At 40.3% G+C, this 144,179-nt stretch overlaps 2 protein-coding genes across 3 annotated transcripts in view; both read left to right on the top strand.

Annotated features, from left to right (window-relative positions):
- The first annotated feature begins 2,804 nt into the window (after positions 1-2,804).
- LOC138635894 (glypican-5-like) lies at positions 2,805-100,119 on the top strand. 2 transcript variants are annotated; one of them, XM_069723601.1, is made up of 9 exons: positions 2,805-3,212; positions 12,719-12,880; positions 29,158-29,861; positions 44,260-44,423; positions 45,546-45,602; positions 46,210-46,332; positions 68,719-68,839; positions 81,398-81,539; positions 97,838-100,119. In XM_069723601.1, exons 1-9 carry the CDS (start codon positions 3,035-3,037, stop codon positions 98,023-98,025), a joined length of 1,839 nt encoding a protein of 612 aa, XP_069579702.1. In that variant the 5' UTR covers positions 2,805-3,034; the 3' UTR covers positions 98,026-100,119. The 2 variants fall into 2 exon arrangements, with proteins under 2 accessions (XP_069579702.1, XP_069579703.1); XM_069723602.1 differs by lacking the exon at positions 45,546-45,602.
- Positions 100,120-113,947: 13,828 nt separating this feature from the next.
- The window catches only part of LOC138635895 (glypican-1-like), a 67,839-nt gene continuing 37,607 nt past the window's right edge, over positions 113,948-144,179 (top strand). The window contains exons 1-3 of the mRNA XM_069723603.1: positions 113,948-114,040; positions 114,157-114,195; positions 114,292-114,731. Coding sequence (XP_069579704.1) covers positions 114,572-114,731 — 160 coding nt within the window. The 5' untranslated portion in view covers positions 113,948-114,040; positions 114,157-114,195; positions 114,292-114,571. The remainder of the gene's footprint in view (positions 114,041-114,156; positions 114,196-114,291; positions 114,732-144,179) is intronic.

Raw genomic sequence — 144,179 nt, forward strand, 5'->3', positions numbered from 1 at the left:
ATTTATCACATCTTGGACGACGTGATAGTATGAGGTTTTTAAGACATTTTGGACGACATACTATAGTATGACTTTTTTTGATAGTTTGGACGACATACTCTTTTTGACATTTTGGTTGACATACTATATTATGACATATTTATGATATTTTGGACGACATACTTTAGTATGAGGTCTTCATGACATGTTGGACAACATACAATAATATGTCTTTTATTTGACTTTATGGATCACGTGCTAAACGAAAGAAATTTTCATGGCATTTTGGAAGACGTTTTATAGTATGAGGTTTTGATTTAATTGAGAATGACACACTGTTTAAAGACATTTTTATGACATTTTGGATGACAGTATATTGTGACATATTCATGACATTTTTGGACGAATACTTTAGTATGAGATTTTTTTTAGATTTTGGACCACATGCTTACAAGATTTTAGAAGGAAACCCAACAATTCAACAATTCTCACGAGAAAGCATTTGGCTTTTGAAGACTGTCTGGAAATGTACTGAATAGAAATAAGAATCAAAATAAAAACAATGAGTCTAACCAAATATATCTTTAAAAAGATAAACAAATAAGAATAAAGTTGAAAATGAGTATAAGAATACGAATAAGAATAACAATTAAAATAAAAATGAATATCAAAAATGCACGGTCATGCATGGTAATGAACTAACACAATATGAAATATGGTCATAATCTCCATTTTTGTTACTTAATTATGTTGTTGAATAAGGGCCAGAAAAGTGTTTTTGCAGAACATTATAATGTCACAACAAAATTGACCTTTGACCTTTTTGATATAAAATGTCATCACTTCAACATTTTATCCTATAAGATAGTTGTGTCAATTTTTTAAATAATTGTCATGAATTATGACTATGAACGTGTTTTGTGAGGTCACAGTGACCTTTGACCTTTGGCCACCTAAATGTATTCAGTTGATCAATCCTTAACTTTCTGAGAACATGTTCAAAAGACCTTGACCTTTGATCTTTGATCACTAAATCCTATTCAATTAATCTTTGTGTCCAAGTGATCATATTTGCCAACATTGAAGAAACTCCCTGAAGAAATTCTTTCGATAACGTGTTCACAAAAATCAGACAGTCATCACTTAACCACGGACGCACAGAAAGATGGACAAACATAACTACTTTGTCTACGGCTATCACAGGTGCAGACCCATAATCATAATTAAAATTAAAATAAAGAGAAGAATATTAATTAAAATACAAATAAGTATTCAAATAAAAAAGGAATAACTAGAATTCCGGCCTTGTGAGTTAAGTTGTAGCTTACATCCATATTTGTCCAAACTCATATTTAGTGAGGACTTCTAAGGAATCCTTATGCATCCACATATTTGGCAAATAAATCAGATTTTCTGACAATACAGAAAATTTTGATGTCACAGTGTCGCTGACCTCTGACCTTTAATCACCAAAATGTGTTTACTTCATCCTTAAGTCCTTGTGCAAACTTTAGCCAAATTTCAAGACAGTCCTTCAAGGTGTTCCTGCAGAGATCTCGTTCACAAGAATGGGACAGAATGAGGTTACAGTGACATTTGACTTCTGACCCCTAATATCTAATATATAACGAACCCCCAACTTCTAATCATTTCATCCTTCTGTCCAAGTGAACATTTGTGCCAGATTCTCTTGACGGTGTTCCCCGAGATAATGCCTTCACAAGAATCGGACAGATGGATGGGTGGGATGTAACTTAATAGCCTAATTTATTACTATATATTTTGTTAAAACACTCTTACAAGGCAGATGTCAGGTGATTGCTGGTGTAGTACCATGTATGGCCACCAGATGACACTCTTTTACATAAAATAAAAATGATTGAAGGTAATACTAATTGAGTTGCATTAGAAAACATGGTGACATACGGAAATGATTGCAAAACTCTTGTTACAATATGTTACATACAATAACAAATAAACTCTGAATATGCCAAAGGAGTAAACAGTCTCTGGTGGAAAAATACTCAGGTGCTAGTTAATATTTTTTTTTTTATAATGTTTTGTGTGTCCAGTTGACATAAGTTTGAATTCTCACATAGGGCAAGTCCTTTCATGCCCTCTCATCTGGGTATATCCACAACATTTGCAGGCGAGGCGACAGTATTTATACACCAATTTCGAAAAAACACAACTTGATGGTATAATAGCAATTTAAATGACAGATTACATTTGATTTTTTTTAGATTATGTTTTAACTTTTCAGTACCTCGTGATACCACCAAACAGATATAAACAGGGTCGTGAGAAGACAGCTATGTGAAACAAATAAATACATCTCAACACATTCCGGCTCTCCCTAATACAGGTAGAATAAATCACAAGTCAACAATTACCCTGAAAACTAAACTGAATAAAATGTCTTGTCCCCATCCTCCATAAACATTTATTTATTTTTTTTGTCTTGAAGAGATCAAAGTATGTTGGCTTACAGTCATTTAGGCCTACTCTGTTACACACAAAAAAAGAAGAAAACAGTTAAATATAGGAAAAGCAGAACACAACTCTAATTTGATCCAAAGGCTGTGTGTAAAGTGTGCGAGAGAGATTTTTATACTTGGCTAAATAAATATCATTGGAAATTTTGTGGCTGCAAAGATTTAAGTTATTATAGCTACACTGACACTGAAAGTCCCTGTACTGTGTAGTCAGTTTCACTCGGGGCACTTAGCTGAAATAAACAGAAAGGGAGGGGAATGTGCGCAGGGCTTTCAAGAGGCATGCAGGCAGTCGACCACTGCAAAGTGTTGCGCGCGGGACAGACCGGCTTTAGCCCACACCACTCCTCCTCTGTCCGAGAGAAGACCCCAAACCTCTCCTGTGAGGCGCTCACACTCATCCCAACCAATAATGTGAAAATCAGACGGAAAGGTTTGTCAGATGTTTGAACTAATCGTCGCTTCATTATACTCAAGTGCCGTCTATTTTTGACATTGTCACAGTTTACAGTCAGATTACATTACGCTATCCACAAGGATACCTGGTGTGAGATGCGGCAATGTCCCGAGGAATATGCCCACGCGTGAACTTTTGCGGATCCTTTTGGATTTTGTTGCTCGTCATATTTGCGGCGAATGTGATCGACGTGGACTCATACAGCTGTCATGAAGTGAGGACCGCTTTCCAGCTGCGGCAGGTCGGGCCGCTGCACCGCGTCCCGGAGACACCTGGCACAGGTGAGCGAGTGGGTTTGACACCTCTTCACGAGCACCACGAGCATCATGGATGTTCCTAGAAGCAGCTTATCTTGTTGTAAATTAGCTGACAAACTTGTGATGATGCTTAACCAAATTGATTATCACTCAAAGTGTTTAGAAGAGCCTTTCACGAATGTCCAATACTTATAACGATTACTGCTCCTGTCAAAAGAGCACGTGGATAAGTGTACACACTGTGAGTTGCCTCTTAAGAGTAAAAGTTAAGTCCACTCAAGTGACATCAGTTTAAAGGCCGACAACACTTTTTTTTTTATTTATTGTTTTCTGTCTTCTGTCATTTGAAGAGACTTAAAGGGTTTTGACCGTAATGTCAGATGTTGTGGTGGAGGTTGCTGTTGGTTATGGTTGTTTAATAGTATGCTGCCTTGAAGTGATTCTTCATTAGTCAATGCCCTTACATCAAATTCAGGCACATATGTCCATCATTATGCAGTGTGAGCATCTTTTTCCTCACAAAAACGTGGCTCGACTGCGTTATTATATTTAAGTTTAAATTAGCCAACATGTCAATCCCATCTGATCTGTTGCCTTTAAAACATCAGAGCTTCTTGGTTTTCTCCTCAATTTGCAGCTTCACGTGTTACCCAGCTGCTCATCATGTGGGCTGTTTAGAGAGATTAAACAATTATTTAGCAAATTTCTTTTGGCAGAGTCTGCCCAGCACATTTAAAAGCTGCTGAGCCAGGGTTTTTAAAAAAAAAATTTTTTTTTTTTTTTTTTTTTTAGCTGGAACAATTCTAATGTGATGCAGGTGGTATCATATGGTTTAATCACTGTGGATAAAGAGGCTACAATACAGTGTTCACAATAATGGGAGTGATTGATTTGCAATCTCCAGGTTGATTTGCATATGTCCGGATTGATGTAGCCATCTGGAAACAGGGTGTATGAGAGCAGGTTCTCCACACCCTCAACATGCTTTGATAGTCCTTTGCACCTTTGCTGACATAATTCTCACCCTTGTCCTGTGTATGTTACATTTCTGTCTGAGAGATGCTTGAAAGCAGCTTCAAATGCCTTGAAGTTTTTGTGGTATGTGCTTTCTGCCTGCACACTGAGGAAAAGTTATTTTATGGGGATAAACATTGGTTCCAAATCTCTTTTGGAAGCAGAACTCATTTTGAGTGGGTTTGGTTTATATTCAGCTACATTAGTGCTTGAAAGTTATTCTGCAAGCATACTATGGCACTTTGTTACGGTTAATTGTATCATTTTTCTTCCATGTGAGGCAATTTCCATACTTCTATATTTGCAACAAATCAAATTCCCTTATGCTTCACAGTTGTCAGTGAGGTTTTTTTTCATCCAATTCCACTCCTTTTTTCCTTCAAATATACTTTTGGTGATTGTGGCCATGGAGCTCAATATACATTTCATCTGTCCACAGCCCTTGTTTCCAAGCAATTCCAGTTTAAGTTCCTCTGCATACTTTGATCACTGAATATCACTAAATGTTGTGCAAACAATGCTGCACAGTACAATGGTGCACCACCACTCCAGCTAAACCTTCCCATTTTCTTCCAGATCTTGTCTTGACTTCCACACTTCCACATTTTTTTAATTTACATTTCAAACAGTGGAGATTGCAAGATGGAGTTTCTGGATTATGCATGGATTAAGCATTATAATTTGAAATAAAAAAATAAAAAAAATTCTGCAGACTGTATTTGCATATTTTCACCTCAAAAACTCAACAAAGTATGTAATTTACCCAGTGGTACCCAAACTTTGGAACACAACTGTATCTCTATGATTACAGACCAGGATTCTTGCTTCAGTGGAGTCACATGCAGATTGGTGGCAGCTTAGGTATGACCCAGTTTGAGTCTGCAAGCTGTAACTGGGAGACGAGCAACAGATAGCTGAGTGGGAAACATACCTAGAGGTGCAGCTAAACCACTTGATATGTTTGTTTAGCAGGGTGTCACTACTAGCAACATAGAACCTCAATGCCATTGCAAGCAGTAGTTAGCTGTTAAGGACAACGGAAGGATCTTGGTCCTCTGAGCTTGTCAGCAGTTTCGAATGAGGCAAAGTTTTTGCAGTTTGCAGCATACTGGCAGAAGTTACATGACTTTCTCATTCTGACAGTAAAAATACATACGCACATACACAGGGTGTGACGGGTACGAAACGCCATTTACTTTTTTTTCAACAGTGAGATTTCTTTTTTTTCAGAGACCCAACATCTTTAGTTGTAATATGTTTGGAGAATTTAGTAGTTATAATCTAGGTACAAATGGCAGCTCCCTATTCTGGACCATTAATTGATAAAACATTGCTGTACCTTCACCACTACATTTAGGGCTTACAGTTTACATTGCTTTTTATTTGTACTTGTCCTGGAGCGGGTGTTTTGGGTCAGATGCAATTTTGTCTTAAAGTGCTGTCCATTGGAAGGGGTTGTTAAAGTGGGAGATTTAGTGCATATGTGTGTGTGTGTGTGTGTGTGTGTGTGTGTGTGTGTGTGTGTGTGTGTGTGTGTGTGTACACAATTATGCCGCTCTGCTTCAGTTCTCAGATCAAATGCCAACAAAAGCAACTCTTGAAATTTGAAGAGGCAAGACTTCAACCCTTTTCACAGTCTGATGTTTGTTTTAGCATACAGTGCTGTGTTTCATGTTGTGGTGAGCTGATTTCTCACTAAGTGGCTGGAGGAGTGTGGCAGTCCGGGAACTGGACTATTGGATGATCCTGTTTGAAAATAGTTACACTTTTAAGGTACAGATATTAGCAGGTAAAAATGCATAAATATGCCAATAGCTCGGGGCCTGAATTAATTTATTCTTTTATTGTATTTGTTTGTTGGAACTGAAAATGATGTCCGTCTTTATAGGTGAATTGAATTATTTCACATCAAACCATTTGCTTTCAAGACATTAAATATTTGGGCCACAATTTAGAAAGGGTGACTTTATCTCTATGCCAGATTGATAGTCAAGGGAAGTTTGATAATCAGTGACATGAAGTTGCTTATCTTGTGTTTTATAGCCACTTTGGTAGTGGTGCACGGCCAAACGCTCCATATTGTGATTACCACGACATGCTGATATAGCCCTTTTAAAAGCAGACTGATAGAATGCTGTTCACAGACACATGCAGTAACTTGTACAATTGGGTTCTTGGATAATGTCCTGAGATATGATCGATGTATTTTACAGCTCAGTTAAATCTTATTTAGTGATCTGATTGAGCTGGGCTTATCTCATTGTGTACAAACCACACACCACCGCTGCTCTCCGATTTAGTGTGAGTCATTAACAGCTATTTTAGGGTGAAAGAGAAAGTGTCTTGTATCTTAAATACAACACAAGCAGGGTCATGTGTTAATAGCAAGGGTATGAGAACACAGTGTGTTATCGCATGTTGCCACATCCTTAACCAGTTACAGCATCAAAGGGCCTTGGCAAGCTTTCAAAGCTCACCATATTCTGATTGGCTGTAGTTATTTTGATTCCGTTTTTAACTTGGCCTCTATAACTGAGACAGCACACATGTGGAGCACACCTAGCCCCCACACACACCAAATTATTTTGCATCTGTTCTCTCTTTCTGGCCATTTGTCAACCATCTACTTCAACCAAGTATAAAATTAAAATAAGAACATCTCATTTTTGCCTTTAATAGATAGTTAAGTGTAGACAATAAGGAAATGACATGCAGGAAAGGTCCAGTTGGGTAGGAATCAAATCAGCTGATAGCATTTGCACCCATGTCTACTCAGCTGTTGGGTCACCCTCACAGCACAGATTATTGAACTGACAATTACCTCAGATGGTCTTTAATCAGTTCACCCAAATACTCCAACCTCACCAGTGTTGCCCAGTCTGAAGCTGATTACTCTGTCTGAGTCGGTCTCCACACAACATCTCTTATTGGATTTCTGCCTAAGCCTGTCTTTTGTTTCAGTTGATTGTGTGCTCTACTGGCTTGCTACTGTGGTAGAGAAGGATGCAATTTTATGAGGTTAGACTCCTTGGTATATTATCTACCTCTCCAATGAAGATTAACGTTCTTGTACTTCAGGAACAGAAATAGTACATCAACAGATTATATTAAATGGTAACATAATTTTTCTCCCAGTCAGTGGCTGAATACCCCTCTAATATAATGCTGCTTCGACAGGTCTGCGACTATTTGCCTACTAGCCTTACATCTCTCTTCGTGCTCTGTCTGTCCCACCTCTGCCCTCTGGTGTGGCTTTAGACTCCGTGCCAATCACTGTAGGCAGTTCCAGCTCGGGGTCTGGGAAAGCTAAACATTCCAGTTTAGTTTCAAGGTAGTCCAAAAAAATGCAGCTATGTGGCAAAGACCCTTTTGAGATGTGTTTTCATTCAACACGTTCAATCCAAAGCCAGGCAAATCTGTATAGAGTAAATATCCTGTATGTTCAGTGGATTTTTGAATTTCAAAGGGAACTGGCTTCCTGGGGCAGGAGAAGCACTAATTGCCAACTTTCTAACAAAGTTATTCTTGTTCTCAGAAAAATATCAGGAAACCACAACCCTCCTGCTCATCTATGCATACCAAAATCAAAACCAAATTTCCTTACCATATAGAGGCGATAGAGCTCCACGTAAATCATTGCATGAGTGCCAAAGTTGGGGCATGTACATTTGAAAAGGTTGGTAATAATATAACTATATTCTCAGTAGTACACTGTATTCAGCTCTGCTACTGTAGCACCACATATTGTGAGTGGCATGTGAGTTAGCAGGCAATTATACAGTGATAGAGTTTCTCCACTCAGAAGTTTTGACTGGTGCGATGAAGGGCATTGAGGTGATGCTGAAGGGATTGTGACTAATAAGTCAAGACCCCTGAGCCATGGCTTTAATACGGCAAATTAGTCCAGAGGTATTTGTCACCTGAGGACAATTAAGGGAATTAGGATTCAAAGTTGACATCCAGTCTGGAGCGTGTTAAGGTTTAGCCAGGCAGAATGAGTAGCATGTACATTGGGAACTCATTATGCAAGACCAGTGGCGTTCAGCATTATTGGCCCACTGGAGTCTGTAATGAATCACATTAAAAACAAGATGTTTTTTCAACTCAGAACAGCTTTTAGACAAAAAAAACCCCAAAAAACTTCTACGTGTTTAAAAACGTGTTCATTTTGTAAGAAATTAAATTGGCATTGCAAATGTTACTACGGAAATTGATCATGTCATACTGCACGTCAACTAGCTGAATTTCTCTGCCTCCATGTTCTGCACATGTTCATTATATCCCTCGTTGGTTGGTTGAAACTTTTGACATGTCATAGCAACTTTTTCTGTGATTTCACAATGCACTGCATCTTTTTGTTTTGTTTTAACCAGTACACCTATAATGTGCATGTCATGTTACATCAAACTAAATAGTCATTGCAAAAGCATTCACCCAATTCCAAAAATGACACATATTAATGATCACTTGCACAGTTATAGCAACCTTTAGAAGGGCGTGATAGTTGAAAAGAGATTGCTGATAAGTAATCAAGGTGTGGTGTCAGTGATATGCACCAGTATCTGGAAGGTCCAGTAATTATTGAGGCAAAAACAAAATCAGGAAGACAAACGAACATGGTCAATTTCAATGCTAGGTTACTGAAAAATAGCAGCTATGTGAAGCATACAAGAAAGTTTCCAAGGTTTCAAACAATTACTGTAGAAAACTATGGTACAGATGTTATCTGTGTGAGCAGCAGAGTTCCACAACTGAGTTTACAGAGATGACTCATTCAATAATCGTTGCATGCATCACCAATCTCATCTTAATGCAGAGCGGAAAAGGGAAATTGAACTCAAAAGCCATCTTGCTTATTTTCCAGCTAGATAACAAGCCCACAGCCAAACATATGTCTTTAAAAGTAGCGATGTTGACGTTCTGTTGTAGTCAAGTCAGAAACTATAACAATCCGTCCAACTGAACGTTTAAGTCAGGAATTGAAGATTGTTCTTGAGTCATAGTCCCCAAGCATTTTGATAGAGCTTGAGTAAAGAATACTGGGGAAAATTTGTACTGTCCAGATGTGTAACTGTTACCAAATGTGCCTGCTGAATTTTGACTTGAACAGGGTGAGAAACTGCAGATTGTTTTTTAATTAATGGAGATTTGCTTTTATATTGACATTAAGCAGCTTTAAAAAAAAAAGAAAAAAGAAAGAAAATCTGTTAGATCCATCCATCCATCCATTATCTATACTCGCTTTATCCTGAAGAGGATCATGGGGGGCTGGAGCCTACCCCAGCTCACTTTTGAGCGAACGCAGGGTACTCCCTGGACAGATCGCCACTCCATCCCAGGGCTAACACAGAACAAAAAGTATTTAAAAAATAAATAAAACATGATTAAACTTAAAAGGAAGTCAATGTATTTACAGATTTGTACAATCTTTCCTGAAAATGCAAATAGATTATGGTTAATAGATATACATTAAATATTGACATATACTGTCCTTCATTGTGGACTTCCCCTTCAGGCAGAAGCCACTAAAATACTGTCCATATACTGTATGTAAAATATCTTCTAAGATATAAAAAGAACAAACTCAGCAATTTGTTTGCTGTTGCAGAGACAAGCCGTGACATGGCTTCTAATGACTGCAGAAAGTGGTTTGGTGTATTTGGGACACAGTCAGCCGGTCCTGACTGCTGTGGTGGCTTTAACAGCCAAAGTCTTTTGGAGTATCACTTACTCCACTCAGCTACTCGCAAGGGACAGAGAGGCCAGGCTGGATTCCACTGTGAGTCCCTGGATATTACTTTCATATCACAGATAACACACAAACACAAAGGAGAGAAGGGACCAGCCAGTGAAGAGAGCAGGCTCAGGGTCGGAAGGGGAGAGGGGACAGACTCCAGATATGGGAAAATTAAAATCCTAAAATAGAATTAGACAATAGTTAATGTTTTCAAAAATCAGTCGATGACTTTCCTATGTAGACTACCATAAGCAGGTGCTGAAATTGAGTATCTTGTCCTTTTAAATGGCACTGAAATGTTTGGATAACACTTGCATATTAAGATCTAATCCAGCTAAGAGCAACTTTCAGCAGTGGACTGGAAGCACTCCTAAACTAGTTGAGCTTGTCATTACACATAATGTGCTTCATGAATCAGTTGTTTAAAGTATCCACAATGATGAAGTCCCAACTGTTGACACTAGAATTACTGAATGACTGATAAACTTATTTTTGCAGTTGGTAGAAATCTGAAGCACAATGATTATTAAAGGTGGGTTCACCAAATAAACTTAAATTGAAAGATATTAGTCTAAAAGGTCGTGGCTTTATGTAGTATGAGATAGACGACTATCAGGAGTTACTTGTGTTAGTGTCTACATGACAAAAAACATAAAAATGGAGAATAGGAGGTACATTTGGAAGTAGCACAAAAGTGTAGCATTGCACTTTTTAAAAAAGTGGTAAGAGGCCAACCTGCAGCAACAGTGCCGACAGTGATACAGTGTCAACATAAAAGGAGATGACTGCTACAGAGATGGAGATAATGAGCTAGAAGGGGCAGGACAGCCAGTTATGACTTCACTCATCTGGCTCTGGGATGGGAACAAATGTAGCCTCACTGGGTAATTAAGAGACACCCAGACCTCACAAGGATATGCCAGGCAAATGGGAGAGAGGGAGCAGAAAGGGAAAGAGGGATTCAGAATGCAACCCTATTGTGTTTCATGGAGGGATTTGGACAGTGAGGCACTGGTCTTGCGGTCTGTCCTAAGGCCATGCTTTAGGCTCTGGTTACAACACCTGCCTCCAGCCAGCCCTGTCCAGCCCTTCCCCCAGTAAAATGAGTTATCATATCAGACTTGTGGAAATGACCCTGTGCATGTGTATTCGTGAAACAAATTATGGGAAGGGACAGTTTTAATAACCAATGCTAATTGTGACCAGTCTCAGTGATGTCATGACAGCATTTATATATGTAGCGATGGTGAGAAGCAGGTGACACCGGTAGAGCAGGACTAAGTTACAGCTGATGTAACTGTGTGAGACTGAACTGTTCTGTGGATCATACCATTTGCAGTTAGGTCATTGTCTTCACGTGGTTGTTAGAAACTGCAGTATCACAGCTCATCAGAGTCAAGTTATAGAGGTGATTTCACACAAATGACTGTGTGTGTGTGAAGTTTTTAATGTTTGCATATTTTCTTTATTGTTTTTATGAGACAGTGTACATGCATGTGTAAATATATGTCTTGACAACGTGTGCAGTCATATCAAATTGAAGCAAGATATATATTTAGCAGAGATGGTATTTATAGCAGGAAACGTGGATGAATTCTTGGTCTAGTTTCTCACCCTCTCACGGTGCCTCTTCGGTCTCCCAGTGGAGTTATAGCTTGTCTATCTATGTGCATATGAGAATGCACATAGATAGACAAGCCATGACACTATGCATATACTCACACATACTTGCACAGTGTAGAATCTTATCCAGTTTTATGCAAAGTTTGTGCCACCCAGGGCAAACTTCATTTTCTGTTGATTTTTTAACATATAAGAAGTAGACACCACCCCTGCACCTGCACATAACAAATTCCCCTTCTTCAAACCTAAATGCAAGGTTACTTTTTATGAACAAAAAAAAAAGAAAGAAAATAAAAGTAAATTGTAATTGTGGCATGTGTAAAAAATTTGGGTACTAAGTCAGTATTTAGTAAATCACCCTTTGGCAGATATAACAGTTTGCAAATGCATTGTAGCTAACAGACTTCTTCTAGATTTTATTCTTCTCACTCTTGTATGTGCATTGCACAAGGTCTGAGAAGGCTGTCTTGCATGCACAGCATATAAAAAAGGAGTTTCTATAAAACATAATGTTATTGATCCATCATCTAAACCAATCATGCTTGAGACAGGCATTAACCCTGAGGTTGTGCAGTCAGTGGGGATCAACTACAGTGTCTGTCTCCAAAAAACTGCTGCTGCTCTGATCTTGTGAAGTTACTGTTGCCTACATTTGCATGACGTCAATGCAAGTCTGCATCAAGTCAGACAAAAATCGAACTGGTATGCATCGCCAGTGATTGATTCCATACAGAACTCGGTCATCTTGAACGAGCCTAATTTCTGAGACTTTAGTAGAAGGGTGGCCAATTGTTGCGCGTCTAACAGTTCTTAACCTGATTCGATAAAAAAACAACTAAGAAGGACAACAATACATTTTTAATGTGTACTGAATGGGTGGTGTTTATTTATTTTAAAAATCAAAAATATGTAATGAACCCAGGGATGCCCAAACTGTGAAAACCTTGCAAGATTTAAGACATTTGAATTATTTGTCTAATTTGCATTAAAAAACGTTTTTATCCAAAGAGACACCTCAATCCATGTGCCAATTCATTTCCTGTGATATTCCTTACGTGTTACTTGACTTGAAAATAAAGAAATAAAAATGTTGAATTTAAAAACCTTTTAAAACAGACAGAACTAAACACGTCCAATTTCTGCTTGACTTTCCTAGATGTGGACCTGTTGGTTTGTAAGCACCAGGGTCCATCATGCTGCACCCGGAAGATGGAGGAGAGTTACCAGTTTGCTGTTAAACGGGAAACGCTCCACAACATTCACTCCTACAGCTATGAGCTTGAGCATCTCATCTCTGGCCACTCAGATGCCTTCCAGGGTAAGTTTGTGGACAAAGGGGTCAGCTGAGGTTGGACGGGATAATCCTGAAACACTGGCTTGTTGTTGACTAATGAGAAAGAGATGTTACGATTCAGCCTTTTGCGACATATTATACCTGCCACTGCATGGGACTGATACTTTAGAGAAAAACTGACCAAGCTTTATGTTTACCTGCACCTAAACTCATGCCATATTCGCGCATCCATTTTCAAAACAAAAATGAAATATCTTGTCTTTATTATCTTGCATGCAGAGAAGAATATTTATTTGTAAATATGTGATGAAAAAAAAGAGTCTTTACTCAGTTCCACAGGATTGTTGTAGCTGGCGTGCAAGCAAGTGCAGCTCAGAAAATGGGCATGCCCGCCCTTCTTCTGTGGGTTTGGCAGCAACAGAAATATGGAGACGGATCACTGAGGGAAGACGGGAAAAGAGGGCATATAGTCCATTTTCTTAGCCTCGTGTTTTATGGAAGATGATCTGCTTTGTGATTATCTGATCTTTCTCTCAGGATAAGGAAACAATTACCGGAACCATTAACTAAATTATGGTAGTTCTGGAGGGTGAAAGAATCTATGCAAGCTGACTATTTTTTGGTATGTTTGGTGTTTATTTATTGGTATATTCTTTGGTTGTGATACCTCTTTGATAGCCTGGTCAGTTTAGATATCTGACTTCCTGAAAAACAAAGCTCTGTTGTAGATAAAAACCTATTTAGGCCAAGTGTTACTTGTCAAAGGGCTTCACGCTACGCCCAGCTGAATCAAGCAGTGTGCTAGTTGCTCAAGCCTATCCTCCCACTTCCTCTAATTGCTGTGTTATTTAAATTTAAGAATTTCCAAAACAGACGAAGTTTTTCCTCTCCAAAACCTCCAGCACTATCCCACATTGTAGGCGACATGTTTTGAATGGTTTTACTGTTACAGGAATTTCAGTACCATGCAATTAGTTTTATAAGACAATACACTGCTTTGATGTGATGAGAGCAAAATTTGATTTATGACGGATGCAAGAGCATTACTGGTGTTGGTGTCCAATATGGAAGCCTCATATAAATTGTGACAAATTATGTAATAAAGAATGAAACTGGTCAGGGAGCAGTCATGGAGAATTGATTTATAGATCTTGCTGTCATGGAAATTACTACTGTCATGTTTAACTTTTAAATATCATCTTAACAGGATATATTAGTACCACAAAATGTTCCTTGGACCACAACAGAACTGTCATATTAAATTCCTGTCCCTTCATACATATTACTTCATAGGTGTTCAAAGAGTGCTGGAATTAAGCACTTTCTTAAAGCTGTTTCACAAACAGGTTACAGTGAAAGAAGGAACTGTACTCAAACTGTGTTTCTGCTGTTTGTCCTTTTAAACCTCATTAAGATCCTTCACTTCTTAGCTCATGTCTGAGCCTGTCTGGTGAAAGAAGATCAGGTGTTCCACATATCCAGAAAAGGTCAAGATGGAAAATAACAATGGAATAACAGTAGAAACTGGAGTATGATGGTGCTGAGAATGATGATGTCACTAGCCCTTGATTTTCAAGGCCTTCTAAGGACAGTCTTTGTGCTGTCTGAGTGCCTCGAGTGGAATGTGAAGTAGCATGTGGCTCATATACCGCATGAAGTAATGAGAATATGATTTTAGCTGATAACATTGACACTTTTATTCTGAGTGGGACAACATTGTTTGTGGGTGACTTTCTGCTCCTACTTCTTTTTGTTCTAACTGTCTATCAAATCGTGCCAGCAGTTCACCACAGAGACAGTTGTCTATAAGATAAAATCTCAGTTGCATTTATTTGATAATTATTTAATGATGTGATAGCTTGTTTATGTACAGTTTTCCATTTTTCTGTCATTGAAGTCATGCTGCAAATCTTACGACAAGTCCTGTGTCTGTCTGAGGGTGGATCAAAAAGTTCAGAGACTGCTCCTGTTGCTCAAGAATGGAGCGCAGTTCTGTGACGTGCATGGAGCAGGGGGAAGCTGTAGCCTTTGTGAGTAAGTATTACAAGTGACGTCACTTGATTGAAAGTAGCACTTATCTATAAAGCATCTTAAGGTGCATAAAATAGTAAAGTTCAGTTCAATTACATTTTATTTACAAATCGCCAAATCAGAACAAAGGTTTTTTCATGCCACTAAACACATTAAAGTCTTGCAACAGAACTTTACAGGATTATACAGAGAAACACAACACTTCCCACGTAAGCTAGGAGAGAAAAACTCCCCTTTAAGGGAGAAAAGCCTCCAACAGAGGGAAGGAAAAACTCCCTTTTAACAGGGAGGAACTGCCGCATTTTGGATCAACTGCAATATTTTTAATGAGTACTTTGGACATTGTAACAACAAGGAATTACAATAATCCAGCCTGGAAGTAACAAATGCAGGAATTAGTTTTTCTGCATCACACTGAGGCAGGATGTTCCTGATTTGATTAATATTGCGTAGATGAAAGAAGGCAATCCTGGAGACCTGCTTTATATGGTAGCTAAAGGACAAATCCTCATCAGAGATGACTCCAAGGTTCCTCACAGTGGTGCTGGAGCCAAGACAATGGCATCCAATCAATCGCGGGGTCGTTTCCTGTGAATCCATCCCCCAGGGTCAGATTGTCAACACCAAGTTCTACTGTGACGTTCTGAGGTGTCTGAAAGAAATCATTAAAATGACCAGAACTGTGGTGCGATGGCACTTTGGTTCTCCAACATGGCAACATGCTCGTCCATTTTTCCAATAGAACCTTATAACATTGCTCTAAAGGAACCATACAATTCAACAATTCCCACGAGTGATAGCTGGAAGGTAAAACTATGTTTTAACAGGAAGAAGACACTTGAGTTACACACCTTTTTGAGGCCACTGGGACGAGTACATTTGAGATTTCAACATGGACCTGAAACTTAAGCAAAGAGTGCACATAAAAGTTTTGGGGGAACAGTCACAAGTCGCAGGGAACCAAATCCAGGGAGTAGGAGAGATGTTTTTGAGGGCGGGAAACGAGCGAGCATGTTGTCATGTTGGAGAACCAAAGTGCCATCGCACCACAGTTCTGGTCATTTGAATGATTTCTCTCACACCTCAAAATGTCACAGTAGAACTTGGTGTTGACAATCTGACCCTCAGGGTAGAATTCACAGGGAACAACCCTGCGATTGATTGCAAATGCAGACATACCACTGTTCACAAAAATATGTGTAACTCCTGAGACCTAACTTGGAATACTTATTTACAACTGTGCTGTGCTCCGTTCACAAGCAACAGGAGCAGTCTCAGAACTTTTTGATTACAGTTTGTATTTATTTACTTTATACAACGCAAACTGTAGCTTTTCTTGTTTGACCTCTAATCACTCCAGCTGATTGGTAAGTGGAGCCAGAAGGACAAGTCTATTGGATAGGAGAAGGTATGTGTGAGGAAATTGTACCAATAATCTATTGGCATTCTCCAGATCCCGCTGTGACTGCCGCGCCCAAAATCCCAGAGGCAGGTTATGTCTTTTCAAGCTACATCCTCCTTCCTCCTTAGAATCTCTTCTTCTCTTTCTTTCCTTCTCCCATTTAACTTCCCCTCAACTTACTCCCAGATACACCCAGGACAGCACCACTGGTCTCCCTCTCTTAACCCTAGCACAGACAAACTATCCTAATCCATGTCATAGTTGATAGGTAAAGAGTGTTGGAGCCTGATGGTGGGTAGGTGTCAACCACAGAGCCCAGTCTAAGCTGGGTCAGCTTAGAGCTGCCATCAGGAGCTTTGGCCTGTCAGTCTGTTCTAGCCAATCAGATCTGGCATGATCTGACTTGCTGGAAACCTCTCGGTGGCCTCTTGATAGGCTGTGAGAAAATTGAACAGATGGGAATGTGAGAATATATTTGTGTGTTTATCTGCCTGTGTTACCAGTAAAATGGTAGGACTGTTGGGTTAGAGTCTCAACTAAAATCAGGTCTGGCAAGCCTTCATAAATCATTTGGTCACTCCAATACAAAGTAAACTCTTGTTGGAAAATTGTTGAACAGGCATTTTAATGTGTGTGTGTGTGTGTGTGTGTGTGTGTGTGTGTGTGTGTGTCTATGTGTGTGTCTATGTGTGTGTGAGAGTGAGTGAACGACAGGTGGTAATGATGAGCAAGAGAGTAAGTATCTGGGTATATAGTCACACTGCTGGGAGGCAGATGTCAAGAAAATGCTGACACTTTTGATCATGAGTGTCATCGATATGAGGCGGACCTGGCCCGCAGCTAAAGGCCATGAGAGCTGTATTGGCTTGTGTGTGTGTGGAATATGGGTGTTTGAAAGTTTTGTACATGTGAATCTTGATTGTGTGTGGGTCTGTGTGTGTGTGCATACATATGCATCAAAGACTTGTGAGCATGTACAGTATTTACCACCCTCACTAGTCACGATGGAATTGACACATACTATTCAGAGAAATATACTCTCCTGGCCTAAATAGCTTTCTATCATCAATGAAAGTGCATCGCATTTAAAACTTTACGTGCCCTTCGGTGAAGGGACAAGGAGTTCATGTGAGAAAGAGCGACAGAGAGAGATAGATGGAAAAACAGGGCACCGCATAAAGGGCGCCTTTCCTCGTTGAGGCGACATAATTTGCTGATCCCTGTTTCATCATACAGGATCTCTCCAGACTCCCCCTTTCCTGGGAGACTCGCTCTCATTTCCCCTCTAAGTACTAACAGAAAGATAAGGATATCCAGCCTAAGCCTTTATTGTTTGATGAAAATGTTCTTGAAATTATTTTGCTTTCTCCATTTCAACTGTCAGAATCATCATGGGTGACTCACACAATGCTACCTTTGTAAGGCAACTGTCATCATTAAATAGTCATGATTGATTTACTTTCACAGTTTGTAGGCATGCCTACATATGCATGCCAATTCATGCCTGTTTATTGTGTGCACATGAAAGGAAGGATAAATCACTTCGCTTTGGTGTCCTATCTTCCTTCTTTCATCAGATACAGATTCTACCATCTTTATTACAATCTCTGCATTTGTCTGGAAGTTCTCTCACTCATTTCGCCTGTGATCTTTCGAGCCCGTTCTCTCTCACATCATCATTTTTGTTCCCTCACTTCATGTCTGTGTATTTTTCTCTGCAGATGTTTTGACCGACAGCGTTATTGCTCTAGAGGCTGATGCTTGGACACAGGATGATATTGCGCGGCACCATGAGCTCATGCTCAAATTAGGGAGGATATCCGGAATCCATCCCTGCACGTCTCATTTAATCATGGAGGGTGGAGGGGAAACGTGTTTATGGATTTAGTAGTGGAGCAAATACATTGCGTATTCGAGTGTGTGTGTGTGTATCCTAAGCAACAAAACTACGCCTCTCTAGTCTCCTGAGTAGACATGACACAGAGGGGCAGGATGCACTTCCCTCCGAGTTTGGAGAACTCTGGCTCGCTGGGGAACAGAGAGAAAGAACAAAGGAAAGGAGGGAGAAGCTCAAAGCCTCATAAAGTCATAAAGTCACACTCAAAGCTTCCCTAATTACCTCTGCTTTTCATCTGCCCCTCTCACCTCAGCATGAATGTATGAGAACTCAGCGGAGTAGGGAGTTGGGCCTAGAAAGTGAGGAGAGAAAAATTAGATGAAGGGAGGGCTTGTCGTCAAAGCAAAGGTTCAGTGAAAGTGTGCACAGGTGTGTTTAAATATGGTTTCATCAGGTGTGTGTGTGTGTGTGTGTGTGTGTGTGTGTGTGTGTGTGTGTGTGTGTGTGTGTGTGTGTGTGTGTGTGTGTGTGTGTGTGTGTGTGTGTGTGTGTGTGTGTGTGTGTGTGTGTGTATTATGGAATGCCTTTGAAGAACGTTGAATCAACAGGTTTTTGCCCCATAGATTCACTACATACTGCCAATATCTGACAACTCTCCATCTTTCTTCCTGGGTGTCTCTCTCTGTCTGTGGTCCATGCTGTGTCAGCATGTTGGCTCCAGGTTGGCACAATGCCAACATCTTGCTTGCTAGCTGGCAAGCACACTGCAGGAAACTCTTATGTCTCAAAGATAATCTGGCTGCCAACAGTGCACTCCACACAATGAAAATGTAAACACATCCCCATCTTCTTCCTCACCCCAAAAGTCTCCATTCTTTTCTCTTCATCAGCCTCAATCTTACTTACCAACCATCCATGCTTCTAAATTTTACATCCAATGCTACAACACATACAAGGTCCATGTAGATTAGCCTGCTGCCAAGCTGCAGTGCCTTGATTTGACATATTAGCATAAAGTGAAATAGATAAATAGCCCTCTTTTTTCTCTCCAAAACCACCTCTTCACAAATACTACGTCTGACACTGCCTTCCAGCTTGCTTCAACAAACCCTTTTGGTGTAGACTTAGCTTCATCAGTCACGATATCATATGAACACAATAAGCTTGATGTCCAGGAAGTTTCTTGGTAATCAGACAAAGTCATATCTCCCAGGGCTTCTTCCTTTTCCAAGAGAATTTGGCTTCTCTGGAACACAATCTGTCTCGCTGGCTGATGGGATTTGTACTCTGCTGCTGCTACATGGTCCGGCCTGGCTCTTTCCTGTGTCCTGTCTGACTCTGCTACACCCGTACTTCACCGACTGATCCAAAAAGGCATAAAATGTGTGTCTTTGTGTATGGGCATGTATATACAGTATATGTTTGAGATGTACATATAGGTCTGTGTGTGCGCACATATGTCCTTGTATAGCAGCTGTCAGTCAAAAGCACGATTAGAAAATGCATGATAACCTACAAAATTAGGAGAAATTTCATATATCCTATTTGCCTTCATTGTAACAGAAGGAGATATTGTTAACCCTCGTGTTGTCCTTGGGTCAAAATGACCCGTAGCTGTGTTCAAACCAAGTTCTATTTTATTTTCATATTTTTTGGGATCATTGGTGACAAGGAGGCTGTGAGGGTTTCTTTAAAGAATGATGACCAATGATCCCAATAAATATAAAAAAATATAGAAATAACATAGAACTTGGTTGAACACAGCTGCGGGTCATTTTGACCCAAGGACAACACGAGAGTTAAGGGAAATGACGTTGGATTTGACCATAAGCAGGTCTTGCTGGGAGACGTAAGGAAGTATTGGTGAGATGTAGCGTGAGCTCAAGAGAAGTTGAACTCTGTAAATTGGCCAGACTTGCATGTCTGTGAGGGAGAGGTCTTTTCATCCAATGCCTGGGGGAGATCAGGGTCTGTGTTTAATATATGCTTGCAATGCATACGTGAATGAGCATTGTGATGAACATGTCTCTGTATAATGACTCATAATATTACTTCAGCCCAAAGTAGGTTGGAGTTGGCTGTCTTACTCCCATCTTTCACTACCTGCTCACTTCATCACTCCCACATTCATGTCAACCCATTTTCCTCATTATGCCCTGTGATGGACACTCCTCTGCTTCTTCTCCTACCTCCAGGTCTCTGTGGCTCCTAGTGTACCATTAAGGAGTCCCCACAGTAGGCTTTATTCACTGATCCTCCACTCATCCATCCATTGTATTCTAGAGGAGGAGACACAATAAATAAAAGTGGAGACAAAAAAAAACAAAAAAAAAAAAAACGGTGTTCTGACCCTGGCCAGATGTGTCCTGTTTGTGTGCTCCATGATGGATTATAGTGTATCTGTAGTATCGACGGCCAAAATGAACAGAGTTTATACGGGTCTGCTTCTAGATCAATCACAATGCAGTCTTTCATTGGCAAACTGTTTATCCTTCTGGTTTCAGTAATATAATGGGATTTGTCCTACACAAATATTGCTGTGCATTTATCCTGATTGTTTTGTATTTTCCATTTAATTTATTTTGGTCTGCTAAATTGAGTGGTTTCTGAGTTGTTTTTGATGGCATAAAAGCATAAAGGGGCTTAACAAATGGGAATTTTGGCCCCTAATTTAAACAATGCGTAAGTGACCCACTGTATGCTTGATTCATACAGTAATGAAGCTGATAAATGAAAACAGGAGCCACACCTGCTAAGAAAAGTGGAAAATTCTTCATTAGAGTCCCTTTCATCTTGGATTTGTTCCACACCTCAGAGTCCCTTCGAGGGTCTGTTTCATGTTAATCGCATGTTAACCTAAATTTTTCCTTTCCCTTTTTCATGAAAATCTGGAGTCCAGTCTGTTTTTCTGGCTGTCTAGTCATCAGTTTCCACTTAAATACTGGGGTTTTATCTTGACTTGTTCATCACAAACCACAGACTATCATAAATAGCTAGGTTTTGAAGAAAATGCCTATAGAATTTTGCCACTGGCCGCTGATTTGTTGTTGCATGTAATCTATATTTTGTTACAAATTTGTCTTTCCTTCCTTTGAACCCTCTTTTGGATGTGCATGTTTTCTGATTTTCCAAATGGCAAATTTAATCATTTTACAACTGAAGCTCTGAGGATAACATTCCCTCTAAAATGTAAAAATTGTAGTAATACTAATGATACCATTTTTTAAATTTTTTATTATTATTTAAAAGGCTTTTTTAAATTTGGGAAATCACAAGGCATACTGTGCAGTATGCAATCAAACTTCATAAAACCCTGGGGAGTTTCACTAAAATCTTTTACAAATCTGGTGAATTTAATGCAATTTCATTTTTTTCTAGCCAAAGCCCAAGAATAATTAAAGACAATTAATATATATAAAACAAGGTTTAAGTCATTAAAATATGATGAAGGGTTAATAAAAGAACCAACTGCGACAAAAGGAAATGTTCTGCCATCCGTCACAGATTTTCAGTTGCCCTTTGCTGGAGGGGTTTTGTTGCTCTATCTTGACATTATGTTGTGCTCCTTGAGATGGGGAGTCATTTCATTCAGGATATATGAACTTGCATTTAGTGTCATCTATAAATGTCATCCTCCTGACACCATTTGCACTCATGCAGCCTCAGATCAACACCCTAACCACTGCTACAACTGTTTCACCTTATGTTCAGTGACCTTAAATTAGTCTTAATTGGTAATTAACAATGTAATCACACTTTTTGCAGTGGTCACAGGTAAACAGACTTTTATTGCCCTGGTCACAGGTGTAGTGATTTATGTTCCATTGAGATTGTGCTTTGGGCCTGCATTTTAAAAGTGTATCATCATTTTAATGTTTTTATCAATTAAACTGCACAGGTTGTATTGCGTCTTGTTGCATACTGTATATACTAATAAACAACTGAGAAAGGGGGGAGGGGTCACCATTGACCTCTGGCACCCTTAATGCTTAGCACCAGAGGTGCTGTCCATCAGCCTGTCAACAGTCTGCACCCAGCCTGGCCGTTTTCATTTCCCCTTTATGGTATTAGCCATTTGAACAACCCTCCCTCCCCTGCTCTTCCCTCTGCCCCTCACCCACTTGCCCCTGTGCTCTCTCTCCTCTGTCCCAGTCGTTCTCTCATCTGCTCATTTCTCTGCCTTCGATCATGTTTCCCCACTTTAGCCAGAGCAGAGGGCAATGTTCTCCCCCACTCAGTCTCCACATCCACTCCCATATCATGGATCAGTACGCCCCGAACGCTGCTCGTATCTGTGGAATTGTTTATATTTTAAGGTTTTGATATAGCCGGGCTCTCTTTTTAGTAATGCTGATGGAGAAATGAAGAAGTGGAGAAATGGAGAACCTCGCCAACCTCCTCCTTAACCCCCTCTTGTTCTGCCTCTCGAGCTCATTATCCCACCTGTTAGCCTCCTGATAAGATAAGACAAGCAAATTATGCCAGGGTTAGAAAGAATATGGGCACATACATTTATGATTGTGTATACTGGTTTTGTAAGCCACTTGTCAACTCACAGTGACTTTGGCAGGAGTGCAGCTTCACAGTTCTTGTAGGTCAAATTTGTGTGAATAGCATGTCTGCACTGGTTGTCTGATAGATGAGTCATTCTCCCCCTTTGGACTTTAGACGTATGATTTCGCCACGCAAGTATGATGAATCAAAAGATTGATTCATGGATTTATTAATAGTTTATTACCATCAAACCAGGAGATTGTGTGACACTGCAGCTCTCCACTGTAACCCAAGTTGACCAGTGCTGCGTGGGAGAGGATGGCCCTATACACAGTATTTCTACTAATTAAAACAAGGATATGTAATCTACACACATGTCACTATGTCACATATCTGTGTGGTGACCTGTATGAAACCCAAGCCTGTGGTAGGATTAAAATGCTTTGCCTGAGAAGATGGTTGGTCAGGTTCAGTCAGGACTGATTGCCAAGATTGGAATGGCCCACAGCTCCATGGTATGAGAATAGTGTCTCCTATCTCATTATCACGATATTACCACATCTCAGAGCACATGCAAACACACCCACATGGGTCACATATACAGTGCATGCATGTACTTGAAAATAGACTTACTTACTAGCAAGTACACAGATCCACTGTCATGGTTTCAGTCGTTCATCCCAAGGAACAGTCTGATTTATGACACAGAAACAGTTTAACTGTAGCTTCAGAACAATCAAGTTATCCTTTTTGAATTAAAATATGTAATTGCATCTATGAAATCAAGAGCTCAAGACTTTCAGTTTTCTTACAGTGCGTTATGCAACGCTGTGTTTTTACAGTTTACCCAAAATCTCATTTGCAGTAATTCTGGGCTTTCCCTAGATTAACAAAGATGTGCTAATACGTTTCTGAAAATTGGCAGATATAACTGAACTTGACATATTTAGAATTGCTGATTCTGGGGAATATGACTTTGAAAATGTGGAATTTCAGAAAGTTGAATTCTTAGACTTCATAAAAATGCTTTGTCATCTTTAGTAGACTTAATCACGTTAATGCCCTGTTACTTTGGATCTTAGGTCTGCCATACTGCATATATTTGCAACTGTTGCAACCATGTAGTTGCTTTGTGACATGCATTTTCGTCTGCCACAATACTTGATTTAATGCCAACATTTTTGTTAAGGTCAGGAATGTTTAAGGAGTACACATGGGGGCTTTAAACTGAATAATTAACAGACAACTTTCTACTGCAACAGCATCCACTAGTACTACTACTAGAACTGCTAATTCTACTGATTCACCAACTTTTAGATGCTTACTATGTGGGTCATTCCTAGCTGTGTGGAGTCATATGTCTGCAGAGATGAGTTTTGGCGAGCCAGCCATGACCCCTTGGCCTTAGATACCTGCTCAAAATATGACAAAACATACCTGCACACACATCTTTCCCAGTGTGAATATGGCTGGAGAAAACAGGAACCACTGAGTGGCAAAGGCGAGGAACACTATAGTTGTGACTTAAACCATAGAGGTGCCACTGGGCTTATTTTAACTCAGCGATTGTGGCAGCTTCTCCATGGTGACACTTTAGCTTTAATTGTGCCAGTTAAACACAGGGTTTCCATGCAGAATGTAAAGTGGAAATAGCCTCTTATGATTTAAAACCAGTGATCTCAGAGAGCGACCTTGGCACAGCCTTGGGGGAAAGATATAGTATAATATCCCATTCCAAAGTCACAAATACATACTCAGTTTAAGCCACTGCAGGACAAAGGCCTCCTCTGCATTGCCACTGCTGCTTTTTTATCCATTTAATACCTTGTTTATTCCAAACAGAGAACATGTCAGATTAAACCCCCGGGACCACAGACAAAGCAAGCCTGTTCATTTATTCCTGTATAGTCAGCTTGACAATTATGTATTTTGAATTCCGTGCAAATTAAAGATAATTGCCTCATGCAAAATAGCTTCAGTCAAGGCAGACTTCACTTCCCAAGAGGATTACAGATGAGAGAATGTGACATGGTAATGATAACCACCCAAGAGTGTGTGTCTGAATTGAGTGTGGTCAAATCCAGATTTAGGCACAGTGGTCAGACAGAACAATCAAACCCAACTGACTTTCATGCAATGATGGCAAGGACTTAAACGCTGCTTCTGGTTTATTGTTTTTTGTTCTCGCCCTATTTCCCAGTACTGGAAAGTGCAGAGTAACCCACAACAATTGTACTTGATTTATCTCAAAATGAGAAACCTGATCTGTCTGAGTGTGGGAGAGAACTTGATAGAGGACAAAAAACAAAACAAAACTGATTTATAAAAAAATGAATGAATCATGGCAACTGGTTCCCTTTCAGTTGATTCACTTGGTACAACATATTTTGTGCCCTTGTGTATCCTGTCTGAACACACCCATATTCATGCCTTTAGAACAGGCTGTGCTTGCTGACTCCTACATCTTGTGTTGGCAGTTTCTGTTCAAGTGTTCTAACAGTACTAACCGCAATCAGTGTTAAAGTTAACAGGGAAGAGATCTTCCATATACTCCTGTCCGCAGGAGTATGGCTTCTTTGAACTTGACAATGACCAGTATGAAGCCTGCCCCATCTTCATAGGAATTCTCCATGTTATGTACGTTGTATTGCGAGCTTCGTCTTTGAACCCTGAATCATCTTTGTGGAAAGAGTTCTTTCCTCCTCAAGGAGACAAATGTTGCAGTGTTCCCTGTATATGTCTACCAGGAGTATTTAGCTGAAATCCTTGCTCTTAGCTTGGAAAACCATATGGATCATCATAACGTCTTGCTACGGATAGTATTTGGATTTGAACTGACTCAGTAAGGCAGGATTGGTTAACCAGCCACCAACGGAGCCTTCTTTTGTGGCTTTTGTGGCCTCCTCACACAAGTAACGGGTGTCCAGATCCACAGTGCTAATGGCTCTTCCAACATAGCGAGAGCACAGGTACATGGAGACAGTCAATCTGCTTCCAGAAAACCAGTAGAAGTTCCCTCTACTCTAATCATCTGTCTCATGGTGAGAGGAGGTGCTCATCCCCTGAACATTGTTTCTGAGAGGGAGTTTGTTGGCTAGAGCTAATGGTCAAATCTGTTGCTTGTGCTTTAGGCCATTTGTGGCCCTCCATTTGAGCCTGTTGAGATAATGTGAAACTTACAGACAGACTGCACTCTTTTACGCATTGGCGTCTCCTAATCAAGTAAGTGGTCTTCATGCTTTGTGTCCTACCTGCATTCAGACACTGCTGTTGGTTTGAAGGTTACATGATGGCCAAACACAGCATATGCACCTAAGATTTTGATTTTCTACACTGGGTTGCATTTCCTGTGTGCATGCATTATATATCTAAATAGTGTAGGATACATGTATAGTGTGACCTGCCTCTGGGTTTGGTGGCTCCTCTGTGGTGGTATGCCCCACGCAATATGTGTTGTACTGAGTTCATTAACTGCAAAGGACCCTTTTGTGAACTTTTGTTCCCAGGAGAAGAATGAGGTACAAACAGGGGTAGGAGATATGGCCTGAAAATGATATTGCAATATTTCAGAGTATGTTTAGGATAACAAAATTATTGTCATTAAGACAAAATACTGAAAACAAATTAATTTTTTACTTCAAGAATATATAATTCCTACAAAATAATTGTTCCAATTTTACATGTCAGCGTTAACATAACAGTTTCCCTTCAAATATTTAGTAAAAACTAACATATTACTGTTGTTTGTTGTATATCAGATTTTTTCTCAACAAACCACTTTCACATTATTGAAGTAGCTCCTCGTTTCGGAACCAACTCCTCCACCTTGAGGCCGGTTTCAGCCATGCTTATTGTTGCTGTGCATTAGTTATGCATGTCATGTACGTCATGCTGCCACACTGTGTAAAGGTATGACCTCATTACATCCACAAGTGTGAATTTTTACAATCACATCATACATTAAAACAATATTGTCGTGAATGATTCGATATGGCACACCCCTAGATACGACACCACGCTCCCACTTCACAGCTGAACTTGACGAGTGCCAAGAGCCACCGTTCACTGAGGGACAACTGTGGTGACAGCTTTTATAGGCAAGCAGGGCCACGCTTACGTCACTGCAGGTTGTCTGCCTTAAAGGCATGAACAGAGGTGTCTTCAGCCACAACACGCAGGGGTGGGATATCCCATAAAACACGTGTTGTACTTCATTCCTTCCTTGTTTGTAAGAGGGAGAGTGGAAAGGAAGAAAGGTGGACTCCTGTCCTAGTTCTGCATATTCTAAGAAGGATATGTTTAAAGCAGCAGCCATGGAGAGACAGGGAAGTGCTCTGGGCCCAGGGGCCAAATGAATCCAGATGTCAGAGCATGTTCACAAGGTGGAGTCGATTTGTACAGTAGTTCTTTTTCCCTTGTTTAAAAGCTCAGTCGCTTCTTTTTAATCCATTTTTGCTGCCAGTGCTCACTCTCCCTTTTTTCTCCTTTTGTGTTCCCTCGCTATGTCACTCTTGGCAAATAAAAACAAGTGTTTTTTTAATAAGTATGGAATGTCTAAAGGATTCAACGATCCTGCCAAAACCCTCTGAAAGATTTGCATCCAGTTATGATGCTGTTCAGAAGTCTAAGACTGAATATTTTTGTATGATTTGCACCTGTTTGTATTGAGAAAAGTTGTTAGTTTTGATACGTAGACTAGACACTACGCCTCACAGACAGAAATATTAAACCATGGTATTTCTGAGCATGATCATTTTATAATAACATTATGTAATGCTGTGTAACCCAAGCCTCTGGTTACATCTTGTGGTGTAAGTGTCCTATGGCTATTGGGCCTTGCAGCACTGACTGGCAGGCGAACATATAAACCTCACACTGGTACCAACTCTGCAGCACCAAGGGTTTAGGAGACAGTGAAGTGGAACTAAAACTGCATCTTTAAAACTTCTCTGCCAATCTTGTGCTTTTTTGCTCACTGCTCTTCATCTTGTGTTTTCTCAGTCTGCGATTCTTCTTGGTTTGTGGTTGTTTCTAGCTGTGCATCTCTGGCGGTCTTTCTGAGAGCTTTCAGCTTACAGTCAGACTACGACTTGTCACCCTTTACAGTTCTAATCCCTGACCAACCACGTCTTTCCATGTCTGCTTTATTTCTGTCACATGCTTTTATGCTTTTCTAAACCCATTTTATAGGCTACGACCTTAAATTGTTCTGAGAACAGCTCTGATCACAACGGTGGTGTTTTCTGGTGCATTACAAATGAGATCGGCCTTTTACTGGCTGGCGGGGAGTCCCCGTGTGTCACAGACAGCGGTCATATTAGTGCAGCTGTTGAGGAGGACATGACTGTTGTTATCCTTCTGTCTGTGAGCTGGGAGGGGCAGGACACACACAAAAACACACACACACACACACACACACACACACACACACACACACACACACACACACACACACACACACACACACACACACACACACACACACACACACACACACACACACACTCATTTGGTAACAATCTCGGTGCGGAAATAGAATCACAGTGGGAAATGCACACTCATGAATGGATATGAAAGTGTGAACATCAAGCAGTCTAACTTTGAGTCCGGAGTTCATGATTAATACTATTCAGTTTGCTCTCAGTACCAGATGCTAATTTGATGTTTGAATATGTGTGTGTATGTGTGCGTGTTTATTGGTAGCACTGGGGATATGTGTGCTGGCACCTTCTTTTTCCTGTTTCAGTTTCTGCACAGTTGCTGCTGCTCCTTCATGTACTATCATGCTTTTAAGCTGACATCACACCCCAGAGAAGAGGGTTGGACACACTCTTACCATACTGTATACACAGTCGAAAATGTAAAGAGAGATGCAGGAAAGGATAACTGGGCATACGTTTACAGGATTAGATGGATGGGTGGAAAAGGTTATAGAAGGATGAGTTGGATGTACAGCAGAGGTAACAGCCTAGGTAGAGATCAGTGAGATTCCCATATTACGATAGTTTTAAAATTGGAATATGAAATAACAAATATTGACTTGCGTTACCGATAAAGTCATATTTAACATTGAACCATGTCAGTGAGCAGTAAAATGGGGAAGTTTCACTTGGTTACTAGGAAACAAAAAGAGAAATGGATGACTAAACCACTTCTAGTGTGTGTTGTAAGTAGGTGGCAAATAGTAATCGGGAATATACAGCAGTTATCAGCATGCAGTTAAGTTTCTATCTTTGTATCTCTGTCTCGACAAGCAGAGACAGTCTCCTTAAGATATGCTTGCTGTGGTGATGACTTCATGCACAATGATATCCAACTTCATTTCTCAGCTTAACTTACTGATGCACATAAACCAAACTTAGCTGGTGAAGAGGCAGGGTTTGGATTTGTGTTTGCATTTTAAATGTGTTACCCATTTCATGGCGGGGTTGTAAATAATGTCCTTAATGATTCACTAATGATTGAAATCAAAATTATCTTCTGCCATTCCTTCCTTTTATCTCGTATTTTTATGTTTCCCTTCTGCTCTCCTTGCAGATATGTTCCAGTACCTTCTATCCTTCTCACAAGGCCACTTGAGTTCTCTCCTGGAGGGAACCTACTCATCCCTGTCCCGCAATGCCCTGCCTCATGTAAATCAACTCTTCTCCTCTCTCTCCCTCTACCTCCGGGGGGCCAATGTCTCTGTGGAGGCGTCAGTTCACCAGTTTTTTAACAACATCTTCCCACTCGTCTATACGCGGCTAATCAATCCAGGCATCGAAGGCAGCCTGATGGTAGGCAGTGAAATGGGGGACTGTCTCCGTATGATCAGACAGGACGTCAATCCTTTTGGGCCTCACCCAGCCGTCATGGCCCAGGAGCTGGCTGGAGCTCTGGGGGCCGGGAGACAACTCGGTCTGGCCCTGGAGGAAGGTCTGGAGGTCATGAATGCCACCGAACATGCAACTCTGACCAAAGAGTGTGTCAAGGGCCTGGTGAAGATGGTGTACTGCTCCCACTGCAGAGGCTTGACGCTCATCAAGCCCTGCGTGGGCTACTGTCTGAATGTAATGCGAGGCTGCTTGGCCAGCGTGTCAGAGCTGGATCAGCCGTGGAGGAGGTACACCAGTTTGTTGGAGCAACTAACCCACGCCATGGCCGGGCACCACAGCCTGGAATTAGCCCTGCTGGGGGTCAGGGGTCATGTTAACGAGGCCTTACTCTACACACAGCTCCACGGTCCCCTCATTACTGCAACGGTGAGTAAACACACTAATCAGAAGCTTAAATGGCACATGCAAAAGTCTCCAAACCTTTTTGTTTAACGTCTTTGTTTTAGACATATACTTTGGCAGTGTTTAATGTATTGATTGGAAAGCTTGTGCAGTTTGCTTGTGGGTTATGAGCGATTTTTTTTTTCCCACAAGTGCAAAAAGAACACTGCATTAATGTTTGTGCAATGCTGAAACTATTCAGAGAAAAATAATATTTATACAGAAAGATTTTCAGCCTCTTCCAAAGAACTACAGGCTGAGCTGAGGCTGGAGGAGAATTTTTTCCAAATGGCAGGGCAACTAAAAATCACTATTGTTGTTTAGGTTCTGACTGAAGGGCAATATTATTTTTGACTGTGATGAAACTGACACAAGCGGTGAATAAAACATGGATTGGGGCACATGAATGTGAGTACTACCATATGCCTTACGCTATATGTGGTTGTAAGTTAATATTATAGAAGACAGACATGAAGACAGTTTCATGAACGACTGCCAGACTGTTCTTCAAACTGAATACTGCAGTTAAATTTACAGTGAAACTTGTGCTTTTGTTTAACAATTTATTTTGGATGTCTATTCCTATGTTCACAGAAAGCATCATGGTTAGGTTATACTGAATAAACAAAAAAATAATTCAGCAGACATGTTTAAATTTGCAATTTAACACAAAATATGATGGCTATATAACTAAAAAGTTAAATGTCTACATTACAGTTTCCTCATCTTAAAATATATGACAGCATACAAAGCATTATACACGCTAGATGTGATGCACACTGAGTAGTAGTTTTGTTTACATGTCAGTAATTTGCTTTACCATAGCATACCATCAGAATTGTCAGGAAATGTAGTACACTGTAATTTTTCTTTTTATGTTTTCAACAATACCTTCCTTCCCCCGATAGCAAAATTAAAAGGTGGAGGCATGTATGTGGGCGGAGGGTAATGTGAGTCATATACCAAGGAGCAGAGGGTGATTAGCAGAGATTTATGTACATCATCAAGAGAGACGTAACTCAAGTTTCTCTGGCATGTCCTGGTGTCCCCATTGCACCTCCCTCTCCTCTAAATTTCAGGTATTGTTGTCAGATTAGTGCAGGTGTATTCTCTGTTATCAATGCATGAGAGCATTTGAAAATGTGTCTCCTGCTGGGCATGAGTTGGACAGTTTTAGACATCATGGTTCCAAAAGCTCCACAAAAGAGACTGGAGAGAGCACTTGTTTTCGAATATCTTTATATTTGTGTACAAGTCTACTCCAAAACTGTTCTTACAACTGGACTTGAACTTTAAGACGACTTTGTAAAGGGCACATAATGTGCAAGATATTCATGGGTTATTCTTCGACTTTGCTATTTAGTTTGACTTACAGTTGCAATCTTTCAATTACCTATTGTCTGCTATTTTCCCAGACTGGTAATTACTGTGGTCACACAAGAAAGAAGAAGTGAGCTGACCAAGTTTAAATGGTTCTGAATTTTCCACCTAAACTGCTTCCCAAACTGAAATGTCAAGACCACACAGAAGGCAAAGAGACAGAATTGATAACATCCCTCAAACCAACTCAACCAAGCAAACAAGCAGACTCCCAAAATATCAAACTTATGGAGCATTTCTGAGATAGTTTACTGCAGTATGATGAAATTAGTAAAGTTTTAAGCCCTTATATTATTCATTACTCAAAAAGGTAGTAACATTACTGTTCTGTGCTGTAATGCATGTCAACCTAACAGTGTATATATTGCCAGACATCTTATGAAACATAGTGTTTCGTATCTTTTAAAGTGGAGACACCCACTTTCATATTTCTCACAATCAAATTTTCAAGTGATCCTTTGGTGTGTCAATATGTTGCCAATATGCAAATCTGAATTGGAAACTCACTGTCATATAATTGTTTATTTTACAACATAGCTTGTCAATCTTAAATCCTCATTATTACAGCTTCCTTTAGCATGCAATTAGCATGCAAACATCAGCAACAATTAAGTAACTTAAACAAAAGATATTCAAGACAAATTCACTGCGACAGATTATCTTTGTCCAGCAAGGTTTACCATGCCCTGTAAGTACATTTTCTTAGTGTACCAGAATGAACTGAAATTAAAGTTTGACTGGAAGTTTGGAAAAACATGCACAGCAGTTCGGGTGGAAAACGGTTGGCAGCCACATTAAAGGAAAGTAATTTGTAGTTAATGGACTTAAACATGTGAAACCACTGGTATGATCCTTTGAAGTTGTGGAGGAACGTCACAACCTGAATGATTCTACATCAGGCATTCACATTCAACTGCATAGACACTAACTGTATATACATGCATGCACACACAGACAGAGGAGAGTTGGTTGCCAGGCTTAAAGACTGACCTAATGCAACTATGCAGAGAGAGACCCGGCTTGTATTTCGTGTGTGTATGTACGTATGTGTGTGTATGCCTGTTTGGTATTCATCTGGTGGCAGGCAGGCCCAGAGCAGGGAGCCCAGTACGGGGACAAGTGGGACAGAACTGAAAGGGTTCCAGCTAAGCCATACAAACTAGACCTAGCCAGCTGGAAAAAAGGAGCAAGAGAATAGTTGCTAGAAAAGGGGGGAAGGCCCGAGTCAGACACTGGTGGCTCCCTTTTTCTGTGCTCTCATACGCTTCAAGCAAACATGAACACCTACGTTTATTCAGTCCCTCATGCAGACGCACAATTCTGCTGCCATGTATCACACAGAGCCCATGGCCTTTTAAAAACAGTGTGTTTTTATGAACCCGCAGTGGCCTGTCAAGGGAAACTGGTAAGTCTCCAGGGCTCAACTACTGCGTCTTTGCAGCAACCTACACCCTTAAAAATCTATATTGCCCCCTTCTATGAGCACCCAAATTTAAAACTTCTTCTATTTTAAACTATTTTCTTTGTTTATACTTTGTGTCTTGCTGCAGTGCAAATACAGTGCAAAGACATAAGGTTGATATTTTATAATATATGCTGTATGTGAAGTCAAGCATAAAGAAGTAACTCTACTTTTTGCCCAGTCAGAATATTATATGAAGTTGTTATTAAAGGAATTATTGTGACTGTGTGGTTTTATACTGGGATGTTATCCCAAACCATTTTGTGGTCTCTCTCTCTCTCTCTCTCTCTCCCTCTCTCTTTCTCTTTCTTTCTCTCACTTAGCAAGCAGCAGACTACACAGTCTCCACTATATGTTGCTATACGTCATAGGGTTGGAAATGGGTCACAACACGTATACTACACACACACACACACACACACACACACACACTGCAGGTATCAAGTTTTTAGTCCTTTAAGGATAGATTCTGTTTTAACAGATTCCTGCTCTTACTGAGCTGGAGCGTGAACGTGGTTTGAAGGGAAGTGGTTATGGATATTGGGGGAGCCTGGAGCTGGATTATGTCGAGTAGACACAATTAAGCGAAAACTGGAAAATATCCAGTAAAAGTGGCTGCTCTTATTGGGCCCCGGTGCAAATGGTAGCTCAAGTGCTTAGTGAGGTTTTCTCCTTCTGAATACTGTGTGTTGAATTCATCTTAAAGTTTCTCCCTTCACAGTCAGCTGTGCAGACTGCTGTTTATTGACATGCCCATAAAAATGATATGGCTCATTTGACCTGCAGGGAAACTTTATGTCTCCTACCCACATGGTAAAGATGGGCACACTCGTTTAAATTTTAACACACAGAAGCATGTATTCTCTCACACCTTCACTCAGCCACTCAGTTGCTCACTGTGCCAGTGAGAAAGTAGTAACAGTGGTTCAGATTAGAGCAGTTTATACGCTGGTCTACCTTATCCGCTTGTTGGTTTTAACCCACCTTCTCATTACTGTCTTATGGAGGAATGATAATAGCAGCCTGGGCCTTTAGATAATGGAAACAAGGGCCAATGGGATGATTGGACGCTTTCCATTCACCATGGCGGCACCTCAGTAGACTGTAGCGGCTTACATTGCAAGCACATTTTCTTTTTCTCTAGCCCACAATAAATTGAAGGAATATCAACTGGTGTGAAAACAAACTTTGTTGTTATTCATACTTTCACAATATGACTGGTGAATATAATGATATTGAAAAGAGTTAGTGACAAAAAGTTATCATAATTTTTGTTGGAAGTCCATGGCAAACACTGGCAAATCAATTCAAGTTAATATCATTACAGACGGGATATGATATATACTCAGGCTAGTCTATCAGAGATCTAAAGCTTTACTCACAAGAATATCTTTGGATGCTAATGTTTCACCATTGTGAAAGTCAGTGGCATTGCATTCCTGTAGCTTTTACTTGTGATTCTGGTACTGTACATTTTTGATTGTCACTATCAAATTAATGATGAAAGTAAATGTTAAAATATATATGATCAAATAAAATGATAATCCACACAGGCTCAGGCCTTTGCATTTAGCTCCTACGTCAAATTTCTCTGAGTGTGAGCAGAATGGCTGCTGACGCAAAATGCACTCATGGCCAATTTAAATGCCTAACCCATCTTTCTTGTGTGCGCCTTTGGCACCGGTTCTAACCCTCAAGCTGACTTACTGGCTTACTCAGCAGTCCATTAGCTAATGATGGTGGGTGCAGCCTATTTTCTCCTCAGTCACCCTCATACATTTTTGCCACTCTCCTCTTCCCTCTTTCAGTCTTTGCCTCACTGTGATATGCTGATAATATGCAGCAGACGTCAAAACCACACAAATTTCCTCCATTTCTTCTCCTCTATTTGAAAAGATAAATGGCCCCATAATTGATTGCTGAGCCATTAAATATGGATATGAACACAAAGCAGTTGTCCTTAGTATATTATGTTCCCCTGTGACCCACGACTTGCTTTGGTAGAATCTTATAATTTAAGAAATATTGTAATTTTGTAGATATGTAGTTGATTTTTAGTTGATAAAATGCTCACAGAAGGGGGACTAAATAATGTGGTTTTTTTCCCCCCAAAGCCTGAGGTCTGCTACTAGGATGGACTGTTTTAACACAAAATAGGAGATGACAGGGGAGACAGAGCAATGACAAGAACAATAAAGGGTGTTGACAGGCAGACAAAAATGTTGATGTATCCTTTTATGAGACTAATATATAAACCAACAAAGAGGGTATTCCTACGGCTTTACTACACTGGTCACAGTCTACAACTGCTGCTACAATCAAAGGCTTGATTTGGATAATAAAGTTCAAATGAGACAGAGAAAAATGCAATGACTTGTTTGTGCTTACAACCTGTCCAATATTTGGTAAATAACTCCAACATGTCTCTGTCCACTTTATTGTTTTTCAATAACTTTTACTTACTTTATCAGAAGAAAAGTACTTCTTTGGAATTGTTGATCAGGTTCAATTTTGACCATTTCATTCTCGATAAATATGTGTCTAAATTGGAATTACATTTGGTCATTGCCATCCTGCTAGTTCAAAGCGATTTGGAGCCAGAAGTGACCATATTTGGACGAGCTGGAAGTGAGAGAGCGGAGGATCTGATTCGATCTGATTGGAAACTGACGAGTCTACGTCCCGCCCACCAATAGCAAACCCTGACTGCACTAAAGGCCTGTCAATCGACAGCCACACCCACAAAAACACAGCTTTTTGATGCCTATTTTCTGAATAATGATGGAAATATGTTCAGATGGACTACCAGAAAACTAATAAGAAGGAGTGACTTTAGCTACGAACACCAACAAATAAATAAATATTGAGTTCTTATTTCATGAGAGAAGTTAAGTGGGAGTCTATGGAGCTGGAGACTTTTTGGAGCCAACCTCTAGCGGCACTCGGTGGTATTGCAGCTTAAGGCACTTCCACGTCGGCCTCATCTTTCAGAGCCGGAAGCTTCGTCCACTGTTATGTACAGTCTGTTTTAAACGCATAATAACCTTTCTTATAAACATCACAGATTCGTCTTTAATGGCTTAAATTGAAGATGACACTTGTACCATGAATGGAACAAATAGATTCATCTATTTACCTCCATAAAAATATAGGGCATTGAGTACACATAAAATTCACACTTTAGGGTGTTTGTCTTACAATGATTCTCACTCTTTTGTCCACACGCAAACCGAATGCCATGTTGTGTAAAAGTGCTCAGGTTTTAAAGAGGCCTCTTTGCTTTGTAAGCACCTTTAATCTTGAGCCAGCCAGCATGACAATATCGTGCAGCAGCTGCTGTGAAGTTAACACAAATGCCTACTGCATCTGTGTTATGATTTTAGTGGTAACTGCTGGTTCATTGGAAGGCTGCATATGAATACAAACTCTCAAAGTTTCTATTCAGGAGCTTAGCTTATTTTCTTTCCTTGCGTGCCTATGTTCCACCATATCACAGACAAAGACAAAATGAACTAACTTGACCTTCCTCCCCTGTCTCTGTCTCTTGCTCCCTTTCCTCCTCTGTCTCTATATATAACACCACTTGAATCCACTGAGACATCCTTTAAAATGTTCTGTCTGTAATTCTCGTAAATGTATTTAAAAAGATGGACTAATGTTGTCAACAACCGCTACAGTAACACCCCTATTTACAAGAAAAAAAAACAGCCTCTCATTTTTAGATCATCTGCCATTGATTTAATCAGGGTAAACAAGCGTCAGTGTGGAGAGAGAAACTCAGTGTGCTCTTTACTGATTGGAATCTGAAGGACTTTTGTCTGTGATATACGAGCGGCTGCATCTCTCTTTAATTAGCACTGACATCATTTGGATAAGAGAGAGAAAAAGGCGGGGAGAGGAGAACTGATTGACAGAGACAGAGAAAGATGTACACAAAGTGATTTAGAAAGAAGGAGGCCGTAAAAGAAGGCAACAAAGAACTGTCAGAGCGTCAAAAGGGGGGGCAAGGGGAGAAGAGTGATGTTGTAAATCCTCTATACTTTTTCAGTAAAGGATCTCTGGGTGGAAAGTCGTCACAATTACCTTCCTGTATGAGTAGGAGGGTTGTTGACGCTGAATGTTTTAACTGAAACAGACTGACTATTAAAAATGTTGTCTCAAAGCCACAACCCAATTATCATATCGTTTCAGAGTGTGCTGTTTGTTGGATGAACCTAAACCCATAAATGGATGACAATTTTTTTGTTTTGTATTCAGAAATTATTGCTTTTTACAGTTTATATAACAGATGCATCTGTCTTTGATGTAGTTTTCTTTCATTTTTGCCTGTTCTAACGGTCACCAGCTTTAATTCGTCTTGACCAAAAGGACTGAAGTGTCACTATACATATGAACAGAATGAAGGATGGTGTTAGTTCAGTTTGAAATGGCTTTAGTTTAGCATTATTAGTAGACTGTTGTAATTAATAGTAATATTAATTATAGGTATTTTAATTAGACAAGCTCACAGTTACTTAATTTCAGTTAATCGATCATTAATGATCGTAGTTATTTTCTCAATGTCATAAGACACTTGTGATGTCATCTGTTACCTTGTCTATTAAGTATTATATAATATCAGTGCAGTGGTAGAGTTTCTAAACTTTAAGCATGTTGTGTTCTCTTTCTTGCATATTACAGACTTAAATAAGTTGCCACTTTTACTGTGGAATATTTAATTCATTATGAAGGAGTTCGTGATGAGCAGTTACATAAACATTTTAAAATTAGGCTGGAAGTCAGACTTTATTTTCTGGTTAATACGAACTATGATTTATTGCATGATCCATAGAAAGAATTTCTGGTACGTTGTGTTCATTAGCTGAAACATAACTTTTTACTTCAGTAGGCACATAGAAAAAAAATCTTAGACAGACACTTTGTTAGTAGGCCTCTTTTTGTACCAGTGTTGAGTCACACTAATGAAAATGCTGCTTTCTGTCTGTCACTCAACACAAGGTCGTTTACCATAATCAACAGGTCAGAGCACAATCTTTAAATATCTAACCAGCAAACATTTTTTTCTTCTGAGATGTGCAGCTATATATGAAAAAGTCCTCTGATAATTTGTGTATTATAATTTATGAAAATACCAGGTTGAACACATAATTTACAGATGAACCCTCTCATTGTAGATCATCAGCATTTTATATAGAGTGTCTACTCCACCCAGAATCCCTTTAGATATTCTGTGGAGACCCAGGTATGCTATTTTTTGGGGGAATACAGTTACCTTGCTATATATTATTGATGAAAAACAAAGCTGTCCTGGTCTAGGGTGCCCAAGGCCATGATGGTGTGATTAAACTCAACACCTTAAAGCCTACATTTGTCTCAGTGTGTGGTTAAATGTAAAACACAACCTAACAGTGCTGTCGAGGGAAGAGAGACTTTTTTATTCCCCTAACCCACCCAGATTTTCCCAGATGGTCCAAGGTTTTAATTGGCAAATATCCAGTCACAAGCCTGCTTCCTTAAACTCAAGGCCTCCACCACAACACTGCTGGTCCTGCAAAATAAAGACAAAAGGTTTTTATTTGGCTGGACCGTCTCTATAGGTTATTTTTGGATAGAAGATTATTGTGATTATAAACTGTTACACATCGTATCGAGTATTGATCCTCACAAACTCATGTTATGTTCCCTTTCTGGTCATTTTGGTGGGACAAAAGCAGATGTAACTGCGAGACTGCTTGCCTTACAATAGTTGCTCCTGAAACACTAGGTATAAGGTTGATGTTGGATTTCTTCTATTTTAACATGTTGAAAAATGTACTCAGGAAAAAAAAAGAAATGGAAACAGTTCCAATGTACATGTAGTGGGCCCTCCCTTTCTATCTTAATTTGTGTTGCAATTAAGGTTGTAAATTGTTATTTGTTTAAACACAATTATCATGCAGCTCAAAAGTTCCAGTCATTTGAAATTATATTGTTTTCTCGGCGTTTCTTGGGGAAAAATATAAAAAAAACCAACTGTGCTGCCAAAGTAGCAGTGGAATAAAAAGCCTAGCAGCAATTTAAACCTGTGGCCTGTTGCTTTAACTTGACTACTGTCTGTATTTTTCTTATTTGTTTCTCTCTTGAGTTAGCAACCACAATGAAGCAAATACCAAATAGATCCTTTTGCTCTTATATCACTCCCATTGAAACATCCATATTTAATAAAAAGCATGTTCCAAAGGTGACATCAGTGTATGAAACAGTTTTTTCTTTTTCTTTTTTTTGACACGTCTCTTTTCTTTGTGTTTGGTGTGTCATGTATCAAAACCGAAATTAAGGGAGAATACTGCTTGTTCTGAGAAAAACGGTTTACGATTGAGTCTTGAGATGGCAGTGACTGTTGTTTGGATATTAGATATAAGCAGTGAATTGAAGAGCATTCTTAGAGATATATTAATGGAAAACTGAGACAATTTTCAGTAGTTGCTATAGTGAATCAGGGTGATACAATTAACAAATTGACACACATGTAGACACACTTACTAAAAATGCACATCAAGAAGAACTTCATGAAGAAATTATAAATCGTACAAGTAATGGCAAAAAAAAAGAAGCTTTATCCTGTACAGGGTCACATGGGCTTATCTCAGCTGACTTTGGGTGAAGGCAGTATCCATCCTGACTAGGTCACCAGTATGGCACAAACCTAGTGGTTTATAAATCTGTGAGCTCAGTTTCCATTTAGGTCATTCAGCGTTATGATGCATAACTATCATAAGTGAGTACAGTCCCTGAGGCTTGGTTAAAAAGTGGATATTGTTTTAGCTAGGGCCAGGAACTGTTGATATAACACAATCTCAGTATGTGACTGTTTTTTTTTTTTTTTTTTTATTTCAACACACTTGGCCTCTGTGAGATTGAAAAACAATCCTGTGCTCAACCACCAGAGCCATCAAAAGCCAACCAAGGCAAAATTTGTATGCTTTGTTGCTCTATAGAAATTGCATTTAACTGTTGTTCACTTTGGCAGAGCTGACAAATACTGTGTTGTGCCTGGAATTAAACAGTTGGTAGCATTAGCCAGCACAACCGTATGTGTGTGTGCGCGTATATAGCACACACTCCACAGAAAATATTGTGGTGTGTGCCCCCCCCGAACCCCAACAACAAGGACAGGAATGAGGCACAGCTCCAACCGCAAGACCCTGCAGCGCTCCACACTGAGGAACAGCTTCGCCCATGAGGCTGTCGGGATGCTGGGCTCTCTTCCCTCTCTCCCCTTGCCCCATTAACTCTGAACTGACCCATATTTGCACTACATTGTCTGCTTTCTTTTGTTTTTTTTAGTTGTTGTTGCATATTTGTGCTTTTCTTGTTTTGTGTTTTTATTTGCACGCTTTGGGACTGTGAGAAACGTTTTTTTGACCCATCTGTATGTCTGTATGTCATATAGTGGAATGACATTAAAGAAGTTGAAATTGAAGTTGAAAAGGGGTAGATGGTGGTCTTCATTGACTGCATAAGCCTTCCTCATCCCATAATGCAATGTGCTTGGGGTGAGAGGGGGCTGAGAAAGTTCCCTTGGCTTTACTGGGTAATCCCTTGATAAATAAACTGGAAAGAAAGACCACCGCTGCTATCTGTAAGCCAATACTCCCCTAGAGGAGGGATGGCCCTGGGTTTGGATAGTTTGGAACTGATTCTCTTGCTGTGCTCTTTTTACACTCTCTTGCTTCAGGAAGATGTGTGCATAAGGCACATATACACACACAGCTACATGGAAACAGATCCTATAGCACACACTTTTGTCAGGTACAAATAAATCATCCATTTTTATTTGAGGAGTTACGTCCATTCTGTTGATGTACAAACCACTAAATCTAAACCTGTAAAACACATGCATGCAGTGTCGTTGTAAAAACACTGATCCATCCTGCCTGCAGCGGTAAAAATCAAATTTCATTGGGTAGCTCAAATGCACATAGAATACATGCCTTGTATTTCCCCAAAGTCTTCCCACGTGGAGAACATGCGTCCCATCAATCTGCCCTCCATCAGCCTCTGTCCTCAGGCAATCATAGAAGGAATGTTCCACAAAATAGCTGAAATTGTGAAGGTATAACAAGGACAAACAGGTGGTCACCCACACATACACACAAAACCAAGTACTCACGCTGTGCCCGAATAAGATTTTCATTCTCACGCCATCATCAGGTCAGGAGATAATTGATTTATGGCCATGTTTTAGCCCCTGTCGTTATTCAGCCTGTCATCTGATTGACCTTCAGGATTATGTGATCATAAGATCCAACCTATAAGAGCACGATTCTACTTCTCAAGAGGATCCTTAGAGGATACTGTTTATTTTCCCTACAGTGACTTTGTGTTCTGTTTACACTGCTGTATGTTTACTTGGGCATCAGAATGATTTTTTTTAATTTATTTTTATTGTTTTGATATGTGCGTCTTTTAAGCCTTCAAAAGTCCAGTGTTTTTGAACCTCTTCTCTTGCAGTTTGGTTGTAAAAATAATGAGGTAATGCAAACAGAACTGTGTGACCTCCTCTTGATGTTGATATTTCACACAGATATTTAATTTTTTGTCTCTGAGAATAGCAAAGTGTCATATGAAGGCAGGTGAGAAATGGGACTGGATTTCTCGTTGAGATGTTCGCAATGACAGGATTAGATCCCATCCTAATCTGTGATTTATCACCGCTTTGAGACATGATAACCTGCAGCTCAGACCATTTCCTGAAGTGTTGTACTTAATTTATCATTTTTGGTCTTTTGACATGTATTTAAAATTCAACGTTAAAAGTAAATACAAAAAAAAAAAAAAAAAAAAAGTGGAGTTACAATGTTGTCAGTAGTATTAAACAAATATGTAAAACCCTGTCCTTAATGTTCCTGCTAGCTCAAAACTAATGCTAGAATAACAATACTACTGTTAATTTCTGATGATATTTGAAATATATTTTCTCCACTGCTTGGGTATGTTATTATGTTTACATTTGCTGAGCAGTGTGAAAGGCTCCTGTCACTTTACACGTATTGGTTCTGTTGTGGAGATTCCCCGAGAGTACGTAGTAGCTTTTTTTCCCCATTTGATATCATATCTATTTACCCAGGTTGATCTTTGGCCTGGCCAATCATATGTAGGTCACAGTAACCAACATACATTTTAAAGAATGAAGTGGGGTACTGAAAAGGATAAATCCTTCATAAAATGCATCATAAACATAATATCTCCTTAACAAAAAAAGTGCAACTGTTGTTAAAGACTTGTCTTGGTTCTGCTCGGCCATTTGCACACATGCTTCTTGCACAGCCTGCCAACTGCACCACTTTCATACAGACACACACACTCTTCCACAAGCACATTGCTAGACCTCACAAATGCTAGTCTGGACATGATGTCATAGGACTTTATGTTGCTTGGAACATGTGGTATTGCTCTCAGGAATTTGATTTATATATTCTTTTTTTTTTTGCTAAATAAGGAAGTATTCACTTCAACAGTATCTTCCATGGTGGCAAAGTATTTATACATTTGGTTTATATCAAGGTTTAAGCAAGTTTGCATGGTGAAATGACACGGTCTTGACATTTATAAATGCACCTATAACCAGTATTTTCTTGCCAATGTTGATTACTGGACTAAACAATCAAATATTTGATTTTAACTCTGTTTCATAAAACATTACAAGCACCAGTTTTCAGATTTGTGCTCTGATAAATGTCTTAACACATCATGTTGTGCCATAATGCAGATGACGCAATGCAAAAAAGATGGTCCACAGAAGCACTGCAACGCAGGCTAAGTGTGTTGACAGACTGCGTGGACAAAACAGTTGCTATGTTCTGTCAATTCTCACTGCCACAATGCAATGTGTGTGTGCCATGTTCACATGCGTATGTGTGGCCTGTGCATGTGTGGCTGAGAGTCGCTCGACCACATGTGAGCATGTTTTATGGGTCCAAGGGGAGCTAAGGTTAATGCAGTAAAAGAACCTTCCGCGTGCCCAGCGTCTGCCTTCAGGGAAGATTTAAGACCAGGTAGTTGTCAAGAAAAAGTTTGGGGAGAAAGGCCACCACGAAGAGTGAAGTGCAAACAGTGCAATGAAGAAGAAAAATACTCAGGTAGTTGGTTATAGTGTTATCTCTGATTCCTGAGCCACTGACAGTCCCACTGCTCAGGAGTAGCCTGCTGTTATATAAAAACTTCCATTAATATGGCACATGAGATGACAGATCTGCCTCACCCTGGAGGGAAAATATATTTTTAGCAGGATGTCAGGACACATTTTGTGACTGTTAACACATATTTCAGCTGTTTCCAAACTAATCCAAACTCTTCCCAGCATGTGGACACACCTCTTCAAGCAACAATTTAAACACACATGCCTGCTCATTCCCTCCCAGATTAAGTTTATGTATTTGTTTGTGCATTCCATTTTTTTCTGGGCTCATCACAGGCCATCCTAAACACTAACATTACTGTGCCTAACAATATGAGGAAAACCTTTTACATTTTTATGATTTTACTTATATGCATGTCCAGAGCATCTCTGCAGGATTAGAATTGGAGATGATCACTTGTTTTGTGGTTTAGATCGTTATTGACCTCATGAAGAGCAGCTAGTTGTAATAATAAAAAAATCCCTACTTTTGTAAATGCAAAACACTTACAACTTCAGATTTTTTAAAGTAAAAACCGTCATTCTGCCCTCACTCAATGTAGTAAAATAAGAAGTAAACTGTATGTTCGAATTACTTCGATTACTAAGAATAAGATGGCCACTGAGATCGACCTGAATCATTACCACTGCTTCTTACTGTAAGGCTCCCATTTCTAAATCAGAAATTAATAAATTATGTCACCAAATATTACGTAGTTCTGTTAGATGACCCTAACTGGTAAAATTACTAATCCCTATAGACAAAGCACTCTATATGCACTGATCCCTATAAGTAGTTATTCAGTCCAGCATGCAAGAGCCATTACAGTCTGTCTCTGGTTAATTGAGGACCACTTAATAACGCTGCCCAGAGGCTTTTAAGCCAATGAAGTGTCATTGATTTTGCTTCTCGGTTTGAAGCACACTTTATTCTCATGGTCCGGCTGTCTCCTCCTCTCCTCTGCTGACTTTAACAGCCCACTGGAGATACTTGCCATCATTGCCAACTGTGTGGACGTGCGTTCACCTCCATGACGTAGTGGAATGTTTTACATTTACTGTCAGTCCTCCTGTCAATAACTCACTCATCACGGCATTTTCTTTCATCACGTCCCTCACTTCACAACGACCGTTTTCCCATGTTGTCTGTTACTCTGAACTTCGCTGTTCTATAATTACCCCTTCATTCCAAAATCATTCAACTGAAATGTAGGCATCGAAACGGGGATGGCACCAGTCTGAAAAAAGGCGTTTACACTCTAATAATGTATTTACGTGTAAATGCTTTCAGTTGAGTGTGTGTCAGTTGGTGGTTTGGAAGCCACCCATACTTATATAGGTTTTCTTAGCTTAACAGGTGTATGTTTGCTCTCTTTCCACAGGTGGACAAGGTGTGTGGCCTGTCTACTGGGGAACCTACAAGCGTGCAGCCTACAAGCCCAGAGGTCACAACCCCTACCGTGACCTCTTCTTCTCCTCTTCCATCTGCCGTCCCTTCCCAACCTTTACCAGAGCAGTGGCTGGGGAAGTTAGCCCACTTAAGAAGGTAAGACAAAGCTATGCACTGAGTGTTTACAACTGCCCGTTGTAAATATTTAATGCTGACAAATATTCAGCTACAGGTTTTAGCATGTTAATTAGTTGTACTGCTAAATGCTCAGCAAGATGGAAAGTACATTTAAATGAAACAAAAGCTGGCCCCATCTATATGACATAGCCTGAGGGGTTAGCCAACTTCTATTCACAGCTGCCATCACTTCTCGCTTTCTTCATATGGCTACTTGGACACAACACACACCCTCACACAGTAAATGTACTGCCTGGCACTACAATCTGTGCCCTCCACCTGGCCCCCTGAGACAGCCATCCTGTGCCCACAGCAGCTGGTAGTAAGGGGGAGTGTGGGTAAGATTAATCTTGACAGACCAACAATTTCCTGTTTACCCAGACGGCCATACCACCAACTCTGCACACCAGCCGGGCCTCGGCTTAAATAGCACCACATACAAGAACACACACAGTCACACAGTGTTGCCTGCCTGACCTTGTCCCAAACCATGAATCACTGCACCCATGCCAGCCTAGCTGACAGGTCTGGCCTGGCACTGCCACCACCATTCATGGCAACACAATCCAGCTCTCTGCCTGCTGCCAACCCCGACCAGAGCACATGTAAGCGTATCACATCACATCACAGCTCATGGCAGCGCCCAGTGCAGTAAAGGGAGAATAATGTACTGTCAAAAAATATGAAACATGATAAAGTAGAGCAACATTTACATTTTGTTTTACTGGGGGGAAAAACGTGAATCGAGAAATTCAGCCAAACTTCCTTTGGCTTTCCTGTGATTATTTAACTGTGTGCACATACGCAGGTGTTTGCTTGAGTTTGTTTACTGACTTAACATATGCAATACATAACATTATCGGTTTTAATACTTACTGGTGGTATGGGGTGAAATGGTTATTGATTCATCTGTGGTGTGACCATCTTCTGCATGTGCATGATTTCCAGGGTCAATTGACTGTCTTTTCTCCCTCTTCCCCACATGTCCTGTCATGTTGTCCTTTTGTTTCCTTTTTTCTTTCTCTCAATCTCCCTCTCACCTCCCTGCATCCTCATTGCTTGCAACAATCTCCCCTGGACTCCAACTCCCATCATTACCAGCTCATTACCCCTGAAACCCTCCAAGAACAATAAACATAGTCTGAGAACACTCTCTAGGTAAGCATGAACTGAACAGACTTATTTGTCTCAATACACAGCTCCTACAGTATTGTGACTATTAAATACCTGTTGAATTGACTTAAACAGACTAGCTTTGTGTTTTGGATGATTGATGCATATTTTGTCTTACAAAACAGATAAAACATAACGTCTGTTATTCTTGAACAGTGATTTCACTGATGAACTCCGCACAAAACCTCTCGTGACCCCTGCTGTTTTTTGCTCCGCCTCAAGGGTGGCAACAATGTGTGTCCGATCAAAACATGATGCCATTGTTTTTCTGAAGATGACATGGTCTATATTGATAACATGTGTTCCACAGCATATTTGAGAAAAATGTGTTGATGCAGGGAAGTGGTCACATTTAAAGCCATTCATTTTCTGCATCAATCAATATCATGACTTGTATTCCTCCCATGCATGTATTGTTGGATTGAATGCAGTTACTATTTGTTGTTAGTGTTATTGTCTCAAAGTATTATTTTGAGGAGCACACAGCAAAAATGTGGTCACACATTCCACTCACTTGTATGCTTTCTAATATGGCTGTTGATTCAGAATATATATAAATATCACTATGGTCTTTCTGCTTGTTTTTCCTCAGGGAGTTCTTGATGTACCTTCAGCGCTATAAGTCCTTCTTTGCAGCGCTGCCAGAGATGCTGTGTGAGGGGGAGAACGTAGTGGACGATTCCACTTGTTGGAGTGGAGATGGTGTGGTGGAAAGGTAGGAGCTGAACACTACGATGGACACAACAAGAAAACTGTTTTGGACTTTTTAAAAACAAATAATTTCAATAACACGTCCTCTAACTGGCAACCTATTGAGTTTCCTATTTTAATACGAATAGTGAATATTACTTTAGGAATTTACACTTGTACCGCTCTGACAGCAGTTTGTTCTTACACTTAGGCAACATTTTTTCCTCTGCCACATTCGATGTTGGAAAAAAAGAACTTATATTTTATTAAAATGACATTGCAGTGTTGTAGATGCTGTCTTGTAGACAGCATTTCAAACATGTCACTCCAGTTCCACCTTGAATTTAATACCTTGCTTTGAGAAATGTAAGTTTTGAAGACAGATTTGAGAAAAAGTGACAAAATCTCTGTATTTGTTTGTGTGCTTGTGTAGGATAATATGAGGCTGGGAGTCATTGCGTCTGGCTGTTGTTCATCACTGTGGAAATAAGGAAGTCATTAAACCCATCTTCACATTGAGTAAATGCAGGCACAACAAATAGTTGCAAGGCTCTCTTCTCCTTTGTATTAGAGTCAGTTAATGAATTATCTGTACCTCTCTCTCTATTTCTGCTCCATTCTTTCAGAAATTTATGAGGTTTTTATTTTGTGCTGATTTATAGGTGTGGCCCTGGAACCCTTTCCCTGCTTATGGTTTTGGGCACATCTCTCAGAGACTGAAGTACTTACTCTCTGTATTTCTGTGTGTGTGAGTGTGTGCGGTGTTATGAACTTTCTCAGTCAGCATGAGAAGAGCAGAGAAATAATGCAGATAACTGAGCCAATGTGAGTCTGAAAATTATTCCCCCTGCTGGATCTCTTTCTTAAATGTTCTAGAAACTCAGTCAGTTATGACAAGGTTACGCTCTCCCTCTTCTGTGGTGGCCTTAAACTGGCTCCCTTTACCATAGCAACCTCAGCTCTTGGCACTGACAACATTAACTTTGACAGAGGAGAACTGAGGTCCGGGGGATGCCTTTTCCACAGGAGTGTTGGTCAGATCATTTGGCCCTTGTTCATTTTTCTGGATTAAGCCATATATCATACTTTACATGAGTACATGGGAAGACATCATGTACAGGAACAGATGTCGTGGATTCCAAACACTTTTTATTATTGCCAGTATTTGGCAACAGCATTTTGTCAGAAATCTTTATGAAGAATTAGACATCTTTCCAAATCCTTTCCTTTCCTTTCCTTTCCTTTCCTTTCCTTTCCTTTCCTTTCCTTTCCTTTCCTTTCCTTTCCTTTCCTTTCCTTTCCTTTCCTTTCCTTTCCTTTCCTTTCCTTTCCTTTCCTTTCCTTTCCTTTCCTTTCCTCTCCTCTCCTCTCCTCTCCTCTCCTCTCCTCTCCTCTCCTCTCCTCTCCTCTCCTCTCCTCTCATGATATTTTACTGGCCCAATACTGTTCCCAACTGAAGAGGATCTGCCAAAGGCTGAGACACATTGAGCATACCACCCATTCATCATGGCCGGTGACAGACACCACTCATAAACTGTTCAGATTGGCCTGTGGCTATTCAGCTAACCTCTTTCACTGTATCTGACTCTGTTGGCATGCATTACAGAGGAAGGAGGACAGAACAGGGCATGAAAGGGGTTGCCGTTTTGGTGCCGTGGTGCCCCCTGTGCTTTGGTGTGCCCCTGATGAGGGAAGCATGGTGGAGTGATGGTGGGGGGTGGGGGGGGGGGCCTTGGCAGCATAAAGATCCATTGTGAAGTCAGTGGAATGGGGCACAGCCCTGCCGTGGGGACCCCCAAAGCCTGGAGGGGAAACAAAGACCCTCCTATGAGGCTGAATGGGAAAGACTTGGACATCACTGCCACTGCCTGGACCATGACTGGGAAAACTGCATGAAAATGTCAACAGAGATGAGAAAAAGGAAAAGAGTGAGATGGCAAAATATTAGAAAAGGTGTGCAGTGAAGAGGACGCAAATGATATCATCCAAACTGGACACGCTGTTGCCACTGTGCTAGTCTGTCTTACTTCCTGTGCAGTGGGCGCACAAAGCCTCTGAGGACTTAGTGGGTTTTCCCCACACCCAGGACATCGACTCTTGTACTCACACACACTCACATATCAATCCACACGGGATGCATATGCTAGTCAACAGCTGGAGGGTTATTCATTCAGACACTATCATAATGCGCTCAGGCAAGGAGACACACATCCACATGTGAAAACACACACACAGGAAGGCACACTTGTATGTTATAATACTTCAAAGCACATCAAAGTCATTGGGGGATTGAAATTCCCTTCCTCTCTTTATTCAGCATCTGATGACAGAGTGGCAAGCGGGGGGCAAGCAGTTGTACTTACAACTAAAAGTCTGTGCTGGCATGTATTCAAACATCTCTTAACATTTTCCCCATCACATGTGTGAATACTTCGCACCGTCTTTTCTGGAAAGATATGATCAACTGAAATTTCCCCATTCTTTATTTAGATCGGCCAGTTACAATATATCTATTGTTGTGTTACCACAAAGCTAAATAATTAATTGCCCTCTCGCATCACTTTAATTATGATAACGATCATTCCTGTTGTTTCTTGCCTTTTAAAAAAACTTTTGACACATACTTTGAGGTAGTGTGTGCATGTTTTTAAATGATGCTGCAAGCTAGAGAAACTATTTGACATCATAAAGATCTTAATTAGCCTGTTAACTGAAAACACATGAGGAGGTAACGCCATTGAGGGGATCATTAGACAATAAGTTATTGTTGCATTTCTCCCTGTCATAACCAGACCTAGAATACTTAGGCATAGATGGTAAATTAAGGGGAAATAATGTTTAAATTCAGGATTGTGTTGAAATGTAAAGAATTCTTTCCTGGTATAAGAGCTGGTTTTGAGCATACAGTAAGCTCCACCAGTCGGAAACAACGGTTTTTGATTCTTGATGGTGGAGTAAGACAGTGAATAGAGAAGTTGGCATCAGCAGTGTAAAAAGTGCTGAAAAGATAATTGGTATGTGGTGATTAGTTTGTGTTTATGAGGGGTAACTTGGCATCGCACACTTGCCACAGTAGGTCTCGCTGTAGCTTCGAGTTGTTTGATTAAATGATGCGAACGAGGAAGACGTTAACATTTAGATTGTAACCTGACGGTACAACAACAAAAAAATAAGTAAAAGAAACAGAGAGAAAATCAAGTTGTAATCCTGTTTTAGTTCAGCCTGACTCTGTAAACAGTGTATTAATGGATGATCTACTTGCACTCTGCCACTTGATACACATTTTTTGACCCACAAACTCCTTAGGGATTCATTTGTATTGAGCTGCTTTACACAGTATAGAGACAGAATGTACAGTTTATTCTCTGGAGAGGAAAATAATCTTTTTTTAGCCAACAAAGTCAGCAGTCAGCAATCATAATGCTTATCACTTCCATCTCTCTCTGCATGGACCTGTATGAGGAAAGATATTCATTTCAACCCCAAGATCCAACACCTTAACAGCACCAGATTCTTTTGCTTAGCTTCCACAGTACTGCATGTAAAATGAATATGTTCACAGTGATTTTACAATTAATCCTCATGATACAAGAGGGTGTCAAATTGCGGTCATGTTGTTGTGGATGAAATCTTGAAACAAGTGGGTGTATGTCCTTCAATAACAACGGAGAACTAATTACTCATCACCATACTTTGGGGATGATTCCAAGGTTTTGGGATTAACTCGAGAAATGGTCCACAGACAATGCAGCAGTGTGAGTGCTTCTGAATGCCTTGCATTTTTATAAGGTTATGACAATCCATTTGTTGATCATTTTGACATCTGGAATCCATTCTGTTATTGCAAGGAGAAACAGGGAGAGCGCTGCACTGGGCAAAGCCTTCACCTCTCATACTCTCGCTCACATTCTCTACTTCTTCCAGTCCTGTCAAGTCATGGTTGATGTTTTTTTCTTGCCTGACTTCTCTGTCAGTCTCTTGGGTCAGGAGAGCTTAGTTTGAAAAATGCAAGTGAATTGGAAGATGAAACTCTAGCAGAGGGGACAATAAATTAATGACTATATGCAGAGGAAAGGCATTCCCTGCTCTGAGCCTGTGTGTGTTGCGCACATGTGCCTAAAGCCTCATGTTGTGGCAGCAAAACACCAGCATAAGTCTGTTGAGTCTGTTGGGTATGTGATTAACCAAAAAATGCTGACATAAACAAACATGATGGAATTGTAGTCGAGGCACAAGAACATTTAACATCAGAGAAATATTAATGAGTTTTGGAAATATTGACCTCATATCTTCACATTTCTTTCTCTAACACCTACCCTTTCACCTCTGCCATTTGCATTTGATGTCTGCACTCTTAGTCCTTCCTCTGTCTCCCTCAATTCCCCTCTTCTACTTGCCCTTAGCTCTGATTCAGTGGTCCATTCCTTTCCCACAACCCTGGGCTGCTGCCTGGGACCTCAGTTTGACCCTCTCTACATCGCTTTGATTCTTCTCTCTTTGGGGCTGCATCTTTGTAGTGTGTGCTTGTGCATTTTGTGCATTTGTGTATGTGTGTGTGTGTGTGTGTGTGTGTGTGTGTGTGTGTGTGTGTGTGTGTGTGTGTGTGTGTGTGTGTGTGTGTGTGTGTGTGTGTGTGTGTGTGTGTGTGTGTGTGTGTATTTAAGTGAGAGAAAGAAAAAACACAGCGATCGTATTTCAGTATCTGAGTTATTTATTCTCTCTGCAGAAATGTTTGGATTGTGACTTTGGATTTATGGAATTTCTAAACAGTAGAAAAAGTGTTACTTTGTTGAGATGGTGTGTAAGCAAATGCAATTCTATTGGCTTCACTGCACAATTATTTACCAATGTGGGACTCAGAGTGAAGAGTGTTTGTTTTTCAGCTTCTTCAAGTTTTGGTTTTATGCATTGTGCACAGCATGTTTGTGAAGTTTCCTTCCAACCGCTTTCAGTCTTATTATCATCTGTTTTTATAGAAGAAACACTGTTTTACAGCTTCTGCCTTATGCTGTGTGTCCAGCCAGTGGAGTGGGTTGAACTAATATAATTAAAATGCCACAATAGATTGGCATGTTTTACTGGAGCAGTTCCTACTGGGCGAGGTAGACATAGTGTACTCGCTAACCTCTGTGCTTGCCCATTGGCAAGGCATCAAACTCATAGCAGGAGAGGAGGATGAGAAGTAGAGGGATAGATGTGGTGGGGAGGGGGAAAGGAAGTGTGAATGAGAAAACAATAGATAGAAGGAGAGATGAACTCACGGATGGATGAGGGAAAAAATTAGGGATATAGGTCAGTAGCAGCAGGAAGCAGTGGCTTTAGGAGAGCTCTCTGTCTTTGTTGCTTAATTGCCTCTATAGCCTGTTTGAAGTCCTGACTCCCAGCGTGTCTGGGTGCCAGCCAATAGTGGGCTGTATATCATCGTCCTCTGTGTGCATTTCAGAGGGTTGTGTTTGCCTCTCAAGCATTTCTGTTCAGTTTGACGTGCATTCTGATGTACCATGCCAGTGAACAAAGGACAGAACCTTAACCGTGTCTTGTCTTTGATGTCAGCACCACTGACATGGTGCAGTTGCACGCATAAACAACACACTACCCAGATAATTATGTCAACAATGAGTCCTCAAGGATGAACTCTGGATTTTAGAGGGAATTCCATTTTATATTATAAAATTGCCTTTAAAGACTCAACAGTTATGCAGTGAAGTGAGTGTCCGTCCTCTGCACACACTTTCTGATGGTTAACATGTTGACACAATACAAGAGCTTTGTATAGGAAAATCAAAAGTTACAGTATGCTTAAGTCGATACTTGCTACCTCTCCAAAAATGTCCAAAAGTGGCAATTTGAGCGCAACATGCCCACAAATCATTGTGCCTACATAAGTAAGACACATTTTCCACTTGCTGAAGTGGTGAAGTGTGACTTCTAGTGCAATTAAAAAAAAAAATTTAAAAAAAAAACATGTTTTCAGGTATTGCAGCTTACAGTATGAGAAAAATGTTATCTTTGACTCTTACCATATCACACACTCACCCCCTCACTCAGTTCAGTGTTTTAACACTGTTCAAAGGCAGAGAACATCCACCCTCAGACCTCTGCTTTGATCCAAACATGCACCTCGTAGCTGTGCAGACACAGGACTATGGCCATATAGACCATCACACTATTTCTGTGTTCTGCAGACAGCACACACTCAATATGCACACACACAGCACACAACAACACTCACACAGTGTGATCACTGCTGACTTACAAAGCCAAACCTCTCTGTCGTGACTATTTTTAGGGACACTGTTATCCCTTTTCCTGAGGGATACACAGACTTTACGAATGTAAATTAGAGCTTGATTGAGTGCAGTTTTTTTTTTTTCTGTCTGAATTTGAGCGGAATATTGCATGATGCAATGTTTACCTGTAGGTCTCAATTTGTGGCCCAAACTGATCATTGGCAAGATTCCCTGTGGGTTTCTGGTGTGAATGTGCATATAAGTTTAAGTTTTCAGTATGTGGTATTTGCCATCTGAGTGAGAATCTGAACAAGACGTCTGGTTTGAGTCCAACTGCGAGTTTAAGCTTTAGTCCAAGTAGTTGTCCGACCCACTGGAAAGGTATGTGAAGTGTAAAATAAAAATGAATGACAGGCACGGGAGGAGAGAGGGAAAGCTAACAAAACCAACTCTGCACAAATAACAAAAGTACAGTACACTACTGTGGAGGCTGTTGTGTGTGTGCTTGTGATCTGTGGTCAGTGTGTGTATGTGGTAACCTGAAACCACAAGGAAAACGTTCCTAGAATTCCGGGTGGGTTTGGTGTCGTGACTCGCTCACTGGAGCCCCCTGAGTGGTGCTGGGAATGCGGCCTCTGCACGGAGGAGCTACAGAATGAAGGGAAAGTCCCGCCCTGTTTTCATACATCCATATACACTTTACCCTGCTGCCAAACACACACACACACAGACACATTCCTTACCAACAAACCAATTAAAGCATATATAGACAAAATCTGGGTGCAGCATAGCACTTTTGAAAGTGCATTTATGAACCACTGTTTACTTTCAAAATAGCCTTTCACTAGTCTCTGTTCCTTTACTCAAATCCTGTTCCCCTAAACCTAACTGTATGTACACATACAATATGTGTCCTTTGCTAAATAACTGCATTTAAAGTTTTGAAAGATTTAAATAAATATATCTATGTCAAATGTCATAAACAGTATTGGTATCTTATAGCAAGTGAGTGAATGAGTGATGAAGCATGGACCAAATGTGAGCTGGATCTGGCTCATATATGGCTGCCAGATTTGACTAGGCTTTGAGGGTGCGGACTTGGCCCATTCATGTAGAGAATCAGCTCCATTTAGCAGCGCTCTGGCTAGTTTTTTGGACAGTTTCAAAGGACTTGGGCCAAAACATTTCATCATTGCTAGATAACAGTGGCTTGTTCATCAGGTATCAGGCCATCTAACAGACATGTATCATATGTATTTGAGCTAAGGCAGCTTAGCATCTCAAGACAACAGATAATTAAATAGTTTTTACCCTAAAGTTAACCGACAGAGTATGCATGTTATAAAAAGCACCAGATAGGAATCCAATCCCAATTGACTGTGTGTGTGTGTGTGTGTGTGTGTTTGTGGGAGAGACCAACAGAAACCCACACATTATTTTGACAATTTACTCATGCCAACCTGTTTAACATTTACCCTAGGCTGTTGCAAAAACAGGATAAAGTAAATGGTAATGTTGTTGATTTAATGCAAACAATTACAGTGTCATTACTACTTTACAATTTATTTGGAAAATCGAACCTGTTGATGAGCACCACAAAAAGTGTTTCACTCAAATGAAACATTTTTCAATAAAAATTATTGCAGTGGTTTTGTCCATTAAAAGTTACACCAAGGGAAGAGCAGTAGTCCATATTTTGGAAGATGACTTGCTTGTTACCTAAATAAATGCAACTTCAGATTTGAACCCACAAATGAAGATGAAAATATGAGGCAAAGGGCAACAGGGAATGTAAAGCACAGTAGTACAGAACAGTAATAAACTGTAACTTTCATGTTGCCCCAAATGCAATAAATTAATCAATCAACATAATCAATCAGAGGCACGAGATCAGCAGACTTTTTACTTTAGATTTTAAAAAGCGGCTCTGGGTACATTTGAGCTAATCAGGAAGTTGGTGTCACTTTTGTGGAGCGATTTAGCTGAAAGCAACTTCACCTTCTCCAGGTATACAGAGAAATGTAAGCATTTTACTTGGTTTGTTTTCCTCAAGGAGATCAAAAATATATTTTGGCCTGAGATCATTGAGTGATTTATAAACCAGCAGCAGCGCTCTAAATTTTTGAAGTAACTGTGAGCCAGTATAAAGATTTAAGAACAGGAGTAATGCGCTCAGTTCTCCTGGTTCGTGTCAGGACTCTGGCAGCAGAGCTCTGAATGAAGTGTTATAAATTGTTGTTGACATTTCCAGGAAGTGATTATGGAGGCTACAATTATGGTGAATAACTACTGTATATTAGACATTCAACATTGGGACTTTCCTATAGCTTCAAACTATCACCAGCTCCATAATTAATCCCTTCAGAAGACAATAAAAATGCCCAAAAGAAGCTTATCATAGGTAAATTATTGAAATGCATATAGGACTTACAGATACTGCAGAGAGGGATGAATCTTGCTACGGTCCAAGCCCAAAACTTGATTTCTCTAATACAATTTACTGATTTATGATGATGTGTTCAATTTTAAATCTGTGGCTGATTGACAGATGAGCCTGTTCATGACAAACATGATAGTTATGGCTGGGATTTCTGCCAACAAAGCCATTTTGTCCATGTGTTTGTCAATGCTACCATCTGCCTGACTTCATTTGGATAACAGTTTCCTAACCTTTGCCCTGCTCCTCTGCAGTACAGTCACTCTCTCTTACTCCTTGACCTGAACATCATTTTGCACAACATTGCAGTATATAATCCCATATATGTTATTCTGGTGTCGGGTAGTTGCAGTTAGAGCTCACTCCTTATCTCTCTATCTACAATATGTTCTCATATGTCCATCTTACTGAGTGTCTGGGGACCATTTCTCCTTGTACGTGAGTGTGTGTGGAGTATGTGTCTATATACAGACTGCATATAGGCAGAGTAAATGTACTTTTTGGTTGTTTGCCCTGAACGTGTGCGCATGTGTTCCTGGCAGAGGATGGGTGAGGCTAGTGCTCCCACGTGCCCTTTGCAGCAGCGAAGAGTTTGAACCCTGACCCCCTCACTCAACACCCTCACAAACCCTCTCTGCTCTATATGTAGGCATGTCTGATTATGTTTGTTGCCTGGGGTCAAATGTACTCTATGTCTGAGTTGAAATTGGACTGTTTGCACTGAGTCATCTTTGCTTACAAATGCTACATATACAGTACAGTTCAGATGTGACCATTTGTCTCCCTCTCTCTGTGTTTGTCAATGATACTCTTTGTATACACAGAGCCATTCTGTGACTGCAAAACAGCCAGTACATACAGATACAAAATAAACACATACATTCTGGACATACAGTATATTCACTTTATCAGTGGTTAACCCTTTGACTGTTTTTTAGTTTAAACTGGAGATGTCAACCTTAAGCGCTAGATCACGGCATTCTGACCCGGATTAGACAGACAGACAGACAGACAGACAAACAGGTGGTCGTACCACACCAGAGGATCATGGTCCACTCCACCCGTCTGTGCTCTGGTGCATAGTTTACTCTGCTGGCTCTGCCCCTGCTTGCCCTTGTCTGCCTTCCAAACACCAACTGCCCCTCCAGCTCCCCCCAGACCTCTAACCTCAGTTATCCATGCCCTCCTCGGCATGTAGGCATGTGGCTGAAAGAGGGGATAGATTCATCACTCTAGGTCTTGGAAAGATATTCTTTCTTTCTTGTCATTTTTTCTGTCTGGTTGCTTATTTTCTTTTCTTTCTTTCTCTTTTACTTTCCTTCTTTACACATTTCCTTCTAATATACTTTATACATTATATCCTCTATCTTTAAGAAAAATCTGAGTTGGAGCCCACTCTGTGTGTTTTCACTTCTCTGTCACTGTTTTTTTCTTATATCCTTTCTGCTATTGTCTCTAAAGCCTACTGAATACCCAATATCCCTGAGTGAGTGAGTTATCTGGTGGAACATTGTATAATATAAACTGGCCAAGGCTGCCACCTACTGGTTAATTGGTGTCATTGAGGAAAGTATGTGTTTCATCAGTTTACACATGCAAATGAGTGTAACTTGATGACTCTGCAGGTGCTGGAAATAAATTAGGGGATGGTACTTGAATATTGCTGTTTGGCTTGTTTGTATTATAGTTATGAAGCTATAGGCTCAGTAATTCACATAGACTGAAAACTGATTTTGAAAGTAAAAAAAAAAGAAAAACACAATATAGCACTATTTTACTTTTTTTTTTTTAAATAGCACACCATGCTCAGTTGGCCACTTTTGGGATTATGTTTTAAATAGTTGCTGTTAACTGAATTAATATCCATGGCTTTAAAGACACTCGCATAATTAAATCTGTGAATTTGAAGACAGATGAGGCTACTTGTGCATGTTTATGAGGAAAGTGTGCATGAGTATTGTTGTGGGGACACAAGTACAAAAAAGTGTTGTCTGTCTCATGAAATTATGTTTGTCTGCATGCGATTTTTGTGTGTGGCCATGGTGGAAATGACGCTCTTGTTCCTCCAACCTAATGGAGCTGCATTTTCCCAGAAATTTGTGTGGTCTGTTGAGTCAGCCTGCAGTATGTCTGCTGGTACATGGAGGCAGGCGACACATTGAGGTGGGGAGCAGTTACACCCAGTAACAGACACAGTTGGGACAGTCAGGCCTGGGAATGTCCTCAAAGCAAACCACGGGCCAATTATAGTTGTAATCTATGTAATTGCCACCAGAGACTATTAAAGCATTAAACACTATAGCTGTACTGTATGTTTCCATTTGGCTGTCTGCGGCCGTGGAGGCAGACATTGACAAATGGATGTTCTTTATTTCACAATTTGTTTAACTTTCATAGCAGTTCTTCTGCTCAGCTCAAAATAAAAGATCACGTAGTTTAGTGAAGATTGAGCATTCCTGCAGAGTCTAAATACACAAATGATGGACATTGACTTTATTCTTATGTAGCTGATGTCATCAGTTTTTCATTAATGGCAGACATTTTATCATTTCAGCAGAACATTCATTTTTCTTAACACTAATGAGCTAAAGTTGAAAAGTTTGGCTTTGGATCTTTTAAGGAAACATCCTACATAACTGTACAGCAGACTATTTTAATAATTAGAAAAATTATGTAATCATCGAACCATTCCACAAACAGGGGGCTTTTAGTAAACATACAACTGTATTTGAGTTGGGGTGAATTACGTTTGAATGAACAAAACCAAAATGTTTACAATGTGTTTGACACAGACTCTGTGTGAAGTCTGTTTACATTGACTGATGATGTTAAAAGTATATTCATCTGAAGGTACTGTTGGACTCAGCTTTTTCAAAAATTTCAGCACAGAATGTCCTGATGCTTCAAACAATGAACAATGTGTGCTTTCAGTACATAATATTGGCCACATGGGTGCGGTGTGGAAGTAAATTTTTGTCAGACCAGAACCAAGTATGTAGGTATTACTCATCTAGTCCAATTTCATGAATTTATATGCTGTATTTTGCCTGATGAAAAAGTATCTTAGGCCTTTATGAATATGTCAGTGTGTAGAAGCAGAGCCAAATACAGAGTACATGTTGAAGCTGATGTCTTCATGTAGTGAAAAAGCGAGTATATTTGCAAGACTGATCTGCAACTTTAGATCTGCTAATGCTAATGCCACACAGCCATAGGGAGTAGAAAGACAGTGTGTTAGTGTGTGTGTGTGTGTGTGTGTGTGTGTGTGTGTGTGTGTGTGTGTGTGTGTGTGTGTGTGTGTGTGTGTGTGTGTGTGTAAATATGAAGAAAAAGCAGCAGCAAGAGAAGTTTGTTGCCAAGAGCAAATCACTTACACCAAATTAATTCAGCTCTTTGCAATTGCTACGATTGTTAGATAAATTGATGCATGTTCATTAGCCTGCAGTACCATTTAAATAAAACATGCGTGGCTGTGTGTAGGCTGGTAATGGGCTAACGATGAGCCAAACGAGATATTGTCTCACCTAGCCTGCAGACGGAAATAGAAATAGATGGGTAGAATTGCCTTAATGATATCAAACACCTCCTGGATACAAGGTAATCACAGTATGTGATCGTCAGTAAGTATATGCACATTCTAAGTGAATCATGATTCCTAGTGCCTAGATCATTTTCCCATCTTTTTTTTTTTTCTCTCTCAAAACTCACTGACCTCCCTCTCTCTCAGTCTGTATTCCACCTCTGACAATCCTTGAGGTTGGCCCAGGTCACATTGACTTAGAAAGGTTGGGCTTGAGGTTTTCAGGAAGTTTAAGTGTGACTTTAGTCAGCAGTGCACACTCAAAACTCTCATGAGAAATTTAGCTGTCGGTTGTTGTTTTTTTTGGTTTTTTTGGGGAACATTTTGGAATTCCCAATTCTAAAGAGCGTTCTAGCCGGCTATGAGCAGTAGGCCGCATCTCCACAAGCCCATGGTCTACTGGATCCGAGAGGACTGGGGTCAGCTTTCATCTTCATCCACACAACAATCTGATAAGACACATCCAGTCCAAAACTACCAAGCTACCACACTCTTTATACAAACACGGAGACAAACAAACATTCAGACTTCTTTGTTTCACCACATGGAGCACTGATCACTGTAAAAAGACAGACATGTGTGTGATAGAAATGAAAGGAAACTTGTCTTAAATCACTGGAAGCTTGATACCTCTCTGTAGTATTACAGTAAGTGAGTGTTGGCAGTGATGGGCGCATTGAAAATAAGATGCAGGACAAATATTGATGGCTGCTTGGCCTGACCCACTAAAGACCACGTACATGCATTTGATACCATTAAAAAGTATATAGAAAACAAACAGTATGAAGAGGGTATTCATAAGTGCAGTAACACCTTTTATTGCACTGTAGAGGAGAGGCTTTTAGTGTGCAATAGCCATGAGTAATTTGAGCCATAGGACCTTCAGCCATATAGCTAACAGAGCAACCACTCAATAAACCAGCCTGGTCTTGGTAAACTCACCCTGGGACCTCTTAAGAAGTGGCAAAGCAGTTGAGACCAACATAGCAGTGTGTAATTCCAACCCAGCCACACAGCCATAAACAGCCATATTTCATTGGTCCAAAGCACCACAAAGACAGACCTGAGCACAGGTGTCGTGCCTCAGGTAAAGTCCAAGACAAAAACTTCAGAGATTCATTAATATAAATGTCCTGGACAGAAGTGTTTCATCTTGGCTGAAATGACACAACCTTGGAATTGATGTAACTGGAGTTAAAACAGCCTGTGGACTGTTAAAGTTTGCGTGTGGAGACCCATCATTTAGTAAAAGGGCATGTCCTCTGTTTTAGCTGCTGCAAGTGCGAACTACTTTATATCCAGTTTTATAAAAAAAAAAAAAAAGGGACACCAGAGGGTCATCAGATGATTACTAGGAGAGGAAAGAAGAAAAAACTAAGTTCTGATCCACAAATGTGTTTTCAGTTTTTGGACTTTTGTCTAATCTTAGATTTATGCTGAAATATGGGATCATCTGAACATTTATTGAAATGAAACCATGTGTGAAGTTTAGAGGGGAAAATCCCTATCATTTAACCCTGACTCAAAGGTTTCGAAAGCACGGGTTTAATCTTGAACATGTGTCGAATGTGTTGATTTTAAAAGCTTATATTAGCCATTGTGTGAAATTGTTATCTGACAATTAACCAAAGTTGTCGGATAAATGTAGTGGAGTAGAAATGTCCCTCTGAAATGTAGTAGAGTGGAATCAAATGTAAATACTTAAGTAAAGTACACGTATCTCAAAATTGTACTAAAGTACAGTAACTTGAGGAAATATGCTTAGTTAATTTCCACCTATGGTCATTTGACAGAGAAGTTAGCTTTGCTTAGCATAAATGCTGGAAGCCCCTTTTCTTCTATCCAACACTTGTAAAAAACTAAAAAACTAAAAAAACTCAGAAATGAATTTCATGTTGTTACCTTCAGACTGAGCATGGCTAGCCATTTTCTCTGGATTAACTCTGTGCTAAACTAATTATCAAACCTGCTGCAGTCTGTAGCCTTATTTTTTCACAGATAAGTGTGATGTAAGTGTGGTATTCTGCTCATCTAACTTTCTGCCATGAGGTGAGCCTATTTATTAAAATTGTGTTTCTTCAACAGCACAGTAATATAAATAAAATACTCAAAATGTGGTTTACGTCATTAAAAAATTGTCTTAATCTTTGCTTTTTCTTCTAAATCTTTTTTTCTTTGAATTTTAAAATATAAATGAACAAACTAAGAAGGAAATATCTCTGGTCAAATTGGTCATAGTTGGTGGATGGTTGGTTTAAAGCAGGGGTGTCAAACATACGGCCCACGGGCCGGATCCGGCCCGCCAGGGGGTCCAGCTCGGCCCGCCGGATGACTTTGCTAAGTGTGAAAATTACAGAAAGACATAAATTGCATTTCTATGAGAATATGGAGGTTTATGAGTACAAACGTTTTGTTATTTTTTTTTTTAATCGATCCAGTAATTGCTTCAAAAACAGCGTAAATGCGACGTCTGCTCCGGAGGTAGAAGCGCTCGGTGCCACAGGCAGCCACGCTCGCTGCTCGCTTTGTTTGACGTCAAACGCATCACAAAGCGAGGGAATCTGCAGAGGAGAGCCGGGGCAGATAAACAGTGGGCTGATGTCTGAGTTTTTGGTCTTTATGTTTCTAGTTTATTGTAGAAAGACCTTAAAATAGGGTTTATCATCCAAAAACCTTCACCAATGATTTAAACAAAGATAAATATTGCCGTTATGTATGCGTTATTATGCTATGATTTTACTGGTCTGGCACACTTGGGCAGTATGTGGCCCCTTAACTAAAATGAGTTTGACACCCCTGGTTTAAAGTGTCACAGGCAAAAGGAGTTGGCAATTGTTGCTCAAAGAAATAAACTGTATGTTCAAGAAAGTGTTTTACAGTCCCATTCCCATGTGGGGAAGGAAACAGTTAGACAAACTATATATCAATTATTACAAAGGCAAAACATATTTCAAGAGTTTAGAGCTTTTCACCATCTCATAATTAGTCATGCAGACACTTCTCGAGCACAGGGAGCAGGTAGTCAGTGTGAAGGCATTTAAACTATTTCCAACTAACTTCAAAACAACACAGATGATGTTGCTGGGTTCTGCAACTGATTCTGTTGATCTTTTGTGTAGTTGCCTATATTAATGCTCTGCCTGAGCTGCTCTTTAAATTTCAGACCCGTCCTGACTCTGCCTCCATCTGAGTCATCATTCCATACAGAAGCTTGCCAGGCTGAAAAAAAAGCATGACCGAAGGCCACCTGGGCTTCCGGCCAGGTCTACAAAATCACACTGCATCCTTAACTCAGCTCCTAAAGAGGTTAACTGGGAACTTCATGAAATTTGGATAAATAACTTGAAGTCTCTCTGGTTGGAACTACATTTAAAAATTATATTTTCAGCAGTGGAAACTATAAATCAAATCCCTAAAGAAATTTAACATTTACAGTAAATTTGATCTGCCTTTTTGGAGTTTTTCTATTTAGGATAACCTATTCTCAAAGTCAGCCTCATTATCCACAGTGTCATGGTGTTGTCGAACATCCATTAGGTCTGTGTCACACTGGGACATGACTGGCTATAGAAGTGTTTCATTTCCAAATCCCCAAGCTGCCAGCTGGAACAAGGAGGAGCTGAGGTCAAAAGACAGGAGGAGATAGACTAAGAGGGCAAAACACAGAGCTGCTGGGAATAGAGATGGAATAAAATAAAGACAAAAGTACATGTTCAGGTATCGTTAAGACTTTCCAAGTGACTGCAACTGATGGTATTCAGTATGTTCATGCGGTTACCAGCTGGGTTCCCAAGACAGTAACAAGAACAAAGGGAGAGAAATCAGGATTTAATGGAGTTTGCGGTAGTGGGCAGGGAACTCCAGAGGAAAAAGAAAGATGGCTTGAACTGAAAACTTTTGGTGGACTTGGAGAGATCTTTCAAGAACACAAAATAATAGGTGGGGGTGCAGGGTGGATGAGAGAAGTAGAGCATAGAATGAAAAGCACACTGTTTGAGCTTGCCTGCCCTGCAGATGACCTCTCATGATTCACTCGCTGTTTCTGCTTGTACATTTATGATCTGAGTATTTATTTCTTCTCTAATAAAGTTGTCTTTGAAGTACAGCTACATGATATTCTGCCAGAACATCTTCTACAAGAGAAATTAAAGATTTGACCAGTGCTTAGATTTGTTTTTAAATTGCTTGCGTTTTAATTATTTGTTTTTACTGAATTAATCATTTGGAACAAATCTTGGGTTTGAGGGCTCGTGGCAGGTCTGAGTGTGCTGTGTGTACATGTTCACATGACATTATTGGACATAAACTTGCAGGACATTTGCATTTGTTTGCACATGTTTGTGTTTACGGTCCAAGGGACAGCATGTGCTCGTATGTCATGTTGATTAAATGTTTGCAAAGTGGCTTTTGACCAACTGCTTGTTCATGTGCCTAGTGTTTGTTGTACAGTGAATGGCTGCTAAGCTCACAGCGTGTGAGAACAGTCTGGCCTTTCAGAACAAAACCTCCCGTTAAGAGTATTTCAACATGTCCAAGCCCTGCTCATAAAGTCCACTGGCTACAAACATCTACTCAACCCCTCCCTTGCTCTCACTTCTGGCTTCACTCGTGACTTCAGGTTCTCCTCTTCCAAAGGGCAGGAAGAGAAAGCTGTGCTGCATTTTCCGATGGTATATAGGTTCATTGTTATGGTAAGCAGTATATACAGCATATATCTAATTTTAAAGGCTTAATTAAAGTATTAAATTAACAACAGGCAAGAGAGGTGTTCTTTAAACCTGTCTGAAAAATACAAAAGTATACATATGCTGGTATGTGATATTAGTATTGACAAAAATGTTAATGCATCCTCCCATTTTATTGCTGTAGCTTAAATTGATATCTTTGTCTTAAACAAAAGCCTGTTCTACACGTGCTAGTCCATTAGCGGTTCGTGTCTGTGTCACGTATTGCCTTGTCTAGAAAAGTAGGGTGCCATAAATTTAGGCAACAAAAAGCCTGTGGTTAGATATAAGAAAAGATCGTGGTTTGGGTTAAATTTGACATGGTCGCAATTTGGTTAGCATTCAGCACCAAAACTAGCCTACTTACTTGGTATCAGAAAAGGATCATGGTTGGGGTAAATTAGGTACTTTTGCGTAAGTGATATTACGTATTTCATGCAAGTGACTTAACATCCGTTATGCTAGTTAAATACGTTACATTGCATAAGTGAAATTCAGAGATAGTTGAATAAAGAGTAAATGAAATGAATAAATTTTTCCATAGCATGTATACTGTGTAATTTACATTTACTTTGCAGAACACAGCAGAACTTTAAAACTACATAGGCAGTTGCTTTATCCTTGACATCAGCAGCAATATTCACATTTTATAAAGTAATTTTCATCCACAAAAGTAGTCACTTATTAATGGAATGTGTGCAATAAAAAAAGCAAGAATTTCATCCTCTCAAGTTTTTGTCTCTGGATATTCTTGTCGATCAAGGGTCCTTGTGCAGACTATGTTGAAGGAAAAGGGAATGTTTGCAGCAATTGCCAAAGATACATAAAAAGGGTATTTACAACTAAAATTACATTTGATCAAAGATGACACAAATGTATCAAGCCTCACAGATGACATATTTGAAAACAGCTGACATGAAGCAAATGTGTAGTGATCATAGAGCTTCACTGTGAGGCACTCAACACACATTCAATACCACATTCCCACAACAGCCGGGAGGGTGGGGAGAAGCTTTACCAATCATGAAGAACCAACAATTTGCTGTTTACCCTGACAGCAGTACCACCACTTGTAATCCAGCGCCCTCCTCAGCTGAAATGGTACCACCCACAGCCGCAAAAATAAACATACGCTCTCATATGAAAACAGCCTCATCTCCGCTCAGTTATTAATCACTGACACTTTCCCCCTCCTCAGTTTGCTCTGATTCAGTGTGATGTTTGTTTCAGGGAAACCATTTATCCAAATCAATTAACATGCAGAAATGTGGGCTCTGAAGATGCAAACTAAAATATGTTTCATGTCTATTTAGGGCAGGCCAATTAATCAAACAAATATAAATCAGTCAGTAATGTCCTGTAGATTGGAAAGACTACAATATTAAAGTCAAGTCAATTCATTGTGAATAGTTATTTCTGGTAAAAACTTGATAAAAGCGTGATGACAGAAACTCCATCATATATAATAATATAATATTATAATAATATAATTTCAGTCAGTAGTTAATAGTTCAGTTACGTGGCACAGGTGGCCCTTTTTATGTTTAAATGTCACTTAATTGTAATAACACCTTGCTGACAGACACATACATGTCTTTTGTGGGGGGTGGGGTGTCATATTCTGTTTGAGATGTTCCCTACGTAGTTGTACAAAACTACTGGAGAAATTGTGTTTGCCTGTCTAGCACGATTTTACATTGATGTAAGACTTTTATTTCTGTCTGTGCGTGCTGTCTGGCAGAGACCTTGCTACCGGTATTGTTTAGTCTTTACATGCTGCCAGTGGGAAATAATATTGTGTCCACACAATTGATTTTAGCTTCAGAGATTAGATTCAATTGTAAAGTATATGTCTATATTTATTATTCAGTGATATGATTCTATTGATACACTGCATCAGGGCATTGATCTAATAAACTTGAGGAGAATATCATAAAGGGCCCTGCTGTTGAACTTGATTACTATTGGCTCCAAATACTGAAGCAAAGATCCAAATGAACAGTGTGCTAACTTACAATTTATTATTCTAAATGTCAAGCTACCAGCACACATGTTACCTTGGTGATGAACTTGAAAGTGCATCAAAAATTGTGCAAGGCACTAAAACTGCCTTTAATAATCTCAGAGATGATTTATAGATAATTCTCTTCATGGCAGATCCAAGTAGATAATCTCCTTAACAATTGGTGTAAAAACCTCAGACAGCAGTACGAATGCAATTAGATTCGATACATAATACTCAAACTAACCCACCAGCTGTATGTTAATTCTATAGTCAATTTGGTTTATCTTGGAATTTGCCATAATCATGGCGCTGGGTGCTAAACTTTGCGATGTTATAGTATAGTTTTTAGCTGTTTTTTTATGTTTGATTTAAAGGGGAAGATGACCAACCATAAGAGCTCAGAGTGCTCTCAGTTTCACTGAAAAAAGAAATATGTATGAGGAGTGGCAGAGATGACCCTTGCCTGCAGTGAAAGAGACTCATGCACATATATACAAAAATCAAACTAATTGAATCCCTAGTGAGTGTTGTGGGCTCATCAAACCCTCCAGCCGGACATTGGTAAAGAGTCAAGAAAGGACCACAGATGAAAGAGAAAGTTGAATTTAGTTTACCTGTGGCCAGTCACACCCCCTCACTGGGCCATATAGCTACCTTCTTTACATCCCACATCAAATGTTGGCTACATCTTTATGTATGTTATACGTGCCACAGCCATCATATTCACACCAATATTCAGGAACATGAGTCCATTCAAGATGCACGCATTCTCTCTGTTCTCTCCCTATACACCTCGAGGATGAATATTTAATTTCTGTTTTCTGCCTCAAAAGCCACAAACATTCCTGCAGGCCTTGAAAAGATCAAGACAGTTGAGTTTGGGGTCAGCATCAGTGAGAGGAGGTCACTGCTTGTCTGTGCTCCAGGAAGAGGGGAAAGATGAGAAGACACAAAGCTGCTTTTAGGAGAGTGCATCAACATTGACAGGGGAATGAGTCAGTTCCATAGAAAAGATTCAGAGAGCTGAGTCAGAAGCCATTCATGTAGGCAGTCATTTAAAAAAATGGAATTTGAACATTTGAGACAAGCAGAGGAGAGGACAACCTAATGATTATAGAACGATATCAGTGCAGTCTCCTGCTTTGTGTTCACACAATGGAATTTGAACATTTGAGACAAGCAGAGGAGAGGACAACCTAATGATTATAGAACGATATCAGTGCAGTCTCCTGCTTTGTGTTCACATTTCAAATCATTGAGATATAGCACCATAGCAAAATGATTGACTGGAAGGAAAATTAACGTAACATCAAATATCTGCCGCAGATCTGTCAAAAAATTTGCAACGTGAATTGTTTGTCTAGCAGGTTATCAGATCTGGGATGTCCTGCTTTTTCAGCTTTCACATCCCCTACATGTACTATTAAACATGCCATGCAATGAAACGTTTCAAGCCTAACACGCTGCCAGACACACCATGACACTTCCCTTTCATTAGCATCCAATCTGATGAGCTCATTTCCGCGCCAGCACTGTTATCACAAGCCAAGCCTGGAGACAGACACGCATACGCTCCCTAACACCCCCCCCCGCCCTCCTCCACACACACACACACACACACACACACACACACACACACACACACACACACACACACACACACACACACACACACACACACACACACACACACACACACACACACACACACACACTCAACCACTGCTTGGGGAGCTGTTTGATTCTTCAATTAATCATTCATGTCAAAGGGGGGAAGTTGAAAGTCCAAACGCTATCGATTGTTTCCATGTTGAGAAGATTCAGAGTTGGCAGCAATTAAGAGCTTCATCTGGTGTCAAAGCAGACAGTTGTGTGTGTGTGTTAGTATGTCTCTGTTTTGGACTTGGTAAATCCACTTTGCAAATTCACTGAAGTGACACAAGCAACTGAAGGAGGAAGATGACATAAAAAACAAAACAATGGGATGTAAAGTTAATGTGAAGCGTCAGAAATGTTTTGCATGTTTATGGACCCAATCCGTAAAAGTGCTGTTTCAGCACGATGAAGGAGCAGAGACCTTATCAAGACATCGCTTAGATCACAGGCCAGATATTCTCAGGTTCAGCACTTTTATGATTGCCTCCACTCATATTCACATGAATACATACAAGTGTGTGCGTGCACAACCACAAATGCACACACACATACCCATAAACACATCCATATAAACACACTCTGGCTAAACCATCCATAATCACTTTACCAGCATTGCGCTGCCTGTGGAAGCATCAATTGATTTGATGCCAATACATGTCATTCCTCTTCAACGCTGTTAAATCTCCCACACATGGAAGATAAACATCAATACATAGTTCTCAAATTAATTTGGTTAACATCACAATGGCTGTTAGGGAAAACAGATATGTGCAGTACAGCATGAAAAGTCAGTCTGTATATGACTAGTAGTTGAGAGCGTTTGGTATTGATCACAGGAATAAGATCTCTGACACAAGAGGCCAACATGTGTTTCCTGGGCAGGTAGTCTGAGAAGGAAGGGGTTGACTGAGTGTGTATAAGTTCTGTTCACAGTAATATATTCCAGTCTATGGTTTAAACATTTTCTCATTAAAACTATAAAATGTTAAATCTGTTTATTCTGGATCTTTAACTGTGGTTGGATATGTGAGCTATGATACTTCAGCCAAAACAACTTTTCTGTCTGTTATTACACGACTAAAACACTTCACCTCTAATTCAGGTTTGCTCTTAGAAAAGTTTGCCTACCCGACATCAGCTCAACAACAGCTCCAACAAAATCAACAGCTATAATTTCTGCTGAGCGTCAGGCCCAGAAAGCATGCCAGAGATTAAAAGGTCCAGCTCGGCATTTCTTTCAGTCTCATTTTTATAAGGCTGTGCTTGAAAATCAGGCGCAAAAGAACATAAAAACTGCATTAAGTGAATTTGACCACATTTGGTTCAATGTTGATGAAAAAAATGTTGAGCTTTTAATGATTTGCATATACCATGCTCTGTGTTTTCTCTTTCACAAATGAGGCACTAATGGTTTTTAGTTTATGTTGAAGAGGCACTGTGGTACAGTTGGCAGGCTGGAATACAAACACTGATCGACTGCTGTACATAATACATAACGTATGTTTCTCTTTGGTTTTTGATGCATTTTGGCAGGCAGAGCAAAATGTCAGCTTATTTTTCAAGTATAACTTGGTAATGTTGAAGACTTATTTCCACTGTGGTTATTCATAAAGTACATAGACACACATATAACAATAACCCATCAACAACAAAGAATCCGTCATTACCAAATACTTACAGTGCTGCATGTTAACAAGCAAAATAAAGTAGAATCACATCAGGTTGTGGTTGATTTTATGTCAAGCAACTAATATGACTTCCTCTTTGTTTTTCTCACAGCTATACAAGCAAAGTCGTAGGAAATGGTCTGCATGCCCAGAGGCAAAACCCAGAAGTCAAAGTTCGGAGCGTGGACCCTACAATGGCTGAGGTCAAGGAGAGGTTGGAGCACTTCAACCAGGTAGGATGACCATTGCTACTTTTGTACATATAAACATCTACTGTATATAGACATTTGTGTCTGTTTCAGAATTTAAATGCTTATGGGTGCAAGTGGATCATTGGTTTGTTCTTCCATGTGTTACACATAATATCTGCAATAGTTTTACGCATTAAACCAATGCAACATAAAGTTGTTACTGAGTGTTTTTGTTTAAAATGGATAAAAAGAGTCAGTTTAAGTATTTGAACCTCAAGAGTTAATACAGATTTCAGGGTTAACTTAAGTTGGTTATTGACAATTGTAACCACCAACACTAAAGTCCAATTTGTTTGCTTTTTGTCTTATTGGGACTCGTAAAACAATATAACATAGAGTCAAAAGAACTAGTGAAAAGTCCTTGCCATTTTCTTTTGATCAAAAGTCTTGTTTTGAGCACACAGGCAGATATCAAAGATACATGAAAAGGATAGTGGGTGAAAGGGAGACAGTGACAAAAAAGTGAATTACTGTGGAAAGAAGAAAAAAAGAAAGATGAGAGGCGGGAGCAAAAGGTCAGGAATGAGTGACAGATAGGCATAGATGACACAAGCAGCTTCAAAGTGACACTGTTTGTCATGTAGATGGGGTTTAGGGCTGAAAAGGACCAAGAAGAAAAGGGCCATTTCAGACAGTCCCTAGAGGCCATTTGAGGAGACAAACGGACCAGGATTTGGTTCCCCTCTGCCGGCCTGCCCTTTTGTTGCCCTGAAAACTATGCCCACAGATAGCACACCAGCCATCTCTTACTTTCTATCTACATCTCTCTTTCTTTCTCCTGTTTTCATCCTTTCTCTACCTATTTGGTTGCCCATGCTTCTATCTAATATATCAAGGAAACTTACTCAGCCCGTTTCTCATATGTTTTTGTTTCTCTCTAATGCATTTCTGCTTTGCTTTTATTTGACGTAATATGATCACAGCTCTTTTATCAGTATCTGGACACGTCCATCAAAAAAGACAAAGGAAGGAGATCAAGGCAATTTCATCTCCTTCCTTCGTCTTTTTTGATGCATTTATTTCACATGCATCCTGTATCTCACATACATCTCTCAGCCAGTCTGTCAACCTGCCTGCCACTGACAGCTCAAGATCATTTCTGCTAGACCACAACATCCCATTGTGAATGGTGGCTGTCAAGTATCTTGTTGTCATGGAGACTATGAGTTGAGCGGGTGTCCTGTTGACATTAACAGGGTTGAAAAACCTACCTTGAGTCAAGACTAGGTGGCAGAGCTTGGCTGAGCTTTATGTTTGTGCCAGATAAGAGCAAAGGATCCCAGTGTTAAACCGGCATAATGTGGCAGGTTTTCCACATGTCCACAAATACATTTTTTCACACATGCTCACAGGTAGAGGTGCAGTATATAAACATGAAGCTCCTAAGTATTCAACATAGGTAGCAAAAAGTCTGTTTGAAAACTCGTCTCTTTCTGAAATTAAACGTTTAAACTTTTGACATGCACCTATGACTGCTGCTAACCCTGGTTACTCTCCAAAAAGATTCATACAGATCAAAGCGGTTTGTTCAGAAGTAGATCCTCTGCCAACAGCCTTAGTAGGCTAATACCATTTCATGCTCAAAAGGCCTATGACAGGCTTAAAGTCACGCTCCCTAATTTTGTTATAGTACCTCCAAATTTCCTCCCGCCTCCCTGTTCTCTTCAGGCTTTAACACTCAACTTTGAACTGAGAGGAAATTTGGGAATGCTATTTAGTACTTTAATGAAATCAGGGAGTGTACTTTTCAGTGTGCAAGTTATTCAGGTTTCATTGAACTTGAGCTTCTCATTTACAAAACTGAGTAGCATTTAACTGACTTGTCAATATTACACTGTAATGCTCTTCTTGTCTATAATCAGATTTAGGTAAATGTCATTTTAACACTATTAAAATGGAACAAGTCACCTCCTGGTTTTAAATACAATTTTTGAGAATATAAAGCCTTGCTTGTCTCCAGCTTCCTCAATAAATGTTTGTACACAGGATCATTATATAAGAATCTTCCAGGTGGGGAATTCAGTTCATAAAATACGTTTATTTGCAGATAGATGTTGGCAAGCCCATCTGGAGCCTTTTCCAAATTAGAAACTTTACTGGAAAGCAATGTTGCTGTTTAGGCTGTAAAGATAATTACACAATCAGGAGGGACTGATTCACAGATATAAAGCCATGTTCAGTAGGCCTACAGTTTAAAACTCCATGATTTTGACTCCATGGTGCGGCACCGGCAAAGCTTATGGCATTGTACAATCATTGTTGACATGAGCTGCATAAATTGTCCATGCATTACAAACCCTGTGGACTCTCTGTAGAAAAGTGAGATACCCAGCATCTCTTAAACTAGAAAGATAAACAACTGCTACCCGATTTACCTTATTATCTCTCGCTAGCTAGAGCAAAAACATTGTCGAAGTAATTCTGAATTAACTAACAAGTTGCTGCCGTAAAAAAAAGACAAAAAAAAGTACCCTGGCATAGTATCTGTTTAACTTTTAGGTTTTAAGCTTCCTCATGTGTTATATATTTAGGCGGCAACAACTAGTTTGCAGATTCAGTTATTTTGACATCGTTGTTGCAAGCTAACTGGCCAAGTTCTTTTTTTTTTTTTCAGTTTTTGAGGGAGGGAGTCTGCGATTGGCTAAAAGGCAGTGACATTTTTACATATAAAATGGTATGAAATAAAACTATTAATGTGAAAATGCCATTTTGAAATCAATAATAAAATATTTCACAATGGTGAGTTAAGTTTTACTTACTCGATACTTTTTTCTTAAATTATATTAATTATTTATATATATTTTATAATACAAAGGCATGAAAGTCATTGTTTTAATCTATCAGGCTTTTCATAGTTCCAAGAACCATCCACGTTACAGGAGAGAAATTAGTTGTTCAGACAGCATGGACCATTCTAATGAATACACTTGGCAGAAATCTGGCCAGACTGTGTTCAGAACACTCAGAACATTGAGGTAACAGCAAACTGGTTGTCATTGATCTGGGAAACCTGAAAGCTCCTGTTGATATGTTATTGTTATTTTGCTGTAAGAGCCTGTAAAATATTTCTGATTGCACCTTTCTTACTAAATATAGTCCATTAGAAATCTGATCTGTTTGTTATTGAACAGCAAGAAATATTCAAACTTCAGCAGCCCGTGGCTGTGAATAATAATAAAAAAATCTAATTTTGATTGTAACAAAAGCTTAACAGAAAGAAATATTGTTATAAAATGCATCTGCTGAGTGCTCTAGTCTATTGAACTAGATGATATATTCAAACCATAGCCTGCATATATATCTTATTGTTAATTTTGTTATTTGTGTGTATGTGTTTCCACACTTTCATCTTTGAAAAAATTACTTTGAGTTTCGAAAGCTCAGGGAGGACACTTTTGAGTTTTCACTTCTTCAAAGGACTATTTAGGGTTAAGATTTGAATTTTGTGTCAATGTTAGAAGTACAATTGAGCCTGTCTGTGTGTTTGTCTTTCATCCTCAGAGATAGTTTGGGTTGTTATTTTCAGAGAGAATTAAAAAAAAAAAAAAAAAAAAAAAAAAAAGCTCTAAAAATATACTTTAAATTATATGCATATTCTTTTTTGGACTTAAAACGTATTGCAGGTATTTCAATGAATCTCTTATCTGAATTTTTCCAAATATGAATACCCTCAATTTCCGGGAGACGTGTATATTTTTACCTACTGAAGAGCAGTTAGACACAGAGCACTGTGGCAAGAGGATTGAAAACTGCTGCTGATGTATCACAGACTCTGACCCCTCATCTAGCCATTGCATTTCTCTGTTTAAGCACACAGAGCTGCATGCAAAATGAGTGTGAGTTTGTATGCACACAACCTCACACATACAATACACACAGAACAAATGTTTGATTCACACAAATATACAACCTGCGGTAGACAGGTTTGCATGGTGGAAGTGGACATACATACAGTAATTGCACATCCGCAATATTTCCACATTGAATTAAGTATATAACATCTAGAAATAACACTCAAATACACACAAGTCAAGCCTAATCTCTTGGTCTTCTACAAAATGGCCCATTAAGTGAGTCGGCCAATTTATGGTCCTCCTGTGTGTATCTCCTCTGACTATCCTCTTTCTTACTCTCTTTCTCCTGGCCTGTAAATATTGCTAATGTGGACAGTAAATGTTTCAAAGTGGATTTTTGATTCCCGGCCATTGGTCCAGCTGTTTTTGGGTGGGGATCCTTTTACAATGGCCTATCTGTTTCCATGTGAGTATTAAGTCCAGATCATTTGTCAGTTTGTCAATTTGCACTGTGCTAAATGCAAAGTCAGTGGCAGCGTGCAGAGCAGGAGAAAAACGCCCATACGCTCATTCTCGTGCTTTACTTCTGTCTTTATTTTTCTCTCAGACACAGACGCTCACACCTATACACATGCACAGATGGTATAATTAAACATGCTGAGAGTTGTGTTGAATAGAGAGTTGGAAACTCTACATCATTAAAAAAAAAAAAAAAAAAAAAACAGTACAGAGAGGCCAGTTGTATGTGTGATTGATGAGAGTGACGACTGCTTTGCTGTCTGGTTTGGCCAGTGGCCCAGCCAGGTTCCACATCAGAGAAGCGATCACCTTTGTGGACCCAGTCAATCCGTGGCCCTATCAGCAACTGCACAGACTCGTTAGACTTTTGTTAGTGAGGGCAGTTTGTGGATTTAAGCCTTCAAAAATAGATGAATGACTCTTTAAAGGCATATTAGAAAACAACAGTTGGTTTTGTGACTTCAATATGCCTTAGTATAGTATACATTTATTTTATGTTTAAGCAATGCCTGCAGCAGTCAGAGAGGCTTTAAAGAGTTAGTGGAGTCCAGGGATAAAGAAAGAGCTTGGGCTGAGCTGGCAGCCCGTCACAGGGAGGGGACAGATTCTTTCCACTTGAAGATGATGGAGCTGGTCTTCGCAGGAGCTCTGCTGCTCTTTGCTGCTGCTGCTGCTGTGGCAACGATACAGCAACAAGTTTCACTGCCTAGGGATCTCTGTTAGCCTGGCAACCAAACTTCATGAACCCAGACTGTAATTTCAGCATAACATTTTTTTACCACCATAATTAGATGCAAAGCTCATAAAGCTGCAGTGAACTGTGACTGTTTTTCTACACTGGGTCATATTTACTCTCCTCTTGGGTTTTAGTTCCATGAAGACGGTGATTCTTGTCAATGTAGAGAAAATATGTGACTTGTTTGTGTTTCTGGAATGAAGTTATGAACATCATTTTCCATCTGATATGTTGTTGTTTGTAAAAACAGTAAAACATGTTCTAGAGGTTATCTGCAAGAGGGATTACAGGCTCCTGTGGCTTCTCTTATTTGGTAAATATTAATGAAGGAAGCAGAGGCATTTTAAAAAAAAATAAACTATTCCATTATTCCATGATAAAAAGTCAATTCTGATTCTGAAAATTCTTTAAATCCTTTCGATTCCATTCAATTGAGATCAGATCAATTCTTGAACAAGATGTACATAAATGTGTGCATATTAACTGGGAAAAGTTTCTGTTACAAAGACCCATCTTTGCTTATAGACTGAGTACGTAGTCAATGGAAAAGTACATCATATTGTCTTTCTTATTTCCGTGACATTTGCCATATTAAAGTTATATGCAGTTTAGAGGCTGCACAGTATGTGGGCTGATTATTACCATAATGATGAGCAGTCGTGGTGAGTGACCTGGAGTGGTATCTTATCAAGGCAAAACTTTTGTGCTGCTGCCTTATGAGGACTGTCTGAAATGCTTCTGCGTCCCAGCAACACAGGAGGAGCCTTCACTGTCTTTTGACCCTCACATTTCTCACAACAACTTTTTCATCAGCTAGGAAGCTGTTAAAACTTGTTCTCTGAAAAATGGTGATGTCACTCAAATAGTCATGCATTTTTCAATAACATCTCCATCATTTGCCTGACAGAAGTCAAAATTTATTCACTCACATGCATATGTTACACAGTCTGCCTCAGTCAGTGCCTGACAGGAATAGGGTGTGACAGCCCAACGCCACAGTGTGTTGCTGTGATTGAGTCATGAGGGTTAAATGAGGTCATGGCCAAGAAAGTGTCACTAACGGTAATCAGCTTGTGCTAGCTTGTAGTTGAGGGGTGTGTGGCTCTGCTATTGTTTAAAAAAATGTTCAAAGCATTACTCAGACATTTGGGAAATAAACTGGTTCATTTTTAAAAAGCATAAGCACTTTTTGTTTTCAATTTCGTACTGATTTCATGGAATTTGTTGAGAACTTAGGCCAAAGAAGCAATTGCTATTGAACTAAACATACATGACCATTATGCCTAATGCCTTAATGTAGCTCAGATGTAACTTTACACCTTTGCTTGCATTAGTGCACACAAATCATAAATATCCAAATAGTTACCGCCTCTATCTCAACCCAACCACTACTATGCTCCACTGCAGCTGCAAGCTGGAAAGCCCACAAGTTGTTGGGATTTGTTCCTGAGGTATGTGACATATGAAACCCTGACTATCCAAATCTCTGTTTTCAAGACTGCCAGCTTCATCAGCTTCATTGGCCAAGCATATAAGGATTACTTCAAAGTCTTCACTAGATGTATTATGTGAATCTGGACAGACCTGGATGTAAACTATAACTTGACTGGTTGGGGGAGGCAGACAACTTTGAGGTAGCAATTGTAGTGTTTTCCTGAGCTAATATGTTGTGTATATATCTGTTTAGTTTTGTATAAGGTGGTGGTCATCAGCTATCTACTGACAGCTAGATGCATCTTTTTGCTGTACATTGTGCACTATGGATTTCACATAAAAAGGTCAAACTAGCACGTACGCACACACACATAAATGCCTATTTTGTCTTTCTGCTGATGTTTGTTTTTACACAAAAGTATTATGAGCCTTAACAATATATGAGGGAATGGAGAGAATTTTAAGAGACTTTTGGAGATTACCACTGTCACTTTTTCCTTTCGTATCCTCCAGGTTTTCCTTTCCTTCTATTTTCCCCTCTGTCCACATCTGCAGTTTTACCACTATCCTCAATGAGGTGATACTGTTTCAAACTGTCAATCATGAAAAAGAGCAAATGTCTTGATGTGGGCAGGCAAAGGTTATGACTTATGTTCTTGGTTCACTAGTTTGACAACAATATACCACATATTACACATGCACACACGCGTGCACAGACACACACAGTCACACAACTAATGCAACAGTTGCACTATTCATATTCCATCCCTGGTGACCACATTTCACATTTCTACATTTAATAACCAGATTTTCTATTTCCACATTAAACTGGAACATGTATAAATGTTAGCCTCGTGATTAAGCACCACACACATATATACATTCTTACAGCCCCGTCTTTTTTCTGAAACTCCTTCAGAAGGTGATTGGTTACTCCTGGCAGGACAGATTTTAGCGTGACTACGATGCAGTCAAATACATGCAGGAATTCAGACCTTGATGCTCTCAAACCTGCCCTATCATCCTCTGCCTAGAGAATGCTTTTGAAAAGAAAGAGAGAGGAGAATTAGCTGGCACGGTGAGAGGAGAACTAGACAATATTTCATGATTTGGGATTTCATTCAAAGCCTTTTGGGAATACCTGATGTGTCTTTGGATGCCAGGGTAATTTCAAGGCAAGCCTTGAAGGGAACAGCTGGTATCTTGTTTTTTCAGCCTGCAGACCCACAGCCCCCTCATCAGCCTTCAGAGATACAAGCACCTGTCTGAACTCTGTGTACAAAGTATAAGAGTGTCTCTCAGACTCTCACACCTTTCACTTCTCTTTCTTTTCCCTTTCTTTATATTTACTCTGCCTAAGAAGTTTCAAATCAGGATTGTTCATGTTTAACCTCACACACATTGTTCTCTATCTGGCCCTCATATTGTTAATGTCTGTGATGGATGTACAAGGGTGGATCAATAAGTTCCGAGACTGATCTGTTGTACATGAACAATGCGCAGCACTGTGTTGTGCATGGAGCAGGAGGACGGTATAATCCTAATGAGGAGGTGTTACAAATTTCATTGCTTGATCAAAATCAGCACATAAGTTACGCACATTTTTGTGAGCACTGGTCCGTGGTCCAAGGTTAGTTCAGACAAAGTAGTTCAGAAACAGCTATATAACTGTAAACTTTAACTAATCATTCACAGCTTAATTTTTCAAAGCATGTTCTCTCAACCAATGGGTTGTTTTGAATCAGCAAAACGGTCTAATCCAACATCATACTGATGTTCAGTATTGTTTTATGTATCAAACAGAGAGGTCCAAGTCATGTTAGAGCAAAAGGATCTGTCCCTGTAGGGTTAAAGGCACAGTGGATCTATGCTTTGTGCATTGCATGAAGGCTGTTGCTGTTGAAATATTCTGCCTTGTTGTCCACAATCACCATAGATGACAGATCAGGAAAATGAGCCTTGGAGAGATTGTTGTTGTAATCGATGGCATGAATAGACAACTCTATGTATTGTTTGTCTATAGGTCCTGATTTATTTAATGCCAGATAAAGTTGCTTTTATGATTACAGTATTTTTTTTGTACTTGAAAATAACTGACAGCTCAGCATATAACGTGTGTGTGTGTATGTGTGTGAACTCTCGCTTGATGTGACGACTCTTTCTACTCTAAGGTAGATAGAAAAGTTGAAGAAAAAAAACCAACCAATTTGAGAAACAGCTTAAGACACTCATTGAAACCCAGAGCAGCAGTCTTTTTCTATCAGAAAGCAGAGAGGGAGAGACTGACTATTTACTGCATATTATGCATTCAGTCTTTAAGAATATTCTCATAATGTATATCTCTCGTGCTTTAGCTTCAAGGACAAATTAGAATTTTGCTTCTTCACTATGTTGTCAGAATACCGCAATTAAGATCCCAACGTGTTACTTTTCAAATGACCATAGTAGAGTTGAAATTTGAAGGTGAAAGAAATGATTGAAAACTCTGACAGTTTTAGAATCCTAACATGATCAAAACAACTCAACAATCTGCATTGGACAGTAGCCAACCAACAATTACACCGACTCTGGTTTCCACAGCGACGGCACCTTAATTGATTCCCTCTCTAATTAACATGCTTAAGGACAGCTGAGCCAAGCAGCATTGTGTTAAACGTGCCCTGAACGGCATATAGTTATTAGCTTAATACCCAACCGGTTATCTGGATGGTGATGGCACAAAACATTGTGCTGCAGAGCATCTGCTGGGGAACCCATGGAATGTGCTCTGAATTTATTTAGTTGCTTTACATTATAAAAAAAAAAGGTTAATGGGTTTATCATTGTTGCTGTCCAGAACCAAGGAAGGTGTTTTCTCTCTCACTTGCTGTCTATGTTCCATCACACCTTATCATCCCCTCGCAGGCATATGCAGAAATGTTTGGATTGATGCAGTGGAGTTTCCTTTAAATGTCACAAGAATTAACAGCACCACTATGACTTGAAATCACTGTATACTGTGCAGCTGAGGTGGGAAACAGGATTTTCCGTTAGTTAGTTTGAGTCTTATGAGCGAAAGGTTCTCCTTTTTCCAGCACAGAATATCACATAGCAACCTCAGAACAGGCCAAACCAGTACAGGACACACAAAGAGTCTGTCAACGGGTTGTAATGTGAGCCATCTCATAACCAAAAAACACACAACTGTAGCCAGCGTGAAATATTGTTAACATTTTTTTTTTTTTTTAATCCTCATATAACTCACTGTCCACCTGTGAAAACTGAGACATCCAGCTATTGTCAGTGCCTTTCCCTTTTGCTGTGAGTGTAAGTGATCTGTTTTACCTGCTTGTACTTAAGGGCCCACTCGAGTTTTATGAAGCCTGTTTTTCTGCTGTGGCTGTACCATCGCACTGTAGCACTCATTTCACTCACTCAGGCCTGAGTGAGTAGAGGAGCTTTCACATTGGGTAGAAATGGGATACATGGCAGATGTAATGAATTATGAAATCAAAAGCACCCGCTTGTGTCAAGATCATTTAAATTTTCCTCTTGCACTCCTCCTTGTAGACAGCTGTAATTACCACTCCGAAACAGAAACAATACCAATATGTTCATAACTGATCTTTTAATGAATCTGACACTAGTTGAGCTGCTGCAGAATTATTGCTAACAATCAAACATTTATACGTCAACATCAGATAAGTTCTGAGTGCCTTCCTAATTATTCGCCTCAAAGATTCTACTTGTCAGTTTAAGGCCTTGACGATCTGGGCATGTACTTTTTTTTTACGTAAACATCCTAAATGAGGAAGGTCTATGTCTCATCAGTGACTGAATGAATCGTCATGAACTTTGGTAGAAATATTATGGGCTGCCAGAAGATAGATTTGTAGTTTGTCTTAATGTTGCTTTTACATTTTGACTTGATACGTTTTATGTTTTATGTAAAGCACTTTGAATTTCCTTGTTGGTAAGATTCTCTGACTTTTCATGGAGCACGATTCAGACGTTGATATTGGTTATGTGTGAAATGTCGGTTGGATGGATTTTCATGACATTTATTACATATATTTCACTTTACAAGACGATATATCCTAATTACTTTTGCCCCTCTGACTCTTCATGTAGTGCCATCGTCAAGTCAAAATTCTAATTTGTCTTATCTTTTGGTTTATGACCAAATATTTGCAAAATGAACAACATTCCCATGAGTCTTTGCTGCTCTCTGTGTTTGTATTGCTAATTAACAAGCGTCTGCATGCTAAGACATTAACTCAGAGGGTAAACATGTGCACACTTGCTAAATATCAGCAGTGTGAGCATGTTAGCATGCTCATGTTAACATTTAGCTTGAAGCATCATTCTCTATAAATATGACCTCACAGAGCAACTAACATTGCTGTAGACTTGTGGTCTTGTTTAACAATACTTTACATTTAACTTTACATTCTCGTTACTATACATGAGCCTGTCTGCTATCATGAAATGTTTCTTTTGGGGCACTAAAGGCGTGGGAGACAAATAGTCGAAGATCACCTTTGCTGTCACTCAGAGTGAGTCAATGGTGCGGTGTCAGTGGTGAAGATATTTGTCATCCCTCAACACCTTAAACTTCACCCCCATTCCTCCCATTCTCCTCTCAACATGTCCTCACTGGTTGTTCCCTCCATATGAAGGTCAGCTGTGTACCATGATTGATCTTGTCAGCTTTCCCATACATGTCTAATAGTCTGTTTGCATTTGTATGCATATAAAACCCAACGGGGGGTAACAATCAGCAAACTGTGTGCACCTCTGTAGTTCCACACATTCAACAATTTTGGTATTCAGGTGTCTCTCTGAACTTCACACTCCGAAGGATCATTTTCTTGGTGTGTCAGGAGAGCTCCTTGTCAGACATGGAGTGATGCAACAAAGGACACCTTGATGATGGTGGACAGGAGGAAGGGCCAGCAGGTGGTCCAATTAGTTGGCTCCATGCTAGGAGGGAAGGACATCATAAAGAGTAATGTTTCATGCTCCGGGCTGAGAAAGTCTTCACACTGATCTGTAGTCATAACAATGTGATGGGTTTTCTATAAGTCTTTAAAATAATTAAATTTAAATGCACCGTGAAGTTTAAGTGCAGATTATTGTTTTTTGTTTTTTTTCTCCGGTCAGTGAAGTAGTCTTTAAGTAAAGTAAGCTGTGACCACAGATGTCTGATAAATGACTCTTGATCTGTGTAAAATGTGTGTATTCTGTATGAAAATAGTTGATGTTTAGAGGCTCTATGATACACATTTCACAGTATGTTATGTCATTAATTTGTGTTGAACAGGGAATAATACTGAGATGAACTCAGGAGAAAATGAGCACAGGTCTATACATAATTACAGATGTTTGATACTCTTTTTGCCACGCAAATAAATCACACTAAAAAGAATATAGGTATTGCTATGCTATTTGTTTGTTTTCAAGCAATAATTTTTAAGCTTTCAATATACAGTAGTGATCAGAGGTTTTATTGAGATAAAAAATTGACAAAACCTTTTTCTTTTTTTTTTGAGAATTCCTCTCAAAATATGGTAGAAATTAAATGCACCACCTCATCCTACCACCCAGGGTCTCGCTATCGTTCACCACCCACACTGCTCTTCTCTTTCCCCAGGATGCTGTGTCATCTATTGGTCCCTTCCTAACATTTACAGGGCTTGATATTTCAGGTCAAAAGAAGTAATGTGTCAACGTCAGAACGGTTACACAGGAGACACAAGGAAGCACAACATTCCACTGGGGCGCTCTGTGCTCCTTACTTGTATTAAACAGTGTTGCAGGATCAATAACTTGCAGTTTAAATGAACTTTAAGTGTTTCATGTTTCAGCTATATTAAATCAAATACTGTGTGAGTGCAGACTATTGGAATTGCATTTTAAAATGACTGAACAAAAATAAGTGTTATCTTTTTTATTCTTAAATCCATTTAATCTTTGCTGAATGGATTGCCCTTCAGAAGTAGATAAATGACAGCTAAAACCAGTAATATTATACATGACTCAGTGTGTAATGGACCTGATATTCTTGTGTTTATGTAGGAGACCCAGGAGAGGTTTCCAAAACTTGGCCAGATGGAGGCCTGGGATGAGCTGGGCAGTGGAGAAACAGAGGAGGGCAGCACCACAGACTGTGATGATGAAGATGGTTGTCAAGCCTCAGGAGATGGTCAAGAAAAGAACTGTAAGTGCCCCTTTCACTCACATATACCCACAAAAGTTCTCATTCCTCCACTCCTTTTCCATTTGCCAGTTGGCGTTAAAGAACCTCATTCACATTCCACATTATGTCCCTGCCAATCTATGTGATGATTTACAATATCAATGTTGTATTTTCAATCATGCTCTACCTTCAATCAGCTGATTTGGTGCAGTGTACAGCCAAGGACAGACCTGTCTCTGAAAAGACTGTGTCATTTCTCTTCTCTCTCTACTGTAGCTCAGTGAGCCTTGAATTGATTTTTGTGGACTGCCACAAAGTCTCTCTTTCATTCACCTCCTACATGGTGAGGGAAATTCACTTTAAATCCCATTTTCACACTCTGCTGAGTCCCCAGCATAGGCACAGGAGGTTCTTCAGATCCTGAGACAACAAGCCAGTTTACCACTGTGGGCACGCGCACGCACACACACACGCACGCACACACACACACACACACACACACACACACACACACACACACACACACACACACACACACACACACACACACACACACACACACACACACACACACACACACACACAATGTGTCAGAGAGGAGGTGTTAGGGCTTGTGTTGGATTTGATGATAATCATTTGATCTCCTGCAGACATAATTACCATGTTGTTGTTTTTCCAACTACACAGTTTTACAAAAGGGTTTTGTAGACATTTGTCTTAAGAGCATAAAAGGAGTAGAGATGAACATGGAAGGGCAGAAATTTACCCATCTATGTACACAACAACAGCCAGTGCCAGGCTGTATAAAGGTTATGATTGTTTTTCATGTGGCTGGTAAATCAGACATATGGGGATTCTACACACTGACGCATAGAAGCAAGAAGACAGGAAATACAAAGGGGGAGAAGCCCAGTTATAGGACTGCAGCTAAGTAAGCTGAAACTCTTTGACTTCCCCAACAGCAAGACTGCCGAAATGTCAGCTGCTGATTCAGCAGTCTCTTTATATGTTACAAGTAACATGTTCAGTCTGTCCAACACAAATGCACACAAGCAAATTGTGCATATTTTCTGGCTAACCACATACATTAACAGGTATCTTATGATGAGCAACAGACACTGGGGTGTGCTGGTGTCCTAGATGTTTAGGATTCTGGCCATGCAATCACATTGTCCCTATTTTGCATTCGGCTACAGACCTTTGTTGCTCGACATCCTTCCTTTGTTTTTTCTTCAATGCATGTGCCCTCTCTACTTTCTGCTATCAAAACGAGGCCACAATGTCCCAAAATATCCTTCAAATGGATTTTGAAAAAACACACATTCAACAGTCATTTCACATAGCTTCGATCTCTTCTGAATTACAGGGGTCAAAGCATTATCATTTTTGCCAGATCATATAAATGGTATTTGACTAGTGTCAAATGAAAACATTTTCAAAATGTAAAGTGGTAATTAAAACGCAGGAAACGAGTAATGTTGTTTAATTATATCTTGCTAGATGCCAAAACTGTCGAGGTGCCTGTATGCAGATTTACAACAGACCTACTTTTGTCACCATGAGTTCCAAAATGTGGCAGCAACACCTGTATCCTGACAAATTAAAACCACTGTCTGTACAAAGCTGAGTGTTTAGGACGCATACCGCTTGACTGCAAATGATCTGAGCAGTGAGCCACCGGTTAAGTTCTCAGCTGGCTGGACTTCCGCTGCTTGTTATTCACCTACTTTCTTTCAATGTATTTCCTGTCCATCTTCATGGTCACTGTCAAGTAAAGGCATAAATGCAACAAAAAAAAAGTGTTGCTTTGTTCCAAATGGCGTAACTTGTGAACTAACACTTGCTATTTTGAGTGCATAACTGCTTTCACACGGTCAAGTACAGAAACATGCAGTGTGCTACAAGTACCCGGATGATGCACTCAAAACCGTCCAAGAAAGGAGTGTGAAAGGCTGGACACTTTTCACCCTAAACGGTCACCATCTTGGCTTCGTAGAGGAAGGGGCGGGAGCACCGACTGAAAGAATTTTCAAATGATGGAATCTGAGGAAGCTGCTGCTGTTCCTGAACACAACACAAAAGTCTTTTTTTTTCACTAATACTGCTGGACAGAAGAGTGTTTATCGAGCGTGTTAAACAGAGGGCACGAAAACATGTTCATTTCTGGGTAAAATGTTTTGATGGGTGATGTATTCCCACGCTGAGGTTATTTCCAGTCAGTGCAGAACAGCAGGGTGTGGTTTGAAACACCACTACCCTGTTGAAATTCCTGCACTACACATTAAGAGTCCTAACATGTAAGAGAACTATGTGTTAGTGTACCAAGGAAGTATGAGTTTTGAAACTCAGCATCTGTCTAAGATTTGCTGAACAAAACCCCATCAGTCTGTGCTGTGGTTGTCATCTGGTTACAAAATCACACCTCTTGAAAAGGTGGTTAGCTTATTGGTATCTATAAAAAATAAATCACAGCTCTGGCCCTATTGCAACACAACTCTTCCAAGCCATTTGCTTTTCTGAAGATTAACAGCAAAAGATGGTATTCTTTTTCTGTGGAATGTACACAAATTAAAGGGGAGGTCGGCTTCACAAAACAGATCTTCTATCTCTTGATCTCTTATGACTTCAAATATTGGTTAAACTGGCATTGATTATTCAGGAATTTCTTTGCTAGGTAAAGTTGTAATACATTGTAGGGTAGGAGGCTTATTTTACTTTCCATCTGTCTGTACATTTGTTTGCCTCTGTGTAGCTGTGGCAGAGCTCCCAAGGTCCATGTTAAAAGGGGGCATGACCGCCTACTGTTCTGCTAAGAGAGACTTCATTACCAAGCTAATGAACAGCGCTAATCTGCAGAAAACAGACTCACTGTTTCTATCATCATTCAGATGTGATAGAACTGCTGCAAGTCTTGCAGAGGAGATAGGATTCATGCACACAGCCCCCTGCATAACGACAGTATGTTTAGGAATACAGATTCAGATATTTCTACATTAAGATTTATGATTGCAAAAACAAAGGATTGTACAAGGCAATTATATGAAAACTGAGCTATAAATGTGTAGCACAATGTTATTAATTAATTCAAGAATTACAAAAATGCAAAAAACTACTGGCAAGATTTGGAAAAGTCAAATTGTTTCACACACTCCGCTGTGTTCTCCACTACTGAAAGAAAGTGCAGTCCGTTTGCATGATGTAATGCCAGTTTGATCTTGGGGCAGATCCTGCCCCTCTAGCCTGGAGACATACTAGTGTACTCTGTGTGCCAGCTAAACAAGGCCTGGTCATGTACGAGCTGCCATTGCCACAGCCATGAACAGGCGAATAAATCAGTGCATCTCTAATGAACCATATTATCCTCCTCCCCTGCAGCTATGAGAGCCTTTTCTGGTGGTACATTTGGTGGCGTGACTATGGCTTATTAACTGTATTAGCCCGGGAACACTTACACAGCTCCCTCCAAAGGAGCTATTCATTTGTAGATAGCTCATTAACGTATTCATCTCTAAAATGCCCAGTGTGGCACATTAGACCATTATCTCTCTATTAGGGAAAGAGAGGATACTCAGAATTTCTGTGCATCAAAAGGTAGAACAGTGCTTTATTTGGCCACAGTAACAGTATTGTCTGAGTCTTTGGCCCAATAAGTCTCTACTGACTTTCTGTGGTGTTTTGCAAAAACAGGCAAGCTGATCAAGTAGAAAAGATACAGAGAGGAAAGAGAGAAATTAGTAGTGTAAAAGAATGTGGAGGGTTGCTTTGACTTTTCATGAAATCTTAACTGTTTCGGATGAAACTTGGTAGAAAGAAACATATATAAGTTCCCACTGATACACCTTTTACATTTGACCGCAAATATAAAAGCTGTTTCAGTGTTAAAGCTGCTGTTGGGGCAGTCTGCCTGGTAAGAGTATGAGGACTCCTAAAAACAAAAGGAGGGTAAAGAAGGTTATCCATCTCAGAGGAGTAGCGTTAGATGCATGGATAAACATTTTCTGTGATTGAGCCAGAGGGATGTGCAGCCAACAAAAGTGTGAATCGTACAGCCATGAAAGTACAATTCTCTTTTGGTAACAAACACCATCTGTCAGGAACACTGGTGAGCTCATCAAGAAAAGTGAAGACACCCCCGGCATGTTTCACACACTGCAGTTCAGTGGCTAAACCTGTCTAACATGAAGCCATTGGCAATGATTGTTTTGCTTTGCCATCCTGTCAAAGAACATAATTACCGAAATATGGAAATATGGACATATTTAGGGCCGGATTACTGTGCATTTTGTCTGTCCCTGCATACACTCACCAATGAGGAAACAGCTGTCTGTGTGCTTTTCTATCTGTGTGTGCACAAGTGTAAACTTGACCCCAAGGGATAAAACCCCCAAACACTATTTCAGCTGCTAGTCTTGCTGCTGTGAATTTTGCTCTACATTTAATGACACCTCCCCCTCCCCCCAAACACACACACACACACACACACACACACACACACACACACACACACACACACACACACACACACACACACACACACACACACACACACACACACACACACACACACACACACACACACACACACACACACACTTTTGAGGAAAGGTGGGTCTGTGTGGTATGGCACAAGAAGGCCCCAATCAGCAGGTTTTGCATTGAAGTCTGAAGGGCACCAGAGCAAACTCTCTGCTCCCCATCCATCAATGCCCAATGTTTCACTCTTTCCCTTACTAGCACACGCGCACACACACATTTTTTATTTTTTTTATTTTTTTATATATATATATTTTGCTATCCACAGCTGTATTCCTGTGCATGTAATACCTGTACTTTTTTCTGGCCATTTCACAGTCAAGTAGACAAGGTAGTAATGTGTCCAATATTTTTTTTCAATCTGACCTTGATACAGTTGTTCAACTTAGGTATAACGGCCAAGTGAGGTTATTGGGTTGTTGGTGTGTTTTCACCTGAATGTCAAAGAACTTCTCTCCAAAGCCTATAAGGCCATAAAGGTGTGCGGCAGCTGCTCACCCTGGCAAGAGAACCACATTCCTGACATGAATGACTGCTTGGGAAGGATACGGTGAACCTACACCAGTGTTAGTAGGATTACACTGGATCGACCCCAAGCCCACTACAGCCTGCTGTTGCCCTGGACCTAGCACGCACACCTGCCTTTCATGTTGGAAAACTTGCAAAGAGAAGAGAAGAGTGGAGATTAAGGATAAAGTGCAGCAAGTCGGAGGACTCAAGGTCATAGCTAAAGGTGAAGGCGAGAGGAAAAGGTCTGAGACAGTGAAAACACTGCAGGGGTAATGCCATAAAGCTGTCTGATTTGATGTTACAGCACAAGAGGTAACACAGGCATGGAAGTACAGCTAAATGGGAACAAACAGGCTGAAGTTCAGAGAAGACGAAGGCAACATACAAAACTATGATTCAATCTACCGTGAGAGAGCAGGTTTAGGAGGGTGGATGGAGGATTTTGTGCTTGTATGCCCTGGCAGGCTGGAAAGAACCAATCCAAGCCTCCATCTTCCCATCCCTAGGTCTTGGACTGAATGGGGCCCCTTGGGAGTGGCGTGCGTAAAAGCTGGCTGGCCAGCAGATGTAGTGGCTGTGCCCTGGTGCGGATATTACCAGTATGAGTGCCATTTCCCTTAGCCTTTCATCTGGAGCTCAAGGGGCTGAGAGAGTTCCTGCAGGGCAGAAAAGGGTTGTAGAAGAGGAACAAGAGGATCAGAGATGGCTTTGGCTGGGCAGGAAGATGGTCTGGTTTGCGGAAAGATGTGGGAGGAGTGAGTCACATTTTCGGTCAGATATGCGGAGTCATCTATTTGTTGTATTTGACACTGTGAATAACATTGCATGATGTTCTCAATGCCTGGCTTGACAAAATCTAGGAAATATTTTGAGAAATGTGAACATTCTCTCTGAAATGAAAATGGGAGATACGTCCTTCAAAGAGAACAATTAGGGAAAACCGTTTAGACTAATGTGTGCTCAAATACATTCATCAGCACTTAAACTACCTAACAAACTTTCTATCCTTCTGCTTTATCATAATCACCACATCACGATTTTGTGAGCATCTGTCTCCCATGTCTTGCCACCTCCATCCATCCCTTTTATTCCATCTTCCACCTTGCCTTTCAGTGGGCTCCTTTTTCTCCATAGCCTGGCATATTCTGCCCTGTGGTTTTTATAGCACTTTGAGAGCATATTAGCTTGAAAGACTCCCTAGGCATGCTGCCATCAGAGTAGAATGGTTCTCATTAGCCAGCATCATCATTTCCTTTCTAAGCAGTATCTTTAAGGCCTTTATGATTGAGCCTCTCCAGTACACCTCTGGGAGCCTGGTTGGGGAAACACCAAGAATCTCTCGGTGTGCCAAATGGTTATAAACAAAAGGAAGTGGTGAGAGTTACAGCCCATGGAAATTTGTGAAAATGATACAGCAAGGAATCAGCAATTTAGACAGTTACATTGAAGTTTACCAGCAGAGAATCACAAAATGCTACTGACTCAGTGCTCTGATACCATAGCCACATCAAAGTCTTAACTACAGTACCACAGAAGGAACTCTTATTCACTAATATAACAATAAATCCTTACAACATGTGCAGGTTTCCAAGCAGTAAATGGCATTATAAAGATGGTTAAAGATGGTGTCCAGACTCATAAACTTCTTTATTGAAAACTGACAATTGAAGGTATATAACTTTAGGTTTATTGTGTGCATAATGCGTCGGCACACCTCCGCACCCCAAGTCTGACTTAGATTAAACTTTTAAATTGTCGGTAGGACCGGATTTAATCAGTACTTCATGAATTTATGAAAAATATTTTGTTGCTGGCTCCACAAACTAACAGACAGACCTACAGCTGAGGAGACTTTGTAATGTCTCTTGTTTATTTCATCTACTTTATTAATCCTCATATCCAGGCTTCTGTGTTGGGGGTTGCAATGAGGATTGGAAGAAGAGTGTGGTGGGTGGTGTGACATGAGTGACCCCCCTGACTTTCTTGCCTCGCCTGGAGCCCAACCCCGGCTACTAACACAGAAACTGGCATTCCTGCTGTAACACAGCACTGAGCAAATAAAGGCAGACATTCCATTGATATTGAAAAATACAGTAGAAGGATAAGCAGGGATGAGGAGGATCCTCTTTGTCTCATCTCAGCCCGGTATGCAGGGGGAAATACAAACTAGGTGAGGGGAGAAGGAAAGAAAGCATGGAAGGACTCGGGTTGGGATTTTCCCACTGAGGAGGCAGTAAGGTAATTAAGTCTCAAACCCAAAAGAGGCAAACTTTGTTTTAAAGCAAAGCCATGATCAGAGTATCTGTTTTAGATGGTGGCGATGCATTAGCATTGTATGAGTGTTCAGATAATGGAGGCTGGTCGCAATGAGCCCATTTTTGTATTGAGTACCCACAGTGCGAGTCTGTGCGTAGGCTTAATATATGTGTAGGCATCAAAGAAACAGGCATGCAAAACACGTCCCTTCATTAAAAGCCAATCCCACTGACCAGTAGTGAGAGCGACAAAGCCTTTCTCCCTTATCCATAACTGATGTGGCAATTAGAGTCGAACCTCGAACAGACTGTCAGGCCTGAGGGCTGGGAGGGGGGTCGACCTCTCACTGATCAGCCGATTACAGAATAGATGCGAAGCTCTAATTTGATTCTAAAACTGCAGTCAGTTATGCAGCCAAGAGTTTACATCAAAGTATTTCACTCACCCCCGCAAAATCAAACATTTATAACATCACAGCACAATGTTTTTTTTTCCCTATCCACACAGATTTCTGAAAACACTTTGAAGTTGAGAAGGCAAGCATCACTAAAATCAGTTAAACTCAGAGGAGGGTGGTCACATGGAGCAACACAAGACTGCATTCTGCTCTCTGCACTTTGCTTTTGTGTGTGCACTGTTGCTGATTCTACTGTGTGTTACTGAGCAGGTTCCAACGCATACTAAAGCTTCTTTTCCTACTTCAGCCCTTAGTGCTGTTGGTGTCACTTTAGCAACAAACACTGGAGTGTTGAATCTATCAGATTATTTTTTTCACAGCAAGCATTTTGACTTTGATTAACTAATATCAATAACCATTCCATTCAGATTATCAAGTTCAGGATCCTGGCGTTGTACATTCTGGCTAAGCCGCAAGGCTCTCGCACTTCACTAAACTGAACATAGCCAATGTAGAGGTCAACATCCACTCTGCTAAAACAAGTCAGTGTCTGCCATGAAAAGACTATATTACAGAGACGAACAGTGGTGGTCTTCTGTACCAATTGTCTAATTCCAGGCAGGGGAAATGTTATTTCAGGAGACACACACAGTGACAGTGTTTCTTGAGTGGTACCTGATGTGCACTTCCTCTTGACTATAATGGATGGTATTTGAGAGTGTGCATGCATGTGTGTAAAAGAGAGAGCAAAAGACTATGGATGTGAGTTTATTTCTGCATCCTTCACGCTTGTCTGTACACAAGGACAACCTGACACCTGCCAATGCAATGAGGCATCTGGTGTTTGAGTGCCCACAGGTGCGTTGTATGTTGTGGATGTTCTGGTGTGGATAGTGCTGCGTGTGTGCGTGCGTGCGTGCGTGCGTGCGTGTGCGCGCGCGTGTGCATGCGTGTGTGTGTGTGCGTGTGTGTGTGTGTGTGTGTGTGTGTGTGTGTGTGTGTGTGTGTGTGTGTGTGTGTGTGTGTGTGTGTGTGTGTGTGTGTGCACGTCTATGTGTGAGACAGAGCAGTAGTACTGGGCCTTTAACTTCCATTTTAAATAGAGGCTGCTTTCTTCTTGGGATTCCATTCCATCTTGAGAACCTGTCACATTGACTGGTGGAGGTCACTGTCCTCCCAGGGCCCCATTTGCCGATTTGTTTCTGTGTATATGTGTTTGTGTGTGTGCAAAGGGTGTAAATTTTAATCTTGCCAAGGAGCTTAACAGTCTAGTACAGCCAAGATTCGCACGGGACAGATTCCATTGCACTGATCCTGCTCTGGGGTTGCCATGCTGCTGTGCCTGTTGCTAGGTTAGCTGTAGGCTAAGATGTGTACCCCACGGGTGCCTGAGTGTTTTGGGCCCTTTAGCCCCTTGACTGCCCTGCCAGAGACCCTGTACCATCCTCGGTTTCGCAATACAGATTGCCTGTGAACCAGAGGGCCAGTTTTCAGAGATGCGAGTTTGTTTTTTTGTGAGTGTGTACTAACAAATTCAGTGTGTTACTTAGAAAACAGAATAGGGAGATTAGTTTGATTGAGTGAGGAGCCCCTGCCTGACATGCCACCCCATAAAGAGTGAGTCGTGGACAACAACAGCGCCTAGATGGATGGCCAGTAATGAACTGTGTGAATTCATCCTGCCCTCTTCCCCACCCACTACTCTTTCCCCTCTTTGTAAGACAGTGTGTGTGAAAAGAGATAAGAGAATGTTGTGTGAGGGCTTTCCAAGGTAAATGTCTGTGTGAGACAGTGAAAGAGAGGCCCTAAGAAACGTAGTGACCCACAGAGTTTTAACATTCTCCTGCAGTAGCCAACAGTGTCAGGATACCCATGATCCATTCCTACGAAGAGCAGCATCAGTCCTTATTGGAGTCCGAAGGTCTGATTGGAAGCAAACTGATAGCTCATGATAACTGGCTTTGCCCAAGAATAAAAAAAAGACTTGGTGAGTATGGGGCTCAATATGCATGTTGCAACATCGGGATAGCAGTAGGCATTGAATAGATGAAGGCCTTTGAAGGGGTCACTTAAGAATGGTAAGATAAATGGTATGCACTTATTTATGCTATGCTATTCATGCTATAAAAAAACACATTTTCCATTGGACATACTTTTTTTTCTTTTTTTAAATGACTGGATTGACATTGTAGAACTTGATATTGTTGAGCCCCATAGGAGGGCTGGCAAACACCTAATCTACACCAAGTGGTATAAATTTAGAAAATGACCAGGGAAAAATTTACAATTACAAAAAAAAAAAAAAAAAATTGGAACAAGTGCTTATACAAAAGGGGGACTAGTGGAACAATACACCATTTCTGTGGCTCTTCTCTCCACTTGGTAACCAGAGAGGCTCTTGTTTGCTAAGGGTAGCAGGCAGCAAATAACTGCCAAAGGTTACATATCAGGTTGGATCAGATGAAAAAGCTCTGTCCCTATTAATGACACAGACTAACGGTACAAATCATTTTTACTGACTTCACTGCATTTTTAACAACCATGAGCTGGCGCCCACGCTTCAGCAACATAATGGCTTTGCATAAAGATCTTGTTTTATGGCAAATAAGGTTAGAGCTCGAAAATCCCAGTGCCATTATTTAGCCGCTTGGCAAGCCTGTTGCAGGGGAGAGAGAGGAACAGTTGAATAAACGTTGCTTCTGTTATCTTTTCTGTATGCTCACAAGTGTTGAACTTGAGCTGGAACTGAGCGCACACTATAGAAACGGGTGAGCTAACTGCGTTATCGTTCATAATTCAGAAAGCATGTCTGTGTGTGTATATGTACATGCACCATGAGCGGTGTAAATCTCTTCGCTTCTGTGTATACTTACATTTATGTGTCTGCCTGTGTGAGTAGTAAAGATGGTGTCAGAGGTCACCTCTGTTAATGAAACATCGCCATGAGGCAGTGCTAGTGGCCTTGTCAAAACCCAGATCCATGAGCTGCTTTACAACCCCCACTCCCTGCATCCGCCTCCCATCAACTGCTTAGCAGGGAGAAGAGCTGCAAGGTCAAGGCAGGGGTGTGAGCTAAGAGAGAGGAAAACGGTGAGAATGAGAGCAAGAGGAGAGGCAAGTTACTGACCTCCACCCACGTCCACCACTCTAAATGTGCCATAAATCAATCCTTTACCTTCTGACTTTCTTTATAATTGTACACTGCAGGCAGAGAAGTGAAAACTGACACAGGTTCTTTAAAGCTCATGATAAACAAGTAAAAGTATTCTATTTACGCATATAACTTCCATGCAGGGTTAAGTTACACTGTTCAACAGTGGGTTACACTGTAGACAGATTGAGTCACTGTAACACAATTCTGGGTGAATTCTAATCAAAGACAATATCATTAATTTATCACCTATCAATGTTTGTAGTAAGGCTGAGTTTAAAAAGAAAAGATTTTCCGATTCAAATCGATCTTCACTTGAATAATCCGATATCGATTCATAAATCCCGAGAATCTTTCAGCCACAAAACGTTCGGACCGCCCACTCGCATGCCATCGAAGTTTTAACAGCATCGACATCCTCGGCAACACTGCTAAAGTTCACGTGTTTACTTTTGTGAGGGGTCTGTGGAAAGATACGATTCTAGTGATTCGATTGATATGAACCATTTGAAGATACAATCACCCCAGCAGGTTCAGTAAACAGCTTTCTCAGACCACCACCAAATAAACAGACAAGTACAGTATTTACGTAGCTCACCTATAAAGTCTCACAGTCCAGCAATGATCCATTAAAGTCCGATGTGGTTAAGTCAGCAAAGGTTGAGTAAATCCAATCCAGTAAAGTATTTAGTCCAAACATTATTACATCCAGAATACGATCCGCTGTTGCATCATTTGAAACTTCCCGGTAGCCATTCTTAATTTTTGAAATAGTTAGCAATTAAGTCAGAAAGCATTATGCTGCCAATTTGATAGAAATCTCACTGAGCCAATAGGAACTTCCATATCCTGTCCTCTGCCTACAGTAGCCAACCAGAGTGAATTAGAGAGTTCCCTGAACAATGTACAGAATCAGTTCTCTGAGATTCGGTTTGATATCCAAGCAAAATTGGTATTGCAACTGAAATATCCCTAATAGAACCGATCTCGAATTGATCGGGACCTTGTGAATTGGAATTTAATCAATTTGGGAAATCTGTGGCAATGCCCTAGTTTGTAGTGTCTACAAGTCTGTGTTCAGTCTGGAAAAGCTGCCTTGTCATCTTTGTATCAAGTACCGGGACAACTTGCTAAGCCCCAGTACACAGTAGCAGGATTCCTCTCAAGATTATGCAGCTACTGTTGAGCCTGGAGTCCTATGCAAGCATGCACAAGACACACAAATACACAAACACAAAGGTATGCAAAACACATACAGTTTATGGACCTAATTTTCCAGGGTTAACTCATGGGATTTGTCCCCTTATTGGACTCCTTGCCTTGTTACCCCATCACCGCTCCACTGCAAGGGAGTGTGAGTATTAATTTGTGCGTCGCAGTGTGTCGTGTTGATTCTTTCAGTCTGTGTGAGTACTCTAGCCTACTGTATGGATGACGTGCTGAGGAAAAGAGAGACTAAATCTTATCAGTTGAAGACAGACAGATAATTGTTTGAGAACCGTTTGCTTCTTCCCTTTGCGTAGAGGATATAATCTGTGAAGCAGCAGTAGCTGTGCTGGCAAACCAGAAGAAAAACAGAAGAGAGAGAGAGAGAGGGAAAGAAGTAGAGTAGATAACTGACATGGTTGCCCAGAGAACCATCACACAATTTTCTGTCCCTCAGAATTTTTCAAAAGAAATGATGGCCAAGATGTTCGATGTTCGTTACTCACCTTCCAACCTTTCTTCCTCTGTTACTCCTTCCCTTCCCTAACATCCTTCCTCCCTCTTGGCTAGAACCCATCATCCACCCCTCCTTCAGTGCTGTGGCCAGGCTTTTTAGAGGCAGCTGTTGTTCCTCTTTGGCCAGTGGGAAATGGAGGCTCCTCCAAACACACAAGCTACCCATCTGGAGAGGCATTAGTGGCAAAAGACACGATGAACCGGTTCTCACACACTTAGCCAATGCAGAGGTCAACGAGGTCCTTCAACGCGGTCACTATACAGTGTAAAAGAGTAGAGAGTGACATGATCCCCATTCTCCTCCTCTCCATGACCTGCTTTACTGCAAGCTTGAATGACAAATGAAAGCTACAAGCCATTCTTTATACTAGTGTAGGGCCACACACATACATACATACATACATACATACACATATTCACACATTTCCCAGACATTAACGTCCAGTTTTTGTTATTTTCTGTCACTGTCTGCTGCCTATTACAAGTATGAAACTTTTTACAAATGAAATCACATTTGTCTTTTACTGATGGAGAACATATGTCATTGACTGTTGTTGTAATGGAAGACGCATGTCGATGTGCCATAGCATAGCCTTGAAGTCGCCTAAGGTGATTGATTCCATCTGTCTCGATACAAGTGATGACAGATATTCATCCTTCTCATACTGAAAAGCAGAACTAACTGTTTTCCTCTTCTAACCCTCTATGTCATCTTTCACTCCCTCCCACCCTCTGTTTTTCGGTCTTGCTTGTTCTCCCTTCTTTTCCCCCACTGTATTTGGGAGATTTACACATGAGCCAGCTTATAAAGCATGGCTTATCTGCTAGCATTGTCTCATTATGACAACAGCATCACATTCCATTATCCTCCTGCCCTCCTTTTTTTTGTGTTTTGTATTTCTTTGTACCTCAAGTTGTTGCTTGCTTTAAGGAACTTAAATAAATCTACTGTGCCACTATAATTACATTATTTTCAACTATCGGGAGGTGATATATAATATCGTCACATAACATTTCCACACTAGAGATGACAGAATTTATAACAAAATAATAAAATTTTGCTAGACCCATATTTTTTCTCATAAAAAAAGAGACCAGGCATATGTAATGTTACAAACACACACTTGTATCTCCAAATAGCTGAAAAAGAAAATTGAACAATAAGAATTATAAAAGTTGAGTTTAGTTGTATAAGTAATATCGGCCTTTATCAATTATGTACAGGGTCTCTGTGGAGCTTGTTTACCAATCTTTTTCAGTGACCTGAAAAAGTCTGAGGGTTTCCATACGCATTGAGAACCTTCCAATGTTAACCTGTCAAAGTAAACGTTGAAGATTTTTATATGGTTTACAAGTAATGTCTCCAAGACAAATATGAAACAGTATATCATTGTATGTCAGCATAAATTGATGTTGTGAAATGTTGTACAACGTCTACATCAACCCATTCCCACTACAAACCTACTAAAAAGATGTTCACCTGTTTGTTTGTTTTTAGATTTCAAACAATTGACAATTTTACTAATAGTTCAATATTTTAAATCTTTATATAAAACATTTTACCAGAGTTTTAAGCATCTCAAATAATTCTGTGACCACTGCAAAGTTTACCCATCCCTCCATTTTTGTCCACTTATTTGGATCCAGGTTGCACATAAAGCATAGCAGCCCAGGTGTACTTTTCCCTAGCCATCCCTCCAGCTCAATATGAAGGATACTGTGGTTAGGAAACACAACTTATCTCTATCGATCTTCTATCCTGGTCAAATGAGCTCTGAAACTCGTCTTTACTAATCTGCTGAACATGTACCTGGTTAAATGAATACTTTAATGGTTATGGACTCTCCTTGTAACTTTTACTGCATCCAATTTTCTTTTATTTCAAAGATGACTAAGCAACACCATGCACTCCTGAGTATCTACCTGACATTAAAAAGACACTTTGACTATAGTTGGCAGTGCTGTTGTCTATGCTGTAATTGGTTGTTCTGGCAAGGGCCTCCTCCATTAATAAGCCAGTTGGTTAGCCTTCAGCAGAGCAGTATTATTGTTATGTTGGCCCATTGAAATGCTGTTTTCTGACATCTCACTGATGAGATGCAGCCCATTTCCACTGAAACAATAAGAGCAATCTGATTTAGGATAAATGATGTCTTTGTCCATTGTCCACTGGAACAACAAAATCCATTGGCACGGGAAACCCTTTTCTCTCCAGAGCCCTGCCGAGCCCTCCACACACATGCATGCTTACAAACCCAAGATGTAGTTAGGAATGGGTTGATGTAGACATTGTACGAAATTATATATTTTTAGACATACAAGGAAAGGAAAAAACTCACATTGGATGACAGCTTCAGGAGAACAATAGATTTTGCTCTTTTATATCAGTGATTTAGTATTCAAAGCTCTTCTGTGGTGTGGTATAAACTTTTAGGGTTTTATATGCTTGTCATATCTGATAACTTATCACACACTTGGCTGTCAAGTTGTTTGACAGCCAAGTCATCACACAGGCAAGTCTGTAACTGTATTTAATTAGACACCTGAACTCTAGACAGATCAGTTTATACTCACATCAGTGGCAATCATTGCAGAGTTCGTCTGTTTTCATGGCTGTTACAGTTTAAAGGATCATTTTGACACTGAGCTTTGGCACTGTCAGTAGTCTGATAACTAGCATTGGGCCCTAATGGCAACACACAGTAATTGTTATCCTTAACCCATCTCTTCTTGTTTCATTGTATATCCTTTGAGTAATGGATCCTGTTCCTCTGTAGACACTCACACACGGCTTGCAGAACCCCTAACTTCAGCGCATTGACAGAAACTAAATGTATATATGATATCTCTAATGTCAAAGTGATTCAGGTTAACTGGAATTCATCTTGTATCTGATAGTGCATGTGCACCTGCCATGCTGAGGGCGTAAATCTGCCTCTAATTCACTGATGTACTTAGCTGGGCTGGGTTGGGTCAGGTTTGGATCCATGAAGGGGATTGGAAAGAGGGACGGGTAATGAGCAGAAGGAATCCATTTCCTTTCGATTTTAGACACACAAACACATTGACCACCCAAACGGACAGAGAGATGATAATAGAAGCAGCGTGATGAGACAAACGTGGGGATAAAAGTTTAGGAAAGAAAAGAAAATTGAGTGTTTCTGTGTGTAACTTTACATGTATATATGAGGAGATTACTGGTACCTAATGTCTATCTGATGGCCTGTAATGACACTGACAGTCAGTCCACTATCATGATATGTGAATAGAAATAGATGTTGTAGTTCATTTTTTATTTTAAAGTGTCCCTATGGGGCAGAAAACACACAATACTGGCACTGGTTTTGTGGCAGTACATTGAAATTTTAAAATGAATTGGTAGCTGAACAGTAATACAGTGGCCCTGTAAATGCATTTGTGAAAATGTTTTAGGCACCCTCGAATGTAAATTATGGGTGCTTTCAGCTGAAACAGTCCCAGCTATGCTTCTACTGATGTACATATGAACTCCCTTTAACTGTAACAGATGTAATCATACATCATTTTTATGTCTGATTGTTTTTGGAAATCCTTGGAATGAGTTGATGGAAGCGATGATTGGATAAAGATGATGAGCTCTAATATACAGTTTTACAAGCCGTAAGGACTCTGAACATTAAAGCATGATTACAGTGGAGAGCTAAACTATTTATCTCTGTCTGTTTCTCTCTTCCCTTCTCCATCTTCCTATCTGTTTTTTGTCTTTCACAGTACGTAAAGAAGTCTCCAGTGAAGGGAAGTCAATTGGGAGACAGCCTGGAGGTCACAGCCCACAAGAAAACCCCTCTAAGCCCCCCGCAGTGAGAGTGATAGGGGGCTCGCCATCTGCCCACTGGGCACGACCCTGGAGCCTTGCACTGCTTCCTGCTGGACTCTGCTTGCAGTGGCTCCTGTTCTGATGCCAGCACCTTCTGTGAATCAACCCTCACCCCTGCCCCTTTCGAAAACCTACATGCACACAGACACTCATATCAGACACATATCACACATATAATCCTTACTCCTGTCCTCAATCTACATGGATGGATGCCAATGAAGGAAAAACACAAATGGAGAACAGGGCAGGGTGTGGACAGCATTGTGGGAGAAAGTAGAAGGGAGGCTTTTGCAGGAACTTGTTGTTCTGCAACATCACCAATGTGGGTGTTTGCACAAGCTGATTCCATGCACGCTCATCTACAAAGATTAGGCTTGCTGCTTCCACTGTGCTGTTTGGGGCGAGACGTGAGTGTATACAGACGAGAATACAGCCCGACACAAACACAGCCCTACTCACTTCCCTCACACAAACACACCCTTTGTGATTCGGAACGGGACTGCATCATTCTGATTTGACTTAAAAACACTTACACATGTAAACACTCACTTACACGCATTTTGCATTTACCAGAACAGCTGTCTTTTTTTTACTGCTGCTGGGTTTTAGTTATCCTTGCAAGCTAAGAAAAAAAACCTCATCACAGCACTGCACCATTTGCCAGCCAGGCGGAAGAATTCAGCACATTTGAAAACTCAGCTCCTTTCTTTTTGAGGATTAAGCAATGCATGATAGACTGATTGATCAATCCCAGGAGCCTGGCCCAGAACAGCAGATTTGATATACTCTAATGACTGTGTACCTTGGCAGGGATTAGAATGTAATGAGTTCACAGGTACAGCACAGGCACACTTGCACGGCTGAGCATATTGTGCAGATGAAGTAGGTGTGTATAGTATGTAACTGTAAATAGGTGGAAAGACTGGATGAAGTGTATGAGGTTCTGATCCCCCCAAAAAAGCTCTTAACTGATTGAGCTGAATGGACTTTTTTTTTTTTTTTTTTTTTTTTTTTTTAATTAGCAATGAATGGGCTATGTTTTTCTGCACCATACTACATAGAAAAACAATCAAAAAAAAAAAAAAAAAAAAAAAAAACCTGACAGATTTAAAGTCTGTCAGAAATAAAGCAGGAATGTGCATCCTTTCCCACTTCAAGCCCATGACATAATTGGACAGTTTTGGACATTTGAATAGTCTGTACATTGTTGATTTTACTAATGTTTATTGTGCATCCAGTTTTGTGTGTGTGCTTGTTGAATTGCACATTAATGCATGTATAAGCTTATCAAAGTTGTTATGCTAAAATCTGGCCCTTCTTCAGAAAGCATCAATATCACACATATTTTAAAACCTTTCTCATAATTTTTCACTGATGGCATGACATCAGGTTTTGCCTTACTCTTCCAAATGTTGATTTTAACAATGCAAAAAACTCATAATGCTGTGTGCATCTATTGTTTGATCCAGTACAGCGGTAGCCATTGTGTTAGTCCCTCTTTGTGAAATGTATAATGTATTCTGTCCTGTATTGGATTAAACCCAAATAAGCTCTAATGTCTACACACCATTCCTGTGAATTCTACCAGTTGAAAATCTAAATACAATAAATTTAAAAGATTATGCATGGGAATGGAGCAAAAGGGAATTTCAAGAAAAAACAGAGTGACTCCTACAATGGCTTCCTCTCTGTACCAGTTTTCTTTCTTGTGTAGAAGATAATTTTCTATCTACTAGCACAGTAGAGCACCTGTGTGAATGAGGATGATGAATGTATGGTCAGTGCTATGCAGATGCAGTAAAAAAGCTGACTATGCCATATGTAAAAGCTACACTGACACAGTATCTTAGCTAGATAGGTCTATACAATACATGCCAGTACACAGCTCTACAGTTAATGACGACTGAAGATGACTACAGGTATCTAAGGTTTTGGCCGTGTAAATGTGTCACCTTTTTTGTGTTCTGTAACCTTATTTCTATGTTTCCCTCCATGTATGTTTTGATCCAGACCAGCGTTCATTGCACCCACTGATCACTTACAATCCTATACCCTCGCATGTGTATAAATGTACATATTTTACATCACTTGCCATTTGTTTTGTGTCTCATTTTGTCTCCTTTGTATCAGTATGATACAGTGCAGTTGAGCTCTATGAAAAGTGCTCTGCCCTTTTGCTCGTCTCGACGGCCTCTTCTTAACGAACAGCAGTCATAGATTTGCTTGGAAACCATGTTTACTGAAGGCTGTGCCCACACTTGCCACATCCACACAGGTGTTTTGAGCTATTACTCCTGATGAGTTCTTATGAGTACGTGTGCGTGTACAGACGATGCTTGATTGACATCTCCTTCACTTTCACATTGTGCCTGACAACTTACATCTGTTTGTTCTGTTTGTGCATGAGGCAATTTCCAACATAGCTTCTGCCATCTTCAACCAGATCTGGTGCAAACACCTGTGTGAATGTGCAAGCTCTTCAATAATTCATGTTGCTACCACTCACAGTACCCATATTTAAAAAGTAAAAATGAAGTGGCCACATTACTAACAGATACTTCCTGAGCCTTTCAAAGTAATACGTTGACATGTCGGTAAGTTTACATACTTTCTTGCCAGCGCTTTAACTACTATTGCTATTATATTTGTGCGCTTACTAGGGAGGAAGCAGAGGGTGAGATTTTAGCAGAAAGGCTGGGATCATATTTGCTGCTGGTCAGCAGTGGGGAGGACTGAGTTACGAGGGCATAGGCAGGGAAAGCCGTCTCAGTCTGACCTTCTCTATTTGCATCTAGGAATCGTTTTGCTAAACATATCAGTCTGTGTTTGCGCCAAGAATAGAGGCAAGGGGGAGTGTGCGAGTGCAGAAGATATGAATAGGCTTGGCAACGGAAAGTCAGTCATGATGACAGGGATGTCAACTGTAGAAGTCGACTCGCTTTGCTGATGTATGGCTGACCTGTTGGCCTCTGCTGAAGGGGAACGTTGCATATTCGTGAAGTTTAGTTTTCCCCTGCCGCCAAGTTAGCAACACTGTTATCCTAGCTTCGAATATATAAACACAAAGCAAGGACGTTGGGTACAAAAACACAGACAGTGTCTCTTTTTGATGATGCACACAGTATTGAGATCATATAATGAGAAGTTACGGTTTACATCAGGTGTATGTCATTCACTACAGTTGTTTTAGGAATTATTTTAGCATCACTAGCAATAGACAAATCCACATCCATTCATGTGGAAGCACAATGGGACTGAAGCAAAGATATTCAGAAGTAATGTTCATAATTGGTCTTCAGGGCAGCACTGGTCTTTTTTTCCTCCTCACTTATTATAAAGGAATTTGATGGCAATGTATCAGGCGACAGTGGCCCTCCAAGTCTCACCACACCTCCCACTGTTTTAGCCATTAGCCTGCAAGCACACAGCACTTTCCTGGCTAACGCACGCAATGTCACAACGAACACCAAAATCTTCAGACACACACACTTACACACACACACACACACACACACACACACACACACACACACACACACACACACACACACACACACACACACACACACACACACACACACACACACACACACACACACACACACACACCAATGATCTCATTCGCACACCCTGTCTCACAGTTGTACACTTCCAATTGCACGCACATTGTATTTCATCCTCAGAGTCTATTTCATGCTTGTTGCTGTGAAACTGAGTGTCTGGCTGTCTGCAAAGGAGAGAGGAGAGTACCCGGTCCAAGGATATCGTGCCTCATCTTCTCTTGAGTCGTAATTGGGCTGCATTGTTCCTGCCTGACAAAACCAAAGCTGTCTGTTGTCCTCTAATAACTTCCACTGAGGTCACGGATGACTTTAAAATATGAACAATAATGGGACCAAACCCAGAATCTCAAACAGAGTTAGTCTGAAAATTACTTTGCACTGCGCTTTCATTCTTAGGTTAGCTTTATAAATACAGTTTAATGTCTTTAAAAAGGTTATGGATGATTCAGTGTATTATACGGCAGGCATAGACGCACACACATTGCAAGGAACAGTGTGGTCAGTGAGTGTAACTGAGAGTTCTGGGGACCTGAGGTCACAGCTGCTCAGCTGTCTGTCTGGGCTATTTTAAACAGTAGCACACATCAGCACTTCTGTCCCACTGGCTTGGCCAAATCCACACCTAAACATCCTCTCTCTCTCTCTCTCTCTCGCTCTCTCTCAGACACACATAAATCTTACTGCCTTTGTAAAGAGTAAAACTAACACTAATTTACACAGTCAGAAATGAAGCAGTTACATCACACACTGTGACCAGAGCCTTAAGATTCATAATTCCATTTTCCAACAGATGTTCCCTAAAGTCAACCTGATTATGCAACAGCAGGGTGACAGTGGAGCACTACCACCCCCAGATTGTCTTACCTTTTCAGAAAGGGGATCACAGTGACAAGCTTGAACTGGATGAAGGAAGCAAAGGAAGGAGGAAAGCACTGGAAATAGCTTTTCACAGATGGACAATTCGGGGAGGTTGAGTGGAAACAGAGGGGGACCTGTGGCTCCTGTTAACCACAGCTCTCCTTCTTGACTTTCAGCCATCGACTGTATCCATTTCCCTCTGCACAGAGCTCCCTCTTCTCTCACAACAGGCTAAAACATACTGTCACTGCCAGTTGGTGATCTGTCACCTTGCTGCGCTGGACAATTAGCATTTTGCTGACTCAGTTTTTGAGCTGATTAATTGACTCCAATTAAACACATTTTCAACATGATCAGCCATCAAGGGGAACCTCAGCAACACTGACAGAGATCAAATTTGGAACAGAGACTCTAGAACATTCGCTTTATTTCTTCTGTCTACTGATTGGCCTCACTTGTCAGATGTGTTTTGCATCATGCGCTGTTCTGCTGGCAGAGGGCAGGAAATCAGCAATAGGTGGTGTCATCCTTCTGGCAGTTACCGAGAGGTTGTTGTCATTTTCTGCCTGATGTTGGACAAAACTGATGCCGGGAACTAAATAATTATTTGTTTCTGACCAATGAAATATTAGCCCTAACATGCCTGTACAAAGCATTCATGCCTGCCAACAACTGTCAAAGTTGTAAAATTGCATAAGTGATCCTACACGCAGGAGATCGCTCCCTCTGGCAAGTCATTCTGGATGTGTATGAACAGCATCAAATAAGAACTGAGCAATAAGTTCAGATCCCACAACAATCCAGACTTATTCTTTCTGTTATGAAAGAAAAATAGAGGTAGACTTGAACCACCACACCGGAGGCCAGAGGACTCAGCAGCTGGCCTGAACCCCTTTCTAATCACTCACTGAAGAGACCCACAGGTGATGAGGTTTTCTGGACGTTGCTGCCCACCACACTGTCAAAATCAAACAAGGAAAGGTGGGAAGGAGGTCAGGTAGACCTCTGCTCACACACTTACATAATACATTTTCAAACTGATAACAGAGAAGACAGAAATTGAGGGTTCTACATAACACAATACAATAAATAGATATTACTAATAGAGTATCACTATTACTGCAATGCCATCTTACTACCTGTTCTAAAACACGTATGGTGAAGATTTTACTTTTAAATGTAATTTATTTAGCTGTTGCCAGGAAAGAACATGAGATCCCCTACAACCTGCTACAATGTAAAAATATATCACTCAAAATACAGTTAAAATTGGGGTTACACTCTACGTACCCCAAGTCTAAGAAAGGTTTTCATTCAAATTAAACAGAATTTCAAAAGACTATATCAGCTGTAACGACAGTTGTTGTCCGTTGTATACGAAATAATACTTTCTCTGTGGTTGTTTCCTGGCCAAAAAAAAACAGAACAGCCCATGCACGATTTTTTTAACTATTGCAATTCAATTTGTTACAATATTTAAAAGCAGTGATGTGAATGTTATTTCTTCTCCCAAAAATTAGTTTGTTTACCACAATAAGTGTTACTGCCCAATTCTAATAGCACCCTTAATAACTATTAAGTAAGGCATAAAATGTGACCTTAACTACCATGAACAAGCTTAATAATAAATAATTATTTAACCATTACCTAACTGTTAATTAACTGGTAGTTAAGGTTTATTACTGTTTGTAATAATGCCAATAATCTTTATAAAGTATGAAATAATGTATAAATTAATACTTTATTTAACATGAACACCCTAATAAACTATTGTAAACACAATAGTGAAGTGCTTTTTCGACAGGTGTTTAATGCTTATTACTGTATTTACTAATGCCAAGAACAATCTTAATAACAATTAAGTAAGGCATACATTCATACCTTAATTAACATGAACAACCTTAACTAAATTATGATTTAACCATTAAGTAACTGTTGACTTTTAGTTCATACTTATTAAAGCCTCAACTAAGGTTAATTAATGTACCCTCATAATAAAGTGTTACCGATTATTTTGCCACATTAAGAGTGACATGGTGAGATAGTACAACACGTAAATCATCCTACAGATTAGTGTATGCATTTGACCAAGAGAGGCAAATTGTTGTACATAACATTTACACTGCTCCTGTACAGTGAGCACTGCATCTAAATGCCCAGAAAAGACTTCACATTATTTAGTGGCCAGTTAAAGAAACAGAAGTGCAGAGTGAAGGTGTCATTACAATGTATTGTGTCTTAATAAGGCCATACAGAGGGCCTGAACATTAGTCAACATGAAAGTCTGGCTGTTAGGAAAACAGATTAACTATGTCTCCACATGACAGTGGCCAGCCAGAGAGAAATGTGGCCCCGCTAGCATGAGCCCCCATTCCAATTAGTGGGGCTGCCATTGGTGCATGTGTAATGTCAGGTGTGATTGAGGAGTTAAAGAAGGAGCTGAGTGAGTGTGTGTGAGTGTGTGTGTGTGAGTGTGAGTGTGAGTGTGTGAGTGAGTGAGTGAGTGAGTGAGTGAGTGAGAGTGAGAGTGTGTGTGTGTGTGTGTGTGTGTGTGTGTGTGTGTGTGTGTGTGTGTGTGTGTGTGTGTGTGTGTGAGCGTGCACGCGCGTGCGTGTGTATGCATGTCAGTCCTATATGTTCAAGGCTGGCCTGCATCTCATGTTGAATTCTCTGTCAGGCTCCCTCTGCTTGGCATGCTACAGGCAGCCTCCCTTCTCATGTCCTGGAGATGGATGAGCACCAGTGAGAATGTTCCACAGCTCCCTTGGGTGCCATTCCACCTTTCCAACTCTCCCTCCCGCTCTTTTTATATCTGTCAGGTTAGAAATGAAAATTGTATTACTACTGTATTAGTTTGTCAGGATGTTCCCCGTGCATTTGTCCACTGAATACCTAATATCAGTGTGTTGAATTACAATGAATGTTAGATTCTGAATGTTATTGTCATATACGTGTGTGAGAATGTTGAACACGAGTGTGTGACCTAGGATAAATGAGGGTGCTGGTAGACAGGAGCATCATTGATTGGCTCTGATTAGATTCATGGATGCCTGTTGCTGTTCCATTCTGCAGGGCATCAGAGAGGGAAATCAATGTTTCAGGGCCACTACGCTTCACCCTAATACTTATAACATATCCTGCCTTCCTCATATCTGACTGATTTCTCATTTTGGGTTGAATTAATGACATAAAAAGTTTGTGGCTGCTTAACTTGACTACTCTTCAGGCAACAACAGTTCTGTGCATTTTTTTTTATTTAGATTCGCCAGAGATTCTTCATTACCGGGTTAGTCAGTTAGCTTGTTGCCTATCTCTTCCTTACTTACATGTCCTTCTCATACATTAGCTCAGAAGACATAAAAACTGTAATATAAAGAATACAGTACATGAAGGCTCTCCATCATATTCATAGCTTCAGTTTTCTTCATTGTGATTATAGTCTGGAAACACTACTTGCATTAACGGACCAATCAATGATCAGTGTTGGCGGAGTGCATTGAAGTTAAGCATTTTTTTCTAAACGTAATTGAAGTGGTGGTCAAGTTTTGTCTGACTTCGGCCTGTACTGGTTAGTCAAACCTGCTTCAATAATTTTTAAATTAACCCGACGTCTACTCCCAGCAGGATGCAATGACTGCAAACGATTCCCTGTGAGCCCAGACCCATCTATTCACACAGTCGATTTTGGTCTGGAAGCACCAGATTAGTCTACATCACTTTCTTAGATATATGACACACTTTTTCCCAAATGCCTTAACTGTTCCTGAGCAGTGGTAATAATGACAAATGACAAACATTTTAATAGAACGGAAATGTACATTTCTTTGTTGAAAGTTGATGCTGTACATGCAAATATGAATTAAAATCTATCACAAAAATGTTGCAACAACTTAGACAATACTTGGAAAAACAAATACTGAAGGTATTGAAAATCAATGACACATTTTACTATTTTAAGGTAATCAGTGTTGAGCAAATGTCTTGAACATGTCAGGATATTCTTCACTGATTACATCACTGATTGTGACAATGTCACATGCTAAGCGAGCATACCCTGGTCACAACTGATGGTGTAAATGACAGTCCATTCATGAAGGGGTTTTCCATCAGCTACAGAGCACCCCACATTCTTCTACTTTGTGCTGGAGAAAAAGTACATGCAGCATTACAGCTTCATTTGAAAACCAACCCAAAACAGATTGTTTCTCAGCTGACAGATTTACAAGCAAGATGTCTTTTACAGTCCAGTTTACAACTCCATAAGGAGCGCTGAGTGAACAATCTATCTAAATGGAAATTCCCCATTAGCAGCTTCACTCTGATCAGGGACAGCGAGGAAAAAGGCTTAAGACAAACAAGTACCAAAGCTTAGCATCTTAGAAAAAAAGATGTGCTTGTGCAGTTGGGAGTTTATATTTGTGGTAAAAATTAACACTTACACAGTCACATAATTTATTAGTGTCTTGTTATCAAACCAAGTCAGCACTGATACGTTCCACTTTTTACATGGTCTCCCTCATTAGAAATACATTTGGGGAAATGAGAGTAGGAGTAATGTGACAAAGTGCTTTCTGCACAGGGGAGGGCTGAGGAATGTTAAAGGAATGTGTGGATATTCTAAAGTCCTAGTGGGAAAATAATGTAGGACTCCTCATAGGGGGCTGAGAACCACACAGAGATGTGGCCTCCCACTGTTTCCGAGGCCGACATGAAGGGAGATGCTGCCAGCCTGGACAAAGATAACAGAGCCGCAGAAAACCCGAAGGGAGCTGAGGTTAGTCGACTCTGTGCCATTTGCGTGCACACAAATTTAAAGAAGATCTGTGGCCCATTTCAAAGTTGCAAAGTCTTTAATGATAACAATGTCACTGTGAAGGTCGTTCTCAGAAAAATATTATCCACCATATTTGTTCGTTTTGTGGCACAGAACATGGGACGTACCACCATGAATTTACCAATTGTATGGATATATTCACACTCAAACTGCACCATCACTGGCATGAGAATATGTCAGAAGTGGTCATTTCAATCTTTCAGTTTTGTCAACCTCCCCCCATGAGTTTATGAGTTTTCACAGCAAGAGGCAGATGAGGAGAGATGTTGATTCATCCTCGAAGATAAATGACAAATACAGACGGGGGAAGCATTTATATAAGAACAGCATGCAGGTAAATGAACAGACTAATTGGATGAAGTTGGTGCAGAAATGAGGATATGGGTACAGTTTGCCATTGTGTGTTAGCAGTAGTCTTATTTGATAAATGTATGTAAATAAGATGGGTGTTTTCTTTTCTGTGTCAATAACATACGATAGAGTTTATGAACAAATATTCAAAATCTGTGTTCAGTGGCCATTACTCAGATGTAAGTGGTGTTTCAGTTAGATTTCGAGCACTTAACTCTGTCATGCAGCAATTTCTGAGGAAGTAGTTTCTGGTGTTTTTATTCATTACATTGTAGTGTACCTACGAATTTGTCCGTGCATGGAGAGTGCTGGAATGTGCTCAGATTACTGAGCAGACTAAGTGCCAGGATGCCCACAGAGACATAGAAAAAGCACAACGCAACACACCACAGGGGGCATTTCTCATCCACGACTGTTTGCAAGAACCACCCCAAGAATTTAAGGACCCCGATGACTAATCGTCGTTTTCACTTAATTCTAATAATTTTTTTCTCCGTTCCTCCTCTTTAAAAATTCTCTATTTGTTCTATTTCCTGCACTTCATCCTTTCCACTCCAAATGTACAATCCCTCTCTGCTACTTTTATTTTTCTACCCAACTCACTTCTCTGTCAGTCTCCACACGTCATCCATCATCATATTCTCTTGCTCCTTATCTTGCCTCATAAGCTTTCGCCCCTCCTCCTCCTCACAGTTTCCCTCACTATTTCTCATTTTTCTCTCCAATATTATCCGTCTACCCTTTGCACTTACCATCAACATTTCTTCTTTTTCTGTCATCATCTGTCTCTGGCAACTGGGGAGGGATCTGTGCATGGAGAAAGGCAGATCTACTGTTTGTGGAGCCTGTGTTTGCACAGACAAACGCCGGGTAAATGTGATCAAGGGGCAATATGGCACCGTAAAATGGGAAAGGGAAGGCAGGCGTTAAAACAACTCTAACTTTGAGTTTTATGCATGATTGCTTTTTAACAGGCAAGGACGGAGGCATATACATTTTTGTGAGATATAGAAGAAGACGGAGAAAAGAAAGTATGCGACAGGGTGCATTCAACAAGGAAAATAGAAATGAACTGGGCCGAAGTAAAGAGACAATGAACGTGAAATGAGAAAGGGCAGAAATAAATCTGGTGACGAATCTGTACACACTCGAGCACTCCTGTGAATGTGCTGAACTCTGGCTAATGGTTGATATAAAAACCCAGAGAGGATGCAGAATCGATGCTATCTGAAAGAGCCCAGGATGAGGCTGGTTTTAGGGAGAGGACACAATGATCTCCCTCTAAAGGCTGATTACATCTGTTGAAACAGCACACTGATATTTACACAGAAACCCTGCAGAGGCCCAGCAGTGGGCCTTGTACACCAGCCAATCCTGCAGCGCCTTCACTACATCACTTTTATTTTGTAATGGGTGTGTGTTTGTGTCAGTATGTGTGTGTCTTCTATCAGATCGGGCTGTTTCCTGTTCTTTTGTCTTTTATATCCTCATAAAAATGTACGAGAACACTCTGTACTTACGCATTTCAATGCCCCATGTAAAACTGATAAAAATTACAAAATCATATTTTCACCGTGGTTACATTTGTGAATAGACATTCGACTGAAGGATGCCTATCTAGGTGAAATTGCAAGTTATAAGACTGGAGTTGCTCTATGGATACAGACAGGGTACTCTAGTGTCACATTTCCATATGGGTTGGATACCTGCATAAGTGAGGCCTGTAGTATTGTATATGAATTAACATCATTCACAACTCTCTCTCAAGCGATATTTAAAACTGATTGTCCAACAACTTTCCATTCCTTCAATTTCGATTTGCCTTACAAAAAAGGCATTGCAGTAACTTGTAGGACATTTTCAGTTGGAAGTTACAAAACTATACTGATCACACAGACAAAGAGATGAAATTAGAAATTACTGAGGTCTTCTGTTGCACAGCAGTGAAATTGTGTAATCAGCAGTTAATCAGACAGCGCTACATTTGGGGTGGCAATCCTTGAATATTTGAACCTGTAGAAAAATGTATAGGCTCTTCAGATGATGTGAATTTAAATTCATTCCATAATGACTTATCCCAGAGATGCAATATTTTATACCAAATTTGACATTTCAATATTTTTAGTTGGACAAGGAAATGTAATTTTGTATTAATACTGTAAAAGCCCCAAAGGAACACAAACCGTGTGGGTGCAGATGTGTTGTAATGACCAGCTGTAGAAGAAGTACTGAGAACAGTGGTTCTGACAAAATGCTCTTTGACTGCATTACAGTCAATGTCACTGAATTTATGTGGATAAAGGGTGGTGCAGCTACTCCCCTGACGCTCTCTAGCTAGTTGTTTGACCTTATCATAATAAGTACATATTTAAGATGCTGGTTTTCAATGTGCGAATCTTGAAGTTCAGGTTCAGGATAAAGCGGGTATAGCTATTGGAAGAATGGATGGATGGATGGATGGATGGATGGATGGATGGATGGATGGATGGATGGATGGATGGATGGATGGATGGATGGATGGATGGATGGATGGATGGATGGATGGATGGATGGATGGATGGATGGATGGATGGATGGATGGATGGATGGAATCTTAAAGTTTCCTAAGTCTGTTGCATATTGCAAAATTACAAATTAAATGTGTAATTAAACAAAATATTGCTACTCTTTATACACAGTTTTTTCAATGCATAATTTGTGGATAATTCTTAATAATTACATATATGCTTTTCATGTATTTTAAAACAATTTATATTGTACCAGATGTTTCCAGGCTGAAAAGCAAATTTGTGCATTGACATTAAAGGCATTATATTCTCCTCTATTCTATTTACATGTAGTAGTAATAATAACTTATTTTACCATTTATCTACTTTTGAATAAAGTGTGAGTGAGTTTTTGCTCAGAAGACGTGGTCTAGAATCTGTCGTATTTGTGTCCAGATGCTATGTAATTTTCACGAGAAAACCTCATCATGCCTCGAAACTGCTTACTACATAATTACTGCACATGTACACAAAGCTGACTGTTGCTGAATTGAATGGCCTCTCACCCCATGCTCTCCACTTCTTTGCTACCATCCTGCCTCCCCTCTTTTGCTCTCCCCGGTCTCCTGAACTTCCCCCAGCATCCTGCTCCTCATTAGAAAGCCTTTCATGGTCAGAACCAATAAAACTTCAATGAGAGGCAGCCTGAAGAAAACATGGCTGTTCTTAGGCTTTACTGAGCATTAATTACATGATCTCCATTCCAGACAGTAGAGGGCCAATCACTTCTCCAACAGCCCTGCCGACCTATGGCCACATGTGGGCCACAGTCAGACACATAAACTCACATTACACACACCGGCCGCCTCTGACACTGACACACATACACACATGAAGGTCATGCATACACCAACCTATATATAATACCGACTGACATATTATCACACACATGCCCACTAAATGTATTAACCTCTGGCCACATGTGCTTTAACGCTGCCAGGCTTTCCATCACAGCAACAAAAGAAGCAGCGAAATAGTGTTACACATAATTAGAAAGTGGCTTCTGTCTGCTTTGTGGCACAATTACACATTTCTCAACTTTAGCAGAGTAACTGCAGTGGAGTAGTGCCAGATTTACCCAAGCACACATGCACTGGCTGCAAATGAGTAAGACACTTGACACGGGAGAGCGATGGTGTAATTCATGCCTACTCATTTCAGGGCTGTAATAATGGGAAACGAGTGTAGCCATTTGTCAGTTAGTGATATGTGATATGGTGTCCTCTTTGTTTGGACTCATCCAGTGATGAGGAACAGACTAATTATAGAGCAACATTTCCTGATGTATTCATAAACAATTTCTGTCTCCATAAACAGAATAGTATGGAGGCAGGAAACAGTACTTCCCATGTGGCTCTCTCCTTCTCACTGTCGTTTCTCTCTTCACTCATTTCAGTTTGTGTGTCTGTCGTGTCACGGACAGTTATTTAAGGCTGCACTGGAGTTTTTCCATGTGTCACTGCATTATTGTGCGGTGGCATCTTCTTCCGCAAACAATCCTTAAAAAGCATTTCCCACAGGATTGACACCATCAAACATTGTCTGAATCAATTTAACACGCTGAGATGACTAAAGGGACATTGTCTTAAAAGAGGGAACTGAGCACTGATCAGCCACAACATTGAAACCGCTGACAGGTGAAGTGAATAACGTTGATTATCTCGTTACAATGTCAAGGGAACAGTCAGTTCTTTAGGTTGATGAATTGGACACAGGAAAAATGGGCTACGGTAACAATCTGAGCAACCCAGACAACCAGGTCAGAGCATCTCAAAAACAGCGGGTTTTGTGGGGGGGTTGCCAGTATGCGCTGGTTAGTACTTACCAAAAGTAGTCTGAGGAAGGACAACCAGTTCATCTTGATCATGGGAACCCAGGAGTCACTGATGCACACAGGGCGCGAAGATCAGCTCGTGTGGTATGATCCCAGAGAAGAACTACTGTAGTACAGATTGCTGAAAGCTTTAATGCTGTTTGTGATAGAAAGTGTGAGAACACACGGTGTATCACAGTCCATCTCTGAAAGTGACTACTATCGGCACATAAGTGTCATAAGTAGACCGTGGAGCAATGGAAGAAAGTGCGTGTTCTGATGAATCACATTTTCTTGTACGTTGAGAAGAGATAGCGACAGGATGCACTATGGGAAGAAGGCAAGCCAGTGGAGGCAGTGTGATGCTCTGGACAATGTTCTGTAGGGAAACCTTGGGTCCTGGCATTCATGTGGATTTTACTTTGACATGTACCAACTACTTAAACATTGTTACATCTCCATACAAGATATTGACTTGGCCAAAATCCACAGATCTTAATCTGACTGAGCACCTGTCAGATGTGCTGGGAAAACAAGTATGATCCATGGAGGCCCTACCTTGCAATTTACAGGACTTACAGGAACTGCTGCTAACGTCTTGGTGCCTGATACCACAGGACACCTTCAGAAGTCTTGAGTCGACTGTTAAGAGAAGTTTTGGCAGCGCGAAGGGGACACTTAAGTGTTAGGCAGGTGGTGTAAATATCGTGGCTGATCAGCGTATGCGTATTTATTGATATGACAACATTCAGGAGTTCACAGACTCACATCACATCAGCTGAATGTTTTTTGAGAGGATCTTTATCACATGAAAAAAAAGTTTCTCTTTGCTGTCCTGTTTCCACCTCTCCTTTTTGACTTATGACAGTGCAACCAGAGCACTGGATTAAAACTAATCGAATTGAGTAAACTTTAACTTTCACAAAATGAAGGAAGGAAGGAGAAACAAAATGGAGAGAAACATTTTGATTTGGAGCTGGGAATTGCCCATCACTGATCCTATAAGAAGTTACCAATAAATAAATTGGACAATGCCAAGTATGTAAAAAAATGTAGCTTGCTTTGTAAACAAACTATTCTCTTTAAAAAGAAATATGCATTCCAGACTTCCAGCAGACAAAGCACATCCCGCAAACAGCTTTTAGAGAAGAAAAGCAAGCGGCTGTGTAATTGTGAAAGCGACCGCAGCAAGTGAATATGGATTTGAAAAAACGTGTTAAAATCGGACTCAGATGCATAAAAAGTTGATGTATTGAAAAACATCAACCTGGTCTTCTCCGGTGCAATATGAATCAACAGTGTTACACTTGAAAGTGTCTATTAAACTGCAACACAAATCAAGGGTATAATAGGGGGCAATATATTATTGTATGTGTAACAAAACTCATTTCATACTGAAGATGAATGTTTTCTTCTCTTGTTTTTGAGGTCCTGTCAACGTTACAGTCATGATCAACACACACACAAAAACTGAAGTTAATGAAGGCACTCAGCAGGTGACAGCTAAAATGGGAACGGCACAAAGCAGGTAGTGACTTGTCGGCCGATTAATTGCTCCTTGAGGAGTGATGTAGCTCATGTATACAGATACTCTCTGCTGAGAGGAACTGACCTGTATTGTCGGTGGTGGGTACCTGGGCCCGAGGCCACGCCCACAGTCCATCCACGACACCTGGCCGGTGGTGATCAAGCTGTCGGGACGCGCAGAGCACATTCCTCACCTGAAAACCAGACCCCCTTATGTTACAACAATCACACACTCAGACTGCTACAAAAATTAAAATGACGTGTTCCTTTAACTAAACACAAATCCGACCTGATGGACAATAATGTTGTGAAACTTGGCAAAAAAAAACAAACACATATATAGATGAGACAATGAAATTAAATCGGCAAGAAGGGCTCTCTATCTGCCTCCTGGCTCTCTCTCTCTCTCTCTCTCTCTCTCTCTCTCTCTCTCTCTCTCTCTCTCTCTCTCTCTCTCTCTCTCTCTCTCTCTGTCTCTCTCTCCGCCTCCCTCTCATTCCACAGAGTGGCAGCGCTGGCTTCGCATCGTTCAGAAAACCTTGAGCTGCGGTACCTTCCTGTGTGCACCTCTTTAGTCAGACCGCTCCGGCCCGTCATTGCCAGGCGTGAGTCAACAGAACCAGGCAGCACGGCGTCAGCCAGCACAGTGCTATTTTCTGACATGACTTAAAATATTTCAGCTGTAACCTAATTCTTTCATCTCTTGCTTCTCCCTCTCTAGGTGAGCCAAAAGCCCAACAGTGGATATATGAGACAGGAGGTCCGTACTTCCCTCCTCCCCCCCACCGGGTAGTCTTCTGCATGAGAAGGTTATTATTTGGGAGAAATAATAAAGCTCCTTTCCTGTCCACACCAGGCCAGCGTTAGGACTGGGAAGAGACGGGACCTCTGCGCTGTTAGGGATCGCTCCTGCGCCGTGCAGCAGTGCGCGGAGTGCAGCCACAGACTCAGCAGACGCACTGAAAGGGCAGAAGGGAAAGAGGAAGCTGGATGGTATTTTACGCACACCAGGACCAAAGTAGCCCTGTTTTACACTAACTGGGAGACTTCTATACTGTTTAGGACTGAACACAGTCGCTTCGTGTCCTGGTCGGATTTGCACTTGACAAAGTCCACAGCTACAGGGGTCGCCCGGAATGGATTCCTTCATCATAGCGGCTCTGGCACTGTGCTCTCTAACGGCACCAGCCTGTGGGGACAAAGGGACCAGCAAAGCCCGGAGTTGTTCGGATATCAGGCAGTTTTACGGTGGAAAGGGATTCGCTCTGGAAGGAGTCCCTCAGTCTGAAATATCAGGTAAGCTCCTTTAAAACACAGCCTGTCCAAGTGCGCACCTTTTTGTGAACTAAATGTGATTTTAACAAATGAAACAGAAAAACACTCCGAGGGCAATCTTTCTGTTTAAATATCATTTTGTAAATTGTGCAGTAATATGTTAACTACACAGCAAAGCACCACACAGTGGCTCTTTACTGGGTGCCATTATCCCGTTGCAAGTCCTCCTTGGAATGTTAGTCTATTTTGGGTCCAAAGTCGCACCTAATGCGGCGATTTACTGTGTCTAAGTATTGTTGTGTATGTTTGACATTTCCTATTGAAATTAACCTATTAATGTAGGTTTGCATGTAATTGGTTTACAAACTCTTAATTTTATACTAAATATGGCCTGCAGGAAAATGTAACAATATCTCTTGTTCGCCACAAACTTACAATTAAACCCTTTTGTAAAGTTTGTTTTGTTGTGAGAGAGAGAGCAGAGAAGGCATCTAACTTTATACCTCTTAAACCTGTTGTCACACTAATTTCATGTCACATGGTAGAGCAGACAAGCTCTAGCTCTAGCTCTCTGCTGTCTCTCAAGATGAAACACTGCTTTGAAAATATATTAGGACTGTGCAGACATGCCACAGACAATACGGCTGTTTGATCCCTGATCAAAACTCTGAAAAAGTCTTCACATTCTCTCATACTCAACATTTTGGAAACACAGATGCAGGATCAGCACTTCACTTTGTGCTCTCCTTCATCATCACTCTAAAGCTAAGATGCTACTCCTGAAGACACTCCCAACTTTTTCCCTCTTCCATAAGCTGTCCTGTCTTTGTGTAGGGTACTGCCTGCCTTATACATTGCCAGACAGTCACTTGACCATGTGCTGTAACCACACAAATATGATGTTGCTCACTGTGTCATTCATGGTCTGATGTCAGACAGTCACAAGCCCCTTTGCAGTTCAGATGATTACATGTTTGCCTCCCCTGGAATTCAGTGCAAGGTTTTCAGGCATATGGACACACACACACACACACACACACACACACACACACACACACACACACACACACACACACACACACACACACACACACACACACACACACACACACACACACACACACACACAGTTTACAGCAATTCCAGGGTCTACGATTACAGTACAACACATGCATGGACAAGACAGGAGACTGCGATCATGCATGCTCACACAACCAGAACATCACATAGTTTTAACTCGTATATTTGTATTCCTTTTTTTTGCCAAAACCGAGACTGTCAAGAGCTATTTTACCAAAAGTACCTAGCAAGAAGGACAACACGACTGGAGCAATCAACACAAAAAATGTTGGATTTTGACACAATAACACTGCAAAAGTCCTTCTCAATCTGATAAAAAGCTTTTCCTTCAAAAGCCCCACTGACTGCCCCTGCCTCAGTCACCTTCTTCTCCACTGACCAATTCATTTTCCACAGAGTGCTACTCAAGTGTGACGGTGGATTAACTCTTTTTCCCCTGTGAAGACTGAGATGTTGGTCCATTAGCATAGACTGAATGGCACTGAGACATACAAGGGTGACTTCCCCAGAGTTTGCCTAAAGGTCGCACACTCGGGTTGATCTTTGTCGAAGCTGAACCCATTTTTCTGGTAGCATTTTGGGTTCTCAAACAACACAGCATGGCGGCAGAAAGAGCATTGGGCCTCATTCACTAATATGTGCGTATAAATGTTCTTACTTTGTGGACAAAGTGAGTGCGCACGCAAAATCACCGTGGGATTCACGACACGTGCGTCCCGGCCAATTCAGTTCTCACCACCACGCGTATGTTAGTGAATCTGAATCATTCTAAATTGACAGGTGCATGTCCGTGCTCTGCACTTATCATACTGCCACGCCCCTGTTTCTCCATATAAGGACAGACGTTTGTCTGGAGCTTCATGAAGAAAGCGGTGACGTGAAGGGAAGGTGGCAGAGATGGCACCAAAAATAAAAAAAATACAAATTCCACAACAGCAGAAATTGAAACCAAAGTGTTTGAGGTGGAAGACAGCAAAGGTACACTTTTCAAAAGTGTTTCCTCCGGAGTTACTATGGTTAAAACAAAAATGACACATAGGGTGCTGTTACCCCTGAATTGCGCACTGTGGCACAGGTTAATCCTCAGAACCCGATGACTGCAATAGCGAAAGTGGTATTTATCGTATAGAGGTAAAGCGGATATCCCCTAAACTGCATCACTTGAGCTTTCTAAAAATGCTGGCGCCTCGTCTGTGTCACGAAATGTTGTGGAGATACCCGAAGTTGAAGTTGCGTCGTCGTTACATTGCATGACATGCTCTGTCCATCTCCACCACCGCTACTCTTAATTGAATAGTTCCCAAACTCCCGATCGCTTCACAACGTACTGTATAGCTAAATAAACAGCATAACTAGCCCTTTCTGACGATACCTGTTGTTCCTCTGTACGACAAAGTGTTTTCAACTAGTCCAGTTTTGAAATTACAGCTGACCTCTGTACTGCAGGGTTGAAATTACATCCCACTCCGTAGGAAAATACATTTTAATAACAACACATTTATGGGCCTACACTACAACGGAGGTATTAGCAAATATCACAGGAGCGTATGCTAAGTGGTTAGCCTCAACAATGACCAATAGACGATCTTAAAAGTGAAGGTAGTAAAATTACCCTAAATAAAATAGCCTATGGGGTGATAGGGTTAAAAAAAATGGTTTGATATTAATGTTGACTCAAAGAAACGTATCACAGACCAAAAATAAAGAAGGAAACAGGTGGAGGACAAGGACCACCTGATCTGATGGCCAGGTGTTTACATGTTCTAAGACAGCCAGGTAGTCATCATTTGTTTGTACGAACAAATTCAGGAAAGACAATTTTGATGAATCCCAGATTTGTGCGTAAAAATGTTCGAAACCACGGTTTAAGCATATATTTGTGCGTGTGTACTGTTAGTGAATGAGGCCCATTCTGTCCTGGCATAAATAGTATGAATATAATGTGTTACGCTTTCCCCCTACAGTCCTAAAGATTTGGGGTTTTTCCTTTTGATGGGTTCAGTTTCCTAATTATGTCGGGCTGTCATTGAGATTAATACATGTAATGTCATGAGTACATGACATGCCAATAAAGAATTTGATATCTAATGCAAATATATACAGTAGATATTTCCAAGTGATGGGTAGGATAGGAGAAATGATCAAATTTGAAGGAGGGGCAGTAATGTCATCAAACTGTTATCTCATATCATCACGCCATTCATCATGAGCTACAGCAGTGAGGGCCAAGTAGTAAGCGGACACTTTTAATTTACTTGACTGACCATAGCAAATAAATCATTTGGCAGAATTAACACCATCCCTAGTCTCTTAGAGATCTTCCAAATGCCTGTAATCCATAATGCTTTAAAGAGCAAATCTGTCTTGCCATGACACCACCTATTCCTCTTGTTACAATCAATAATGTGGAGCTTACTTAAGTTTGGGGTCAATGCATTCTTTAGTATGACAGAAAATAAGGGAACGAGCCCAGACACAGGGCCAGGAGGAGATTGATGGAGAACTGAGACACACAAAAAAAAAGAGAGATGAGAAAAAACTGAGACAGAGATACAAAAACAGATAGAATGAAGGGGAGATATGGCTCTGCACGTCAGCAGTATTTTTCCCCAGTGTCCCTGTCTCTTGGCTGTCAAGCATAAATAACCATTCGTCTACTCCAGTTTGGCATATTAAGCACCTAGTAAAATATAAAGGAGGTCTAATTTATGCCTCCAAATTATGAGCGACCTGAATGTTGCGGATGATCTCTGACCTTTGCGGAAGGTATTTCTTGCTGTGACACCGAAGCTTGATCAACCTAATGTATTGGCTGGGCCTGACTCAAGGTCACATGCTGAGTACATCATGCAGATTCAGTCTAGGAGGACGATGAGGAGCGACTGCATCCCGACTCGGAGAATGATGTCCAGTCGCAGCACTTCCTTTTCATGGCCACTAAACAGTTTATGAAATAAAATCCCTTGGCACACAACGTAGGGACATTTGAGCCGAATATTAATATCCACAAAACATCTATAATAAAATATGGAAGCACATACAAATTAAGTCTGAACAAGGTGTGCAAGTATAATATGCCTAGAATAAGTTATTAAAATTGTGCTCCTGAGCTAATTTCATTTTATTTCTATTGAATTCCAATTTGGAGGTTTACTTTATATACTTCATATCTCTGTTTTTTTTTTTACATTTGAATTACTTTTCCAAATATGTGAGGTAAAAAGTTAGAAATATCCAACCAGCTGAATATCCCTATCCCACATCAGACTCTGACTATGCTCAGTCAGTGATGAGAAAAGGTTCCTAGATATTGCTTTCACTCTGATACGCCTCATATAATGTCTTGGATAGTCCCCTCTTCTTAAGTAATTTGCCTCGGAGAAAAAGCATGCGGAAGAATGCTATCGGGTTAAGGGTGAGCTGTTTGTTATCATTGTGTTGAAGCGATGTTTACTGGACCATGGGAGCAATAAAAGTTGAGCACTTAGAAATGAAAAACAAGCTCACGACAAATAAAGTAAACTGATTGATGCTCTTAAAATGAGCATGATGATGCCGTAACGCTGTAGAGTGTAATCAGTTTGGGAAACAGCTTTTTTTGTCAGTGTTTACCAAAAATGGATGATTGATTTTTATGATGCTCATCTGTCTCCTCCCTGCTCTGCCCCCTCCCTGCCCTACCCCATCATTACAGTCTTGATGACTTATCTTTTTGTCTTTCAGGGGATGACATTCTTCATCTCTCTGTGTCTCTCTTTCATCGGCTCTTAAAGAGAGAGGCGCCAGGCGCTCTTTGAAAGCAGCTGGCGGCCAATGAGTGTTAGATCCTCAATGTCACATAAGCCTATACAAAGAGACAAGCTGTATGAGACTTCTGCAGGAAGGCTAGTCACATTTTGGTATGGGATTTATTTTCCCATGCCGTATTTGTGTTGTTGTTGATTGCTGGCTGCTGGCTGCTACAGTCTTAACTGTGAGCCACACAGTGCTCTAAAGTGTCATCTTTAACCAGTGTTTGGCTAATGATACAGTGGGATCGCTGCTCACCAGGCCTGCTAGGAACTCTTCCACTGGCTTGTGGCTGGAAATATGGACTGATCAGTATGGTAGCCCACCATGAGAAGTATGGGAATTTTTTGAACTCAGCAGCTTGACTGACTTTGAGAGTAAGCCTTGAGATGTATAATAGTAGCATTGTAGCAGAACCAGAGCAGGGTTTTTTTTCACACGCTGAGTAGAAAACCTCCCGAGGCAACTCTCTCACCTCTTTGACTGTGGGTAATGATAAGATAATGGCTGCTAGTGTGTTTTCTTCCCCTTACAACACTTTCCAGTCAGAGGTTCAGTGGAGAAGGGAGTTCACTGCCAGAATAGAAACAGCTGGGTAGCCAGAGAGAGGCTGCAAAATCAACATCTGAACAGAAAACATACAAAGGAGGTTGTGTCAAATATTACTTTGGAGAATTGCAGCGCTGATGAATTTAAAAGCACAACTTGACTTTTTAGAACGATAGATGTACAATCTGCATTCCAAATGGACCAACTACTTGAGTGTTAGGCCACAGTAAAATGCAGACCATGTACAGTGTTTAAGCTCTTAATCTCTGTGGATATACTTATACAGTATCTGTATATCCACCACCCATTGCTGCGGCTCCACTGGCCGTGTGCCTATGGAGCCTCTTGAAGTTGTGCTGGCATCTCATTCTTGTCCCCTCAACAGTGGACTCTCATGCCAGGTAGGATTTAAAAAATATGTTCACGCTGTTATTGATTATTGACACAATCATGCAGTGTATTATTATTAGCTGACTCTCAGGTGGATGTTTTTTGTTACTGCAATAGCAAACAGCACCAACTAGACAAGATAAAAAACTAGGTTAGACCCTCACTTTTTAAAACATTTTCAGTGGTAATATTGTGCTGTTAACATCGATCATTTTAATTTCCCTGACTATACAGTCATATAATCCATGGGCACTTTAATTGGGTGCCAGTTTAGGGACACGAAACATATAATGGACACCTGGCCAGTAGTTGATCATATTTTGTATATAGCCACTGAAAAGTAGTGGCAATGCTGGTTTCGAAACACATACGTCAAACCTCCTTTAAAATTCAAGCTCTCAACTAAAACCCAGTTCAGACATTCAGTCACGCTTAAATGTTCTGTTAATTTTACATGTTTGTGTCATTTCCATGAGCAGGTTAGGTTTTTACAAGTATTCTGGGGTCATTTTTCACTTTTATTAGATATGATACAGTAGAGACCAGACAGGAAACAAGGGGAGACAGCAGGCACTGGCATGCAAAAAAAAAAAAAAAAAAAAAAAATCCGCTGGACTGCGGTCAGCATCTTAAAGTGGCTAGACATCATCGAGACACGCCTGCCTGAGTCATTTTATGTAGAAGTTGTGATGTCAATCTCACTTTGGATCCATGAATTAAATGCCATCACACTAATGCACAGGCTGCACCAACATGAGGCTGAATGGACACAAAGAAATGCTGTCTTACTAAGAGCATTGCAACAAATGAGTCACTTAGTTATCAACTCTTGTGAACAAAGAATATAAAAGTGGTTCAGTTCCACAAAATACTTCGCCTCAGAGTGCAGAGCAAAATTGAAAAAAAGCAACCCTTTTACAACCACACCTAAAAATAACAGACCAGCTCACCCTGCTACATTTAAAATTTTCATTCATGTGAGCTGCATGGAAAAATGAAAACTCTGAAGCCATGATGACCTATATGACTTTCATTTGCATAACTTTAATGCATAAAATCCTCAATATTACATATTGAAAAGGGATCTAGATAAGTAAAGGGACAAACCAAACTTGACCATAAACATGAAATCCTGTGCGTGTTGAGATAAACGTGCAGTGTTGTCATCAGACAGTAGCCTTTATCTCCATCCCATATCCCCACTGATGTGCTGTTCTTATTATCCATATGGTGGGTAACTAATTGATCACACTGAATTGCATATGAATGGTACTCATTAAACTGCCTTGGAGATGAGAGAGCTGAGGCTTATTTAGGTTACTGTCAGCATAAAGCCGCACGCTTCTTTTGGTCTTCCTCTTCAGACAGATTAAAGCAACAGCAACAGTTGTTTCTGTATCACAGTGTGCAGGCACATAACTCATAAACAGTTTAAAGTGTGTCAATCCCTGCATCTGGTCTCCTGTCTGCGCCTGTTTATGTGTAGCCATGGATGTCTGTTTGCCTACCAACTGAATATACTGAAGTTGTTAAAATGCTGAAGTCAGTAAGAAGCCTCTTGAAGCATTAAGCCATAATGGGCTGCAGGGAGCATGAAACAGACCACGGTGTGTTTGATGTTCACCACAAAGAGCGAGAGAAAGAGAGAGAGGGCTGATGGACTGCTGACTTGAATTGGGCTGCCCTGGCCTGCTTGGGTTTCTCTCGTTCCTGCTCGGCTCTGTTAACGAGCTGTACGTAATAAAAGCAACACACACACACACACACACACACACACACACACACACACACACACACACACACACACACACACACACACACACACACACACACACACACACACACACACACACACACACACACAAAAAGAGAAACACAATGGTTAAAAGGAAATAATGCGTTCTTCCTTATGGGGTAGTGTTTACTTTCAGGCCTGTTAGAAACATGGAAATCTGCAGGACATGTAGGTGCTCCGACCGCTGGATAATGTGTGAACTAATACAGAGAAACCTTTTTCACAGATGCTGCTTTCCACGTAAAACCAAAGCTATCAAGTAGACGTTGTAAACATTCATGTCTGGGCAGACACTCATTCAAATTTCTTTCTGATTTGCCAGGAACTGTGAGTCAAGAAAAAAAAAATCAAACACTTTGCCTCATTTTTGGACAGACACATGAAAGTACTGACAAACGTGTCATTATTTTCTGTTCCGCTCACTACTTTCAGAAAAATTACAACTATTTACCTTTAAGGTTGGAAGTTGAGGTAGAGAGAAATCTGTGACTGGAACTGACTGACTCAACTGCCTCCTTTCTGAACAACATGCACTTCAGCTGCTGCCACCGCTCCTGCTTCTCTCATTTTGGGCTCCTCTTGTCTTTTGTTCCTCGTCACTTGTCTAATGTGGGAGCAGGAGTTCACACGTACAACCCTCCGCTGGCGAGCGCACACACACACACACACACACACACACACACACACACACACACACACACACACACACACACACACACACACACACACACACACACACACACACACACACACACACACACACACACACACACACACAGATGACAGCATTGGCAAGTATTTTTAATGTCACCACAGGGGGTGGCAGTGTCATTGCAGCAGGCAGGCGTGTGTGTACGTGTGTGTGTGTGTGTGTGTGTGTGTGTGTGTGTGTGTGTGTGTGTGTGTGTGTGTGTGTGTGTGTCGTTTCCCTTTGAGGGCTGCAGTGTGTCGGCGTATGACTCCTCTTTTGTCTTCAGAGGGACTGGCTGTGTAAATGTGTACGTGTGCCCTGCCAAGCTGTTGTGGTTCACGTCCCCTGCAGCAGTGCTCTCTGTTGACTAGGTGAGTATTTGAAGTGACAAGGAACTGGCCACAGCTCTCAGCGTGGCGATGCTATTGCGCCAGCTACCTTTCCGCTTGGCCTCCCGCTGCTTGACAGATGGTAGAGACCCAAACCAAGACGGCCACTACCGTTTTAAGTGAGGGCACGCAGTATGAATTTTACAGTGTGACACGCCCTACACCAACACACACACTGTCTGCAGCTGCGGACCGGATTATTTGTTGGGAGACATGTTGTTCGTTCTTTGGCTAAGGCTAAGGGGAAACTCTGCGGCTATGGCACTATGGCAACAACTTCAGCAGCCCGCAGACAGACTCACGCACACACACGTACGTACGCACGCACGCACGCACACACACACACACACACACACACACACACACACACACACACACACACACACACACACACACACACACACACACACACACACACACACACACACACACACAGTATTCTTTAGGTTGTATTAATTCTGATTTCTGAGTTCTTGATGAAATGTTCTTCGAATTGTTTGGGTATTTTCAGATTTCAGGCCTTCTCCTAATTACAATACAACTACAGAAAAACACAAATCTTTTCCATCTTGTTGCATTAGTTGAATGTTATTGGTTTTACCCGGGGTTCAGCTCATGATCAGTTAATTGATTAGTTGATTGACACAGAATTAATATGCAACTATTTTGATAATGACTTAATATTTTCAGTCATTTTCCCAGAAAGAATATCAAACATGAACATCTCAAATGTCAAGATCTACATCTTCTGTTGTAAGAAACTAAATATTTGGAGTTTTAAACGGCTGGTCAAAGGAAACCAAAAAGACATCTTCAGACTTTAGAAACTTCTCATATTTTGCTATCATTTTATAGATCAAATGATTAACTGATAAATCAAGAAAATAATGTGCAGTATTATTTTAATTTCATTTTATTTTATTTTTGCAGCCCCATTTTTTAAAATTAATTGTTCAGTTTATTAAATACCAAAAATAAAGGAAATAATGTCCTTGAAAACATCGCCATCACAGTCTCCCACAGTGCAAGGTGATGTCTAAACGTTATTGTTTTGTCAAACCAACAGGCTGAAACCCTGAGATATGTTGAGTTTGACAAATGACTTTGGATGTTATTTCAAAATAGTTATTGAGTAATGTTCTGTCAATCATGTATTCTGCATTTTGTTTTCAGTTTACGTGCCAGCATCAGCTAAGCTTGGGGCCTTGTGATGAGGGAATGCTTTGTAATGTCCTCCATTGCTTGAACGTATTTGTGTGGAGTGACAAAAATTTGCTTGTGGCTGACTTTTTTGAAGCCTGTAGATACAATATTCAGCGCTGGTGCCAGTTCAAATCTACGTCTTTATATTCAATATAATTGCCAGAATAGATGGATATTCTTTGATGAAGTGGCAACAGCCTTCGGGCTCATATTTCTCAAATATAAAGAAGGGAAATTGGAAAGATGAGAGATTGGGCTCGTAAATAAAAATATAGGAACAGATGATAAAGTCGTGCGAATGCATGTCCAGCACCTCACTGCGTTGACACCTGGCACACACAATAAGGATTTAATAAAGATAGGACACGCAGGAGCACCGGTACACATATCGCACACTTCCCTCTGATAAGCAATCATTTCTGTCCTGTTGTGTTATAAGTTGTTATTAAAAACACAAGCTGACATCTTTGTACAAGAATACAGAAACACCTGCACCGAAACTAGACTGCAAGCTATCAAGTCTTCAGGAAGCGAATGTGTTTGTGGATTAGTGAGACAGGTATCCCAGGTGTTTCAAAACTTGTGAATATCTTCTTTGTTGCAGTTCCCCCTCCTCTTGCCTGAGGTTTTAAACATTGCTCTCCATAATCCCCTCCAAACTAAAGGCATGATTCCAGACTTTGGACGCAGAACAATTGCCACTTTCTCTTCAGCTCTATCAAATCTCCAACTCTGACAGTTTTTTGTTTTGTTTTACTTCTTAATTGTTCAATTTGGAGGATTTGTTTATAGCTGCTGCGGGCAGGTGGCTCCACACAATAGCTATTATTGCTTTTCTGTTACTTGGCATTCATAATTTCCTTAAGATTCTCTCTCACTAAGATAAACTGTTTCACACTAGCTTGTACTATCGTAATCATTTCCTCCTACTGCTTACTTTCTCTCCCCTCAAGTCTTTCTGCCTTTGAGGTTTTATCTCTCATTCTCTCCATATCTGCTCCTGCAGAGGAAGTTGTAATTCATTTATTTTTCATGGCAAATTTACTGCATACTCACAGATGCTCTCCAAAAACATTGCTGCTTTGTTTCTGTTACTTGTCTGTGTTGACTATTTTTATGGCTCTATAGTACTGTGATCTAATTTTACCATGTGTTTTACAGTCTGCACGTTAAAGCCATATGTTTTGGGAATTAATTGATTGTAAAAAATTCAAGAAGATCTTCATTGTCTTAACATGACTGTACCGCATGACTCCATCCTCTGGGCTTTGAGAGAGAAATGCAGGAATAATGTGGGAACAAGACAAATTAATGTTCCCCTTAAAAATCAGTGCTATTATATGTGATTTATGGATTCTGTAAAAATGTGCAGCATCCTTTTAGATGTATTTAAGATTTAAGTCGTCCTGAGAATCTATTTTCTCGCAAGCACTTTAATCATTTCCCAGCTTCCTCTACTCTGACTTTGAATATAATCTTAGTCTTGTTTCATGATCTTCCTTGCAGCATAGCAAACTCAGTTTTTTTCAGGCTTTTGAACTCTGTGATCCTACTGCATGTCTGCCTTTCTCCATCCGAGATCTCAACTGTATAATTGCCTTAAACGGCAGAAATCCTTGTTCCTTCATAGCATTAGTTCTTGTAGCAACTAGAATACCCGAATGAGTTGCTCTAGCTGGGCACAGCAGCCTCTTTATATCTCCACTCTTTCAGCTTGTGGTCGAGCTGCTTTCTTCCGTTCTTTCCGAGTCCGCTCCAACTCTCATCTCCCGTTGGATTTTGTGCTTTCTAAGCACATTTTTCTGTAATTAGATAGTGAGATCTGGTTTTATGTGACATCATTTCTCAAGAATTACTTGTGGCGAGGGAAAGCCCCTGTCATTCATGGTGGTTTGCTTATTTGGCTTGACCAGCCCCGGCTATTTAGATCTGGAGGTAGTGTGACTGAAGATGGAGGAGCAGGAATGAGCGGAGGATTAATAAGGCCTTATGAGAAGAGGGTCGCATAAAAAAAAGCTCATAATTACAGGGGGAAATATGTAATTACTGTAAATTGTCAATTGTCAGCCAGTAGCTCTTTATTACCTAAAGCCTTATTTTTGTGTGTGTGTGCTTTTTTCCACTTTTCTGACTTTCCCTACTCTGTCTTCCTGTTGGTCTGTTTCTCTCTTTGTAGCCGTCCTCACTTCCTTTGGCAACCTCTTTCAATAATGGTGGTCAGTTTTTCAGTGTTTTCGAAAAACATCTTAAGATATCAACTCTGTACATCCTTACATGAATCTCCCTAATGTATACTTGCCATGTGAAGCAGTTAATACAGGAAGTTGGGCTCACTGTATATTTATCTCTTTTGAAAAAGACTAGGTTAAAACCTAGTGTATGGCAGGATTGGAAGAAGACTGGAACAGAAGTAAGGAAATACTGATCTGTTTTAACTTCAAAATTTTGTTTGTAATGTTATATTTGTGTGTTGGGTTTTTGTCCCTATTTACTACAGCACATTACTGAATTTGACTTAACAGTGTTGGTGTAATTTTGACGTCTTCTTGTCTAAGAAAAGAAGTATTAAATGTACAAACATAAAAATAAATGTTCAATAAGTGTACACTCTATTGGTCGAAGGGGCAAGGATAATGGGTTTTGCTACTGTACTGAGTAAATATGCGAGTATACACTTCCCCCCTTTCTTTCCTCCCAGGAGGGGATGGCAAGCTGTGAGCTAATGAACTTGAAATGACAATGACTTATTTAGCTTGCATTTCTATGGTTCAGCCGTAACACTGGGCATTTCGGTTGGGGCCACTCATCATAGTTTCATTTGTCTCGTTATTTGCTTTCTCTCCATTTCTCCCTCGCTATTTTCATCTCTTCTTCCTACCCTGCAGAGTCTTCCCTCATAAATATTTGACATCTTCCAAATGAACTCTGTCAACCCAGGCTCAGTACATGGTTGGCTGACTTGTGTGTTTAAAGCATATAATGTGATTATGTATAGTATGTGTGCTTGACTGTGTGTATGTATTTAAATGCATACTGTGAAGAAATGTGGTTCATCTGTGTGGGTTTCGCTGCATTACAGAGAAGCACAACTCTGTTACTGCTTGCTTATTTTGATAAGCACGCACATAAGAAATATTTTACATGTCGTTTTCTTTGGTTTATTCTATTCCACTAGACAAGGTGACAAAGAGCATGTTTTTTACAGCAACTATCTTCTAGTTTGAGCAAAGTTACATGTAAAAAAACACTCTTGAGAAACCAATATATATGTCTGGATAAATTTGATCATTACAATTGTAGTGATGTTGCAACTGTAGCGGCTCCCCTTTTTCCATATGAAACCAAAGTCCTCGAGTGTACCATAACAACTGCTTGCTGTAATGAGTAGTTTGTTATAAGTACATGTGTATCCCAGTAGGTCACTGGTGAATGTGGATGTGTGATATGGAGTCATTGTTTTTCCAGAATGGTCTGCGTTTTTGTCACAATTCAACTTTGCTACCATCTAATGGATTTTGAAAAATAATTTTAGCCTCCGCACCATGAATCCGAACCGCTGCAAAATTAAATGAGTTCCTCCTTGGCACATGCTACAGCCTTCCACAAAATTCCATACAAAACCAGCAGGTGTTTTTTCCACAAACCTGCTGACAACGAGACAAACAAACACAGTGCTGAAAACCAAACCCTACTTGGTGGATGTAATAATTATTAGAAATAATACAGAAATAATGAGAAATAAGGTAGGCAGGGAACTAAACAGAGCTAGCCAACCTGGTCTCCTTCGGCAGTTTGTTCCACAGATGTGGAAAAGATTTTAATTCTCAAATCTGGTCTTAAATATACAGGTAACCAGTAAAGAAAAGCTACAATTGCTGTTATCTTTATTCTCGTATTAGATTACGTAAATAGTCTTGCTGCAGGATTCTAGACCGGTGGAAGTTTGGATAGGTTGTGATGACTAAGACAGGGAAACACTGAGTTATAATAATCTAACTGGGATGTAATAAAAGCATGGATGTAGTACATATTGTATATAGTCGATACATACTGGGAGCTTTGGTGCTCCAATAATTGAAAATTAATTACAGGCAATTCCTAAGAGCATCTGGCTGGGACTTAAAGCGACCTACTGGTAATCGCTGCCTGCAGAAACCCACAGCTTACTGAACACACGCAGAGGGGGATACAGTGAGTGTAGCTTCTTGCAGCAATTTATTTAAACTGGAATCCCTGACTCAGCAGTGTCATATTAGGCACCTTGAGGGAAGCTAAAACATACAACTGTCTTACATCATTTGTATCCAGTGATTTTATTGGTGATTGTAACAGTAAGCTTTGTCAGAGAAGGTGTCGTATCTCTCGTCTTCTCTTTGTGTCTGAGCGTGCCTCTCTGGGCCAGGATCTGGTTTAAAATAAAAGCCTTCTCTTTAAATCTTTCATGCTCTTGCTACCATCCTGCTGAGATAAAAAGGGAGGCAGAGATGATGCAAAGGGCGTATAAAGCAGTAGTTACTTTCACCCACTTTCTCTTCCATTCTGTCATTCTTTGTTTAAACGAGTATTTATAATTTTTTTGACCTCAGCAACAATAATGCGCTTTGTCTACTCTATGTTTTTCATCAGTCTTCCTCACAAAGAACACATAGGTTGCATGCTACGTCCATTCAAAATGCATTTCAGGGTAATAATTTCACCTCGCGTGGCAGTTCCCAACTGGATTTTCATTTTTTGCATCTGCTTGTGTATGTCTACTCACAGGCTCGTGTCCGCTCATAAACTGATTGCGAACATCTACAGTGTGTCCGTAAATCTAGCAGGGAAGCTGTAGCGCCCCCGTCACACAGCCTGTCCCCTGTGTCCCTGTACCCTGCACCCTACTTTCCCAGCAAACCCCAGCAGCCCTGGAGGCCCAGAGCATCACTCAGTCAAATTGAGTTGCAAATCCTTTTGGGCAAAGGAGACCATGGCTCAGGATGAATGGTTCTGGTCTGTCATGTGATGTCTGCTGATGAATGGCCAGGGCCTAGAGGGCTGGCTGGATGGACTAAACCAAGGTAAGTGGGACTGGTGTATGTTGTTTCATAGAAGGATTTTTGTCATAATATATTACCTTAACTCAATATTACAAGACCAAACAATAATAACTTTGGCATTTAAAAAAAATAAAAATAAATTCCTCCTTGTTGAAATTATGATAGGTATAAAGGGGAATTAGCAACATGCTTTCCCTGTCTTGTTTCTGGCAAATTCTCCCTTCTTTGAAATGTGGAGATGATGCAAAAAGAGCAGCTTTGATGTTCCATATTGGGGTGTTTTGTCAGGAGGGTTGTGCTCTCACTGGGATGATCTCTCACTCTCAACAGCCCTCTCTTCCGAGATCTTCTATGCCCTTTTCAGGCTCCCAGTGGTTTGAAATATGAGTTCACAATTGAAACTTCCCTCTCTTCAGTTTCGCATTCCATCTTCCTCATCTTCACCCTCTTCCCGTCTTTCTGTGTCCCTTCGCATCTCTCTTGGCTTTGTTGCCTTGATTATGCACACAATCGCGCTCATCCCAAAGTCCCTCCTTTTTTCAGATGGTTATATAAATTGGGGTCCTGGCCCTATTGATTTTGGGTGACGTCAATTACTGTTGTCTATGCCCCGGGCACAGAGCTGGTTCTACTGTCTCCTCTTACTGCTTTGACTGGGGTCATTCGACCAATACGTAAATTAGTGCGTCAGTGTATATCTGCATCTGTGTCTGCATATTTATTTGACTGTGCAGCAGTGAGGCAAACTCGTTAAAATAAAATCAATCACGAATTGCTTTTCCAAACAGATCTCCTCCCTAAATTTCTTATGAGTGACTTGATTATTATCTTTCATGCTTTTGCAGCCTACTGAGATGAAACTCTTATTAGCTGCACTGTGTCTTTTGGGTGAGAGCACAGAATGTGACTTGCAGAGGAGCACTGCTTAACTCTGAATCACTCTGTGAGGCAGAAATGTGTACCCGCAGGGCACTGGGACAGTCAGACCATGGCAAACTGGGCTGTGACTTTGAGGTGATGGGAACTTAAATCATTTGCCATTGTCTGTGTTTATCTACAGCTAGCTGGGCAGGAGCAGCACTAAAGGGTGAGATGACTTCTGGAATAGAACTGTATGCTGTGACACTCACTCACTCACTCACTCACTCACACACACACACACACACACACACACACACACACACACACACACACACACACACACACACACACACACACACACACACACACACACACACACACACACACACACACACACACACTTATGCAGATACACTTTGGCTGTTGGGCCTCAGTTTTCCATTCTGTAAATACACAGAGCACACCATATGCTTCAACCACTCCAGGCCTGATGGATTCATAAGACTGTTTTTTAAAAAAACATGCTGCCATACTGAAGATTAATGAGATGTTGGCTGTATGATTTGCTGCTTTCTGGGACATTAATGTGGTGGCATTGGGTAGCCAATAGTTTAGTTATTGTTCATGGCGTGGCATGTAGGATGATTATACATTTTTAAGGCATTTTGTTAAGAGTTGAAATAATTATTCAAGAAATCAAATGGTCAATTTACAAAATAAGATAGACGTATAAACATTTTTAGAAAGAATAATATTGATCACTGCCTCCTGAAGAATTGTTCATTTGTCTTCAAATCATTTTACAAATCAGAGCTTCGGGAGTTTAGACCGTCTGCAAACAAAGATGCAGTGCATTATCCAGTGCAGGAGGACCAACTTATCCAAAGGTAGCAGACTGTAGTATGTAGCAGCCTCTGACTTATTCAAATTCACTTGGACAATGTCATTTGTTTGTAACATGATCAAGAGAAGGGATCTCTGCAGAGCCATTATGTGGCTGTAAAACAAATATCATCATGTCCAGCTGGTCAAAGGTGCATCCACATAAATAAAACAAATGATATCTGACCTAAAAAGCCAATAAGGCATTATCAATACATAAAATAAAGGCTACGAGCCGGTCCAGGCAGCCCAATTTGAGTTTGCTGCTACACTCACATGACATACTCTTCTCACTGAAGCACAAATTGAACACACTTGTGCTTGAAGCCATCAGAGCTCTGCTCATTCTTTTTGTGGTGTGCTTGCACATATGGCCAAATCAAAAGCTATGCCACGACTTTCTGCCACTGCTGCTAAAGGCAGTTTAAAAGCACCACCACCTGGAGGTTTTGATTCTTTTGGTGGAGGAGTAAATATTGTTAATCCCTGCTGAGTTAAACCTAATATTCACATACAGAGAGTGACAAGGTCAGAGCTGAGACACAAAACAATAATGTTGTAAGTTACTGTACATTAAAATGTTGCCATTAGCTTTCAGTCACATACAGACCAAAATGTATTATCCGCATGCTGATTGTAAGAATGTGTGCTGTATGCAATAACCCAGTATAGTGTTATAGAGACAGTCCTGTTCATGTTGTACTATATCTGGCATGAACAACACTTTAAAGCACTGTTACAATCACCACGCTTTTTCTAAAGTACTTCCAATGGGCAGCGTAACTTGAATGGAATCTAAATGTATCTCAGACAACCCTCCAAGGACATTGCTCCATTGTGATGGGAAACCACTCCATTCCTTCAGAGCATTCTCTGTAAAGCTACAATATTCCCCTGACCCCTGCTCCCCGCTTTCACCATATTGTTTCCTTTTCTAAAAGCACTTTGCTTTCTTACTTTCACAATTTGCTTCTCCAAAGAGGACATGGAGAGCTATTCTGTGTGGCGGCCTACCAGCTCTTCTGCAGCTAAATGTCATGCAGTTGTTAGAGGAGACAGTTTTAACTGTATGAACTCCCCCAGCTCCCTACATCACCCATTTTGCAAATTGTAGCTTGGTCCGTTCTCTCTTGGGAACACAGTGCCTAATGCACCATCACATTGCTATAAATACTCTTTTCCATAGACCATGCTCATGCTTCCATTGTTAGGTGATTACTATTTTATTTCTACCTACCTACTGTTTCTACTTTTAGAGGTCTATTAGTCTTTTAAAATGTGAAATAAACATCCTGCTGTATCTAATAATCATAGACATACAGGTGGACTGTATCTGTTATTATCAAATTAAAATGCATATGGCAAGGGTGCTGGTTTATAGTCTGCTTCGTTAAGCAGTTTTTTGCTCGATAGTGTTACACTTATTGCCCCCAGAGCAGAAATAGTTTTTGATAAATGTGCAGCAGAAATGTATACAATTTTTGGTATGTGCTTGCATGCTTGAATTAAATGAAAAGGCACTGTGTAATTTTCATGCTTAGAGCAAAAATGAGAGCGAACACTGCTGTCTCTGTTAGTCAACAGAGACGGGTTTTATTTAAATGTGCAACATTTCAGCCTCAATGATGAGGGATTAACTGTTGGTTATTTTTATAAAGAGCTTTGTGTACTTCCTTTTATTTTCCTGAAATGATGACAGAGATCGTGACCTGCTGTTAAATGTGTTCATGCCCTCACCTACTCTGTAATGGCGAAAATAGTAATTTTCCACTTCCTCCACACATAAATCCTAGACTTGTTGGCTAGTTGATTGAATGGAAATTTAGCTTCATTCTTTTCTTTTTTTTATGTATGTCTGTTTCATTTTTGCTCTTTAAAAGAATTGAATCCCTCTGAGATTAATTGAAGAGAATAATAAAACAGGGCATCATTTCCTGATATATTCTCTTTGGAAATCCTTAACCAAATCAGTATTTTAATCAGTCTATTCTGTAGTGGCACATATCTTTTCCTCATATTTTAGTAACAGTAGAGGCACGTATATAATAATTATACAACATTAAGGAGTAAGAATTGCAAGTAATTTGATTATCAGGTTAAAGATCTTGGTATGTAATTCTGTTAATTCTCGTCAGGAAGTATTCTTCCGAGGGTTTTCTTTCCACAGTCGCTGAGATGTCAGATAAAGAAAGCCAAGAAAACTTCAGTTCCTCGCTGACTCTTTACTGTTTACTCAGATTAGATCCATATCTCCTCTAATTAAGATCTCTGGGAATGACACACAAATAATCTGTGAGCACACACGACCTTTGGTCTCTCAACGTCCCATTGAATTCCTGGCATGTGAACCCATCTGCAGCCCAGTGAGTCACAGCAGCCGGCTCAGATGGGTAACTGTCCCCCTAACCTCTCCAAAGTCCATCCAAATTAAAATAATCATTTTACTCCGCAGTGGTGAGCTTGAAGTGAAAATTCTTAGGTCAGGAAAGAGGAAATGGATTGATGCAACTCAAGGCCGTGCAGTTTGCCTCTGTGTGTCTTTGTGGAGATGCTTTGGAGGAGCATCTGTCTTCTTGTCAGCAATATATCGTGTCCATCTTGTTTAGCAAACAGAATCTGTTGCGGTTTAGGATTTTTATTGTACCTCTAGATGTTGCTGTGATCTGTGTGTGTGTGTGTGTGTGTGTGTGTGTGTGTGTGTGTGTGTGTGTGTGTGTGTGTGTGTGTGTGTGTGTGTGTGTGTGTGTGTGTGTGTGTGTGTGTGTGTGTGTGTGTGTGTGTGCGTGTGTGTGTGTTTATGCAACAACGTGGAGGAGATATGCACTTTTATGAGCAGGTCTGACCTTGTAGTTAAACCATCCTGTAGCACTTGTAAAGGCCCTGGTTATGCGCTGCAGCAGTATTTGGTGATACAGACATCTCCCCTGGCAGTTAACTGGCGACTACCCCTGTAGTTAATATTGTAGTCTGTAAAGGGAACCTATCGTGCTGTCTGGAGACAGCCACCTTAATAAAACTCTGTCAAGTTCATGTTCCTTTCTGTGAAGTAAAAGGACCTTCTTTTTCCTTGTTACCTTTTTAGTTTTCCCTCTTTCACCCAGTCTCTGTCTTTTCCCTTTCCTTACACCAAAGATTCTCAGAAGGGACCACTGTCTGTGAGTTCTTGCTACCCTCCTTCTTCCCTCTTCCCCAATTTCTAGCCCAGGGCCGGCTTTGATGTTCGCTGCCTTTACTCTCTGAAGCAGTGCTGCTCTGCTGCAAAAAAAAAATTCCCCATCTCTCTCCGCTCTATCCTCTCGTTTCCCCTTATAATGCTGTAGGTGATAAGAAACCTGCTTTCATACCCTGATTTTTGTGACAACAGTGTTCAGCCAGCTGTCAGATAGCCAGCAATTGTCCAGGTGAAGTTCTATTACCATAATTGTCTGCATAGATCTTGAATCTCATTTTCGTTTGAGATAAACACTAGCAACACAGGTAATTAGAAGAAAAAAAATATGTCCAAGCTCACTTTATTACTTGTATCACCTAGATAAAGGAGATTAGAATAACCTTATAAATAAAGGCTCATAATATGGGTTAACTCTAAGAACACATGACTGAACATTTAGATTTAACAATTAACTTTACTTTTAGCTGGGTTAGAAGACAAAAGTTAAAACAATTTTTTTTTTAAATTGTATTTTGTGTAAATATTATACTCCCCCAACAACAGTCAGAGATTGTGCCACTGCCACAAATCTGTCATAGCAGGCCTTAGCTAAAGCTTCATTCCAGACATCCTTTACTATCTGCAGTGTTTTTGTTTTTTTCTAAACATGCCCCTTAGGCATTCTGAATGCATACAAATTGGTTGATAATACAAAATCTAACATTTAGAAGGATTAAAATCATGTCTTAGAATAGTAGTTGTAAAAATGGGTTCATGTTTTTGCCTTTTTATTCCTTTTCAGTTTATCATTTTCAGAGAATGGAGATGTCAGGCGCATGTCAAATAGCTCCACAAAGGTGTTTTTTGCATTTCTCATGGATTTCCCCCCCCCCATTTTTCCCTTGTAATTTTAGGGGGAAAAAAATCCCCATAAAGATCAAATGGGGCATGATCTGACATGCCTGCTTTGGCATAGCTCCGTGGTAGCTGACAGATCTGAAGTTAATTAAAAGTGCTTTTTGTCCGTTGACTGATGCCAGAGCAGTGGGATCTGGGTGGTGTGATGGGCGTGGGTGGAGGGCACAGGCTGTGCCACAATGGTAGGCTTTGTAGGTGGCTGTGGTGGAGGGAACGGCTACATGATGTCAGGCGGGTGCTGGCATCGGTCCATACATTTAATTCCGATGATCTTCAGAGCATTCATAACACCTTTTCACAGCTGGATGATAGCGAGGAAGAGTGGGAGGAACAGGTGGTGGCTATCTAACCTGAAGGAGGAGGTGCAATACAAGAGACCGCATTCTTTATGAACAGTATGGAGAGTAATTTAGAGTATAAGTTTATCTCAACAATGACTTAGCTGTAAGTCATACATCAGACTCTCTGCAGTTGCATTCAAAATTGTATTACGTCACCCTACAAAGATATGGGAAAGAAGACTTCGGCGGTCCCTCCAGGAAATCGCGATCGCAATAATTAACACAAATTCAAGCAAACGCCGTAATATTTGCGGGAGCTTGCAATTGATTTAAATTCCCGCGATTTTTCCGCGAAAAATGTCGTCAGCAGAAGCTGTGCTAAAAGTATTAGGGCATAAAGTAAGTATTTTCAGACAAAACTAATTTTATTAACACAAATAACTCCGCATTTAAAAATCAAAAAGGCTCTCCTCCTTTCATCTCTCCAAAACAAACTCTGTTCAACGGAACAACCGCAAAAAACAGAAGTGTTTTGCAAGGTTTGCGGAAAATGTGGCTTTCACAAGAACATTTTCCAACGAAATGCTTATTATCAATTGAAGTGATTACATATTGCTGTATGCTACAGGAAATGTATACACATGTCAAGTTGTAAGAGACTGCACTTTGTTTTTGTGACTACAGTAGGCCTGTGGTGAATTAACATGAATTAAACAGCATCTAAAGCTCTTATTTTGATGGCTGATGTAGTCATTGTTTCTATATTACAGTCTGTTCTGTAAAGCTGCATCACTTTTATAATTTAGTTTTGTAACTTTTAGCCCCATGGTTCTCGAAGTTTAATAAATCAATAAAAAAAAATAAGATTAGAACAAAAATATTTCTGTGATGTGTAGATTATTATCACAGGAATGTATTACATATTTATTCCTTTATCAGGTAGTGCTTAAAAGAATAAAAAAAATTATTTCTGAACTTGCAATTTTTTTTCTAATTCCCGCAATTTAACGCAAACAACTCACTTAAAACTCCCCAAATTGCATCCCAATTTTTTTGAAAATCCCTGGCAAAATCAAGCATTTTTGATTGCAACAATCACAACAAAACTCAGCAAAATCCTGGAAGGACTGCTTAGGTACATACAATATGAAGCCACCTGAGCTTTACCAAAAGGAGAGCATCATAGGCTACACCCATTAAAAAAAACATCTAGGCTTTTCCAAGTGAGTGCGCCTGATAAAGTGCTTCGGGAACTAATCAGTAAGTTTTAGAGGTGCAGGGAGACGGGTTTTAATAACTTAAACAGAGTCAAGCTAGTCGTATCTGTCCCTTGTCTTCGTACTGAGCAAACTGGCCTCTTGCTTTACCAGTTAGGGACTGATAAAATAAATACTATGTACACAAAGTTGAGTAGCTCACATCGTCTCGTACCATTAGCCTGGGGAAAACGTATGCTGCTGCCTGCACATCATCTTGTGTAGGTTTTTGACATGTGTCAGAGCTGCAAACTGAGAAAGAGTTGCAGAGAATTGAGATAAACACAATAGAGAGCTTTTCTGTGTTTTTGTCTTCCTTGCTACTATCTCTGTCTCTCTCTCCCCTCTCTCTTTCTCTGTGCCACCATACCTCCTCTGTAAGTTTTAAATTTCTTTGTCTACTCCCAGCCGCTCTTCCTCCTCCCTCCCCAGTTGCAGCTGGATAACCATCTACCCTTTCAGCAAAAGCCTGTGCCCTATCTGTCTCCCTGCGGCCTCCCTCTCGGCTCTCTCTCCCTCCTTCTCCTCTGCCTTCATCTCACTCTGGGAGGATAACCATCTCGCCTTTCGGGCCGAGCCAGCTCTGTCTAATGACTATTTCCAGTGAGGGAGGACAGTGGAGAAGCTTTGTCCCACTCGCTCTGACACATTTCAGAAGCTCGGGGGTAAAAGGGGAAGTCTGTGATATTTTTTAAATATTTGGACAGCTCCATAAGGAACAACATTTAATTTAATGTGCTGGCAGAATGTGACGAGATAAGATTCCTGCTTCTTTAAATTTGACCCTTAAGTCCAATATGTAAACTATTATGACACAAGTCCTTGCTTGGATGTTTGCTCATTTAATAGTTATGTGGGTTTCTCAAGGGAAGAAGAAAAAGTTCAATCATCCATTGCAAAACTAAATGTAAAGGGCAACACCAATATTAAATATAGCCACCACAACTACCAATGCATTGGAGCCGTCAGAACAGCTCTAATTTAATAATGAATTTACTTTTTTGCACTGAAATAATGAACCACCATGTTTCCAATCAGAGAAAATATCTCATCTGTCGAAAGACTGATGACAAGAATGTGAAGTAAAATCTGGAAAGAAGACAAAGTTGGAGGCATTGACAAGAAAATAACCCCCCCAAAAAAGAACACACAGCTGTGTTTGAGAGCATCTGATGTTTGTAAAAATGATAAAAGACTGAAACAAAACAGGGGCATAAAGGAAACTAAGAGGAGCAAGACAGAGTTTCCATGTTTCATGTATGTGAGCAGAAAAATAAGAAATCCTGACAAATGACAGGGAAACATCTGAAACTGTGAAGTCAAAGGGCACATGAGCTCTTAGAGGAAAACATTAATAGTGTGTGTGACAGAGGGAGTGAAGGACAGACGGAACAACAGAAGGAGGCAGACACAAAGGAACGCAATAGGGAGGCAAGAAGCAAAGAACTGCAGCACTTCCAAATTCAGGTGTGCACATTTGACAAGCATTTAGGCTTTTGTTTTTCAAAGGAGAAACTATGAAAAGCCTTCTGTCAGGCCTGCACTGAAAGGGGGATTAGACAGAGGAGTACAGAGTGAAAGACAGAAACATTCTTTTACACATCTTGTGCATTTACCTGTCAGAGCGCTGCAATAAAGCGGCTCCCACATGGGCAGTATGCCAAGATTTTCAATCCTAAAAGGCCAAAAGGGCTGAGGAAATCTTAACACCACAGTTGTCCTGCTTTGTTAAAAGAAATAACTGCTTTTCACGATTCATTTCGATAATAACCACATAACATCTTATATTTCGGTAATGCGCACATACCTCTGATCCGCAGTTTTCAACAACCTTCCTTACACTGAATTTTCTCTTTAAAAAAAATAAACCATACAATGCTTTTTGGTACTGAATGCCTGTCTTCCAGATTTTAGTCTGGAGTATTACAGTCTATGTTGACCTTTTTAGCATCAGAGTTGCACATTGCACATCAGTTCCAAGCCCTCCTGGATGTAATTCCCCTTACAGCTATGGTGAAGGGTAATTTGCTGTGGGTTTCGCTGATCTATCTGTGAAGAATGCTTGGATTTTTCTGACCGGAACATAAATTCTCAAACTACACATATTCTGTCGGCTCACCCTGACAGCAGTGAGACAACTGATAATGTTTTTTTTTTTTTTTTTTTTTACATCATTAAGCTTGTTCCAGCACTCAGAAGGTCAGTGTGAGTCAGTCAGCCTTGCGCTGTCACGCTAACAACTGCTAACCCATGATAAACTCTTTGGAGTTTTGGCTGTCAGCAGTGGAATGTGTCAAAGTCTTTTTAATGTTGTTTTTTTATCTCTTAGTTTGAAAGGCATCAAGTGGTCCAGTCTGACATAGTCCAAATGGACCTCTTTTTTTTTTTTTTTTTTTCCAAGAAAGGCCTTTTATTGCTGTTCCGGTCAAAATGATTACACCATCAGAAAAGCATTGTAAGGAGGCCATCAGAGCTTGTACACTACACTTCTGTGCAAACGCTGCAGCTAATAGTCAACATTTCACAAACCTCTGAGTTTGCTTTATTTTCTTTAAAACCACCTGCTTTATTTTATGCATGGTTATATACAGTGTATCACTGTTGGGACAGTTTTATTTATTTTAACCTTAATTTAACCTGTAAACAGACTAGAAAGCTCAATAGTCTTTGCTTTTTCTCAACGCAACAACAGAAGGCCACTTATGGTTGCCAGTAATTATGCACAGCTGTATGTGGTGCAAACACAGGACAGGATACAGTTTTTGCTTCTGGGCCTATGTTACCAGGAGGCTTCATGATACTTAACTTTTCTATGAATTTTAAAATAATTTCTTTTATTTTGCATTTTTTTCATTTCTACACACGCATAACTAATTAAACTTTAATTTTAAGATTATCAGTAGGCGTAGCTAACAGCTTGCATACACTCAAAAAACACATAAATCCCTGAATTACAACAAGCCACAATAAAGCATACCCTGCAGCCATATAGCAAAACATAAGTGGCAGTCAAATATTTTCCTCTTGTACACTTAAATTCAAGTGCCCTGCCAAATGCATAAATAATGTATAAATTGTGCTTAACAGAACTCATAGCGCAGCAAAGTTTACATCTAAAACTAATCAAGGTCAAAATCTGCCAAACTAAAGTAAATTATACTGATCTTCGTCATTCTTGTGCACCGCGAGCATCCTGAAGATCAGGTGACTCAGCTTCTCAAATTGCCCTGTTTGTCCCAACATGCATTAGCACAGCTGGAGCTGTTCTCCAGTCATTGTGTGGAAATGGTCAAGGCCCACGCTGCTTTGCATCATGCAGGAGATGTATGACATCAGGGATGGTGGCCTATATAGAACAATGATTTGGTGGCCTGGTTTCTAAACTGAGCAACTGTGGTGAATGGTGCTCTGTGCTGTTTCACGGAGTGTCATTGTGGTTTGTCGACAGAGCAGGCTGCTTGGAGTCAAAGAAGAAAGCCGAGACCACAGACTTTCTAGCTCTGTCATTCCCGAAACATCTTCATCTTTGTCTGGGAATTCTATTGCTTTCCAGAGTTTTGTGTCCTCAATCTGATTATCTCTCCCATCCGTCTTTGTTTGTGGTCTGCTACCTGCCTGTCTATCTCAAAAAAATGTTTGTCTTGCACTCTGTTGTCTTTCTGCACATTCGCCATGTGACCTTCATGCCTCTGTTTATCTGCCTTTCAGTCTCTCTGCCGGGATGTCAGATAGCCGTGTCTATCAGTCTGTTGTAAAGACATTTTACTGACTCACATTGAGTAAGAGAGGCCTGAAGTGTTAGCCTGTCCTGACCTGACTTCAAAATAGACAGCTTGGCACGCATGCCATGCTCACACAACATCGCCAAAACAGGGCTTTCCTTGTACAGCGTTAGTTCCCATGTCAGGCCCTCTTTCAGATCAGGCTTTGACTATGACTCACTGGTGAACAGATTTATGAGCTATCGTTTTAGAACAATTATCGGAGCCCACAGTCATCGTCATGATGTGTCAGATTGTCAGTTAACAGGCATCTAGCAGGTGTGAGCGCGTGCACACGCACACGCACACGCACGCACGCACGCACGCACACACACACAGCTTTGTCTTTTAAATCACTATGTAAAATGAGCCTTTTGCTGTTTTGTGCATTGATGAGACCTTAATGATATTGTTCATGATATTTTATGTTTAAATACTGCAAGTGCACATATAAGCAGCCTCTCCACACAACCAATAACTGCAATTTAACTCCCATCAAACTAATACTGCTACCAAATGACAGATGATGATACTATTTATCTTGATTTATATAAAAGCTAGACAAATGACATAAAATGATATAGATAAGAGAAACGCCCCCCAGGTAAAAACTGTAGTCTAGCTCCAGCCATAAATAAAACAAGTCAGTGTTTGAGGATCTGGGCAAGTGTGGATCTGCTCTTTGTAAACCCAGATTCCCTGGCCAGATTCCCAGCCAGAGGCGAAGGAAGGGAAGGGGGAGAGGGGGCAAGGAGGGGAAAGATAGAGATGAGTGAACTAAGGGAGGAACTGACAGACTTGTCTGTGCTTTGATGTGATGACAGAGGCGGAAAACGTCATATTTTCTCCCAAGCAAAGATCTATAATAAGATCGCCCAACATTTAATATTTATCAAGGTCGTTATTGGGGATTAAAGGAGATCTGATTGTGGATTTGACGCCCCTACTATCAGGCTTTGAAAACGGTTAAATGGGAGTAGTTGGGGTGTGTGCTGGTAGGTTTAAAGCTGGTGATTGATGCTATTTTCTGAAGGCTTTTGTGCTCTGGCAGCAGAGAGAAAAGAGCTGGATTAAATGGAAGAATCACATTCAAGAATTCCATCATATGTGACATTTGTGTTCTATTAAAAATCCATTTCTGTTCACTTTTATGCAGAGAATGAAAGAACAGACTGTTCATTCTTTCTGTAAAAGCGTCAGTCTGAGCTAACCATGTAAATTCAGGCCTAAGTGCTTTCATTATTATTCATATTATTATTACTATATCATTATTGTTATTATTAATAAGTGGATCTGCTGCTTATTATTATTATAATTATTATAATTAAATCATATTTAGCCATCTGTAATACCATTTTTATAGTGTGATTGCTGCACTAACAGTAAATGCCTTAAATAGTATTTCACTGGATATACTGACTCAGATTCAGAGATGTTTTGCATAATGTACAATTCTGTATAGACCCGTACAGAAAGACATGGTAAAAACAAAGGTCAGAGGTCTCATCAGCTAACAGCTGTGTTCCAGCTCCCCTTGCAATAACACCACTGCTGAGATCAGATTAGCTGACCATTTATCAACTGTCAGCTTTTATTAAATCACACGTTTGAAAACCAGTTTTCTTTGTTTTGAAACGACTTTTAAAGCTTCAGAGACTTGCTCACTTTTGTCTGTTACGTTTCAATATACCTACTTTGTTTCTGTTTTGGCTGCTTGTCAGGCAATCTCAACACTGAGGTTAAGTAATAGATATCATTCCAAGAGTATTTGAATAACCAATATAAAATATGTTGATCTATGCTGATAATTGTTACAATAATAATCAGAGTTCCTACTCTTTTTTTCCCCCCACAGCTTTTGTTTGCTCTCGCTGTTTTTCCCGTATCTTTGCTTCCTGTTCATCACCCTGTTTTTTTCTTTGAAGTCGTCGTGCCCCCCCCCCCCCCCCCCCGGCTCTTTTATGGGCTCACCTCCACATTTATCATCCGTGTACATCTCTCTCAGCTGCATCACCCACCACCCCGTGTGTCCACGTCTCTGACTCAGTCCTGGCTGAATGTGTTCTAGCTCTTGTTGCTTTGACAGGCCCTGACAACAGCAGTTCAGCTTCTATCTGTCAGCTTCTCTACCTCTGAGCAGCGCAGAGCAGGGGGGGAACCGGCTACATTGTTTGTTTTGTCACCATCAGGAGACAGTCCTACAGCAAAGACAAGCTTGCAAGTGTAGAAGAGTCAAGCTATGAGCGCTCTCTCTCTCTCTCTCTCTCTCTCTCTCTCTCTCTCTCTCTCTCTCATGAATACCTTCACACAGGCACAATGTACTGTTAGAGCTCCCTCTCGCTTTGCTTGTCTGTTGACGGCATTTTGTTCTTGTAATTAGATGTAGTGGCAATTTTACACATCAGTGTCATTCTTGAAAAGAAACGAGAGGTTTCCCACATTGCTCTGGTAGTTTGCCTACTCATAACATGTTTAAACTATTGACTATTAAACTGACACATTGATGGATTTGATATGAATAGCATCATATATAAACATTTAGTCTCTGACATATTCTGTCTGACATATTTATTGTTTCTTCCATTGAAGGAAATTAATGTTTTAATCCAATATAAAAATGAATAAAGCATATCTTTGTGTCATTAGAACTACAGGTATTGATGTTTTAGTCAAAGCAGCAAGGTCTAAATACATAATTGATATATTACCACCTTTTAACTATATACATGATATGACAAACTGATTTACACATCCAGCAATTAGTTTATGGCCACCTGATAAATGCACATCTAGCAATCACTTTGTTTTTAGCTATGCTATTTACTTCACTATCTGGCAAAATATCGGTCTCAATTACTTAATGCACCACTATACATTTATTAGCTAGTCACTAACTCTGCTTGTTTCCTCTTAAGTGCTGAGCAGATAAGGAAGAGTGAGCTTGTGAAAAGTTGCTTCAAAAGCAAGCAGATTTTATAGTTCAAGTATTGGGGACAAGAAAAGAAAACCAAAACAATAAGCTGAAAGATGCTAAAATGATCCACACAGCTAAAGGAAACTACATGGTCAAAATTCCCTGGATGTTTTGACACTTTCACATTACACATAGCTGTACTATGCTTTGTTCATGTACACATATCAATTAGTTTAACTGTAAAGATCAAGAACATTTCAACTGCACCAGGATAACATGAAATTGAATTTGATGCTTGCGAGGGTCTGATCGTGTGAAACAGGCAAAACAGAATTGTATATGTGAGCTGAAGCGGGACCCTTTTCCCACAACCACCAATGATCAGCAGTCAAGCTGGAGATATAACCAATCACTCAACTACAAAATAAAGTCATCAGCCTTGTCTTCTGTGAAAAGACAGAACTGCTCCCGTGAATGCCAGAGGTTCTGACACTGCCTCACGTATGTTTGAAGCCAGCAATGT

This window comes from Brachyistius frenatus, unplaced genomic scaffold (assembly GCF_029030835.1).
Source record: "Brachyistius frenatus isolate BFR_SWC_R1_liver_20210118 unplaced genomic scaffold, ASM2903083v1 Contig_337, whole genome shotgun sequence".
NCBI classification, from domain to species: Eukaryota; Metazoa; Chordata; class Actinopteri; family Embiotocidae; genus Brachyistius; species Brachyistius frenatus.

What these genes read in the sequence shown, in the direction of transcription:
- LOC138635894 (XM_069723601.1), top strand. Translation starts at nt 3,035, where the DNA reads ATGTCCCGAGGAATATGCCCACGCGTGAACTTTTGCGGATCCTTTTGG. An exon ending in AGTCTGAGAACACTCTCTAG is followed by an intron (nt 45,603 to 46,209) that starts GTAAGCATGAAC and finishes GTTTTTCCTCAG; the next exon opens with GGAGTTCTTGATGTACCTTC. An exon ending in GGAGATGGTGTGGTGGAAAG is followed by an intron (nt 46,333 to 68,718) that starts GTAGGAGCTGAA and finishes TTTTTCTCACAG; the next exon opens with CTATACAAGCAAAGTCGTAG.